This window comes from Pleurodeles waltl, chromosome 3_1 (genome assembly GCF_031143425.1).
Source record: "Pleurodeles waltl isolate 20211129_DDA chromosome 3_1, aPleWal1.hap1.20221129, whole genome shotgun sequence".
Lineage (NCBI taxonomy): Eukaryota > Metazoa > Chordata > Amphibia > Caudata > Salamandridae > Pleurodeles > Pleurodeles waltl.
The window spans coordinates 256921765-257065943 of NC_090440.1; the positions used below are offsets into that span (position 1 = coordinate 256921765).

Here is a 144179-nt window from a genome sequence, read left to right on the forward strand (position 1 = left end):
CCTGCGGAGGTTTCTGAATTGGTTCAGTTGCAAGCGCACTTTTATTGCAACCTCTCTTAGGTGCATCAGAGCTGCCTCCAAGTCCAGGTTGTCTAATTCCCCCATTTCCTGCTCCTACTTATCTCCAAATTACATTAGGGTGTCGGGATTGTATTAATAATCGTCTTATAGGTACGGGAGACTGCTTTACCTTCAATCGCACCCTGGAGGAGCCTTCCCTCCAACAGTGCATATTCTGTTTTCTTAAGTTACGTAAAGCCTCTCACCCTTCCATACATGCTGGATTTGTAGGTATTTAAAATATTTTGTTTTATGTAATTGATATTCTCGCTTGAGGGAGCTAAAAGTGCCATCCTCTATCAAGTCTTCCACTCTGGAGATTAAAATGGTATACCATTGACCAAAGCCCATGAGTTTCCCTATTTCTTTCAATCACCAAAGCCCATGAGTTTCCCTATTTCTTTCAATCATATTTCCATCCATAGGGGCGTTTCTCATGTGATCCGTGTATCCCATTTAGTTTATTTCTCTACTCACTTCCATGCTTCAACAGTCACCCGGGACGCTGGTAACAGCATTGTCATCCCCTCCACAAAAGAGGTAATGCAGGAGGGGCGCGATTGAAACTGGGCCCTCTATAGCACATTTTTGGTATGGTCTCCCGGTAGATTCCCTTAATCATTGATCGCAACCAGATGTGCCACCCAATAGTAGGCCTTAATGTTGGGAAGGGATATGCCGCCATTGTACTGATTTTGCTGCAGTGTTTCCAGCACCACCCTGGGGTGGCCCCATCCCACAGCAGCCTCCTAACCTTCCTCTCTCTTTTGATGTAGATATCATCAGGGATTTTTTGGGAAGTATTTTAAAGGATATACAAGAGCTTTGGTAAAGTGATCATCTTGTACATGGCGGTTTTCCCTAAGAGTGTTAGTACCAGTGACTTCCATCTTTCTATGTCCCTATGGAATTTTGTCAGTACCCTTTGAATGTTGTGGTCTAGGCTTTCGTCTCTGTCAAGGACCACATATATTCCTAGACATCAGAGCCCATGTCTATTCCTAGTCAACCTGGGCAGTCCTGTACGTCAAAATTACCACCTGTCGGGTATAAGCTTGACTTACCCCAGTTAATTTGATAACCTGCCTGGGCCTCTTTTACTGCAAGCAGTTGAAATGTCCATGGGAGTGTTGTACTCAGCTGGGTAACATATAACAGAATATTGTAGGCATACAGTGAGATTCGTTCCTCACTGGCCATCTCCTTCACTTTCCCTAAAACTGGTGAGATCCTGGCCATGCAGCCTAGGGCTTCCAGTACAAGGGCAAACAAGTGGGGAAACAGAGGACAGCCCTGTCTCGTGCACCCCTCAATTGAGAATTCTGTAGACATCTCCCCGGTTACTCTTACTCTGGCTACTAGGTCTCTATAGACCTGGCTACAAACTTGGAGCCAAACCAGAATCCCTACAGGGCATGTGTCCTGAAGGACCAATGTACAGTTTCAAATGCCTTTTTGGCATCTAGAAACAAGAATATATTGGGGTCTTTCCTCTATCTTACCGTCTCTAACCAATTGTAGAGCCTTCATAAGTTTAACCTAGTCGACCTCTATGGCATGAAGCCGGATTGATCAAGGTTATAATCAGCATTAGGAGTTGTTTAGCAAGAATTGTGGATAGAATTTTAGACTCAATATTCGAGTGAAATAGGCAGATAGGAGCTACAGTGTGTCGAGGGCCTCCCAGGTTTATGGATCACCTTTATGGCAGCGCTTCGGAGGTCTAGTGGGATAGTTCCTCCCTCTTTAGCTTCCTGAAATATCTTAAGGAGGTATGGGCCAAGGAGCCTGGCATTTCTCTTATGGAGCTCTGTGGATATACCGTTAGGGCCCAGGGATTTCTGGGTCTTTAGGGTGCCTATCCCGTTAATACTTCAGGAAGGACCATGTCGCTCTCCATGGACAAGCACTCCTCTTCTGTCAAAGTCGAGACTGGCACTTTATTAAGATAGTCTCTTATTTGTGTGGAGTTAGCCAGTGTGCGGGCTTTGTAAAAGGCATCATAATATCTTGCAGACTCTTTTGCAAGTTCCCGGGGATTAGTATATGAGGTACCATCTTCCCCCTGTATGGCATCTACCCACTAGGCTTCGGTTTCTCTCTTGCCCAGTCAGGCTAGCAATCGCCCCACTTTATCACCCTCGTCGTGTAGGTGGTGCTGCGTAGACAGGAGCAGGGTTCTAGCCTCATGCTGGGCCAAAACCTGATACTCTCTACAGACTATCACAATTTTGCGCTTTATATCAGGGTCAGTCTCTGCCCCTGGTTGTCTCTCCATGTTTAGGAGTCTCTTTTCTAGGTCTTCAGTATCCTGTGCCTCCTTCTTTCTTTTGTGTGCTATAATTTTTATGCCCTCTCTCCAAGTATCATCTTGTATGCCTCCCAGAATGTCACAGTGGATATTATGGATTTTTTCTTTTCATTGAAATATAATTCTATGTCTACTTTGATCTCCCTTGTGACCACCTCATCTGAGCTCCCGGGCATTTACTCTTCAACCCAGTTGGAATCTACGAGATCGTGCCCCAAAAATCAGTCAGGATGGCGAGTGGTCCTGGACCAGGTACTCTACTCCACCTACCTCTCTTTTTCCCCAGCTGGTGTAAAAATTTATCCTAATCTTGAAAATACCTTGTGTGTGCCTGAAAAGTAGAAGTATGCGCTTGCTAGGATGTTGACAGCACCAGAGGTCTAGGAGGCCCAATGTCATCACAAATTCCACCAGCATGGTCTGTTTCCGCAATTTCTGATTTAGGCTAGTGTGGTCCAGTGTGAGGTGTATCTTTGTGGTCTCAAGGGAGCATATACACTAATAAGGGTAACCTCTCTGTCTTAAAGTGGCCTTTATCGCCACATATATCTCATTAGGATCTGTCCATTTCTTCTCTATTCGGAATGGGGATGTTTTCCTGATCAGGATAGCCACTCAACGGAACCCGTAGTAAAACCTGCATGTCCCAGCATCATGTAAGCCCCTCTACCCAAGAAAGCACAGTTTGAGCCTCCCAGATGTGTCCCTTGTAGCAAGAGCACGTCAGGTTTGTGTTTCTTAATGTACGTGGCAACCAACCCTCTTTTTAATCTTACTTCCAAGCCCACTGGCGTTCCATGACATGATGCAGCAACTCCCATCTCCGTATGCATTAGCCTCGGTCATCTAGGCATTTTAATGGTGGTTTCCCAACCTGTAAGATACCCTCTCCTGCAGCTCATGAACATATCGTGGATGGATCTCTTTTATAACAACAACTTGCCCCTCCTCTTCCCAACCTCCCCATCCCTACCATCACTCCCTGCACACTTACCCCTAACCGTCAACATGACAAGTGTTACGCAGGTTACGCCAGGGAGGTCTGTAGCCTTTCCCTCCCTAGATCAAAACCCTTCCTCCCTTCTCTCCCAACTGTCTACTCGAGGAGTCACTTGCTAGTTGTTTGCTTAATATCCCTGGTGAGTCTGTTGCTGGGGGTCGTTCTTCGACCACTGTTTCTCACCGGGTCATCCCTGGTTTAAGAATCATGGCCATCGTTCGCTGGGTCTTCGACATGAACAGAGGGCATTCTTGGCCATAGGCTCATTCTCCATGTTGACAATCTGTTAGCAAGGGATGGCATCTTGCAGAGTCCGTGGATCAGTCGTGATCAGTCAGGCTCAGTGTATTGGCCCTCTTTGTATTGCTTTGTTTGTTCTTCTTAGGCCTCCGGGGCTGCTCCCCCTCTGTCTCTGTCAAGAGACCAGACTGTGAGATCTGTCTCCCATTCTGGAACAGGGTTCCTGGGTGTGTTTTGGCTGTGGCACCATCCCTGCGTCCCCTCCTCAGCCCATGCATTTTGGGCCTAGCCCCCTCTAGTGTAGCACTGTGTTGAGCGTTCCTTTGTTAAGTTTCCTGTCGCAGGGGCCGGCGTTCCTCCAACCAACTGTAGGCCTCATCTGGGGTATGAAAGAAGAATGTTTTAACTTCAAAGATTACTTTGTTTTGCAGAAAATAATACCATGTATTGTAGGTTGAGAGTCCTTAATTTTGTTTTGATGGAGTCAAGGGTGCATCTCTGTTTTGCAGCTCCCTGGAGTAGTCAAGAAACACTAGGATTTTTGAGTTTTCAGTCTGCACCTCTCCTATGTGCCGGACCTCCTGTAAAATCAGGTCATAGTCTTGACAGTTCAAAAAAGGTGCAATCACCGGTATGTAGGGTGCCCCCACACCAGGGGGTTTGACGGTCAGAGCCAGATGTGCTCACTCGATGATGAAGCAGGATAAAAATTGTGCCATCTGGAGTGAAGTTCTCAGCCATTTTTCAAGGAAGACATGCGGGCGTTCGATTCCCTCTGGGAACCGGACAAAGTGTAGTTTATTTTTCCTTGCCCAGTTTTCCGCATTGTCTACCCTCCAAGTTACCTCTTTCTTTGCCGCTCTCAGCTCCTTGACCTCCTTACTGAGGTTTTGGGTTGCATCTTCGACCTCTAGTAGTCTGTTTTCTACACGTCTGACTCTCTCAGAGTCATTACAGAGGTCTTGACAAAGCACGGTGACCTCTGAATGTACTTCCCCTATCTTCCCTTCTAGTGCGTCCCTGGAGGAGTTTATGGTTTGCAGAAGTTCAGCATTACTCTGCATGATGGGTGTTGCCTCTTGGGGTTCAGTCAGCTGAGCCATCTCTTTTGTACATTTGCCCTTTTTTTGGTGGCTCGGGTCTTTATCCTTGGCCATGATTATGTCATATGTCTCTTGGTCTTGTTAACCTTCTGTAGGGAAGTGGCATCTGCGTGGGCACCAGGAGGGTGGGGTGGGGTTGTGGGGAAAGACGATGGGAAGGGCATGTGGCAGTGCGGCAAGTCCTTTTTCTTTCCATGAGTTAGACCCCTTGGGTCTGTCGGTCCACCCTCTTCCCTCACCTTTATTGTGGCTTACAGGTTTGCAGGGACTACAAAGGCAGGGTGGATTGTCAGCTTTGTTTCCGGGCCATTGTATCGGAGGGCGTAGCTGCCTTGTAACTCCCACCTCCCCTCCAATCTCAACTCTCGGTATGTTGCGGGTAGGAGTGTGGACCCACAGCCACCCACACACCAGGGAGGTCGGACTGCTTCTAGCACTCCAAGTTTTTCTCTATTTGGGCGCCCAGTTCCCACGGTCCATGCTTGCATGGGATGGCATATGTCACACATTCACAGGTCCAGGCTGCAGCAATCAGCACCCATTTTGTGTTGCTACAGTTCAGTGGCAGGGGACCCGGAGGACGCCACACATCAGCAGGGGGGCCTGCAACGCACTCAGAGCAGGGTCACCTTTTAGCAATGTAGTGTCTTCCTTATATCAGCCACCACTGTGGCGAGTGTGTGGGCCGTAGTAGCATGGCAGTCATGCCGCTGACTTTACAGGTATCTTTCCGGTGCTGGTCCCCATCTGCATGCCCCCGCTTGGTCACACCTCTTCAATGCTTCCGTGTCTCTCTCCACTGTATGTGTCTCTGAGGGAACAGCAGCTGCCTTCATAGTGGGCCAGCCCGGACTCACCCGGGTGTATACACTGATGCCGCGGCTCCCTCCTCGGCAGCCACCTCTGGATCGTCGCCACCCAGTCACAATGGCTCACAAAGGTTGGGTCCTCGAACGTAGCATGGCAGAGTTCCGATTCATCAGGCATTTCGTGGGTCGCAGCCTAGGTGTCTTCCGCCTCCATAATTGGGGCTACCAGTTAGCACACGTTCCAAAGTGCATCTCTGATCACTTACCGGCCCAGGAATGTGCCTCATTGCAAGTCATCATCACCCATTATGTTGTGACCACTGTTACTTGGGAGGATGGTGCTCTAATGGCAGGATTTCAGCAGGGTATTTGAGATGAGCTGGTGGAGCTGGCAGAGAACACAGCTAGTCGGCCATCTTGCTTACCACAACCCCCCGGACATCTTGTTTCAACAGTTTTAAACTGGCAGGCCCATACATTCCTTGGGGCCAAAAGACAACAAGCTATACAATTATTGGTGCTATAGGACAACATAAAACTGAATGTTTCTAAACCTGAGATTGGGGTTCATAGCCTAAATTTTCTCCTCAAAAAATGATCCCATACATTTCAGGGTCGATTGTGCCAATCGAAAAAGTGATAACAATATTTTGTGCTTTAGCTGGCAAGAGACCACAACTCAAAGGGAACATTTTGAACACCCTTATCAGAAGCTCGTCTGTTAATCCCATCAACACTGGTCTCCCAAAGGATTTAAAGCGGCAAGGAATTTTAGACTCATGGTAGTCTAACCGTTGCTTGTAGTAAATAACATGTTGCACTGCTTCCATGAAATGGTTTCCGATTTCTCTCCAGTTGAGAGTCTCCTTCATGATCTGTCAGGCTACGGATACTTACCATGCTATGCAAATCGCACAGCAAACAAACGTATCCATGGCTCAGTCAACTAAGCTGGCCAACTAATCGACCATACTCGGGCAGATGTTTAGGCATGGGGCATAGCCACATAGTTCCATTTTTAACTAGAACATTTGAAAAACTGAGCATCTCTGATTTTCAGTGAACAATACAGGGATGATGGTGTCCAATACCAGAACCATTTTGCCCTAGAGGAGTAGGAGCAACTATACAGACCCCGCCTCATCTTTTTTGTGAGTTCGCAATTCTCATTTTGTCTGCAAAGTTCATTATGCCGGCTGCCCCCTATTTCTGTTAAGGAGGAAGCTAAAAAATAGAATATTTCTGAACAGTGATCGTTTTTCCTGTTTCGTTTTTCCAGTAATGCGTGTATATCGGCTGTCAGCACAGAGCACTTAACGTGCCCTTGTGGGCCTCGTTGGAGCCGGCAGAAGAGTAGCATTCACTCTATACAAATGTGTCCTGTGCTCCTTCACACCCCTATTCTTAGGTGACACTCAAAACAGAGAAAGTTATAATCCTTCCTGTTTCTTTTTTTGTGCAGGGCCGCTGTCTTTTCATTATAGCGGTGTGTTGAGAGGAGTAGCAAGAGGCGCCAAACCAGGAAGATTCTTTGAGGTTGCGAACGTGACATTGACTTTTACGACCTAGCTAATACATTATTCTTGTTTAAATACACGTTTCCAAATTAGCAGGTGTTCTGTGTCAGTTGTTTGAACAATTTAATGTGCTGTGTCCGTTCTAGAGCCTACTACGCCAGAAGCACACCTTCCCGCCATTAGCCAGGCTTTCTAAACCAATCACTTTTTCGCAGGTGTGACGTTAAACAACACCCTGCACAGCATGAATGTGTATGTGATCTGCATTAATATTTATAAGGCTCGTGCACCAATGCTGCTAGCAATTTCCTCTCTCAGAGAATTCTCCACAAGGAACTGTGCAAATGCAACGACGAGATACGAGAACTGAAAGGTTCGTGGCCTGCAACTGTTTTAGTGCCTCTGGTATCCGTCCATCTGCACCGCTCCCCCTCCATCAGAATACTGGACACTTGTACTCTTGGGCCCGGTTCGCTCTGACGCACACTGGTGGCTGGGTTCAGGAGCTGCAGGCACTTAAATTATCAAGTATCATATTTTAGCAATGGCTATTTCACGAGCAACATTGCAAAGTCCACCTTTTACAGGAATTACACCATACCAGTGCATTATGGACCGTAATTTGTGAGTAGGTGGTAATTTAAGGTAGTTACTGATCTTCACCCAATAGAAATAAACATGTTTTTTAAATTACATGATATAAAAAATACATAATGGGTAACGTTTATTATGATATGATGTAGGCAGCGCAGGGTTCTCCTGATGCACAAAAGCAGTCACCTTCACCTCATGGTTTATTTTCAAGTCAATACACTATACTTTCATAGTCCAGTTACGTGCATGAGGGTGATGGAAGAGAAGGGACAGGGTGATGGCAGATCAGGGGGAGGAAAGGGTGATGGTAAGCGAGAGTGGTGACATAACAGTTCTGTTAAAGTAAGGGGACAATGTGATGGTGGTGGCAGAGAAAGAGGATATCAGGAGTGTATTGGAAGTGGAGGTGCTTGCTGGGTGTGGTGATGGCAAGGAGGATGGTGGTGAAGGTAGAAGAGGTTGATGGCAATTACAGGGTGGATTAATGGCAGGAGACTGAAGGGAGGGGGTCTGTAAACTATGCTAAACCAAGATACAAAGGCAAAATAAAATCCCGCCAAAAAAGCATATTTGCGCACCTCAGAATTTCCATTTTGGATCCGCAAGATCCCTGGGGGGTGGGGGATTGGGGTTAATGGGGAAATAGGCCAAAACCAGCATTTGAAAATCACTTTGAGCTCCAAGATTTTGATGTGGCAGAGACTGTCTTCTCCCGCCCACCAGCACTGCAGCTGTTGTGAGCCTGTAACGAGTCTTACATCAAAACTTTGCCAAGGCATTTATGTAGTTAGTCTTCTTTCCAAAGTGTTATAGGGAAATAACTTTAATCACACTTCGGTCTTTTTAATTCATTGTTATGGTTAGCACTTGAGTAATTCTCTCAACATCAGTCTTGCTAATGTAATCACTAGTACGAAGCAAGTCATTTGTTCCACATCTCTTGGAAACGCTTGGGTTACCACAGAAACCCGAGTGACCAACACGGGTGCGGCCGCGAAGGCAACTCAGTGAAACAAAGTGGAAACCATGGGATAGTAAACTAATTTATAATACAGCACTTTATGAATTTAACAACACTAACTGCAGTGTAAAAACGTTTATGACTAACTGCCATGCGCCTAATCCAACAAAATAACAAGAGCATACTTTCAAGTAGGTTGTACAGATATTTTATTGAATTGGGTTTACTATTTACAAAAGGGTGTATTTCCACATATTCATTGCTGTTCCACACAGGCTACATTATTTTCAAATCAAATTGAAGAACTACAATAAAACAAAGTTCACTCAAAACAGCGCTACACAGAAACAAAAACGGAACTAAGTCATTAAATATAGAACAGTAGTGCATACGTTATACTTCTGAAAGCCAGCTTGTATTTTACAAACACTAAAAAGTTGAAAAATCCAGTCTTTGATTCTCAGAATGCTTAAATTTACATGATTCAAATCCATAAATTTTTGGGTGTCAGCAGTAGTTATTAAATCCGATTCTTTGCCTTTAATGGACTTTCCATCAGCTCCCTCCCCATTTTTTCCCTTAATATCCCCCCCCCCCATTCCTCCCTTGTATCCTTCGCCCACCCACCTCATATTTAGGAGTCAGTAACATACTTGTGAAAATGAAATTTAATTTTTAACATCTGATGCTGAACGTAATGAAATTCGGAAATGATGTCATTTATGGCAACAGTGGCCCAAAAAATAAATAAAAGAAATGCACATTTTAATATTTAAAGGGATTTCACATCTCTATTAATCATAGAGGTAATTCTCCGACATACCCTGGCAATTTAGGCATGCTCGCTATGCTTTTATATTACCCACGTGACTCGGTTTTGCATCTCAACCCTGGGATTAGAAACTAATGTCTATGTTACAAAGGTTCTAGAGGAGAATGTGAATAGGGAAATCTCGGGCAGTTTATATAGGCGCACACAGATTACCAAATTTGCCCATTACCCATAAAAGTGACCACCATCTTAATGTGTGCAAGGAGGACTTCAGCAATTGGCCAACACAAAGGAAAGCTACTGCAGCAGGCCAGCCCTCTTCACCGTCCAAAAACAAAGACGAAAAGCTTCCATGTACAGAATCCTCTATGCATAGGTTCCTCCAGTGATGAGAAGTTCGTAGGCCGGATCGCGACTCCGCCTGCACAACACTATGCAGGCACAGAGCATACCTAATAGCTGCAGGAGAAAAAAGGAAACTATTAGTATGTGAAAGGACCATACTAGTGGGAGATCACATATGATGGGTACAAATTATATATAATCAATATCTGTACTTTGTTCTCCATTTACAATAATTGAGAGACTGGAGCTTGCTTAGAGGACAGACCAAAGAGCTAATGAAACAGCTATGACAAATGGGAACATCAATTAGGCCTGGGCGGAGTTCACGGAGACCGACTCCGAGGAATTCCACAGAGTTGAGAAAAAACTTCGCAGAGGCGGCGTTCTGTGACCCGCAGAGTCCTGAATTCGCCCAATTTCGGAAGCGCTAAGCAGGGTCGGGCCTGATCAGCCAGGCTCAACCCTGCTTAGCTTTTCTGAGATCGGGTACATTCAGGAGAAGGCTGTAGGCAGTGAAAGCAGCCGTTTGAGGACTCTTGTGCACCAGCCTGTCCCGTATGCAGTGCACACAGGGTAGGCCGGTGCACACGAGATCTGAAACTGCAGCTTTTTTATGCTGCCTACGGCCCTGGCCTGAGTTCAGGTGTTCCTCTATGTGGGTGCAGTTCCCACAGTCCATGCTTGTATGGGGGTGGCCCATGTTGCACATTCACATGTCCATCCTGCGGCAATCAGCACCCATTTTGTGTTGCTGCCGTTCATTGGCGGGGGTGCATGAGATGCCAGACATTAGCAGGGGTGGGCCGCGATGGACTCTGAGCAGGGTCACCCCTTAGTAATGTAGCCGTCGGACGAGGAGGAGAGGAGTATCCCCTGGAAGACCCAGGTGTGTCCTCGTCTCTCCTTTGTTGTTGTTTGTGCACACTGGTGCATTAACAGACTGAAACAGCAGCTTTCTCCCAATACAAAACAATCTGCCCCAATCCAATCCAATCTGCCCCAATCCAATCCAAAACAATCTGCCCCACTCCAATCCAAAACAATCTGCCCCACTTCCATCTACTCCATTCCAGTCCACAACAATCTGCCCCACTTCCATCTACTCCACAACAATCTGCCCCACTGCAATCTGCTGCACTCCAGTCCAAAACAATCTGTCCCATTCCAACCTGCCCCACTCCAATCTCAAATAATATGCCCCACTTCAATCCACCTCACACCAACCCCATCTACCCTCAATCCCACCTACTCCCGAATCCACCCCACCACCACTTCAATACGCCCCCACCACCACTCCAATCCAAAACAATCTGCCCCAGTCCAATCCATTTCATTCTGCCCCTCTCCAATACAATCCACCTCACTTCAATCCAATCCAATATAACCCACTATAATCCAATCCACCACACTTCAGTCCACTCCAATCCACCCCAGTCCACCCTACTCCAATCCACCCCATCACTCCAACCCAAACCACCCACCCCAATCCAATCTAATCCACCCCAATCCCACCCACGTACTAAGGGGTACATAGAGAAAACCTCATAACTGATAAGTAGAACTAAATTAATTAGCCTTAATCTTGAAGTGCTAACAATATAGGCCATCCTCCACCAACCATTCAGGATCCTGTAATATGGGAAGGCTCAACAAGATGAAGGGCTACTGAATCACACAAAGGAATGACAAGGTTATTAAGTATGCTAATGGTATTACACAGCACACATTCTCATATTAGGGTATGCTCTTTAACTCTTCCAAGGTCCAGCACTTAAAAAGCTCCAAGGCAGTGGTGAACAGTGATCCAGTCTTGGTTAGGACAGTTTTGGACTCTGTTGCCTCTTACGGTGGGGTTCAGAATTGCTCAGCTGCTCCTCGAACAAGGAATCTATACATTATATCAAATATTGTTGATTTTAGTGTAGGAAATCTCCTTAAGGAAGTAGAGTACTCGATAACTGCCCCATCCGGAGAATCGAGGTTGACAACCTGTAAACTGCAGGTTCTAGTTCTCCTACGCAGCTCTCACGAGCAATGGCCAGCTACTCAGACTAACTACCGAAGCACTCAGAAGTGACAGATGCCCCTCTGTACCCGCGAAACTTGCAGAAAAGAGCTCACTGACCTTTTGCCACTTAACGCTGAAGTCATGGTCACTGATGCAGATGAAAGGCCTTCAACGTTTTTGACTTCAAAGAAGTGAATGATACAGAAAGGAATGCATGAAGAAACACAAGGGAGAAATGTTCTAGACCTTCAAACTGTGGGTCGCGACCCCAGTGGGGGCCCTGGAGTCATCCGAATTGGGGTGTGCATTCCTCAGCCACTTCTGCCTCGAATCCAAAACTCCTAGTTTTGGAAAACAACAACCGTCCTGGGGCGACTAATTTAGATAATTTAAAAAGCTTCAGCTGAATTGTCCTTCAGTGAGTCTCCTGCTAAGAGAATCTGAGTGAGGGGGCAGACATCAACAGAAGCGTTCTTGCCAGGATGCCTGCTTGCCTGAAAGAACTGCAAATATGCACTACCGATTAATCTGCAAATGTAAAGGATGCTTGGGAGCCCGTATTATCAAATCACTGGAAGCTTTGTAATGAAAAAGATTTTTTTTTTTTTGAGTGGTAGTGAAAGTTAACAAATGAACTGGGAAGTGTTGTGCTTTTAATTGTAATAGTATTTACATAGTGTTTACTACCCCTAAGGGGGTGTTGAAAGAACAGTTATGTAAAAATAATTGTATTACGCATGGTCTGTGTTTTATTAAAATCTATATTCTGGAAGCACTATTTTATGGTAAGACATTTTGCACATTCTGTAGTAGTCTATTTTATACTGCGTGTAATGCAAATATAAAAAAATGACTTACATATTCATAGTGCTTTCTGTCCTCTCCGGTTTCGCACAGACATCTACAGTACACTAATAGAGGTTTTATAACGCACTACAGTGCATTTCCCTCTGAGTAACAACTTTCTTTTATTTATTTTTGATTTAGGCGGGCTGTTATTTTATATGTAGCTAACTGACGGTGAAAGACCTACATTTTTATTTTTTTAAATAAATAAAAAATGTAAGAATATTTTGGGGCTTATTTATGAAAGGGTTTCAACACGGAGCATCACTTTTTCAGATGCTCCAGCAGCACAAGCCTCTCAATCATATCTATGAGGCAATGCAAAGTCACCCTACGTGTCTTTGCATGGCCTCTCAGATATGGAGTAAGGCAACACAGCGCAAGCCGCTGCATTGCCTTACTCTGCACCGTGGGGGAGTGCCACGGGCGCCGTGGTGGCTATTCCCACGCGACACCCATTGATTTTGACAGTGGTCCAGCTTTTCAAAATCACAAACTGGAGCAGCGCCAAAACCTTATGCCTCCCCAGAGCAGACGTAATAAGGAGAAATGTTTTCATTTTGCCTAATTTTTTGCTCTTTCCATGTGTGTTGCATTCTGCAGCACACATAGAAAGAGGAAAATGCCTCTCAGGATTGTTTTTATACAGGGAGGTGCACTATCCTGCACAAAAACAATCCTACCTACATTGGTGATAGGCAGCAATTTGTGAGCCAGCACAGGGGGAAAGGACAGAAATATACTGTATTTCATGAATACGGTCCATTCCTGCCTTTTTATATTGGTAAAGGGCAGTGTAGCAAGAAGACTTGAGGTGCTCCCTACGCGAATTCCTCATAAATGGGGACCTTTGTTTTTAGCCACACCTTTGACCACTCCACCACACTCACTGACCTTTGGTTTGCTAAACACTGTTTATTAGCATTTCTTCACTGTAAAAATGTTTTGCAGTGGGAATTGAGGGCATTTATGATTGTCGATGATAAGGAGTACCAGGTTCTAAAGGTTTTTTCCCCCGAAGGGGGTCCCCAAGTCTAAAAATTTTGAGAAAGGATCCCGGCATCAAAATGTTTGAAGACCTCTGCACTAGAGGGACAGAATAATGACAGCCTTGACCCTGCTTCTGCAGGCAGGTCGCTCACCGCTCCGCCGCCCAGCGCCACCTCCTTATTGTCCGTTCCTTACTAGTTAAAATCCCCAGCTGATGCATCCCCTGAGGCCCCTCCCGCCTCCCCCCTCCTCCTCACAGTCCATTCCTCCTTTGTTAAAACCCCAGCCGCTGCGTCCCCTGCGGCCCCTCCCGCCTCCCCCTCCTCACCGCCCATTCCTCCTTTGTTAAAACCCCAGCTGCTGCGTCCCCTCCCGCCTCCCCCTCCTCCTCACCGTCAATTCCTCCTTTGTTAAAACCCCAGCTGCTGCGTCCCATCCCGCCTCCCCCCTCCTCCTCACCGTCCATTCCTCCTTTGTTAAAACCCCAGCCGCTGCGTCCCTTGCGGCTCCTCCCGCCTCCCCCCCTCCTCACCGTCCATTCCTCCTTTGTTGAAACCCCAACCGCTGCGTCCCCTGCTGCCCCTCCCGCCTCTCCCCCACTCCTCACCGTCCATTCCTCCTTTGTTAAAACCCCAGCCGCTGCGTCCCCTCTGGCCCCACACCCCCTGCCTTCGCATTCGTCCAGCCCTACCTCCTCCCAGCTGCCACTCCCTCCCCACCCATTTATGGCAGCCGCGGCACGGAATGCGCCGCTGGCGTGCCGAAGGCGCACCAAAGGCAAGCCCGCCTGTGCCCATCCGCGCCAAGACCATGCCCAGCGCCAGTCCCCCTGGCCTTCTCAGACAAACCTACTCCCCCCACACCCTCCACTCACTCAACCCAGGCCCTCGCCCCACCTGCACCCTTTCCAGCCCCACACACACTCATGGTCCCTTCACCTGCCTCACCTGTCATTTCTCCTGCTCCTCATCCCTCACACCAACCATAGCGACGACCCCCCCCCCCAACAACAAACACAACACCCCCAACACAATACTCACCTGCTCTGCCCCCACCCCCACCAACCAGCCCCGCCGCACACTACCCCACAACCAGAACACACCCAGCAACACCCTCATGCACCACAGCAACACCACCCACCACAACCACCTCAACTGCCTGCTCCACAACACCCGCTCCCTTCACAAACATGTCATAGAACTCTGGGACCTCAGCACATCACACTCACCTGACATCGCCTTCCTCACTGAAACCTGGACCAACCCCTCCTCGGAACCAGACATAGCCATCGCCATCCCCAAGGGATACAAACTCCTACGCAAAGACCGCCTCAACAGGCCAGGTGGTGGCATCGCCATCCTACACAGGGACACCATCAAAGTCACCACCAGCTCCCAAGACACTATTGACAACACAGAACACATGCACTCCACCAATTAAGAGCACCCCTACTTAAATCATTTGGCTAGGATCAAGGCAAAGACTGGTCCTAGTTCTGTGAGCAGAAAAAGAAGACTTAAGAACAAAGTACAGAGCAGGGTCGAACTAGGAAAAAGAAAAGGCCCGGGCATCAAAATAAAAGTACCCCCAATTAGCGAAACAGATAACAAAAAACAAGAGTGGCCCACATTTGCAAGTCAGGACACTTTAAACTTGTATGCGTATTTGTGCCTACAAATGGCTAAAAAGAGAACGCACACGATCAGCCCATAGGCACTGTGTGATTGCCCAATAGGCCAGTCCGACCCTTGTACAAAGGGGATGAGGCTGAGGAAAGCTCCGAGCAGATTTCAGGCAGCTTTAGAGACCGCGATCAGTTCATAGTAACTGGTAAAATGAAAGATAACTCGAGAGAATTGTCATTACGCCAAGTTTAGTCTGGCATAGCCTCTGGTAATCAGACCAGGGAAAACTGATAAAGGGACTGTGTGGGAAGGCCTCCGAGCCGATCCATAACATGCTAAAATATTTATTGTGCCTGCCATTAGACAACAAAAACAGCTGTAACATGAACCCGTTTCCACTGCGCACAGAAGAGGACAGTACATAATGTGCCCGAGTTAGCAAGATATACTCGTGTTCGAAAGGACTAGAAATACCAAAGCAGAACATGCTCACTTTGTTAAGGTTATGCTAGGCACATTAGTGCAATAGTTCATGCTACTCTAGGTCATCTCAAAGTGCTGAGGGCGGGCAGGCTTTGAAAAGAGTCGACAAGTAGATCAAGAATCGCAGTTTCAAATCCATGCTAATGACAGGGCCAAGTTAACAAAAAACGGTGCCTTCTGCTACCGAAGGCGAGAGTCCTACTTGAGTGGGATTTTGCCGAGTATTACCAAAGACAAAGCACAAAATGAACGACAGACACACTGGGCCACCAACACCACTAGCCTATCCGCTGAGCTAAAGTGCAAGCTTTCATCACATGCACATGTGCATCCATGCTGCTTGAAAATATTTTTTGGGTGATAATTTACTAATACTCAACAATTCAAAGAAGACAGATGGGCAGTTTCAAATGGTAAACTAATATAGTATTGTAAGACTGCTCTGTAAATGGGCTGAATGAAGCAAGCAGCCTGCAGGTGTCAAAACCAAACTTAAACAATTAAAAAAAAAAAAAAAATGAAAAATAAAGTGGCTGGTTCATGGGTGTGTAGGAGATGACTGGACGGGCCAGGGGTGGAGAGATAGAGCAGGATAAGGTCAGAAAAAAAGGCCATGACTCTCAGCTATAATAGGAAAAAAAAATAAAAAAATGTCAATTAAAATGTAAAAAAAAATATATAAGTTAAAACGCCTCACATCCGCAGTGGAACGATACAGTTTCAGAAGCCGGATAAACAAGAACAGTTATGAAAGCCATTGCATAAAGGAGCAGAAAACTGAGAAAGAAAAGAAAGTCATCTAATCACGAGCAAGGGGGCTCGACCAAATGTTACTCTGTATTGTAGACAAAATGTTTCAGATAAAACATAGTTAAAGCTGACTGTCCTAAAGAGACTCGATTTAGACACTCGGACCCTGCTGCTTGAGTTGCCAGATTCAACTTCGCTTATAGATATGAAGCAGGCTAGTTCACAGTATACCACATACCCATAAAACAGGTACTTATTCGAATGCGAAAATCGGTTCATTGCCTCTCCTGACGACCTCCTTTTCCTTGCAGTGCTCCTGTCTCACAGCCTTCATTTTGATCATAAACAAAACACCACCTACCAAAAGCCTGTGTTGGATCAAGAACGAGGTAAAGTTCACCTCCAGTATGCGTCCACTACAATGTCACTGGGTGAACCAAAGATCTTCCCCTTTTTGAGCCCCTTCTCAATAGACCTAAAGTACCAACTGGTCCTACAATAAGAGTTCAATCCCCTTCCACCTCCAGTACTTACTTAGTCTTTATTTAATCTTGAAGCCAAGGAGAGAACGTTAAAGGATACTTAGAAGGTGTCAGTTTATGGAATTCCAGACCAAAAGGCACTCTCAATCCCAGGAACAAAGAGAAAAAGCAGGGCTTTTCGGCAAAAAGGTGAGCTAAACTGGGGAGCCATTAAATAACTGGGTAGTGGGGGCACTAGGCCAAATTATCACATTTGCGACTTTCTGCACCCGCAAACTGTAGTTTAGTGGTCATTAATCATCACGAAAAACCACTTAAAGTAGTAACGCAAATACATCTGAAAAAATACAAATGTGTAATAATTACAACCTAAAGAATCATTGCAGAAAAGCGGGACAGTACGATGAATTAGAGGGTAAGACAAGTAAATGCATTTGCAATTTCTCCATGTCAGTGTGTATTCTGACAATAATGCAGAAAACTGTGGAATCCAGTGAGCAATCAAAGATTATGATGTGAGAACAATGTACTATGGTACTCTTCTTAAACGCACAGTTTACCCACTAACTAAAATTATGTTAGCATGTATTTAATCAATCGCAGACACTACAGGTTTTGTGACACAAATTGCATGTTATCCTTTGCAGAATTTTAAATCCTTGGCATACAGGTTTTGTGTAATTTTCTTTTCATATTCAAAACCAGTAGAGTAAACATAACAAAATAATGCAATATGCAATGAATAAAGCATAATTAAATCTCTTGGTCTCACCTACTAATAGCTTTAGCTGTATGATGTCAAAAGATTCTTTTGTACAATACCAATTCTTACAGCGGACTTTGGTGAGCCCGTTGCCAACCACTGGGTGCCTCCTTGTCAATCTAATTTGCTTACTTCTTATTCAATGTCTATCCTTGCTCTTCTTGCGTTTGTCTGTCCCCTAAACCATAGCTTTTTTACCATCCTCATCACTGGATGACTTGTATCGTTCCACTGCCTATACTGAGGAAACTACTTTTGTCTTTTGATTACAAAACTTCATGGAAGTGCATGTTTTGTTTTTGTTCTCACCCTACTGTTTCTGATGTGGCGCTTTCACTGTGCAAATGAAGTAATGCTTCTGTTACACACTGTCCCTTGCACAGAAGTGTATGCTTTTACAAAGGATTTCTTCTACCTTTGTGACTTCAGCCTGGCCTAAGCGTCTCTGTTTGCTGGAAGAGACAATGTATATCCATTCATGCACAATGGTTTCTCTCAATATGCACTGCAATGATGAGATCCAGCTTCTCTTGACTTCAGTGACCTTTCTTTTAAGGCAGTTTGGCTTGTGTTTTTGTTTACTCCAGCTTATAGTGGGGGTTAGCTTAGCTTCCGAGGTCCTTACTGCACGCAGAGGTATTTCTGTAAGGCTTACTTCATGTGCATGGTTAGATTCACTTCCTGCTGTGTTTGCTCTGCTACGTTCTCTGTTGCTAGTGACTTGTAAAATATTTTCTGAAGATGCTGCTATGCATCATGCTCTGTTCTGTAAGTGTGCATTAAAAAGGGTGGCAGACTTTAAATTTCTATTATTAGGTTATTCTTGGGATGGTCCAGAAGAGAACACGCTTGTCTATTATCAAACAAATTCATAAGGCTAAAAAAAAACTGCACATTTCCCACAAAGTATTACATTGGTACACCATCTGACAAAAAGAGCTGTTTCTCACCATGAGACCATCAGACACCATGATCTACCACTCTGTCAATCCTCCTTTTAGGCAATTATGTGAGATTCTGTTCTCTTTTTGAGGAAGAAAATCACACAAAAAAAGAAATAAATCAGGGACGCAATCTGTCACCCTAGGAATATTATGGTAGAGGATCCCTGCAACTTGCGTAGGCAAATTACTTTACTTGTAAGCCAATCACACAATTGACTGACATAATCTAATAAACCAGACTTCCTGCTAAACTAGGACAAACTATCTATGCCCTTCGCAAGCCATGAAACAACTATCTTTACTTTAAAGGAGACCTTTTGGCACGTCTCAATCTCTTGGCATAGTATGAAAGAGTGGGAATGAGCAGTGATTAAAGGGACCTATGCAGAAAACAGACTGATGTCTTTCAGGCAGGATGTTTACTCTACCACATTATGGAATCAGCTGTTATTTAGGCAGTATAAGTAGGTTGGTGGGCAACAGTGATGTCGGGGCATTAGTACTATAAGATGCAGACTTGTTTTGACTTCACTGACCACAACATTATCATTAAAATCTTGGGGAGATGGAGTTCCCTGGTTTAGTTCCGAATTTAATTCAATCCTGACAGAGAAAGCAATCTGTGTCCCACACTCCGTCCTCCTCACAACAAAGACCCTTGAAGAGTGGTGTTCCAAAGAGTTTTAATCTTTCATTGCTGCAATTTAATATAAGCATATATTCCCTAGTCAATTTACTTCATCTGCAGTGGGCATAATTCTCTACTTATGCGGACAAGACAAATCCTTGTCACAATCACATTTTCTCTATGAAATCATATCTAAGTGACAATCAAGTCACAACAAGTAATAATTTAGGGATCACTGGTTGAAGCATGCCCACCAACTTTTTAAAACTGAATTACTGCTCACTCCTTCAAATTCAGATACGTGGAATAACATCCACTGGGCCTCTATTATGGGACCAGGCCTCTTGCCTTTTAATACTGTGAGGAACCTCTGCATCATTTTAGACTATCCACTCACACTTGAGCATCACGCCACCAAGGTCACCAGCAGTTTCTTCCATTTGACATTTTTAAAATTAATTTCTCCTTTCTCGACTCTTATATCCACCTGACAGTAATCAACATTTAATGCAGTCTAGATTGGATTATGGCAACACAATCTACCTAGCCTCTAAGGGTAAAGTATTTCAACATCACCTTATACATACACTCTCAGTCGCCTCACTCAAGAGTTCGAATCCACTGCCATTGGACCTTGTTCAGAATCTTGTTTCATTTAATTTAGGAAAAGCCTGACATTTTTTAAGCATTAACTCTTCTCTTAAGGCTCTTCTTTTAACGGTTTGCTCTTTTGGGCAAAGTTATGAAGTTAGGCCCTGTAGTGCCAAGAGCTTTTGGTATATCTGCGCTAAATAAATAAATTCAACAAAACATTTGACAAAGTGCTGGCAATCCTAAAAGGCAAGACTTATTGGCTTTTACAATGCTTGCTTAAATGGGCTGCAGAGATAGTTCTCTACTAGTAGCACTGGTACTTCTGATAATCTCATGCTGCTCCTCAATGAAACAGTCATTAAGAAAAGACGGCTGACAATCCTGCTTGGTTAACTCTACTACAAACCACACAAAAGAGAGAACCCCTAGCTTCAAATCGACATACCATGTTGTTGCAGCTCATAAAAAGTGCAATGAATTACCAGACGACCTGTTGTCTTAAGGCAAGAGTCATCAAAAGGGAAGTGACTAGGACCAATAGCTATCAGATAACCGGTGCATTTGGAAAGAAGGATAGCATGTGTACGTGTTTATAATTCAGTTATGAGGGATTAAAAGGGGTACAGCGCCTCGCTTACTTAAAGTCCCTAGGTGGGAAACGGGTTACAAGAGGATAACTAACACTAGCCAAAAATATTTTATCATTAGCAAAGCTCATGTGATTTTACCTGGCTCCTTCACTTCGGTACAACAAACATTCAGAACAGAAAAGGAAAATATGGCTATTGCACAGGCTCTGTAAGCCCCTCGAATTCTCTGTTTCAGTCACACCACGAACGCCATGCCTGGTGCTTTATTCACACTTGGCAATTTTAAAAGCTCTAGCAATTTATAGCTGACATACTGCCACGGCTATTTTGTAGTTCACTTTTCAACTTAATACAAGTGCACAATTTAGGCCACATGAGGTAAACCGATATTTTTTAGTAAATACAACTGCCCACCATAGTAAAATGAACTGTTCACCAGAGTAAAAGGAACGGTTCACTACAATAATACGTTAGCTTGGCACGTTAATACTTGTGAAGAATCCATGAGGTGGACAATGTTAATCCCGGTTTCAAAGATGGGAAATTGCGCAGGTACATAAGATGAAGGAGCTCTTCGAAACTAGCGCATAAATCTGCCAACAAATAATGTGTTCATGTAGTTCGATTGGGCAAGACTTGTAAACATGGCTAAAATATCTTTATTTCAATGATTCTTGTAAATCAAGTCACAGTGAACAAGTTTGCAATCTGCCCACCTGCATATTTTCTTTGGACATTGTACAAAAGAAACCTTGTACACAAGTCTGATTATAGAATGGAGTTGTTCTAATTTGTATAGTTGTGCGTGCAGCATTTAATGTATCCTCAAGGTTACTTTATGCAGATGATCTGTAAATGACATAAGAGCAGTGTTTCTATTTTTCACTTGAACCAGCATGAGAAAGAGTAAACAAGCATTGGCAAAGCCAATAGGTCTCACCTATACAAGCGCTATTGGCTTTGGCAATGTGTTTTGCCATGTTGTACCCCAGTGTGGCTGCCAATTCAACATGGCTAAAAGTTAGTGGCGTGGTGTGGGGGAGCAGAGTGTCGTACAGTTGAGTAGAGTTCAGTGGCAAAGTGTGACAAAGTGGAGCAGGGTGGAGTGGCTTGAGGGAGTGGATTGAGGTAGTGGAGTGGAGGACTGGGGTAATGTGGGGTAGATTGAAATGGGCTGAGGTGGATTTGTGTGGGGTGGATTAGATTGGATTTGGGTGGATTGGAGTGATCGGGCTGAGATGGGGTGGATTGGGGTGGGGTGGATTAGACTTGACTGGAGTCGGTGGATTGGATTGCAGTGGGGTACACTGGAGTCACTGGATTGGAGTGGTGTGGACTGGATTGGAATGGGGTCGATGAAAGTAGGGCTGGAGTGGACTGTTGTGGGGTGGATTGAACCGGGTTGGCTGAATGGAACTGGGATGGAGTGGGGTGGATGGAACTGGGATAGCGTGGGGTAGAATGGATTGGGATAGAGTGTGCTGTATTGGAGATTGGATTGGAGAGGAGTAGATTGGACAGGAATAGAGTTAATTAGAGTGGGGTAGACTTAACTGGAGTGGAATGGGATGGATTGGATTGTGGTGGGTGGATTACATTGGAGTAGGGTGGATTGGAGTGGGTTGGCTGAATGGAACTGGGATGGGGTGGGGTGGGGTGGGGTGGGGTGGATAGGACTGAAGCAGACTGGGGTGGTGTGGATTGCACTGGGGTGAGGTGTATTGGATTGGAATGGGGTAGACTTGACTAGGCCGGAATGGGGTGGATTGGATGGGTGAAGTTGACTGGATTGTAGTGGAGTGGATTATGGTGGATTGGTGTAGGGTGATTTACAATGGAGTAGATTGGATTGGGGTGGGGCAGATTGGAGTGGAGCAAATTGTTTTGGATTAAGGTGGTGCACATTGTAGTGAGACAGGTTAGAGAGGGGAAGACTGTTTTGGGTTGGAGTGCAGCAGACTGCAGCGAGGCAGAATCTTTTGGAGTGAGGCAGAATCTTTTGGAGTGGGGCAGACTGTTTTGGATTAGAGTGGAGCAGATTGTTCTGGATTGGAGTGGGGCAGATTGAAGTGAGGTAGATGGGAATGGGTGCATATTGTTTTGGATTAGAGAGGGGCATATTGTTTTGAAGTGAGGCAGATTGGAGTGGGGCATATTGCACTATTATGTGTTAAAGCATCATTTCAGAAATTACACATAATAAAGAAACAATGTTTCTTTGCAATATTTAGAACAAAATAATTTTCATATTTTGAGAACAGCACCAATGGGCAAAAACAAAAGAAAATATGAGTGCAAAGTGAGAAAAAACGATTTGGAAAAATATAACAGTTACATATAAAGTATAAAACCTGTGCAATTGTGTTTTTCCTGCTAGGCATGTTTTTGCTAGTCACAAGCCTTCTCTTAGCAGGGCATTAGAAGTTAAAAAAAAAAAAAAAAATAGTACCTTACTCACATCAGGAGCAGTGGAGAGACACCCATTAAAGTGAATCAATCAGTGCTAGGTCCCTGCTCCACACAGAGGAATGGAAATGATGCAGGCCTGCATAGACGAATTATGAGGCTGTAAAGCAGTGTAACGCAAACCAACAAATGGTAAGCAACAGGTGGGCTCCAAGCCATTTACTGCACACAATGGTCTCAGAAGCACTAGAGCATGCCCTCGAAGGCTCGACCTTAAAAACTAGGACTAGCAATGAAGTCCTTTAAATAAAGTGTGCTTTTCAATGCATCTGTGCTATTCCCCATGTTTGTGAAGTAGCTGCCAAAATATCAAGCAATAAATACCAAGCCTTGTATGTGTAGTTTGGTAAAAGCAATACAACCGCAATTTCAAATCCTGGCTCTACTGTATGCACAGAAACTAGATCCCTCTCGCAGCTAGTCTGCCTCTGATAAAATTCTAAGAGCTCTCTACACCCTCATGTTTCTCTCTATACTACTCAGGTTTCTTTATGCGGCTATCTTTGTGTTCTGTCAGCATCTAGGTGTCCCTTCCCACGTCTCTATTTGACCAGTCACTCTTTTCATGGGCAACATACTATTTGTCTACAATAGGCTATCTGTATACCTCTGCATGCCTGGTGTGTTCAAAGGTTAAGTACAGTACATGGGTGTGCAGTAACAGCAGCTGCCTTCCCCAGCCTTCTGAGTGGAGTGCACACAGGACAGAGAAGAAAGGCCTCGAACTAAATCAGCAAGTGGTGGGCGACTGCAGCTGTCGGGGCTTTACAGTCGGATGTTCTTTACCTCCTTCATGAATTTAGATGATGCCAGGTCTTAACATTTAATGAGCGACCCATCCCATTGCTATATAAAGAGAATGGTGGCGTTTGGAAAGGGAGGTGGCACACCTCACTGTGCTATGACTGCACTCACTGCTCTGGAACAATTTCAGATCTTCCCTGAATAAGTGCTGCAGAGGCTGTGTTCTCAAGCGTTGATCAAAGTTGCCCCAGGGTGTATAGCAAAGTGATCCATGGGAGCCTCTCAGAGTTCTCTAGGGGTGAACCAATTTTGACGGCGTACAAAGGAGACTGCTTGGAATGCAGGTTTTTGCTCAGCACATCGTGATTGTAACTGACCAAATTATCAGGACATTCTTTGCAGCCAACGTAAATGTTGACCAAAATTCATTTAGTGCATTTAATGTTTCGATCAAATCAACAGCTTTGTTCCATTTGCCCAGATAAAGGTTGTCTACTGGAAGTATACAGACGAGGCTCATAAACCAGACAACCATGCAACATAGCCACCCCAGTAATTAATCATGAAATGTGCATCAACTAGAGACTAACTGTAAAAGAAAATGAAAATGCTGGTTCTGGGGCTAATTCCATCTAGGGAAATTCTGTGGGACATGACTTCCTAAGACAGTGGTGTCTTCTCTCTAAAGGAATCATATCAGTCTGTCCACCTTCTAGTGTACATGACTAAAGCAATCTGTAGCGCTGCAAGGCACTTGCGGGATGACCTGGGCATCACAGACCTGTATGAATGGCACTACAAAACTTCAATGTTAGTCTGCTTTCGATCTGAGGCTCCTAGATTGCAATACTAGCTGAAGACCTCCAATTTCTTTCACTCCATACCCCAGTCACCATGTGCGAAGGTAGTGGGTGAGACATTCAAGCCATGATGGAGCCCTACTGGTGTACTATCCTAGAGTACTGTAATATAAGCATATGATACAGGAAAGATGTATTCAGGCCACTACCTCAGAGGAAGGAAACACTTTATTCAATTTCAAATATTCCTGCTTTAGGTCAACTTCACAGGTCAAAGTCAGTCACAACTTGAGATTCATCTTCACCTTTTTGAGGTTTCAAGAGCAACTGCCGAACCGACAATAGCAAAGGTTCTGGGACTTCAGAGGCATCCAAAGTTTCATATGATCTACCGCAATCTTATATTGATCAATGAGACACTCCATATATATCAGTCTCTCGATTTTGGGTGAACAAGGAAAGTAATCTCATAAAGGAGGAGATTAATTTTATCATAGAATATACATTAGAATTACTTTCACTGTATATTTGGAGCACATTCTTTGAAGTGGTAGACAAGACAGTTAAAAAACGAAGTATCCAGTTTGCTGTATACATTCAACTAAAAGTAAACAAAGCTTGATTAATGTAAGCTTAAATCAGCACAAAGTGTTGGGTGCAAAATACATATTGTCATCTTATTAAGAATTTACAATGAGGTTAAAGCCTGCCCATTGCTTACCATTTGGTTGGTTTTCCTGTCGCTCTTATTGGCTTGCTTATTATTCAATGGGTAAACTTGTCATTCTTGTGTTTGTGTCTTCCGTGCATTATCGCCTCTCTACTGGTGTCCTTCCACTGCTCACTTTCTCATCACTACTTCTAACTTCCGATTTCTCACCTTGTGAATTTCCCCAGGTGTCATACTGGCTCCAGAAAACTCAAAAGCAGTGCTCTTGCCAGCCATAAGTGTCGCTGTGCAAATCTACATCAATACCATTTCAGTCTGAAAGTGATGAACAGAGTTGCATCAAAGCGCCCCACATGTCACATCAGTACCTTTCTTACTGTGCCTTCAGATGTGTATCTGGGGCTCTGCTCCTTTCTTCACTATATGAAGAGATTTCCTTCCTAATTTTCCAGGGTCAAGGGCTGTCACCCACTAAAACAGGCAGGGATGCCACAGCCTATACTTAATCCATTTGACTACGACATGATTTCACCACCGCACAAAGACATTACACCAATTTGTTTGGCTTAGACTCTGATCAGAGCCTGCCATATGAAGACAACATTAGTGAGGATGGGGACGAGTTGGCTCACTCTATAATGACCACAACAAATACATGGACCTACAGGATGCTAGGAGGCTGGACTCACCTGATGCTGGGTTGGGTCTCTCTTCAAAGGAATGATATCAGTCTGTCCACTTTCTAGTTTACATGACCAAGGCAAACTGGAGTGCTGCAATGCACTTGGGGAATGCCCTTGCCATCACAGACATTTACAAGAAGAATTACCACACTTCAATTTTAGTCTGCTTTTGAAAGGAGGCTCTGTTTGTCCCTTCCGCTGTCTAAAATGGGTTTTCTGTATTCTTCCACAAACTCACTTTCTGTTAACGGGCCTTTAAATCTTGTTCTTGTCTCCTCATATTTGCTGTGCCTCCAAAGACAAAGGTCAAATGACAGGCACTTTCTTCCAAGGGTGCCTGTTTACTTTTCTTTCTCCGACTTAAAAGTGAGAGGATTTATGTGACAATCTTGCTGAATACTGGGGGATAGGAAAAAGTTGTTTTTCTAGCACACAGCATTTACATGTACTGTGTAAGCATTTCAGAATATATAAGAATTATGAACGCACAAATGAAGCACACTTTGTTATTTCTATAGTGTGTTCGAAGCAAATACTTAAATATGATCAAACTAGGTGATGCATTTTTCACCAATTTTCGCCTGTGCACCGTATATATAGCTTTATTAATAAAATGCAAATATGATGGTCATTTCAAATGAAAATGTGTTCCCTTTAATGGCTACAACACCATGAACACTCCACTCTACTCTGCACAACACCACTCTACTCTGCACCACACCACACCACTCAATGCTACTACACTCTGCACCACTCCACTCTACCTCATGCTATTCCACTCTACTCTATCCTGTACCACTCTACTCTATGCCAATGCACGTTTTGCCAATGCGCTCTATACCACTTCTATACCACTGCAGTTCGGGCCACACCAATCTACTCTGCACAACTCCACTCTACGGCATTGTACTCTACGCCACTCTGCTGCCCTGCACTCTACGCTAATGCACTTTACTCTAACATTCAACTCTATGCCCCTGCACTATACGCTAATCCACTGTACGCCACTCTAATCTACTCTACACCACTGCACTCTAGGCCACTGCACCCTACTCCACTCTGCGCCACTTCACTATTTAAATGCACTCTACGTCACTCAACTCTTAACCATTGGACTCTCTGCTAATGCACTCTAAACAACTGCACTCTGTGTCACTGCACTTTACGCCACTGTACTCCACTGCACTCGGTCATTCTACTCTGCACTCTCTGCCACTCTACTCTGCACTATTCCATTATGTCACTGCACTCTACAGCACTATACTCTACTCTGAGCAACTATATGCCACTCGACTCTACTCTGCACCTTATGCCACTGTACTTTATGCCACTTGACTCTACTCTGCACTCTACGCCACTGCACTCTATGCTGCTCAACTAGGCCACTACCCTCTGCATTGCTTAACTCTACGCCACTCCACTCTACCATGCTCTATTCTAATCTATGCCGCTTCATTCTACGATGCTGCATTGTATGACACTGAATTCGATACCACTGCACTCTAAGCCACTATACTCTGCAACACTCTACACCAATGCACAATCTATGCCACTCTATTCGACTCCACACTACACCACTCCAATAAATAACACTCTGCCACTACACTCTACTACACTCTTTGCCATTCCACTCTGCAACACTCGACACTACTCTCCTCTATGCCACTAACTTTTAGCCATGCTGATTAGCATCCATGCTGGTAAAAAAACCTGGCTAAAGCACATTGGCAAAGCCAATAGCTCTTGCATAGGCATGACCTATTGGCTTTGCCATTGCTTGTTTTATTTTGATTACATTTTTTGATTTTAATTGTATTTTTTGCGGGGCCCAAATTACACAAGTTGCTGCTGGAATACTCCTTCTTAATGAGCTGGTGTGACAGCCACCTTTCGCCAGACAATTAAGTGAGATTCACCAGAAAAGGAGATTTGACTCTGCCACCATGTTGGGAGCTGAGAGTACATGTTTTAATGGGCAGAAGGTGTTTGCTTCCACAAAAGAAGGGCTTGCCCCCTCCCACCCACCACACATACACACACACACACATACGCACACACACACACACACACACACCTGTGATAATTTCATTTATTTAACCAGCTGCCTGCCCATGAACTTTCAGGGGCACAACATACCATTGCAATACTATTTAAGTGTCTTAGATAACTAGATAGTTTATAGTGTTTTTCTCTGGCGGCAGTGGAAATGGGAGGAGGGCAGACATTGACATTACGTTTTATGTTTGGCTTGATAAGAGCATTCATAAGTCAGACCTATTGGCTTTGCAATGCTTGTTAAAATCATGATTTGGCGCACATTTAACTTCCTTGTTTATATACCGGTTCAAGATTGACATGAGCCCTCTTTGAGCAGTAAAAAACAGAAAAGGAAAAGAAAAGGAAGCAATCCCGCTGTGCTATATGTGCCCACATGTAGCAACAAGCATTTATTTCCTTTGTTTTGGCAAAGCTGAACAACATCGGCATGAAACATTGGGAAAATGAATTAGTCTGTATTGACATCAAAAATTAAAAAGCAAGATCTGTTGCTTATTTCACTTAAATTCTGTTGCTTATTTCACTTAATGCAGCAGTTGAAGTACATAATGGAGAATGAGAACTGTGCTCTTGAGTGTAATGTAGAGGGGTTAGAGGGTGCAGGGTCGAGGCTAAACTAATATGTAAGAAACACACTGTTTACGTTATGACTCAATTGGTTCATTTTATCACTGCAGTTTTTGTTAGCGTAACCATAGAGTCAAATAATTGAATCCTAGGTGGCACTATGGTGAATAGTGATTAGAGAATTTATGGTGCACTGCGATAGAAAGCAATGTGAATCCGCAAGTCTTCATTTTAAATTTGTATTATACACAGTATAAGACAGGGTGCCACAAAACGTAAATGTAGTGTTCAAGATAAAACAAGTACAAACAAGTACCTAGTCTAAATATTTTCTGAAGGGCCCACTAAAAGGACGAAAACTAGAACCCAGCTGGTTAATTGTTTTGAGAGGTAGTGTAAGGGTGTTAAAGCCTATACTGGCTTCCAAGCAGTCTTAATCAATGGCATACTTCTACCCTTCTTCCACATAGGTGTCACCCTGGCGAGAGGACTACTTTTTTATTTAACTCTCTATCCCGTCATCCGATTCACTGCACAGAAGGACCCACACAATCTGCACCCCTTCTCCCCAATTCCCCACCCGCCCCCTGCCTTCCAGCCAGAGACACCTCAAGGTCGCTATTAGCCGACCAAGAACGTCTGGTATCTTTTTTAAAGAATGGAAACTGTTTTGTCTAATAAAAGAAGGATGAGCATATGGTCAGCTTCCACCCTCTTCGAACTCAGTTTATCAGCTGATAAAAGTCTCTCTCTTCTTTTTTAGATCCTGTAGTTGGCTTCAACTGCGGCCTCGTCCTAAAGTAAGCTCTCGCGCTCTCCCGCTCACCCTCATTACCGTTACAGAGCAAAGTTTCTAAAAGGAGGAACTTTTATCCAGCTGGAGGGCAGTAGTATTCCTAGCATTAGGACATTAGTACTATTAATAGCACTGGGGCATCAGTAGTATAGATAGTGTTAGGACGTCATGATATGAAGTACCAACATAACTGTATTGCAAAGGTAACGTAGCCAGAATATAGACTACCAAAATATCATGAAGCTACGTAAATAAAGGAAAGTGGAAATTTACTACGTACGTGGAAAATGTATATACCATCAAGATATGTAGCAGTGGAGAGAAGTACTTACCTCATCTTTGGCATCAGTTAAAGTAATACCTGGTCTCTTGGTTGTTATTCTACACGACCTCCATGGCTGACAATGCTGTTTCAACTGCAAATTGCTTTTATAGTTTTCTATGAATTTTTAACAGTTACTTGTATCTTCAGTTTGTTTTTTTATGTCATGTGTCTTTCTTTCATGGCCATATATGGCGAATAAATATCGAAATAAAAAGTATTTACCTCATTATATTTAAGTAGGTGTTATTCTGGCTTCGATATTCTTGATGGACAATGTTTAAAACTTGATTTTCTGGTAATATGCCACATTATTACCAGAGGATGTACTAAGGGTAAAATCTGCCAGAATTTAACGTCAATTTTGCCAATCTTAAAATGAAGCTTTTACTCAATGTGACAGATTTTTAGTGTCATATCAGAAAAACACAATGTCGGTCTTACCTGAATAGCAGCAAAAGCCAACGCGGCCCAGATGACATACATCATGATTTCCTGCAGCTTTTTCACAACCAGAGCTTCACACCCCTGTAATCCACAAGGAAAACACATTTCTGAACACGCATTTGAAACTCTGCGATTCCATGAAATCAATCGTTTAAACGTGAAGTCAGTGCAAAAAATGGGTAGTGCTACTGAGGGTAGAGGCCTAAGAAGAAATCTTAGGCAACGTGTCAACATTGTTCCTGAAGTCTAAGCTTGATACATTTCGTGCTACCTAAAATCAACTCTAATGTAGAGACATTATTTACAAGAGACAGAACACCTATGGCAACTGACCAGCCTGGCCAAATGTGCAGCAGTGTAAACATGACTCCAGTGGTGGCACAGCAATGACTAAGAGATCGAGGACTGCCCAAATGGCTGAGTGGTCACTGAGGCTCAGTGAAAGAGGTGACTGTGGTAGGTAGGTATGAAAAAGAACATGTGTAAATCTTCACCATCAAATGGAGTTGGAGATAGCTGAATTGGAAAGGTTTGAGCAGGTTAGCAACATTTATGTAGCTAGTTGGTTGAACATCAGCAGCTGAACTGCTTTTGCCAGTTAGGATAAAGGACAGAATCTGGTCAAAGGGGAGGGGTTCAATAAATTGTCAACGAGGATAGCTGCTGATGTAAGGCGTTGGTTACAAGGGCCAGAAAGGAGAGTGTAGTTCAATAGCGAGGCAGGTTATGATTTGAAAGGGCTGGTGATTTACAAGTGCGAAGGCTGAAAAGGTCAGGTGAAGCACAAGATAAATAGGCTGATAAGAGAATGTTGATCAGCTCCAGAGAGCAGCTAGAGAGAAAGAAGTGAGATGGGAGAAGTGTTTTGTGTGAGAGTAGAGGGCGTTTTCTAACTGTGGTGAATTTGAAGGAAGAATACGTTGCAGGCTGTGATGCAGGGAAGAGCTCGGACAGTCCAGATGGAGTTGGAAGGAAAGAAGAAACGTGTCCAGCAGAGGTTCATCATTTTGCTACTTTACTTTCGAAAAGGTTTGTTTCATTCCTAATAAAGAAAGAGATAAGGCCATTTCCCACGCATGGCAGAGTGGTTGTGGAGGATGTAACAGGAGCAAGAGGTGCAGCGTGGGAAGGGAAGGTGTAGAGGCAGGTACCGCTGATCTTTGCTCTATAAAAAATAATGACTATGGACTATAGTTTAAGCGATGAGGAGCAAAATTCTAGGGCTTTTGACGAAGGCTGTAAACACAGATTATTCTATGACTAATGGGTATTGCCAGATTGAGTGAAACATTTAAGTGATATTATGAATCTTCTAAGAATCTTTCACGGAAAGTGTCTAATGGAAACTAGCCTATGAAGCAGAAGCAAAAGTTGTATTAGTGTCGAAGCTGTACAAGAACTGAAAGCAGTGGTAAGCAAACGAGACGTAGAAGGGGAAGAGGGACATGTGAGTGCATGAAGTGATGCTGGAATGCAAGAAGAGAAGAAATGGGGAGTGAATAATGGATGTCAGGGAGAGAAGTAAGATGAGGCAAGAGAAGCTGTGAGGGGGAAGTGGATGAGAAGGAAAGATTTATGGGAAGGATGGAAGGTCAGATGTGGAGAAAGAAAAAGGAGCAAGGGAGAGGCGGGTGGAAGAGAGAAGAGATGGTAACAGAAGTCCACGATGGAAGAAGACTAGGCAGATTATTAAGGCAGAACAGACAGATGAAGTGTTGGACGGGAATATCTCATACATATTATAAAGATGTGCACCTCTTCCTTGGGTGTCTCAACTCCGCACGTGAAGACAGTTTCCTGACTTTTCTTCTTTTTCTTTTTGAATCAAGATAACGGGCTTATCTAACATGTACACTCAAGTCTAGGCCTGAACATGGTAATGTCAAAGTCCAGAACTGTTTTTGTTTTTTTCAGAGGGGTGCACCAGGCATGCCTTCTTCTCAATTACATGGAACTACTTTCCACATCCTGGGTTGTTGAATTCAGGTAGTGCTAGCAGCAACATTTATCTTTGCTAACAGTCTCAACTAGAACTTTTGTTGTCAGAAATGAGTGTGGCATTCTGGCCCACATTCATGATAAAAGTTCAGCTTCAATGTGGCACCAAGACCCTTACGCTGTCATTTAGAGTGTATGTGTGGTCCACACTTAAGAGAAATGATTTGTGCAGACTATAAGTATGTTTGCTGGGATCAATGGGATGCATGTTGGATGGTCCGTGGTTCAGCATAGCACAGGGTGGAGGATGGCTACAGTTTCCCAATAATGGAAAGTGGTGGCCCAGACACTTAATGGAGTGAGAATGGAGACAAGGCTACCTAGATTACAAGATCAATGCGCCAGACATTACATACAACCTACAGAAAAGCTGTACTTTCTAAACATGTCATGTTCGTATAAAGTCTTATAAGATCCCTTTAGGTGGAAAGCTAGAGTGCAGTCAGCTGAGAGTGTCGCCTAACTAACAAAGTGAGCCTGACAACCAGTTGAGTTCCTAGAGGAGGGCAAGTATTACCCCTTCTTGTGGTGTCCCCTCTTCCACACTACATTGCAAAGCTAGACGACAGTGATCAAGTTGAGAGAGTTGGCAAGCATGTGCCTTTAAAAACGTTGTACCTTCATAGCTGTGTGAGCCAAGAAGCAGCTAGCACCCAGCTCGTGTAGAGAATGTGAATTAGGATCCTGGGGCAGCAGTATGGTTGCCTGAGTGGCAGTATAATTCGAGGACTGATAAACATCGACAGACATGCAATGGCAAATGTGGCTGCACTTCCATAGGCAGTGCTGAACTTGCACGGGTCGGAAGGGAGGTTTAACAGGGGAAGGCAGAAATGTCTCAATGGTGCCTGTACAAAACTGGATTTATACCTTTGCGCACTCCTTGGAGAATCCCTTCTACCCACCGTACCTCAGATCCATCGTGCCATCTGCAAAAATGCTGCACATCAGCCTCTGCCCAGGCCCGAAAACAAAAGGAGGGAACTAAACTAATTGTGGCAGGGCAGGGGATTGGGGGGGGGGGGAGGTGAGGTTTATGCCAGGTTGCTTGCCAAAGCTCAAGGAGGCTTGCCTCACACTGCACCAGCAGAAGTGTTTTTATATCTGCCACACACTGACTTTAGTATTAAAAACAGCATGACACTGAAACCTAAACATGAACAACACCGATGGGGTTCATTGCCGATTTTATAGCATTTTGGCCCCTTGCCAGGCCTCTGCTCGTGCTCTAGGAGCTCAACACATATGCACAAAGGAAACACATTTTATGCCCAAGACCTGTGCTGGGAATGATTGTGGAGCATGACGTTTACCCTTGTCCCTGCTGTACTCAACTTTACTCTCAACATTCAAAGGACATTGTGATGTACGCCTGGGTTTCCGCTTAATCACACAGATAAAAGCTTAACGAGTAACACTCTCTGGCATGGAAGAGGGCACAGAAGCCTCACTTGGAATAAAAATGAGGTGATCAACAACAAGGACTAGGGACTTGACTGCATGGTCTTGCTGTTACAATATTAGAATCACTGGACTTCTCAAATCCACCAACACAAGAAAGGTGGTAGTAATCTTTGCAGAATGAAAGATATTCATGTTGTGTGATCATTGAAACTCCTTGCTCGGGTTCATAATAGAAAGGGCTCAAACAGATCATTCGCTCAGATACTGCTGCTGTTCTTGTCCTAAAACAGCAAGTTTCCCAAATTATGGGGCAGGAACACTGTCCTACACCTAGTGAGTATGGAAAGGCAGCTTTAAGGGTCCAACTCCTCATTATTACCAGACGTGAACAATCTAGGTGCAAAAAGCAAGACTAGACCTTTAAGAATTCCAGCACATTGAAGAAAGGAAGGTCGCAGAGCTCCGAGCAGGCTAGCAATGCTAATGACATCAAGGACGCCTGGGAGGGACTCGCTAAAAATAAGTTATTACTCAGTTTGTGAGCCAGGAAATTATTCTACTGCCTAAGTGGACCAGGGACACTAGCTACTAAAGTCGGATCGATAATCACATTATGTTAATGCATTAAGATCATGGATAGGGTAGGGGAGTGCTCCTACACTTACGTCACATATGCTGGTGTGATGATATATGACATTTGCATTTAGGCTACCCGAATGTGCGACTCCACTGTAAGCTTGCCAGCCGATAGCCACAGGGCTGGTAACGTGTCTCACTGCTATTTGCAGTTGAGATTTGAGAATTACACCCTGCAGCAATGACTAAAACATACATCACTACTTGATTTTCTTTGTTATAGATGGAATTTCTGAATGGCAACTTACAGGTAGTTCAGTGGATCAGTTTGGGTGAAGGGTATAATCTCTGGTTCATTGCTGTTTTATGCTGGTGGTTTATCAACAACTTAGCTCAGGTAAAGGGGGAGCAGTTATCACATACAAATTACAACTGTGATAAAGATCCATTAATGCCAACCCTATACGTCACCCCTGATTAAACAATGAGCAACATCCAGCTCTAAAATTAGCTCAACAATGCTCGCAAGGAGAGGCAAGTAGTTGTCTTCCTGGACTGGCACTGTGCAAATATTATGATGTTACAAAAGATGCATTTGGCACACAGGACAGCACTGGTCACACAAAATAGGGAACAAAACAGATTTCTTTTTCACCTCCTATGGTACATATTCTAAGGGTGAAGATACGACCACATGTAAAATCTTGACTTTTGGCTCTCCCAAACTAACATTAAAACAGAAATTAGCGATAAGTGTAATTTTATGATCGGGTCATGAAGAAAGCCAGAGACCCACCTGTTTTTTTTTAAAGCTGGATGAAACATGTTGACCTATGGACATTAGGGATAACTACTACACTCAGTCTCTCACATGCTTTAACCTTTACTTAGGGAGCCTTGCCTAAAACAGAATGTCTATTACTAGGTAATTTTTATCACTTTAGGCACCTCCATTCCTCTAAAAATTCAGAAGCTCAAAGATTACTTATTTAAATATTGATATCAACTTCTGCTTCGTGACAAGCCTTCTGTTCTGGTCCACAAATATGAATTCTCATTGTGCAGCCCACCCTGGTCAATAAATCATTGGCAGGGTGAGGAGGGGACCTGATGATGCATGCCACCTAAAACTGTAAGGAAACAGCGGAAACAGTCAGTATGACCACAGGACATACTGAACATCCAATATACACCTAACATAAATAACACCTAACATACCTGTAGAAAACAGCCTTTTGTTCTCACACAAAGAAGGGTCTGTTATTCCAGGTGTTTATAACCACTCAATGATGTTCTGTTATCTTGATAAACACCTACCTATGCAACAAAGAGATAGATTTATGTTGATGCTCCAGAAGTGCTGCAAAATAACTGCCTTTAACATCCTACTTGGAGGTAAAGGGGGACCTAGATAAAACTTGATTAGCTAACAGTCCATTAGGTATGGCTGTAAGGGGGAGCTGAATGGAAAAAAAATCACATAGGTGCTTGACACTGTTGATATATGAAGACTGCAACATGGATGTTAACAAGGGGATAACATTTCACTACTCTATGTCACAAAGACAATGGGTATCCTCTCCCAGCATCACTCCTTGGGCCACCTAAATGAATATAGATCCCAAAACATTATCTTATTACTGCACCATTACACTTGATCAAAACAATTCCCACAGCTAGCTCCATGTGATGCTTTTGATGACCTCTTACTCAGGATTTAGTCGAGTCAGTCTTCAGGAGTGTGGTTCGGCATTCCACTGAAGAATACTTTCAACTTAACACTGAGTTCAGTTCCCAAGAAGGACTTCATCCGGGAAGCCTTCAAAGTTTACATGGGGGCTATCTGTACCTCAAAACAAACATCAGGTCTTACAGTACTGGAGAGGCCGGTAAACACTACTGAGACTTAATTGAAGGGGCTGGAGCAGTAATATGCTACTACTGGAGTTGAAGAGCTGTGAGCACCACTGAAGTTGGCTCTGCTGTCCTTTCTAGTGTTTGTGGACAGCGAGTTGTGTTTCTTGGCAAAAATGAGAGGGCCTGAAAGTACAAGGATGGATGAGATGTCTGGAAGGACTCTGGATCACAAATTGGCCGATGTCTAGTGCAGAACAATGTTTGAGTGCTGCTTTAAGCAGGGGAAGGTGCAGAGATTTCCAGCTTGGGATTAATAGTTTCCCTCTTTAAACCTATGCCTCTCTCAAGACTCCAAATTCAGATCTATAAAGGTCTCTGTATAAGAGGTCAGACAGAGTTTTCATATGGAATGGGCCAATCAACTGTTTTTTGGGAGACAGCACAAGTTCAAATATACCAAGATTTCCTGGTCATGGAATGGCTACATCTTTACGAGAGGTGCACAACTACTATATTGGTACTACCGTACAACTTGTTACTGTAAGGAAGGCTAAAAGATATTAGAATTATAGCACTTTCTCGGAGATAGGCCTGTGTAGCTTGTAATAGACTAGAGGGAGGTTAACCTTCCAGCAAAGAGAAAATGAGGCTGAAAAACTAGCTGTACAGTGCAGACTGGAATGAAGGCTTCCACAACTCGCCCTCCATCACTGACTGACGGGAAAGCTATAATGCTAGCCTCACAGCACTGACTGGGAAAGAAGATTAAGAGCTAGCCTTATGGTACCGGCTGTGGGAAATGCTTGAACAGCCAGCCTTAAAAAGGAGCAACTGAGAGAGGCCTGAAAATTTAGGCTTACTGCAATGTCTGTAAAAGACTTAAAGAGCTACCATTATAGCATTATCTGGAATGCTCAAAAACACTAGCCTTACATCACTCGCTGTGGATGCTGCTTCTAGCCTCCACAGCGAGAAAAAAGCCTCTGATTGAGAAGAAAGATTAATGACTTACTCTTTAGGCGCAAACTAAGAGGAAAGCTTGAAGACCACCTTAAAGCACTGATAGGCAGACATTTTAGAGCAGGTGGTCTACTAGCAGGGACTGAAAAGAATACTGGAAGAGATGGCTTTAAATCCTTCAGTGGCAGTTGTTTGCTGATAAGAATAGGATACTCTGGAAATCTGAAGGCCATGGAGTGGGAAACTCATCATAGCCCAGAACAGAGATAATCACTACTCTAACACCTATAACTACCAGAACAATTTTATCACATTTCACAGCAGGTATACCTCAATGGGAACAGAGAATTGTTGCTGCACACTGCCTGCAGCCACCTAAATCCCTGACATCTAAATCCATTGAGCTTAAAAATCCCTGAGAAATAATAATTTTCCTGGAAATTGCCCTGCAACCCATAAACTTACACTGCTAGAACTACTGAGCTTAATGAAGAAAAAGACAGATATTTGGTTTGCAACCACATCTATGATGTTGCTGCTATGGATGGGGTACTGAAGCCTATTGTTTGCCTTTAAAAGAGATTATACCTTTGCATGGACAAACAGAACAAGCCATTTTGTGTTCCAGTGTCCTAATTCTCAGAAAGGACATCCTTTCAGCCAGTGACAAGAATACACCTGTATGCAGATCTAGAAACCAGCTACAAGGACCAAACATTTTGTTAAGTTTGCAGAAGAGAAGCAGACTGAATTACTATTGGTTACACATTACTCCAAATTTCCCATCTATATTTCTTCTTGAATGCAATGCAAAATTATGCATACCGAAGTCCTTTGAGTAGAAAGAAACATTCTACTGTGTAAGAATGGAACACTTGAATGTTGACATCATCTTTATTCCCCTTCCCCTAAGAAATAAATAAAAGAATATCTTTTACAAAACACCTCAAAATAGAAGTTCTTTTTTAAGGCAAATAAAACCAGATTTCTTCCCGTGATGACTTACAAATATTACCATTTATGGCAAGTTTTTTTCCACCAAGAATATTTTACTACATAGCTCATGAGGATCGCACAAAGGGTAACTGTGAGACAATGTATTAAAGCATTTCTTGAGCTCAAACAGAAGTTAATGAACTTAGTCAATATCATCTACAGGATTTTCTAGAAAACTCTGCAGGAGGACCACAGAAAGTTTTCTTACTGTACTACTGTGCAACCATAGCAAGGATTCCAGTTACAAAAATGTCACTCCCAGAGTACTGGCCATCCTGTGCTTTACTCCTCTTTAACTGGATTATAATTGTTCTCTGTCTGTTTTGTCGTATGTGTGCTATTTAACACAATGGATCAATGGATATACAAAAGTATTAACAATTTGTGCGTAGGTTGATACATTTGAATTTTAACTTGGTATGATGTTGAAAACGGTAATAATATGCATCTTCTGTGTAAGAACATGTGTTTTATTATGATAGCTGTTGTACATATATTTCAAACATCTTGAACTGGGTACAGTATGTTTTCGCATTGACAAAGTCTTATTGACTTTTCTTAGTCTTTTCATCGGTTGAGCCACCATGTTGATGGTATGACTTATTTGTCTGATCGTCTATGTTGTTTTGACTTATTTTAATGGTTGTGATTTTCTCAAACACTATAGAGCAAAGTTTCAATTTACAGTCCCTGGGAAGGGTATACAATATGTAACCAGATTTCTACAATATACACAGTAGTGGCAGCCCCGAATGAGAGCATTCGTTGTACATTACAGTAGCTATTACTGGACAGAATATGGAATGGGCAAAGAAACATTTGTACAAAAAAATTCACAATGCTCAAAAAAAAAAAAAAAGAAAAAACCCACAGAGCTAACAAATATTTTTAACAGGCCTCACAAAAGTACTCCTCGAATGAAGATTCAGCAATAAGTTATGGTTTCTTTTCTATTAAACTTATGGAAACATTTGAGGTTTTACTTGAGCAGGTATGGTATTTTACCACACCTATGCTACAAGTAGGCCCACATTTTCCCTGTCGATATAGGTCTAAATGCAAAGAATGCAGTTACTAACTCCATGTAAACAGTTACTCCTAAGTTATGGAATGCGTCTAAACTGGTCAAGCCTGTCACCTACTGTGATTTTAATGAGTGATGATTAAAGGGTGCTATCTACACCCTCCCTTTTACCAACAAATAATCTACAGTTTGTGCATTATATAGGAAGAACTGTACATACCATAAACAACTTTAATATGTTAACCCTGTTGAGAGCACAGAATTAGTTAATTAAATCCATTTTAAAATGCTGCTGCTATATTCCCACCTCACAAGAATTCGAATGTAAACATGCAGCAGAAGACATTTTACCTGCCTGAAATGAAATTGCAATTACAGATTCAAATGTACTGGAATAGCTGGTGCTTTATACACTCTGTTTGAAAACTGTCTCACAGCAGAAAAAAAAAAAAAAACTGCCTTCCCTACTTGTCTGCAATGTTTAAATATCACTATTGAACACTTGGCATTTCTAATGCTCCTCTTATGATGTAGAGTCTAGGACGATGTCTTGAGATGGAAAAACGATAATCATGGCATGGTGATCTTTCGCAGAACAGTAAACAGAAGCAAAGTAGTCAAACATCAGTTCAGTTCTCTTTTAGGATTTTACATTTCAAGGGTGAGGCATGGACCGCTGCTGGTGAAATTTAAGAGATTTAAGATGCATAGGTTCAGCTGGGCACTAGCACTGTGCAACTGCACTCCACTGATGCTTGAGACACCCAGCTACACGCGTATTCTTTGGGGAAGGCAATTAGGCAAGAAGGGCACTCTGAATACTGAATGAAGTATGGGGGAAACCGCAGACAGAATTCCCCCCCTTCTAAACAAAATGCATGGGAAGCTTGTGGCTCAGTTCTCCTCTCCCCTGCACACAGTAATTAAACACAGAGATATAAGTTGGCTATTGAACCTGTTTGGTAGAAGACTGCATGCGAGGCGTGGACAGGGAAGGCTAAAGCTCTTTCCCTGTGTGAGGTTATGGCTTATCTGGATCAGGCAGCAAGCAAGACTTTCCCCATGAGAGTCAGAGAGGCACGGGAGAAGTGACATAAGGAACTGTGTGTCCTGTAAGGCCTTTCTTTCTTTCCAGTCTGGGGACAAAGTATGGGTAGCGCAAAAGAATAATGACAACCAAAGATACAAAGTTCAGGGACTTCAACCTTGAATAGCAATGGTACCTTGTGTTAGATAGAAGGTTCCATAAGAAGCTTCAACGCAGATCCCTCAAGGGTTAGTGTAAGGAAAAACAGGCAGAGGAAGCAGAGACTTATTACACTAATCATTCTGGCTTATTCCATGGATAATTTTTCCTCCCGAAATCTTGAGCCTCCCTTTTCAACGAAACTGGAGAAACAGACAATTTAGCCATCCATAGGTTGAACTTCTCAAACACTAAAGCAGAGATTACAAAGGCTAACAGAGTGAATGTAAGGCTTGTTAAGTAGGAGGGAGCTGGAATACAGAGCTGAACTCAGGAGAGAATACACTCAAAGAAATTAGCTGAAAAATGTAGTGTTGAAGTGACTGGAGCACAAAGAGATAATTACAGGTATCTGCTGTCAGACTGCTGGTGTATTAAGACGTAACTGGTGGTACATGGGGGAAATCATGGACACTGTGCTTATAGAAAGTTTCATGAATGTTGTGAATGTTTATAGAATGTTTCTTGATGGAGCGTAAGGAGATTAAATACTTCTTCGGAAGAAAATAGTTGGAAGTGGGTTTCTCTCAGCTCTTACAAACTGTCACCCTTTCCTTTATTGTTCCGTCCAGGAAACGAGGAAAGGACCCTTCTACAAAATAGTTGTTTTGAAGATTATAGTTAATTTAATGTGTAATAACGCGCGGTATTACAGTAAAAAAAAATACAGAAATCCTAAGAAAGATGAATTCGGAGGTAAAGTTCAAAAATGGGGTATAAAAAAAAAAAGAAGTGTGGCAGGGGCAGAAAATTACAGCTGTCATGCGGTTTCCTAGAACAAAAAGACACAAATAAATATTTTACACCCACAATCAGCGTATTCACTTCACAGATACTGAAGGATGTTTGGATGAATATGTCTGAATCCAGACATTCTTGGAAAATTGAGGAAACACAAATGAAAGTAAAATGAATGAAATAAGGCAGGGTGACAGAATATTTTTAGAACGGTAGTGCCATTTTTTGCATCAGGGCCATGGAGTCAACGTGATGGGGAGGGGGGTAGCTTGTTTAGACTGGTGCAGCAAGAAAAAACAAAATTAATGACGGGTAGCTCCCCTCCTGTTGTCCAAGCTGAAATGCTTTAACACCAGGTATTCTGAGTAACAAACTAAAAGGTTACGGTTCACAAAAAAAGAAATCACTGTGGATAATTTGTTTGATGGTGCAATATGTTATGACAGATTTCTTACCTCAGAGTAAAGATCTGAAGGACGACTCATGCTGCCCGTACAGTTGCTGATGCTGGCCCGGCAGCAGCTGAGGGGGACGCTGTTGTTTTTTGCTTCCACATACCAGCGTGTTTTCACCCAGTCTGAGTAGTTATGGATTCCACAGCAGTGTAGCTGCAACATATATATTCAGTTAGCACTTTCGAGTCTAGGTAGGCCTTTTATCCAACTACTATTTTGTTACCTCTATTAAGGAATGAAGGTTCAGGGGTGTGCTACATACACATCCTTTTGAGCTATTTTGAAAAAAATAAAAACAAATCCTAATTTGCACACTATTTTCAGGTGTTCAATGCTTTCTTCACATGCAGGCAAAATTATGAAAACGTTTTGGATCACCAAACAATGTGGATTCCATTAGTACTGGGGAAAACTAGAGGGAAAGAGGAGAGCGAGAGAGAGAGAGAGGAAAACTCAACAGTTTTACTTATCACAAAATAGGCATTCAAGGGCCACAGCAATTCAACGTAAACTACTGCATATCGAGCATCAGGGAGAGCTCGAGAGCCTTTTATAAGGTAGTCAAAAGCACATCTCTGCTGGGTGGTCTCAATGTTAGAAAAGGAACGCGTATCATTTTATGAAACAGAATATAAAGATTCCCTGCAACACTGCCTCTCCATCTCAGGTATCTTCATTCAAGTTATGCTAAAGATTTTTTTCTAACTCATTGCAATGGAACTAAAATGGGTAACATGCCCTATAACATCAGTGTATTGCTTTGTGAGAAGCAGAGTGGCATGGGTACCTCAGAATGCCTGAACCACCCACTGGTGAGTAACTTGTAATTCTTGAGAATGTAATTCTTAAGTCACACTATGTTACTACTTTGAATTCCACAGATGTACGGTCATGAATATGGACTATAGCCATCCTGGAAGTGAAGGGGAGTAGAGGAACAAACTGCCAGTCTTAGTTTTAAGAATGAATTCTAGATATAATATTCCTCCGAGACCGCTGCTCAGCGCTAATGTCTGCAGGACATGAAGCAGAAGTTAAGAAAGGTGTATGGCCTTTCAACTGAAGCTGCCATACCCACTGTGGAGTGTGGCCCTCCGACGAGGAGGGCAGGTAATTCGAGCACAGCAGTTCAATGCAGGAAACCCAAACATTTGTTATGCCCACTTCAATTCCACTTTTTAACAAGCATTTGCAATACAATAGGTCTTGCATTTGGTTCAATTGGAGCTACTGTCATTGCAAATTCATAACTGGACTTTTCTTGCCACATACATTTGTCAACCCTGCCTAATAATTTTGTCCTTTCCCGTCACATACTTCTTAACTAAAGGACTTCCATTTACCTTTCTTCCTCTATCTGCACCAAAAAAGAAAATGTGGCCCTTAGGCATCCTAATTTAAATCTGCCATGCTAATTGTAATAGAATACCACTTTCACCACCCCACTCTCAGAATTGCTGGCTGGCTAACACAATTCCCCCAAAAAAGACACAATACAGCCACAGAGGAGAAATAAACTAGAAAGGTCACCCAAACATATCAAGAGTGTTCAAACAGTCATAATGTAATAAGGATGTTAAGTTGGCTTGAATCACGGTCATAATTGCAATATGGAGATATTATTAAAACATACACTATTTATCATATACATTTTTTTCAGAAATAAACTTTTGTCAGTAGACTGTGATGCTCAAAACAGCCCCTAGAGGGCACCATAACAAACATTAATTTGTAAGAAGCATGGTCATGGCCCATATGGTTAGCCCCTAGAGGGCATAATCCCATGAAAAAAAACAGGAGAAAGAAATGCAGTGTAACCATAAATGTAGCCCCTAGAAGCCATTTTAAGGGCTAGCAGGCCTACTGCAATAATAATACAAACAAGGCCTTTAAAACAAAACTTCTCCCAGCTCTAAAACAAACGTTTTAGCAACGAGAAAGCTTAAAAGACACTGCATGGTGGGAGGGGTTATTTTGGGGTCCCCACTAATATAGTGTGGGGACCCAGAGATGATGTAGACAGAACAAGCATGTCATGCTGAACGTTTTGTAGGTGGTCCCACAATGCCCTAGGACCACAATAGGCTGAGTTATGAACAAAAAAGTTTTGTAAAAGTAATGCTCTGCAAAGCATTATAGGTGAATTTCCTGAGCGCAGTGAAAATTGTAGTAATGGCTCTCCCGCTGTGCTGGGAGAGCTGCTTTCGCTTTGAGGATTTCTGTTTTACCTAGAGCATTTACCAATTTCAAGTTTTTTAAGGGGAGAGCCACAAGAAATGACTCTGATTAGGTAGCTGTGAACAATGTGACCAGCATTCCTATACCGCTGATCATGCTGTTGTGCCTATTCGCTTTGTGAGTGCTATTGCCGCCATGCAGCACGAAGGGTAGAGACAAAAGAAAAAAATATAGTTTGCCCACTTTGAAGAATATCGGCAATCGTGCAATAATCCATGTAACGGGGCAGTCTGCAAGGTGTGACAAAAACAGCATCAAGACAGGTCAAACGTAAAGCATTTACCAATGACATCAAGTGATTTTTGAAAGACAAGCCCAGGAACATATAAAAGTGATGGGCAAGGTTAAAAGCCCACAATACTTACAATAGTTTAAAGCACTTGTGCGCTTGACCTAAAAAAACAATGTAACGGACATTGTAACAGAGGTACGGAATTTAAAGGCAATCATAGCAAAAGAGGCCCAAAAAGGTGAAATGATGAATGGAAACATGAAAACATGGATAGCTGCATGAAAGCCTTAAAGGATGTAGATATAGATGGACAGAAGGTGGTTATGAAGGGAGCTCATCTAGACCGGGCATGGCTTACTTGCTTTGCTCACCTTATGGCTCTAGAGGTATGGATCAAAGGGAGGGCTATTGTAATTTTCTGGCTACTCCCTTGTCTAGGTGTGGTTGTGGAGATTACCAGCGTGAGTTTTTAGGTGATGCACACAATTCTTTCTTACTGTTTAAGTGTCCAGTGGAAAAGGGGTTTTCACCCAAGGCCCATCCTGGTCCTAAAAGGACCAAACAAGTGATACCCTTGTTTGTGCCTGCCCTTTGCTGGATACGCCTGGGCAATGTGATCCCCAGAACATTTGGTCAAAGTAGGTGACAGGCAGGAAGACATGTCAATTCCTATGCAGAAGCATGATAGGAAATTGGTCTCTCGCCTCTGTGCTGCTTTCCACTTAACATTCTCCCCACATTCTGTGTGTTGTTCCTCTCACCCCGTAGGTCATCCATTGCTTCTTCCAACCATACCCCATCCACCTCAGTTGTTTTGTTTATTAAACCACACATGTGGCAGTTTTATAGTCCCAAGACACATTTATGTTTTGTCCATGGGCAAGTAGGCTCCACCATCCTATTGCACAAGGCCATGAGCTGTCAGTTTACAGTCTCAAACCATAGTTAACACAAAGAGGACTCCTGTGCTGATAAAGCAACATGTGTATTTGAATATTGATGTTTCAAGCTCTCAATATAATTCATTAATGCAAGGCTTTTATTATCAGCGGACATACAGTAAGCTGCAAGCTCACTCTGCACTGCTGACAGTCTCCAAACTAGAAACATTTTAAGCATGTGAAATATCAAACTATTAGTGGGCACTGTTAATTCTCCCTTAACACTCCTTCATTAGGTGCACATACATGAAGTAATTGTTACGCCAAAATTAATCCCACAATTGTTTTTCCTGTCCTGAAAATCATTTTACCTGTGGAGAAACCCCTTCCCCTACACCCCAACACATATGAAAGCACCCAATTCCCCTTCCAATTCTGAAAGGGATTTATTCCAGTCCTTCACTGGAGTAAATCTTTGACCTTTAAAAAGTTTGGTAGACGTTCGTGTACGGCCACACATTGATGTGTATTTGGGTGTCCACAAACACTGAAGGTTGAACATGCCTTGAAATACCAACTACTCAACCATTGCTTGGGAATTACTTCCCACTTAGTATTACCTTGTTAGGGTGCGATATTATGGGAGTAATATGGAGTAATAAATGGTTTTATGATTTCTAAGTTATCTTTTACTTAAAGTTCACCAGGTTTACCAGTAAGTTAATCAACACAAACGGCTAGGTGAGTCAGGACCTATGTTTTTGCTCAGGGCCTATATTTACTTCACTTTGAGGTGTATGGCACGCACTCAGTAATATTGACCCTGTTGCTGGGCACACAAAGGACTAGAGCCTTAAACTTCAAGCTGTGTGGTTTTGTCGATTTTAGTCTTCACATCTGCCTTGCTTTAACAATAAGACTATCTTCCAGCGTTCGGTGCTCTGCACCATTTCCTAGGTTTCCTGGGCCGCGCTTTGTGTATATGCCACTGTTAATCAAGTATGACCCTAGACATTTTGTTCTTCAGCTCCGTTTTTGTTCTTCTAGTATGATTAGTACTCTCAATAATGATGCATGCAGTTGGTTCCCTAACTTCCTATCATGCTTCCCTATTTGCTTTTAAACTGCTCTGCGTCTGCATTCAAGCGAGGATTGCTCCACTATAATTAGTTTATAGGATGTGTGATCTGTGAGAACTTGAAACGCTCTATGTGTAAATGTTGTTGACCTCTCAAAATTAAATGTTCTAGTTTTGTCATTGTGCCCTCATCAAGATTACTTCCCTGTTACAAGTTTGCATGGTGTGGGCTCCTGGGCTTTTACAGGGTGAAAATCAAAGGGATCAGGGTCAAATGAACTGTGGCAGCTTAGCTCTCAGTGCTTTCTTCACTCTCCTTCTGATAGTCTGTATGTTCTGAGATCCCCAAACCATTACATTTGTGGACCCAAGTTATCTTTTATTGTGAAGTTTGAGATCAATGGTAACACTACATGGATGTTTATACACAGTCGTAACTGATCCTCGACTTTCAGCCTAGAGCCCCGTCTTTCTTCTCCGAACAATGATGATTTCATGTTGCATCCTCGGAGGCTCCCTTTGTATTCTGCCACATTGCTGCTGCCCGCTGATAGAGGAGGTTACACACAAGTCTCCTATTCTGCCATGCGTGCATGCTGCGATTACTCCTTGTGATACGTTTCGAGTTGTATGCTCAGTGACATCCAAAGTGACACTTTGTGGCTGATGTAGACTCTGACAGATGACTTGGATTCATTTTATCTTTAGCTCCATCTTTGCTCTCATGCTTTGATTTTGATTTTGCTAATGGAATGAGCTGTGTGACGTGCTCATGGAGAACGCCATACAGCAAATTTGAGTGAAAGGTGTTGGTCTTTTGTTAGCCAACAATTAACTCTGTTTAAGCTTCAGCTCTGCTGTATTTTCAGGTGATAAGCTTCAAGTAAATCTCCAGGATTGGCTATGAGAGGATGTTGCTAAGATCTTGCAGCTGTGGGGCTCCCATGTACTTTTTCCAGCATACCTGGCCTACAGGCTTCCTTTCCTCAATGTGATGTGTCTGGTTCTACAGCCAACTGAGTAATCAATGGCACACTACATTCAGGTCTAGGCTCTTGCACCAACTAGGCACCTAGAAAAAAAAAGTCTAAACAACTGAGCACAAATGTTCCTGCCTGCCGCTGCAGAATGGAGCATACTAGATACAGTCAGAGAATCTGTATTTGGACACTAGGGGTGTCTACAAGAGGTGAAGTCGCAGGGGCAAGTCTGACCAGGTATGGTGATGAAAGTGATCGAAGGTAAGTGCAATCTGAGGGCAAAGACAATGATTACGGTAAAGTGGCTAGAGGAACATATTCAGAGACCGACGAAGACCTAAACATCGGGATACAAATAAAAAAAATCGGAGGTGCCCCTTGAGCATGACAGTGCCTCTAGCTCTCACCTAGCACAACCACCACCACTTGAATCCTCTTATTTTATGAAACAAAATGTTCCATGATCTTCTGCAGCATGAATGGTTAGCAAGGAGGCACCTGCGGTTCTCTGACTGAGCAATTCATAAAGTTTGGAGTGGTATGATTGGAAACCTAACATACATTTGAAAAGAATCGGGCACACACCATTGTGACCATGACGGCAAGTTCCTCAGTTGAAAAATTTAATTATTCAGTCATTAATAGAGCAATGGGAAATGCTTAGAACTTTGGCAAACAAGGAACACAGGCACAGTGAGGCAAACCTACTTGCCCGTGATTACACAGTGAAGTCATTGGAGAAGGTCAAACTGTGGGTGGTTACCTTGTACTCAGTTGAAAACTAAACCACAAGCATAACCTGGATATATTTACAGTAACATTGTGTAAAATCGGCTTAATGCTTTACAATATATAGGCTAAAGCAATACACAAAATGTTCCTACTGAACCCAAAGTAAGAACGAGAGCAAGGGCATAATTTGAACACTGATATGTCGGGAACTCTGCTACGTTTGGAGTTCTTCTGTGATCAGAAAGCTAACAGAATCCAATCAGGCAGAGCTGGTATATTCATAGTCTAGTACAGTGGTTCCCAACCTTTTGATTTCTGTGGACCCCCACTTTAACATTAATGGAACCCAGGGACCCCCACTGAATCATCATTAGAATCCGGGGACCCCCGTCTGAGTCATTACTGAAAGCTGGGGCCCTAATTTGTCAATATTTGTTAATATTTTTTAATTTTCTAGGCTCTCGCTGACCCCCTGAGAAGGCTTCGCGGACCCCCAGGGGTCCCCGGACCACAGGTTGGGAACCACTGGTCTAGTATAATTAGCGCTGTGGCAAAATCAAAGCTAGTGTTCAAAACCATGTCATAACATCAGCGATTCTGATCAAAGCTGTATTATAATGACAACAATAACATGATTTGTCACCTTACTGCTTAGCACCAAATAGGAAAAGTAGATATTTTGAGGGACAAGCAGATTTCTGAAGAATCTTGCCCTTGGACAAGTAGATGATTTATAAAATTCCATACTGCTGTAAATCCGTCTCCCTGGTTTGTTATTCCTCAGCCAGTTATGTTCATCACTGCTGATAGTCGATGTTCACTTAAGCATTAACCTCGGAGTGCTCCTCCGTTATTTTAAATAGTAATTTTTCTTTAACTTTTTAGGAGAGCACAGCAGCTCCAATTCGGTACTGGGCTGTTCGTTTTACTGATGCGGTTTTGCACACTTTTTATATTTTATTTAAACACACGTCATTATGTGCATACTTGCACTATAGCGCTTAGGCTGGCTTATGTCTTTCAAAAATTAGATCTAGTTATATTGTCAATTCTGGTTTCCTTATTACGTAGGCAAATACACATTAAAAATGAAAAAGTATTAAAAACAGAAATGCCACCATTGCAGGTTTGCATAAAGTGAAAAATTAACACTGCAAAAAAAAGACAAAAAAAAAAGAATAAAAAAAATTAAATAAAATCAGAAATGAAAACAGAGTGGTCTACCTTGATTAGAAGCTAGTCTCAGGATTTAAAACCCATCATCACACAATGACCCAGTCAATATGTTAAGAGACTTAAATTAAAATTCCAAGATGAATGTCTCAAATTCACAATGAGTGAAAAGACAAGTGACAAAACGTATCTTATACGGGCAACTACCACCTCACCTGTCTCTGTACATAATCAATAGCACGGCTTGCTGCATCAGGATAAGTACCATTGTACTCATTGTATACATTTGCAATGCTTTTATCCACTTCGCTTTCCACCTACAAAAGGAGAAAAAAATGAGACGCAGTCAGACTCTTAATTTCTTGCAGCAGTAGTAAAATTAAAAACTTTTCTTATTGTATCTGTAGGGGTTTGTAAACAACACTGCTACTGCACAGACCGAGATATTTTCTCGCATTAAAAAGCTAAATGCCATAAAAAAACAGATCACATGAAAAACTTATAAAAAAAATTACAATAAAAACAACGTGCATTCTACTTGCCACTTTGTAGCAAAAATCAGGCATGGCTTTCCATTCTTCCATTACAGAAAGTTCGAGTAATCAATGGCGAAAGGTTAAGTGTCCTAAAAACATAAGTTGTACACCAGATAAATGGGAAAGAGGGGCCAGGCAAGAGAACAGAATATTAAGCAGATCCAGGAAGGCAGAACAGCATGAGAGAGGAAATGAGTGTGTGTAGTATGTCATAGCTTGAAGAATGTTTAAGATGTCATAGCATGTAGAACTTAGAATTGAGAAGGGTAGAGATAGAATCCAGCAGTGAGGACAACGGAGACTGAGGAGAAGGAGTAGTTGGCAGTTGGTGGAGCTGGATGGGGCCTCTGTAAATAAATAAAAGCTACTTCGTGAATCCGAATGACTCACTGTGATTTATGGACCCAACTTTACAGTGTGACACTAACAAGCTGCGAAAGAAAAGAGCCAGGGCTGGCCAGGGTGGCCCGCACTGCTCATGCCAACTGCATGGGCAGTGCAATACTTACTGAAGCATATGATGTACGTTTGGACACTCAAAATACAGGTATCACTACAAAACCACTACATCCGGTTTTCACTCACAAGTGCCTTAATGGATGTTGGACCCAAAACCCTTATCACTCTAACAAGGGGCCTGTGGTCAGTATTATTAGGACCCTCCACAGACATTTCTCCACAGATCCCAAGTCCACACCATTCCTTTTGCCATACTGAGGGACTTGTCATGGTTCACACTGCTTTAGGACACCCATCAGCATATCTAATTCAGCACTCATCCCTCCTGAATCCAAACCCAGCGACTAATTGATTGGTCTCTTGCCCTGCTTCTCTTGTGCAACTAGAAACTCGCAGGCTGGGGTACTGGCAGAGGGGCTCAGAAGTACAGAGGCCTCCACTTGCCCTCTGTATTTTAGTCTTCCATATAATGTAATTTTTTAAAAAAAGTGTTATTCATACCCAAAATCTTCAACACTCGCCTAGAATAAGTTTCCTAATGCTCACCAAACTGCCGTGAACGCAAGTGTCAAGGTAAATTTGCGAATTTGTGTGCAATGGATTTTAATACTGCATTCTGTATTTTGGAATGAGCCACAAAATGGTTCCTTGGTGACAGTTCCATGTGACCACTGTATGTCACAAGCCATAGAAGAAGGTTGAATTAGTTCTCTTTCACGTACCCTTCTTGGGCCTGCACATCCAGACAGAAGCTTTATTGGAAGGGATGCATCCCACAGAAGGTAGCACTGGGGCTGGCTCCAAGCAGGAGTACAAACAAAAAGGACACAATGAAATGTCAGATCTCTGCAGCTGACCGTCATCTGCTGTCCTTAAGCAGCCATCAGGGACAGACAAAAGGGCAGACCTTGCTTAGAAACTGTCACCTTGAAGAACAGAAACTGAAGTCCAGTTCCTCAGCCCTATCATCCACTAGCAGGCAGTGCACATAAGAAAAACTAATCAGCAGTGTCTTTTTAACAAAGTTTTCATAGCATCTCTAAATGTAGTCCTGCCACCATCATCCTCACTTCAATGTATGGGTCTCAACCCCAGCCACATGAACACAGGCAAATCACTTATATTGTCTGGGAAGGTGGTCCTCGCCCACCATTTCGTGCTACAAGTACAAGCCTAGGGTATTCAAAAGGGGTCCCACTGACATCTGTATTTATAGAGACAGATATACCCACACATTCCTACTACAATACATGTGTCACATGTTTTCTGTACTTAGACCCAAGATGCCAGTGCCAGGTTCTAGGTTTCATCTAACTGCGGGACTGTAAGAGAGAGGCAGTAGACTGCACTCTCTCTTGACATGGTGAAAGAAGTCCAGTGATACTATACAGCCTCAACCTCCCTCGATTAGTCTATTACAAAGCAGGTCTTGAACCCTGCATTGTAAAGGCACAGGCCTAGGCCCCTACACACAAAATAAAATTAATTGGTGTGGCACTAGGGGCAAAACACATTTTAGGATAACAGTTTTATACGAGTGAGGCACTCCGGACAGGAAAAAGCCTGTACTGCATATGCATTGGACATTTCTTTCCCAACAGGAAGTCACCAAATTAAGGCCCAGCCAGGGGAGATAAATCTTGGCCCTCATTTTAGCCCAATATAAATTTACGAATTGTATAGAGGCGGCCTGTTCAATTATATATTGTCTTAGTATACGTAAAACTATGCTCACCAAAGAGAAAGCATGGTGAAATGTACTTTTAGCTGTGAACTTTGCACTGCCCAAGGTTAATGTATATATTCTGCATTCTTTTTATGCACAGTAACTTTTGTTAAAATTGAAACGATGGTCGACGACGGTATTGAAGCACTCCTGTACAGAGTTAAAGCAACGTGGGCAGGATTAAACCCTGGTATTCTTAGGTCAGTTTTCTCCCAAGATTAACTGTTTCTATGAACCTAAGAACTTCCAAGAAATTATAGTGTGTTTAGGTTTCGCCTGCATATCACTTGTGCTGTGGCAAAATCGTTTGTCTTTGAAGAAAAGAAAAAAAAAATCTTGAAAAGGGACTTACAGCTCGCCTACAGGCTTCCCATTACTTACCACTGGTTGGCTTCTCTGGCCACTCTCCTTTCCTTGCTTCTTATTGGTCAGCAAGAATCCTCATGTTACAGGTTGTACTTCCTCTATTCTCCTTCGGGCCTCGGCTGTTCTCTGGAGCATCGACTAAATACTCCTTCCGGTTGGTGATCAGTGGCTGGCCCCAGTGTCCTTCCACATGCCAGGTGGGCTTCTGAGGTATTTCTTTTTTACTTTCTGTAAAGCAGTCTGTGCGCCTGAAAGGTCGTCATTACCACCCTGTTTCTTACTGCTACCAAAAGGGTTACTTGTGGTGCTTCATTGGGACACTAAGTAGCTTTCCACATAGCATGCAGGCAGCGTTGCACTGCTTTCACTGCACAGCTCGCTCAGAGGCCACTCTCCGTTATTACTAAATGAATGTTGCTTGTTGATGGTGCAGACTTTAGGGACTGGAAGCATTTATGTAGTCGATTCAAGGCGTTACATGAAAAAGGTTGTGTCACAGCGCTAGATCACAGAAACTTCTTTCGGAAATGCTGCCAACAGACAAATGCGCCCTACCCCAGTGAAGGACGGTAAACAGAGGGCCGAAACAGAATGTTACCAGGCCAAGAGAACCGGATACTTACAAAATAAGCCTCAGAACACAACAGCGCCATCGAGAGGGCATGAGGGGAAAAAAACTATCAGGTTTATGTAGTTATGTATCATTTAGTTGTATTTCCCATCGCATTTAATTGATCGTTCAGGTATATCTGTGTTCAGCTTTCAATGAGGTACCAAGTGGAGCAGTGACATACGGTTCACCTCCAGCCATTCCATTTCTTTTCTTTCTTTTTTTTACCCAACACAACTCTGCGTCGCAGGCACACACAACTGAAAGGACAAGTTACGTAATTTAGATTACACCTGGTCCAAAAACTGACTTGCAGAAAGCGTTTAGAAAGTCACTGCTCTCGACAACTCTGAACTAGTTGATAATGTAAACGCAGAAACGGGCGGCTTGTTTAAACGATCTGCCCGAGGTCGTCCAGGGTTTTGTTTAGTTTTCTTTACCCTTACACTCAATAAGCATTTCCTTCTGTCGCTCCTGGTTATTTATTTTCAGTGACTGCATGCAGTGCTTGAGTTCAGAATCCTACTGGTGAACTCTGCTGCCTAGCTTTAAAATGATAAAATAGTTAAATTGACCCCCACGCCCTTTCTCCTCCGCATCCTTATGAAGCAATGAACGCATTGCTAACTCTGCTTTGTACGTCCTTTATTTTCTTGCTGCTCTAAGTGAACTACGGAGGAAGCACTGTTTGCTTTTATTTTTCCCTCGATGGATAAGGAAAATGTCACTTACCCAGTGTACATCTGTTCGTGGCATTAGTCGCTGCAGATTCACATGTTGTGCATAGTCCGCCGTCTGGTGTTGGGTCGGAGTGTTACAAGTTGTTTTTCTTCGAAGAAGTCTTTTCGAGTCCCGAGACCGAGGGACTCCTCCTCCTTTGTTCCATTGCGCATGGGCGTCGACTCCATGTTAGATTGTTTTCCCCGCAGAGGGTGAGGTAGGAGTTGTGTATGTTAGTAATAGTGCCCATGCAATGGAATGAATAAGTATGTACCAACTAAGGTTTAAGTAATATATTTACAAATGTACAAATGTTGAAGATAACTTCCAAACGGCTACAGGCTTCCGGGGAGGCGGGTGGGCACATGTGAATCTGCAGCGACTAATGCCACGAACAGATGTACACTGGGTAAGTGACATTTTCCGTTCGGTGGCATGTGTAGCTGCAGATACACATGTTGTGCATAGACTAGTAAGCAGTTATCTCCCCAAAAGCGGTGGCTCAGCCTGTAGGAGTGGAAGTAGTCTGAAATAAAGTTCTTAGTACGGCTTGACCTACTGTGGCTTGTTGTGCGGATAGCACATCTACACAGTAGTGCTTAGTAAATGTGTGAGGCGTAGACCATGTGGCTGCCTTACATATCTCGTTCATTGGAATGTTTCCTAGGAAGGCCATGGTAGCGCCTTTCTTTCTGGTTGAATGTGCCCTTGGTGTAATGGGCAGTTCTCTCTTTGCTTTAAGGTAGCAGGTTTGGATGCACTTAACTATCCATCTGGCTATACCCTGTTTTGATATTGGGTTTCCTGTATGAGGTTTTTGAAATGCAATAAACAGTTGTTTTGTTTTCCTAATTTCTTTTGTTCTGTCAATGTAGTACATTAGTGCTCTTCTGATGTCTAATGTATGTAGTGCCCTTTCAGCTACTGAGTCTGGCTGTGGGAAGAACACTGGTAGTTCTACCGTTTGATTTAAGTGGAACGGTGAAATAACTTTTGGTAAAAATTTTGGATTGGTTCTTAGGACTACCTTATTTTAGTGTATTTGAATAAAAGGTTCTTGTATAGTAAACGCCTGAATTTCACTTACTCTTCTTAGAGATGTGATGGCAATGAGAAATGCAACCTTCCACGTTAAGAATTGCATTTCGCAAGAGTGCATGGGTTCAAAAGGTGGGCCCATGAGTCTTGTTAAGACGATGTTGAGGTTCCATGAAGGAACAGGTGGTGTTCTTGGTGGTATAATTCTTTTCAGGCCTTCCATAAACGCTTTAATGACAGGTATCCTAAATAGTGAAGTTGAATGGGTAATTTGCAGGTATGCAGATATTGCTGCGAGGTGTATCTTTATGGAAGAGAAGGCTAGATTTGATTTTTGTAAATGTAGCAAGTATCCCACTACATCCTTTGGAGATGCATTTAATGGTTTAACTTGATTATTATGGCAGTAGCAAACAAATCTTTTCCATTTGCTTGCATAGCAGTGTCTAGTGGATGGTCTTCTAGCTTGTTTTATGACTTCCATACATTCTTGGGTGAGGTTTAAATGTCCGAATTCTAGGATCTCAGGAGCCAGATTGCTAGATTCAGCGATGCTGGGTTTGGATGCCTGATCTGTGGTTTGTGTTGTGTTAACAGATCTGGTCTGTTGGGCAACTTGACATGGGGTACTACTGACAGGTCTAGTAGTGTTGTGTACCAAGGTTGTCTTGCCCATGTTGGTGCTATTAGTATGAGTTTGAGTTTGTTTTGACTCAATTTGTTTACTAGATATGGAAGGAGAGGGAGAGGGGGAAAAGCGTATGCAAATATCCCTGACCAGTTCATCCAAAGAGCATTGCCTTGAGACTGCCTGTGTGGGTACCTGGATGCGAAGTTTTGGCATTTTGCGTTCTCCTTTGTTGCAAATAGGTCTATTTGAGGTGTCCCCCAAATTTTGAAGTAAGTGTTTAGAATTTGGGGGTGAATCTCCCATTCGTGGACCTGTTGGTGATCTCGAGAGAGATTGTCTGCTAGTTGATTTTGGATCCCTGGAATAAATTGTGCTATTAGGCGAATGTGGTTGTGAATCGCCCAATGCCATATTTTCTGTGTCAGGAGACACAACTGTGTCGAGTGTGTCCCTCCCTGTTTGTTTAGGTAATACATTGTTGTCATGTTGTCTGTTTTGACAAGAATGTATTTGTGGGTTATTATGGGTTGAAATGCTTTCAGCGCTAGAAATACCGCTAACAGTTCTAAGTGATTTATGTGAAACTGCTTTTGCTGTATGTCCCATTGTCCTTGGATGCTGTGTTGATTGAGGTGTGCTCCCCACCCTGTCATGGAAGCATGGAAGCATCTGTTGTTATCACGTATTGTGGCACTGGGTCTTGGAAAGGCCGCCCTTGGTTTAAATTTATACTGTTCCACCATAGAAGCGAGATGTATGTTTGGCAGTCTATCAACACCAGATCTTGAAGCTGACCCTGTGCTTGTGACCATTGTGATGCTAGGCACTGTTGTAAGGGCCGCATGTGCAACCTTGCGTTTGGGACAATGGCTATGCATGAAGACATCATGCCTAGCAGTTTCATTACCATTTTGACTTGTATCCTTTGTTTTGGATACATGGCCTGTATTACATTGTGAAATGTTTGAACCCTTTGTGGACTTGGAGTGGCAATCCCTTTTGCTGTGTTGATTGTCGCTCCTAAGTATTGCTGTGTTTGACACGGCATAAGGTGCGACTTTGTGTAGTTGATCGAGAAACCTAGTTTGTGGAGGATTTGTATGACATATTTTGTGTGCTGAGAACACTGTCTTAGCGTGTTGGTTTTGATTAACCAGTCGTCTAAGTACGGGAACACATGTATTTGTTGCCTTCTGATATGTGCAGCTACTACTGCCAGGCATTTTGTAAAAACTCTTGGCGCAGTTGTTATTCCGAATGGCAACACTTTGAATTGGTAATGTATTCCTTGGAATACGAACCTTAGGTATTTTCTGTGTGAAGGATGTATTGGTATATGGAAATACGCATCCTTTAGGTCTAGTGTTGTCATGTAGTCCTGTTGTTCGAGCAGTAGGATTACGTCTGTAACCATGTGAAAGTGGTCTGATTTGATGTAGGTATTTAGTGTTCTGAGATCTAGTATTGGTCTCAGACTGCCGTCCTTTTTGGGTATTAGAAAGTATAGTGAGTAAACTCCTGTGTTTATTTGTTGTTTTGGTACTAATTCTTTTGCTTCTTTTTGTAGCAATGCTTGAACTTCTAGTCCTAGAAGGTCTATATGTTGTTTTGACATACTGTGTGTTTTCGGTGGGATGTTTGGAGGGAATTTGAGGAATTCTATGCAATAACCATGCTAGATAATTGCTAAGACCCAATTGTCTGTTGTTATTTCCTCCCAATGATTGTAAAATTGGCTTAGTCTCCCCCCCACAGGTGTTATGTGATGGGGCTGTGTGACTTGTAAGTCACTGTTTATTTTGAGGAGTTTTGGGGCTTTGGAACTTTCCCCTATTCTTTTGGAATTGACCCCCTCTATATTGCCCCCGAAAACCTCCTCGCTGATATTGGCTCTGGTAAGTGGGCCTTGCTTGTGATGTTGTGGTTTCTGTTGGTTGACCTTGAAACCCTCCCCTAAAAGGTGTTTTGCGAAAAGTGCCTCTGCTCTGCGGGAAGTAGAGCGCGCCCATGGCTTTGGCCGTATCAGTGTCTTTCTTGAGTTTCTCAATAGCAGTGTCGACTTCCGGCCCAAACAACTGCTGTTCATTAAAGGGCATATTTAGCACGGCTTGTTGAATTTACGGCTTGAACCCTGAAGTACGCAGCCATGCGTGCCTTCTTATTGTAATTGCAGTGTTTACTGTCCTTGCAGCCGTATCTGCTGCATCCACTGAAGACCGTATCTGATTATTTGAGATACTTTGTCCTTCTTCCACCACCTGTTGCGCCCTTTTCTGGAACTCTTTGAGTAAGTGTTCTATGAAATGCTGCATCTCATCCCAATGAGCTCTATCATATCTTGCCAAAAGTGCCTGTGAATTGGCAATGCGCCATTGGTTTGCTGCTTGTGCTGCTACTCTTTTGCCCGCAGCATCAAATTTACGACTCTCCTTGTCTGGAGGTGGTGCGTCCCCTGAGGTATGAGAGTTTGCTCTCTTACGCGCTGCCCCGACAACTACTGAGTCCGGTGTCAATTGCGTTGTAATATAAACGGGATCTGTTGGCGGTGGCTTGTATTTTTTCTCCACCCTTGGGGTTATGGCTCTGCCTTTAACAGGATCTTGAAAGATTTGTTTGGCATGTTTTAGCATTCCTGGGAGCATAGGTAGGCTTTGGTACTGGCTATGGGTGGATGACAGGGTGTTAAACAAAAAGTCATCCTCAATTGGTTCGGAATGCAAGGTGACGTTGTGAAAAGCAGCCGCCCTTGCGACCACCTGTGTGCAAGATGTACTGTCCTCAGGTGGCGACGGCCTTGCAGGGTACGAGTCTGGGCTGTTGTCTGATACTGGGGCGTCGTAAAGGTCCCATGCATCGGGATCATCTTGACTCATTGTAGTATGAGCTGGGGAGTGCATCATTGGTGGAGTTGTTACTGGTGATGCATGTATTGATGGTGGTGGAGACGGTGGTGGAGTTGTTCTCTTCGCCACTTTTGCCTGTGGCTGCTTGTCCTTTTGTTGAAAGGCAAGTTTTCTTTTAATCTTAATTGGGGGAAGAGTGGTTATCTTCCCTGTGTCCTCATGAATGTGGAGCCTTCTTTGTGTGTAATCTGGCTCTACAGTTTCAAGTTCCACTCCAAATCTATGCTTTTGCATTTGGGAGGTTAATTCTTTTTCCTCTGTGTAGAAACTTGTTTTCGGCTCCGAGGCTGGATGTTTCGGAACCAAAACTTTTTCAGATGTCTTTTTAGGCTCCGAAGAAACCTTTTTTATTTTCGGCGTGGTGTCTCGGTGCCGAACGTCTTCGGTGCCGCTGTCTCAGTGCCGAATTTTTTCGGAGCCGCTGTCTCGGTGCCAATTTTTTCAGAGCCGCTGTCTCGGGTCCGAGGTTGCTGTGTGGCGGTATCTCGACCTGAGTCGGATGACTTCGCCACAAGCGTGCCCTTTTTCGGTGCCGATGGTCGGTCACCTATTTTTCGGGTTAAGCCATGGCCTGTTGGCGGTGGCGTCCCCTGGGCTTTTGTTGTCTTCTCGTGAGTCTTATGTTTCGACGTCTTACTCACGTTTTTTGGCGTTTCTTCGGCCTCGAGCTCTTCTGAGTCCGACTCGTGTATGGAGAAAGCTTCTTCTTCCTCCTCGAAACGCTCTTGTCCTGTCGACGCCATTTGCAGTCTTTCTGGCTCTTCGGTCTCTTAATGTCTTTCTTGACCGAAACGCTCGACAGGCTTCACAAGTATCTTCCTTGTGCTCGGGAGACAAGCACAAGTTACAGACCAGATGCTGATCCGTATACGGATACTTGTTATGGCATTTTGGGCAGAAGCGGAATGGGGTCCGTTCCATCAGCCTTGTAGTCACGTGTGGCCGGGCCAACCAGGCCCCGACGGGGGATCGAAAAAACCCCGAAGGGCCACCGGAGCTCTTCTGAATTCGGTGTCAATTTGTTCTAACTAACCCGATACCGAACGCAAACAATACCGACGTTTTTTTCCGAGATTCTAACTAACTTTCCGACCCGAAACACGGAGCGAAAAGGAACACGTCCGAACCCGATGGCGGAAAAAAAACAATCTAAGATGGAGTCGACGCCCATGCGCAATGGAGTCGAAATGGGAGGAGTCCCTCGGTCTCGTGACTCGAAAAGACTTCTTCGAAGAAAAACAACTTGTAACACTCCAAGCCCAACACCAGACTGCGGACTGTGCACAGCATGTGTATCTGCAGCTACACATGCCATCGAACATATATATATATATATATAGATGTACCTGTTTGTATGTTATGCATCTGCAGTTCAGTACAAATGGTCATAGTCATCTCTGCTTGCAAAGGCACAGAAGAAGCAGCATATAGTTGCACACCACACCAAGACTTTACCATGCCTGACCTAGTCAGTGAACTACTCGGCCTCCTTGTAGCTCAATGGGCAAGTACAGCCCTTCGTTCCTCTGAACTCTGACCTTTGTCAGGAGTTCAAGGCCCTCCTCCACCCACAGGCTTCTGCCTGCGCCTCATCACTGATGTTTAGTGGGCGAGCTCTGCTCTTCTACTAGGCTGCCTTCTGCCTCTCTTCTCCTTTTTTTCCTCTTTTGCATCTGATTCACTCTGTGTGCTTTTCCTTCAGTGTTCTGTCCCTTTTATCTTTTGCGTTTCACTCTCTCCTCCCCGTTTCTATCTCCTCTCTCTCACTCCACCCTCTCTCTCTCCCCCGCCGCTGCTGCCCCGCACCCGCTGTATTCCCACCGCTGCTGCCCGCCCCCTTTTTTTCACACCGTTTTGTGCTCCAGCTCCCTCCTCGCCGCTGTTCCCCTCCCCCCCCACCCTACTTAATGGCAACCACAAGCCTGTCTACGCCCGCCTGCACCTGGGCCGCCCCCAGAGCCGGAACCCCTGGTTCTCGCTTCTCCCACTGCCGCTACGACACCATCACCCTCCACTCACTCGACGTCGGCCGCTCATCCAAATGCCACCAGACCACCCTGAGGCTCACGCGCGGACCCTTCTCCTGCCAGAGCTGCACCTTAACCAGCCTCCATGCCAGGGCAGGACGCAACCATCTCAGATGCATCCTACTCAACACCCGCTCCATCCACAAACACCATCGAACTCTGGAACCTACACTACAGCCTCCACGGATGTCGCCTTCTTGACCGAGACCTGGATGAACCCCTCCTCAGTGCCCAACATCGCCACAGACATCCTGAAAAGCTACAAGATCACCCGTAGGGACCGCATCAACAGACCAGTAGGAGGCATCGCCATCGTCCAGAGGAATACCCTCAGAATCACGGCCATACCGAAGACACCCTCAGCGCCGCCGAACACCTACACTTCCAGATCCACACGATCCAAACACCATCCTCAGAGGGACCCTCGTATACAGACCCCTCCCACCCCCACCCCCCAGACCCAGACAGCTGTTCAGCGACTCCATCACCGACATCGTCAGCACGTACTCCCTCACATCCACAGACTACATACTCCTTGGGGACCTGAACTTCCACCTCGAGAACACCGACAACAACTCACCCACTCCGCAGGACACACGCTCGACCCCATCTTCTTCACCAGCAAACACGTCTCCTTCAGCCACACCACCGAACTCCACTGGACCGACCACTGCTGCATCCACTTCACTTTCTAGAAACCCACAACTCAAAACCACCCGCAGCCGATTCCCGCCGCAGCTGGAAAGAGGTCACTGAAGACCAGCTGATCACCACCCTCTCCACAAACGACACTGGCGCCCGCAACCCCAGGCAATGGATCGACGACTGTGCCAACACTCTCGCCACGATCAAGAAGCCTTCAAATAGACGCACCGACAGAAAGGCCATCTGGTTCACCACCAACCTCCAAGAATCCAAGCAAACATGCTGAAGACTCGAGAAGAAGTGGCACCAAGAACAGACATCGGACAACCACACAGCCCTCAAGAACAGCATCCGTAGACACCACCAACTCATCCGAACCTCCAAAACAACCTCCTATCAAAGAACGCATCGACAACAACGCACACAGCTATAAGGAGCTCTTCAACATCGTGAAGGAACTCTCCAACCCCGGTTCCAATGCCGACATCCCACCATCTTAAGACCTCTGCGACTTCCTCGCCACTTTCTTCTACCACAAGATCGCAGACAGCTTCAATACCCAGGCCCCCCGTCAACCACCAACACCACAGACTCACCGCCCTCCAGCCACACAAACCTCCTGCTCAACTGGACCCAAGTCAACGACACAATATAAATTATGAACACCATCCACTCCGGCTCACCATCCGACCCCTGCCCTCACCACATCTTCAACAAAGCGAGCTCTGTCATCGCACCCCAACTCCAGAAGATCATCAACAGCTCCTTCGAGACCGCCACCTTCCCATAGAGCTGGAAACACACAGAGATAAACGCCCTCCTCAAGAAACCCAAGGTAGACCCAAAGGACCTCAAGAACTTCCGGCCCATCTCCCTGCTCCCCTTCCCAGCAAAAGTCATTGAAAAGATTGTCAACAGACAACTGACCCACTTCCTCGAGGAGAACAACACACAGCACCGAAACCGCCCTCATCGCCGACATCAGGACCCTATTTGACAACGGCGAAACCGCAACCCTCATCCTCCTGGACCTCTCGCCCACCTTAGACACATTCTGCCACTACACCTCATGCACACACCTCAACGACGCAGGGACCGGCGACAGATCCCTGGACTGGATCACCTCCTTCCTCACCGGCAGAGCCTAGAGAGTCCGCCTCCCTCCATTCCGCTCTGAAGCCACCAAGATCATCTGCGGGGTACCCCAAGGGTCATCCCTCAGCCCGACCCTCTAACATTTACGTGACACCACTCGCAAACATCATCCGATCACACGACCTCAACATAGTCTCATACGTTGGTGACACTCAGCTGATCCTCTCCCTCACCAAGGACCCCGCCACCGCCAAAACCAACCTCCACAAAGGAATGAAGGCCATCACCGAATGGATGAAGAGCAACTGCATGAAACTGAACTCTGACAAGACTGAGGTCCTCATCCTCGCCTCCACCCCCCTCCGCCTAGGACGACTCCTGGTGGCCTGTCACACTGGGAACCACACCGACACCCACGCAACCTGGGGTTCATCCTGGACTCATCGCTATCAATGACCCAGCAAATCAACACTGACTCTTCCTCCTGCTTCAACACCTTCTGCATGCTTCGGAAAATCTACAGATGGATCCACCCGGAACCAGAAGGACGGTCACCCAAGCCCTCGTAAGCAGCAGACTGGACTACGGCAACGCCCCTTTACGCAGGAATCACAGCCAAGCTCCAGAAAAAAGAACGCCTTTGCACGCCTCATCCTGGACATCCACCGCCACATCACAGCCCACCTGAGAGACCTGCACTGGCTCCCCGTCAACAAGAGAATAACGTTCAAGTTCCTCACTCACGCTCACAAAGCACTGCACAACACCAGACCAGAATACCTCAACAGAAGACTCACCTTCTACACCCCAACCAGCCAGCTTCACTCCGCTGACCTTGCCCGAGCCACTGTTCCACGCATCCACAGAATGACCGCCGGTGGCAGATCGTTCTTCCACCTCGCCGCCAAGACGTGGAACACCCTTTCTATCCACTTGCGACAGACAGAGGACACTGCTAACCTTCAGGAGACACCTCAAGACCTGGCTGCTAGAGCAGTAGCAGCACCCCCTACCCCCTCCCCTCAGTGCCTTGAGACCCTCAAGGGCGAGTAGTGCGCTTTACAAATGCTATGATTGATCCCTACCTGTGATCCCCATGCTGGATGTCGTTCAGTAGTGGAGTTTAGGATGTAAAAAAAACATTGACAAAGCCAACAGATTTCACAAAGGCGAAACCTACTGGCTTTGCCAATACTTGTTTTGCTTTTGTAATTAATACTGTGAATCAAACATTAAGAATATACATCACAAGACATCAAATCCAGCATACGCATAATCTCCTCTTCAATATTTGAATTGTTTACCAGACTACTTTTTTACGATGCTGAGGTCATTGCTTCCTTATAGCACAGCTTAAAGCGCTTGATATTTCCCTGTATACAGCTATTACTTTATGTTTCTAAATCCTGAGCTGATCAGATGTCCTTGCTGAGACAGTGGTCTAGCAACATCCTAAAAGAGGGCAGCAAGCTCATCTGATTGTAGTGCATATTAATATTATCAAATATAGCGCTGTTCACATGCAAATAATGTCTTATTCTCAATCCTCAGACTGCATGCTTTCTCACAAAGCTTCCTTTATATTCCTAAAACTCTGCATGAAAAAACTGAACTTAAGTTCAAAATGCCTGATCACTGCCTTCCTATTTTTCAATGGAATTACCCTCTCCTATTATTTCATCCTCTGCATGCCTCCTCTCTCAGAGATAAGCCTACTATAAACTAGAGGCATGTATGCTTTAATCTTTGTTAATGTATTTCTCAAGTTGCCCACACCATCTCTATAACATCAAAACCTCTATGTGAAAGTCATCCCTCAGTAACCTAACTATGATATATCTGCTCTTAATCATTGATTAAGTCAACTGCATGAGTTCACATACCCCTCACTCCCCAACTAATGATCACACGTAACTCCCACTTAATTTAATCCACTGCAAAGAAACTGGAGTAAGTGGCATGGAATAGTTTCCTTGAAGGCAAAAGACTAATCCCATAAAACCAATAACCACTGGATTAACCACTAGCCATGCATACTTGAGCAGACTGTTGCCAGATGTGAAGGACTTTAACCCCTTCATAGCCAAGAACGTAACGCTTGGCTGCGGCACTGAAGCGCCAAGGACGTAACTGTTACGTCCTGGGACCGGCTCATAGGAGGCGCGCTAGCCTTTCCTTTGATGTCTTTATCAGCATTTCTAGACACCAGGAAGTTTTTTTTTTTTTTTTAACAGGTAATTGAGATGAGTGGAGCGGCCCCTTGGGCAAGGGTTGCTCCCCAAGGGGTGAAATTATTTTTAGGCCATTTATTTTTGTTTTTCTTTAATATATTATTGAATGAGAGGAGCAGGCCTCTCAGTTTTTTACTAGGCCGATCTCTCCCCCCCCCCCACCAGGGTGGGGGGGGGAGGGGGTATTAGAAACCACTTAGGCACCAGAGATTGGTGTGTGTGTGTGTGTATTGGTTGGAGGGGCCAGCCCCTTGGTTGCTCCCCATGGGGGCACATTACTGTTGGCCATACCTGCCCCCTTCTGCAGCCAGTTTGTCACATTTTTATTTATTTTTTTACAACAAACTTTTTGCTTTATTTTGGCTAATTTCTCGGTCTCCTTCAGGGGAACCCACAAAGTCTGGGTAGCTCTAGAATCCCTGGGATGTTGGAAAAAAAAAGGATGCTAATTTGGCCTGGGTAGGTTATGTGGACAAAAAGTTGAGTGTCTAAGTGCGAACTGCCCCAAACAGCCACAAAAAGGCTTGGCACCTGATGGGGAAAGGGCCTGGCAGCAAAGGGGTTAACGCCTTGTCAGAAGCAATAATCACTATAGGAATTTAATTTCAATGCTATACAAAACCTACCAACTGAAAACCTTGGAACACAGGTAGTCAAAGGAGCAGTAGAACATGTCTAAGTTCTTCATCCAACCATTCAAAGCTAGCAAATTCTTGCATCTACACAAAGCATTAGCGTTGCAATTTAAGTAGTGGTCATTTCAGTTTTGGTTAATGCTGCTGGTATTTTGAGTTTTCAATCCACCTTCTTCACTAAACTTTGAAATCTGGGTTATGACTCCAATTTTAGATGAAGTACATGTTTTTGTTTCTTTGATGTTTTGGATTGTAACCTTTTCACTACTTCAGTCAGGCCAGGCCAAAAACTCAAAATCTTTGGTAGTCGATTGGGAGAAGAACAGTGGAATATGATTGTATATCTATTCTGCAGCGCATTTTGAACTCCAGTTTCACCAATCATATGTTGCCACAGGGGGCAGATGACTAGATATGACGCATCTGTGGTGCAGAGTGCTATCGGTAAGCTGGGGGAGTAACTGTTTTGCTGTTTCTGCAACCACAAAAGATTGTAGGGTTCCACTTCCTCTAAAACTACCTTGGGTCTTAGAAAGGGCTTTAGATGTTGTTACTGAGAACACTGTAACTGTGGCATTTTTTTCGAAGGCCAGGCTGTGAACCAGTCATTGGCCTCATCTGTGGCTTTTCAGTTGGATCTTTCAAAACTCCATGGGCGTCATCAATAGCACTACTCCGAAATAAAAAGCTCAAAAAAGAAAGATCATTAGGCTTTAAGTGTTAGTGACATCAACAAAGCCAAAATTATGTCCTCGTAGAACTACACAGCAAAGGTCATGAGCCAACAGATGCAGTGTCTTTGTGTGGACTAATGATTTCTTATGAAATGACTATAGCATGCTTGAAGGTATCAATTTCTCAAGGCAGCCACAGCTCCACTAACTACTGTATTAGAATGTCCAGTGGGTTGATTTAAAACCGCTCAGAAACTAGGTGCCTAAATTATAGAGATCGAGGCTTGACATTTCCCTCCGCACTGAGTTCCAGCTGCTACGGAGAAGTAAAGCTTTGATAATTGTGTGGCTACATTGCAAATAATATAGATTATGTCGATATGAAGGAGTGATGCACAAATCCAGGATCCAAATATATAACCAAGTATGGATTTTCCATTATCCTTTAAAGACAATGCAGCTAGCAATTTCTGTATAGTAGATTCTAGCAGGGCTTCAATGAACAGAGTTCAGCAGTCTGATCTCAAAAACTGAAACATTTCAGCAGAGAGAAGTGTGACAAAATAGTGTTCTTTGGTTGCTCCGATTGGTAGCAACCTTGTAGCAGGAAATATCACGTACTGGCTTCCAAGATGTCAAAGTAGCCAGAGATTGAGGAGGAAGTGATCCCTAGGTTGACTAGATATGGATTTGAGGTGTCCGTTTAGTAGTCAGTGTTGTGTCCCTTCGATGCTGCTGATCCTCACTCCTAGAACATTCCTATCTTGCCTTATCTTCTCTAATATGTTCCTGATATGCCTGGACCAACTCCCAGCCTGTCATGCCAGATGTGTAGGAATCCCCCTCTACCTCAAATCCACCCCCACACATAATTGTTGATTCCATGAGCGTCTCTTTTTCGTACACTCGAAGTTCAGAGGCCACTTCCTTTTAATGAAAGAGTCTGGAACTCAGATGAGTTCACATCATGATCATAGCTTTTACCTCTGGTCTCTGGCAAGGGCTCCTTTGTTCAGGGATCCCAACTCTATGAGAGGGAGAAAAATGATCATACTGCCTGGATGCACAGCATCTTTCGGAATTCTTACAGGACCAGTGTTTGTACTTGTTACAGCATTAGTAAAAGACCACGATTTCTGCTTTTAATTTTCAGTCCGCATGCTGTTTTAGGGTGGCATTTTCATTGAAACGTACTTTACTGTAGATACGTTTGTTTAAAAGGATGAAAATATTTCCTCTTTACATGTACACGATTTTTTGGGAATTGCTTTTGAATATGAAAATAAATAATAGTTCTGCTTCGAGGTCACATAAGTAGAGATATTCTCATGTTTATAAATGTGAAAGAGAATTCCCTAATGGACAGCCGTTGTTGGCAAAGTCCTACCACTTCCCTTCAAATTAAACCATACATTTTTTGGCACCTTTTTTAAATACCCAGATTCTCAAATTGCTTTGTTTACCAATTATCTTGCCAAGTAAATATGGTTTTGGAATACTTAAAGAGAAACCGGACCACATTACTGTAATCCTCCTGTACTCAATTGGTTCTTCTTGGAGGTTCGCATGATTTGCATAATAAGCCCTCATAACTAGCACACCTGCCTACCTGGCTGAAAGGCTCATCCTCTCCACTGGCTCTCTGCACACCTAAAGCCAGTACATCTTCAGACTGGAGATTAAGTGAACAAAAAGAAAAAATAGAAAAAAAAACAAGGGCAATAGGCCTCCATCTTGACACCAAGGTTCTGGAAAAATATGCCTGTATTCATCAGGACTGCCTAACTCTGCTACAATTCAGGAAAAGGCTGAAGACTTACTGCTTTAAAGAACAATACTTCATAATAATACACAACTACCCCACCACACAATAACAGCCTCTTTGACCCTATGCAGCTCTCCGCTGCCTTTCGGCATAAATACATGCATACACACTAACTGAAGCTGCGTAGTTCTGCATGCTGGATAGGGCTAACAACAACTGCTTGCTATACGTGCTGAGCAAATCAAGGTCAGATATATAATTCACTAAACACTACTATTAACATTCCACAGGACTTGCCAAAGCTATAATACAGGTCATTTGCGTGCTCCATCACTGACATTTTGCCAAGCATGACTTAGAAAGGAATCACGATGAACTAACAACACTGAAGTGAGGGAGAATAAGGGAGAACATAACTATTGCTCTCAACATGAAAATTAGCAACCCATATGCTTGAAATTAGAGTTTTATTTTTCCTTGTGCCTAGTACCACCGGCTTCTTGAAGAAATTAAAAATAAAATTAAATAAACAAACACCCTGTCATATTAAAGAGCACGGATTTCAAACGGCCATGGTTACAGCAACCGCTGCTTCAACTCCCATTTCCCCTATACCATCCATGCTCCATCCATTGCTTACTGAGCAAAGCATTAAGTGTAGAGTGCTGTGCCTTCAACAACTGAGTCAGGCAGTAAGTTTTTGATAAATATTCCGCTGATCTTTTTCTTTGTTTAGGTCCCTATACTTGGATTGCAGCACTTGTTCAGATGTATTCACTGTACAAAAAGACACTGGAGACCAGTTTTATTCACAGAGACTCGGCACCAGGTTTTAAAAGCTAAATAAATAAAAGCAGACACATTTTCACTACTGCAGCATGTGTTCCCATCTTCTGCCAGGAATTTCTATTAGTGTTAGCTGTAGTCAAGATCAAGGAAGACAAAGGGCCTCATTCGAAGTAAAGCAACAGATTCTGGGGCAAAGAAACACAACTAGTGTAATATTGTTTATAGAAGGCTGTTTCACGCCAAATTACAACTTCCGTGACTAGTTATTAGGGGTGAGCAGGCCCCTGAAAGCCTGGCTCTGGCTCAGCTCGAGTTTTTTACTCGCTCGAGCATAAAACGAGCCGGACTTTGAGTTGACTTCTACCCGCCACCCACGCTCTAACCTCCTGCTCCAAGAACTGAACACAAAGCATTAGGCTTAGATGTAAAAAAAAGAGAGAAAGATAGCAGTGTAGGGCCTTAAGTGCACACTGACAGAGCAGAAAGCACGAGAGAAACACTAGCTTCCCCGTTTGACCAAACGGTGTGATCCTAGGCTAATTTTTTTTTATTTCACAAAGCTTCTTCTTTTTTTACATTATCACATGAGAAAACCTTCAAATGAGTACATATGACAAATGTCTCGCCTCAGTTCACTAATGGAACTGTCGTCAGGGCAGGGGACATGAATGCTTCCAAGTTAATATTTAAAAATGATCACACTAAATAAATGCCTCCCACAGTGCAGTAATTAAGGGCCCGATTTAGATTTCGACACAGAGGGTACTCAGTCACAAAGGTGACGGATATCCTTGTCCACTGAAACCCAAACCCCACAGGAAAAAATAGGATTTAGATTTCGGCAGACGGGGTATCTGTCACCGATGTGATGGAGTAACCCCTCCGCCGAAATCTAAATCGGCCTATAATCGAACAGGAGAAGCACTTTACCATGTTAAAGTAATACACTTTTTAAAATTTTGAAGACAATTGATCATAACTTTAAATGATGTTTGTTGCATGAATTACATTCCAAGCTGTTATGCCTTTTGGCATGTTTCCTCTGTTTTTGTCGTCTGACCTCCTGTTTTTATGGTATGCAGGACTCTGTTTTTGCTGGTTTATTGTCTCTGCGCACTTTACCACTGCTGATCAGAGCTAAAGTGCCAATGCTCCCTATGTATATTGCATTGGTGATTGGTTTATCCATGATTAGCATATCTGATTCACTCATAAGTCCCTAGTAAGGTCCACTATCTAAGCCCAGGGCCGGTAAATCAAATGCTATTAGTGGGCCTGCAGCACTGACTGTGCCCCCCACATAAGTAGCCCTCTAACTATGTCGCAGACCTGCCACTGCAGTGTCTGTGTGTGTAGTCTTGCACTGCCAATTCGCCCCTTCAAGTGTACCCACTTGCCAGGCCCAAACCTTCCCCTTTACGACATGCAAAGCACCCCTAAAGTAGGCCCTAGGTAGCTCCAGGGGCATGGTGCAGTGTATGTTAAAGGTAGGACATGTACTGATATGTTGTACATGTCCTGTGTGAAATACTGCCAAATTCGGTTTTCACTGTTACATGAGCTATCTCTCTTATAAGTTAACATAGGGACTGCTTTGAAATATCTTTTAAGTGCAATTTCCCATTGGGAGCAGACAGAGCTATGGAGTATGGGGTCTCTGAACCCACAATTAAAAAATACACCATTAGGTAAAGTTGGTTTTTAGATTGTCAGTTTGAAAATGCCACTTTTAGAAAGTAGGCATTTTCTTGCCTAAACTATTCTGTAACTCTGCCTACTTGTGTATTCCCTGTCTGGGTCAGACTGACAGTTGGTCTGTTTGCACCTCTCCTTTAGACAGTGACAGAAAGGGAGTTGGGGTGTAGCCTGCATATCCTGATGGGTTATCTGGGCTAGAGTGGAGTGAGGAGCTGCCACTTACACCTGAACGGCTGTTGCTGCCCTCACACAATGCAGTCTCCAACCTCCTGGTGTGTGTCTGGGGACAGGCATGGGCAAGGCAGGATCTTGTTAACAACAGAGACTTTCTTTTGAAATTTGCCTACTTCAAAGGCAGAAAGAGGTATAAGTAGTGGACCCAAAACCCCAGACACTTCTGGATCAAGAGCAACTGCTGCCAAGGAGAAGAGCTGAGGAGCTGGAAGAAGAGTACTGCCCCTTTGCTGTGTGTGCTTTGCTGGGTTAGCCTGCAGTTGCTGCTTCTGCCTTGAAGAGGACAAAGACAGGACCTTGCTGTGTATCCTGCTCCTGAAGTTTCTCCCAGGGCTTGAAATAGAGCTTGTATCCTCTTAGAAGTCTAAGGGATATCAAAGACTTCAGCTTCATCTGCCTACAGCACTGGGAACTGTGTGTTTTGTGCTGCAACAGAAGAAAAACCACAGTGAGTCCATCAAAGATGCAGCTGCCTGCACCGTGACCTGACGACGCCACATGAGCTGTTCCTCACGTCGCACCGCAACCCTGGTCTCACCGCCGTCTGACGCCGTTACCGAGCTGCTGCTTGCACTGTGACCGGTGGGTTCTGCATCACCTTGCTCAGACCGCAGCCTTGGCTTCCCTGACGCCGCTCCACGCTGACACCAGCGCCACTGCCTGCACCGAGGCCTGAGGACACTGCTTGAGAGGTACACAATGCACCATACCATCCCGCACCACACCACCCTGGTTCACCGACGCCAGAGCCATTCATTCTAGCGTCAGACACCTCTGTCTGCACCGCAACCCGTGGGCGCCGCACAGAGACAACCCCACGCCACTGCCTTGGGCCCACCGATGACATTGCTTCAGAAACAATGACGCCGCTGCCTGCACAGTGACCAGGAGTCACCGTACATCGCACCGCCCCACTTGACACAGCAGCCCTGGTCTCACAGACACTGCAGGACGCTGCCACCCAGCCGCTGCCTGCACCGTATCGTCCCGCTTTGAACCGCAGCTCTGATGCCATCCACGCAGCGCTCCTGACTTCGTCATCAGCCCGGAGTTCGATCTGCAATGCGTATGACTTCAAGGGCCAGACAACTCCCGCACCGACCTCCGGAACCAACGCTGGTGATGCCGCACTCCGGATCTCATTGCAAGAATCACGATGCCCTGCATTTCCAAGGTACTGTTTGCGGTTCTTACCGACACTGTAGCTGGCCTGCAACGCCATGGCCAGCCTGAACTGTTGGATTTGTTGTTCACAACGCTGTGCTAGCCCCAGACGGAGACATCTACTTCAAGGAACTGTATTTTTAAGTAATTCTTGCAAAATTCACATCTTTATTATTGGATGTTGGATTTTTCTCGTTTTGGTCTTGTTTTACATAGATAAATATTGGCTACTTTTCTAAAACTAGTGTGGTGTCCTTTTGTAGTGTTTTTACTGCATTACTGTGTGTTATGTGCAAATGCTTTACACATTGCTTCTGAGATGAGCCTGACTGCTTGTGCCAAGCTACCAAGGGGGTGAGAAGGGGTTATCTGAGCTGGGTATGTCCCTTATCCTGACTAGAGTGAGGGGCCCTACTTGGACAGGGTGCAAACAGACAGCCAACTAGAGACCCCATTTCTAACACAAGCATTTTCAAGACTCAGCACAAACATGGGCTCTTAAAGGCAAACTCTGTCTCAACTCTTTATGTATTTGTTGGCTTTTCCACTTCTACTAGTTATGGAGCATAATGTGTAAAAATAGTTTTTGTTCCCATTTTTGAATGCCGTACTATGTCTACGGGAATGTTCTGCCAGTCTAATTCCACCCAACTGGACAGGAATGACTACTGTTTCCATTCATTCTGTAAAGCACTCTAGGTGAAAACCCGGGGCAAATATTTCTTGTGTCTGATTTTTTTTATTCTGTGCACCACTTAGGATGAGGCGAAAGTAATTTTCCCTTACACCTCAGTTTGAAAATTTGTAATCATTTTGTTTTTTAACTCCAACAGAAAACCAAACCAAAATGCATTTTGCTAGCATTGCAATTCCTCCCTCATTCAAGCTTCAGGCTAGCTGTCGGAGAGCCTACAATAAACACTTAGCTAGTAAGTTACCCTGTTCATTAAAATAATACTGCTGTATAAAATGTAGCTTTTAAGTACATTTGTCAATTAGACTAGCTAAACCTCCAAGGCTACCTAATCATACGTCAATATCTCTCCACCACTTTACTACCATTAGATTCTCCCACCATTCCCTTCCATTGTGGAATACACGATTGGAAATGTGCTTTTAACCACTAAGTTACTGAGGCTTTTCCTAACACCTCAAACAGGACCGGCTTTCTGATGTTTAGGGCACTTTCCGTTAAAGCCTTCATAGCTTTTTGTTTTTTGTTTTTTTGTTTTAACACAACAGAAAGCAAGGCAAAATTTAAGCCCACCCCCCAATACATGTTGGAGATTCAAAGCTCCCCATTCCTCCAGCAGGGAGCCCAGAAAATTACCAATATTAAGCTTTCTTTTTTAAAATTGGAAAAAATAAATTATGAATTTTTATTCTTAAATGACATTAACAAAATGAATGCTCTACTAAGCTGTCTTCCCAGCTTTGAGGAACCAGCAAAGTTTGTGCTTAGCAGGCAAGCAGTGTAAGTGAAGCAGTGTTAAATATAGTGTGCTGTGCACTGGAAAGGGAAAGAATGAGAAAAAATATCCTTGGTCATTGCTGGCTTCCGGACAGGAGTGGGCACAAGTGAATCTAGAGCACTGTACACTACAAAACAGATGCTTATAGTGTAAGCAGCAATTTCAATTTGTAGCATGGGTGGCTGTGGATACCCAGTTTCTAAACAGACTATAAGGTAGTTCCTCTCTAGTAATGGCAAGTGAGCAGGTGATACAGATATTTGGAACAGTGTTTGCAGAAAAGTGTGGCCAACTAAAGCCTGTTGATGGCCTAGAATATGCACAGAGTAGTGCTTGGTGGTATGTTATGCAGATTTGTAGGGTGCACTATGACCCGGGGAGGGTATCCTGGTGTTGAGCAGGTTGGAATCTAGCCACACCTAGGGCCTAGTGGGACTACTCGAAAAGCCAGGTCTTCAGGAGCAAGGAGTAGGCCTTTATGTGTACGGCAGGTCGTCCAACTCTTTAGACGCAATGTAGGAGAAGACTCGATCTGGTGTTTTGTATACATGGGACTTGTACAAGTAGGAGTCCAGAAAAGGAGAGATGTCTGGAAGGTTTGTGAAAGCAGATGCGATTGTTGAGGTATGCTGGGCCAGTGTTATGTAAAGTCTTGAAAGTGAGGGAGAGGAGTATGAATTGTCCTTGGTTGTGAATGGGGAGTCAATAAAGCTCCTTCTGATGTGGTGTGATTTGAGTGCGGCATGGGAGTTTGAGATGGATTGTGGATGCCAAGTTCTATATGGTCAGGCAGCATTCTGGTGGGTTCTTGAGTTTTTTTTGTGTTGTTGATCTCAGCATAGAGAGTGCTCTCGTAATCCAGCTTACTTGTGACACGGGTGCTGATTGGGAATCATTTGAAAATCTTCCTCAACATCTTTAGATTATAGAACCATGAGGCGGAGAGACTGTATTTACTTGAGTGGTCAAGTCAAGTTTGCTGTTGATGATGATCCTGAGGTTTGTGGTAGGGGTGGGTGTCGACTCTAGCTCTGTTTCCTCTAGCGAAGTCAGCAATTCCACAACCATTATTCCTGTATGCCTCTGGCTGGAAGGTTTGGTCTGCTGCGGGTCTTAAAAGGGCTCTGGTTTTGGTGATAGCCACCAGTTTAACGCCACCAGAGGTTTGTGTTCTGTGAAATACAGAACTGGTACTAGGTGATTGCAGGGCATCGACTGACTTGGCAATAGTGACCTTTATGATTTTTTAAGTATCTGGTCCACATAGGGGCTGAGCAGAGGCTGGTCATCGGAAAGGAACATTCACAAGTAATTCCTGCAGCTGGGCCAAAATAAGAAATTTTATGCCAGGCATGCCTGCAGAGGAGGATGCTGGTGTTAATCCTTCTAGCAGTAGTATCTGCTGCACGGAGGGTGCATCTAATATTTGTGTTGTAGATGACGATCTTGCACTCAGCAACAAGCTTTTAGTGGCCCCTGGTAGGTGCTTGATCAGTTTCTCCATCTTGTACCAGTGGTAAAGTTCGTAGCCAGGGAGGGACCCTACAGAATTGGCTATGCACCAATGGGCACTGTGTCTATGTTCTTATGGTGTGCATGAATATTCAGTTGGAGGTGGCTTGGGCACAGATCTAGATAGGGTCATCAGGAGTAAAATTAAACTTCTTCTTAATCCTGTGTGTGACCACCCATGCCTTACTCAGGTCTTTAAACCGACCTCAGCATTCCCTTTAGTTTATCCTGCATGTTGTGCATTTTAACCTGATGGTGCTGGGTGGTCTATTGAATTACGGCATAGTAGGGAGTGCCATCACTGGATGGCAAGGCTTTGGCGAGGGCTGGTTTACCATCGAATGCAAGCTTGCACTTCTTGCAGACAAGTCCTGAAGCCGAGGCCTGGTGAGAATTTTTTTATCGTAAGCAAGGGGTGGACAGTTTGTATGGCAGAGGACCTCAGGAAGTTCTTCAAATATAGATCAATCCCTTGGTAACATCTGATCTCGAATTGGATGGCAGGTTCTATGGGGATATCGATGTAGGTGGTGGTGCGTTTTAGGTGGATATTTCGGCTGTGAGTGGGCCTTAACAGGGACTTGGGGTTGAGGCAACACTGAAGAACTACTCTGTGCCCTTGGATGGGGCTGGATGAGCCATACCTCAAAGTTTATGCCATTTTTGGCTAAACTAGAGAATCGAAGACAGTCTACTGCAGGAGTGGTGCTCTGCCGCTGTCAAATGGCGTTTTAGGGGTTGGGACTGACCATGTGGAGCTGAAGAGGTGTGACGAGCCAATCATGTCTTCAGGCCCAGATCTGCCACCTCTTTCACTGAGTTCTTGCACCTCCTCCTCTTCTGCCTCAGAGGTCTCAGAGAACATGGTCTTTGAACTCACCATGCTAGGCTTCTGGAATGCTGGAGGGCCGGGCCTCTTCCTCCACAGTGCCGCTCACAACATTCCCTCTGGTATCATAGGTTTTTGTTTTACAGTATAAGGCACTGTAGGAGTCAAAGGAGGTCTCCTCATGAGTTGAGGAGTGAGACAGCTTACAAAGACTGCAATGGTTACTCTAGGTCAGATTGGAATGGTGTATGTTGCATACCTTTGCCTGAGGCACATTCTCCAAATAATCTGTAAGAAGAGTCAAGGTTCGCTGCTGAAGAAAGGATTCTGTGATGGGGGCGGTGTTCTGGTGGAGTGTGGAGTAAGGGTGAGTCACAACAGGTCTTGATACTTGTCTTAGATTAAACAAGTTCCAAACATCCAGGCCCAAAACTGGATGGTAGAAGTATGCAGAGCACGTGTATCTACCCCCACATATGTTAAGAACATCAAGATATGAAACATTCAATTGTGTAGTCTGTAACTACTTTACAACTGACTTTGCATACAGTGGATTTAAGCAAACGCAACCAATCCAGGACATCATTTAGCACACAAATAACAAATTCAGTGCATTGTCTTAGCATCAAATGTAATTTCTTCATGCATATATAGTACTATAGATGTATTTCTTGTATGAGGCATCCTATTATCTTTTACCATGGCCAATATGGGTGCGGAGGGGAGGACATTTTTGTACCTGATCCACAAGAATTATATTACATACCAAGCTGTTTGCCAATACAAGAGGACCAACCTACGCATCTTGTGACAAAAGTGACTGGTAGGTTCCAGAGACAAATTTTGAGGCAAAAGGTATGTCTAGATACTGTAGTTGAGCCCACAGTTAAGATGGAGCGAATATGTGGTTGGTTGGAATAAAATACATAAAAAAGAAATCCATGGCATTTCCCTCGGAGGATGTGCACACCTGAAGAATATCTGAACGTTTATCTCAGAATTATAGTTTATTGTATTGCTTACATACTAAGAAGAGACATAGGGGGTCATTCCTACCCCGGCGGGCGCTGCCCGCCAGGGGGTGACCGCCAAAAGACCGCACCGCGGTCATTTTGACTTTCCCGCTGGGCTGGCGGGCGACCGCCAAAAGGCCGCCCGCCCGCCCAGTGGGAAAGCCCCAGCAACGATGAAGCCGGCTCCGAATGGAGCCGGCGGAGTTGCTGGTGTGCGACGGGTGCAGTTGCACCTGTCGCGATTTTCAGTGTCTGCTTTGCAGACACTGAAAATCTTAATGGGGCCCTGTTAGGGGGCCCCTGCAGTGCCCATGCCAGTGGCATGGGCACTGCAGGGGCCCCCAGGGGCCCCACGACACCCGTTCCCGCCATCCTGTTTCTGGCGGTTTTCACCGCCAGAAACAGGATGGCGGGAAGGGGGTCGGAATCCCCATGGCGGCGCTGCTTGGAGCGCCGCCGTGGAGGATTCCCTGGGGCAGGGGAAAACTGGCGGGAAACCGCTGGTTTCCCTTTTCTGACCGCGGCTTTACCGCCGCGGTCAGAATTGCCCCTGAAGCACCGCCAGCCTGTTGGCGGTGCTTCCTCCGTCCCCTGCCCTGGCGGTCCATGACCGTCGGGGTAGGAATGACCCCCATAATACATTATGTTTCCTTTCCTTTTTATCATTTTAAATCCAGACTCCTTATACTTCATTATGGGAAAACTGGTTACTCTTGAAGCTCTTAGGACACCAGGAGGGTTAATGATGCCTCCTAGGCAAAAAAGTGCCCATATTTTTGTTAATGGCCGATCCGTGGATTTAAGGATCCTCCTCAGATCCTGGGGAAAAGCAAGGCCCTGATTCGCTGGCCACAACCTGACAGAAATATTACTGTGTGAATTAAAAAAAAAAAAAAAAACATAGAAATTCACTGAAAAAAAACAAAACAAAGTTTACAGGTATGTTATAGTTAGGTGGACGTTTTATCCATACACAATCATAGAAATTCAGCAGTTATAGTTCTACTTATCTGAAGAAACTATAGATCATGGCGGAAAACAACTTTGTGCAACCAGTTCTAGTTTCTTCAGAGAAGTATAACTATAACTGCTGAATTTCTATAGTTCTGTATGGGTTAAACAGTGAATCTAACTAGAACGCCCTGTAACCTTTGTTTTTTTCAGTGAGACTCCAAATGAGACTACATAACATTATGTAATGCACTGGAAATGTAGGATATATATTGAAGGTATTTCAACTGATGACAATCTGCCTCTGAGCAGAAAGTGGCCTCTGCTACCTATATACTTAGAAATAGGTCATATTGCTTGCCATCTTCCGGATATCAAATCAATATACTGTCTGACTCTGTCCCCCATGAACAGGATTAGCTATATATAACACAACACCATAGCACGAGAGATTTAAGACAAGTTCCTTCAGAGAAAGGACACAGTTTGTTGGCCTAAAGGTAGGGGTCCAAAACCCAGTAACATGCCACCTCCAAAAGAACCTTCTGGAAATTCACTGTCCAGGGAGGCCACTTCACCAGTAGAGTTTTGTTAGCGGACTATAGCCAGGGGTACTTGAATTATGCAATTCTGTGTTGTTTCTCCAGAATGATGGATTTGCAGCAACTGCCATATTCATGTCTGCTTCCTAATCCACAGGTGGATCAAAAATTACTAAACAAACACAGCACAAAACGTTATTAGCACAAAGTGTAACTGGTTGCTGACTGCTATTTTAGGTGTTATGCTTATACTAATACTGCCAAGGAATGTGTCACATGATTTGCCCTTTTTGTTCCATACGTTAGTCAACACCTTACTGAACAATTCGGTCCGGCACGGCCATATTATTGAAGTGGATCGACTGAATAAGATACAATATGAACGTTCAAATATTTACCTTTGCCCTATAGATGTAACCCAGAACCACAACCACAACCTCTGTAACGAAGACTAAAAGGAGGATGATGACAAACTGCAAAGGAAACAGAAACAGGCGACAATTATAAGACAGCATATATTTAAACATATAAAATAAGTACAATGTACAAACATAGGTTTACACTATTATTAATGGTTAATGATAATAAATATGTAACATTACAGTTATCCACGTATGCATTTATTGGACACTGCTCAACTCTTCAAGTATACAAATCAAGGAAAGCAGGTTATAATTTACACTTACAAACAAAAACACAAACCGTTAATCATCAGTGGTATTTTGCAATTCTATCTCTATGCCATGGATGCAATCTAGTTTTGGAGTTCATTTTATTTTGTATTCAATCGTTTACTTAACAGTAACCGTCTATCACACCACCACATATCAAGCGTCAGAGTAGAGTCTTTCAGTAACAAAAATAATCCAACAAGTTTTGTAATAGATTTGCATATATTCAAAAGTAACTCTTACTCACTGTGGGAAATGGGCTTTTCAAGTAACATATTATATTTATTTAAGAATTTAAAAAAAATAAGCACTTACAAATCCGTTTGTGCCAATTTTTTTTTATTTATTTTTTTTAAACGAGGCCTCAGCTATTGGCTTTGACAATAATTTCCCCTTCAAAATGGTCTCTGAATCTGTGTGCGTGAGCAATTATGCCATCTTGAAAGTTTTTAAAAAGCTTTATACCATCCTAATCTGTGTGCACGACAGCCTTCTCAGACTATTTATTTTTCATAAAGCTCAGGGCAGCAATACTGTAATGTTTCTTAGTTTTTTATAAAAAATCCAAGATGTACAACTGAGCGTGAGTTGATGGCTATCTTTGGCTGTTTTTTTTTCCAAACGAAAAAAAATATATACCTACATAATCACTGATGCAAACATGTTCATGTGCCAGGCATATTATAATGAAGGACGTTTTGAAACGATAAAATAAAAAAGAAAGTAGGCACACGGAAGCCACCTGAATACAGGCAAGCAAACGGCCAGGTAGCAGTGCGCAACTGCTGTGCCCTCTCAAAAGCATGTTTAAAAAAACAACAACAAAAAAAGACGCCAGGTGATGGAAGCAGATAGACACTGATGGGTAATGGATACACAGGGGAGGATCTACCACAGAGGGCTGATAAATTAAACAACATTGGCAAGGCCAAAGGGTATACCTTTAGATTATATTGGCTAAGCCAATGGTTTTAGCAATAGGGTACTGTAGTTAAATTGCATATTTCACATAAGTAAAGGCTGAAGGTGTTGAGATTTGTAGAATCTTTACCTTACCACACTTTTAGAATGCAATTGGAACTGACTTTAATAAATACTGGCATGTTGAGCTGCTGGATTTTCCCAGGCAAGAGCACTACCATTGTTGTTTATCTGAGGGGAGAGTTTTGCACTTCCATGTAAAAGCAGACAGCCCGACTTCCTCCGCTGTGAAATCCCAGGCTGTGATTGTAGGTCCCCAGGTAGTTTGTATGACTCAACACCTTTAGAATGGGAATTTGCCCCCCAGCGAAGCAAATCCAAATATCCTTAGCTTCTCTGTGAGTCAAGTACTAAGGAAGGAACACAAGTGTGGGGCAGTAACGTGGAGTGAGACAAAGATGCCAATTAAGCAGTTGTTATTGCCACTCAGAAGGCATTCTTGATGGAACGCAGCCGGAGGGGACAACTGTGCAGTGGCTCAAAGGGAGCACACATGAGATAAGTGAGAATTAGGTTAAGATCCCGCTGAGGCATGATAAATGGTGAAGGGTGAAACATATGTATAAGCCCTTTTCGAAACCTATTTACAATAGAGGACTTCAACAGAAAGGGTTGATCAGGCAGCCGCAGAAGGGCGGACAGAGCAGGAAGATAGCCCTTCAGAGTGCCCAAAGAGAAAGAATGAAAAGAAGAATATCAGACAGAGAAGCAGAGAGATGATCTATAGACTTCTCTGTACAATATTTCACAAATCTTAGCCAACGGCAGGCTTATACAGTTTTTGTAGAGGAACGCCTGGCTGGTTACAGACCTCGGAAGGAAGGTCAAAAGCTGTCAACTGCGCCTTCATGCATGGATATTGAGAGGCGACAGAGTTGGCAGGTTCAGGTGGAGAACCCTACCCTACTGCTGCAACAGAAGATCCTCACGAAGGGGCAGCCTGATCAGAAGATCAATGCTTATTTTCAAATGCTCAAGACACCAGACTCTTTGCCCCTAGTCCGGAGCCACAAGGATTACTTGGGTACGATAGTTCTTGATATTGTTGAGAACTCTGGGCAGGAGTGGATTGGGCAGAAAGGCGTACAGGAGGCCTTAACTCCAATTGGGACAAGGAGTGTCGCAGAATGATTGTCTACATGGAAACTCCAACGCGCAATACTGCTGACATTGCGCGTTCCCTTCGGAAGCGAATGGATCTACCAAGGCTCTCTCCACTGATAAAAGAGACCTTGCACCACCTCCAAATGGAGACTCCACTCGTGATCTGCCAGGCATCGATGGCTGAGTTTGTCCGCCCTGGCGTTCAGAGAACCTGCAAGGTGTTGAACCACCAGGGTTATGACCTGCTGTTCCAGTAATGTCAAGGGACGCAGGGCCTCTTGACAAACGGTTCACAACCCCAGCATGCCCTGCTTGTTGTAGTACCATATGACACAGGTGTGACTTCGACATGTTTATAGAAAACCCCAGTGAAAGTAGGAGGTTTGCCGTAGTATGGAGGTAGGAGGTGACAGCCTGGGGGAAAACCCGCCTTCAACAGCCAGTCATCGAGGTGGGGGGGGAAGACTGAAACCTCTGACCTGCACAGATGAGCTGCGACCACCTTGCTGAACAACCGAGGGGCACTGGTAAGGCAAACAGTGAATTGAAAGTGTTTGTGGCCACCTTGAACCGCAGGTAGCGCCTGTGGGCAGGCTGGATTGGAGTATGAAAATATGCATCCTGCAAGTCCAGCGCTCTCAACCAGTCTTCTACGTTTAGGGCAGCCAAGACCTGAGCCACCATGAGCATCTTGAACTTCTCCTTCTGGAGGAAGAGACTTACGGTCCGTAGGTTTAGAACAGGACAAAAACTCTTGTTCTTTTTGGGTTTCAGAAAGTAACAGGAATAACATCCACTACCTATGCCTACTTCTGATATCTGGACCATTTCTATGGCTCTCTTGTCCAAAAGAGCTGTAACTTCCTCCCACAGCAGTGAGAAATAATCCTCTGCCAGCAATTTGAAAGCTGGTGGTATTTGGAGGGAGGAGAATGGATTGGAAAGGCAGGGCAAACTCCCCTCCTGATGATCTGCAGTGCCCATGTGTCAGCGGTTATGGACTTCAACTGGAGGAGATGATGATGTATTCTCCCTCCAACTGGGCCAGGGTGGCCCTGCAGATGCAAACTAGTAGGGCTTTGAGGCTGCAGCTACCGGGGAGCAGATGACTTCTGGGGTGCAGACACACTAGGACTGAAGGTTCTGCGCCCACGTTCCCGTAGCCTGGGTTAGTTGCGTGAAATGGTGGCTGGCATAGGATTAGTGCGGTACCATGCCGTTCTCCGTAGCCACGAAAGAGGAGGAAGGCAGACAGTGATGGGAGGGGGTGGGGGGGGGGGGAATAGGTTTTGCTGAGAGGCCCAAGGACTTGACCGTAGTCCAAGATTCCTTAAAGTGTTCCAGACGTGAGTCTGCCTTCTTGACGAGCGTACTCCCATTGAAGGGTATAAGGTTTGCCCCTTAAAGTCACTGTTGATGCAATCGCTCTGCCTAGCGAGCCAGTCATATCTAAGCCACACCGAATGGTCAACATAGCTTTGTTCTTCCCATCTTTTACTGCTTGAGAGAGCATCGCCCGGCCTCCTCCAGGACTAAAGGCAGTACCTGTGCAGCTGAATCCCAAATGGTATGTAAGAAATTTCCCAAGAAACAAGGTGTCCACAGACCTCAGTGCCAAGCTGGTGAAAGAAAACAACAACTTCCTAAGACGGTCCAGCCTCTTGGATTCTCTGTCCGGAAGAACAAAAGGGAATGCCCCATGGGAAGTGAAGGCTGGACTACTAAGTTATCTCAGTGGTGGGGTGTTGACTGAGGATGCTAGGGTCGCCCAGTGCAAGGCGATGGTGGCAGGCGATCGTCCTATTTACAGGAGCCCCTGTGCTGAGCTTGGACCAAGTTCCCGGGTGAACGTACAAGTGCTTCGTTAAAGGGTAGAAGAGGTTCAGATGTAGAAGGCCCAGGCTGGAGCACTTCTGTCAAGATGTTCGTCCTGACAGTCACAGATGGCAGTTTGAGGTCGACCACCATTGCATAGTAAGTCCCTTCCTACGTAGCCACAATAGGGGGACAGAGCAAGCCAGTATCTGGAGAGGTGTCAAGGCCACTGGCCTCTCCTAGCTTCTGCTCCCTGTCCAAAGTACTCTCCAAATGTCATTCCAAAGGGTCCAGTGACCCCTCCCAAACCTTGCTGTGCAAAATAAGGCCCAGGCAACGATCTGGCACGCTGTTTCGGATCACTGGGAATCAGAATGGGGCTGGCAGCGCCAGGAGCAGCAGCATCAGGACCGGCGCCGCAGAAGGTTGTCTGTGGACACCTGTGGTGATCTGGATCCAGAATCAGATCCATGAGACCCCCACCGGAACGGAGGCTCAAGCTGCCGGCATGGAACCGGACAGGGGCTCCTCCGACCACACAGGGAGAGAAGGCATGCCAGAAGGGTGGGTCCGCTCGAACATGTAGCACGTGGCCTCGTAAAACTCTGATCTGAGCAGGTGTTGATCTGTCTCCCGGAAATGGCTTTCTATGGTCCGTGTGCTGCACTGCAGTCTTGCATGACCTGTAAGGTCATTTTGGTGCCCCTGCACACATCCCTCCTGCCGTCTGTTATCAGAGTGCATGGTGCCCCTGCCCATTCCTCCTGCCCTCAGTGATCAAATGTACCATACTTGCCAAGAGCGATATTATGGGGGGAAAAAACCTGGGGAACTGATTTTCCCTATTGACTTAAATTGAAAAAGAGGAGATTTTAGACAGGAGACAGATGAAATGAAGCCCTTTTGGGCTTCAATGCATCTTGAGTCTCCTGCCTGAATCAAGTGTGTTGACATGCATGGTTGTACTGCCACCGCCTCTTCTGCCCTCAATGGTCTATTTATGTGCACAGCCCCTCTTGCCTGTCCTGCATAGTTGGTTGATTGCCCCTTGGTCTCTTGCCCTCCATGGTCCCTTGTTCGGCAAGGCCAGCGTGGTCAACTTGCTGCCTCTGCACCCTCCTCCCTGCCCTCAGTATTCAAGTCTGTGCCCCTGACGTCTGCCTCTCCATAGCATTCTAATCAACAACTTGATTGGAAACATTCTATATTTATTTAGTACAAAAGTGTGTTTTTTTTTTATCCAGTTGATCACTTGATTATATGTAGCGCTTAGAGGAAAGAATGTGGTGTCACAGCCAGAACTGAAGACTTTGCAATTGGGGAACCAGGTTAGAGTTTCAGCATCAGCTCGACATCCTGATTCTGGGCAAATCTCTCAATCTCCCCATGCCTAAAAATAAAAGGGAATGTAACTAATGCCCATGAAAAGCACTTGAATACCTTCAGGTCAAGTCTGGGCTACATAAAACTGCAAAAACTAAAATAATTAAGTGTTTTGCGCACTTCTGTCATTGAGCTGTACTTGGGCTACATCTGTCCTAATTTAACTTTCTACAACACTAACCATATTTTCTATGACAAAATGAAACCACTCATTTTGATCCTTTCTAAATTAAATGTTTAAAATTTTACCAGTTTGATTCAACAAGATGGCTCCAGGTGTGCTACACTTTTGTTATAGGTAAGACTGTTAGCGCTCTCTTTAGAACCCTCTGGGAGACTACAGTAGAACACAAGGGAATCAACTGAGAGGCTACTCGTGTTGGAAGTACGTGTTTTATTGAGAATGTCTGACTTTATTTTCATATGGCTCAGAAAGATAGTGTGGACTTACAGAAAATATGCTCTTATTTTAGCTTCTGGAGCACCTTCCATAACCAGTATGGGAAAATCATGAAAAAAATAGCTCTACCAAACACGATTCATGAAATCCCAGCAGAAGGCTTTTCACAGTGTAACATCAAATTAGCAACAAATGATTTATATTGAAGCTAAAATCTTTTATCACACTTTATATATTCTCCTTTTTGGAAGCCACAAAACATGCCACTCACTACAATCCATTTCAATGGATGCCATCATTGTATATTGGTCCCAAGATGGCGGAGATCTGTGCTTAGGCTCCACCCAGATACACAAATTTGGATTTCCTTTAATATCTCAAAAACTACTGCACAGATTTACACCAAACAGAAAAAAAAAAACTTTTTTGTCAAATTTGGTGTAATTCCAACCAGTGGTTAGGGCTGCTGGCGTGTCTAAAGAGTCTGCGAGAATTAACATGGGAAAACCTTTTTTTGATTCCTCCTCCTCCTTTTTCTTGGCCCCCCACTTAGCAGATCATTCCAAAACTTTCCATGCACAACAAGACCCTTGGGCACACTTTTTTGGGGAAAAGTTTGTGAAGATACGTCAGACGGCACCAAAGATAAAGCCAAGTAAAAAAAAAAAAAATTCAATGGAAACTAGTTCCTAACTATAACTATCTACTGGCAACCATCTATCTATATACATACGTACATACATACATACATACAAAGTAAATGGGAAAAAAAAAAAAAAAAATTTGCTTTAAGAAAAGAACAGTAAGATCAAAGTTCAGCTGCCAGGCCCTCAAAAAGAAATCAAAAGTAAACAGAAGTATGCAACGTGGAGTGGGGTCAAGAGAGCAACTGAGCTGCTTTTTAACAGGGTTTGTGAAAGTCAGACTGGGAGGGGTACGAGAAGCAACAGGTGACTTGGGTAGTGCAGGGAGAGCAACATGGAAAGCAGAGTGGGGAATCGTAATTTGAAGATGGGAAGCAACACACAGAAAAAAGAAAGAACATACATTCACCTCCACTGAGTGCCAAAAGCAACAGAAACAAACATTGATCTTATCTCCTTGTTACTTTTTCTTTGCCAATGCCTTTTGATGATGTTGTACAACATCAGTAAGACGCTGTGCAGTATGGCCAAAAAGAAAAACAAAATGTAAGTTTATGCACCTGCAGCGAAGATGTAATTCTGTAGGCAACTGCATGTGTTATGACATGGGTGCGCACAGGTCACCATGAATGCATGTGCCTCACAATGGAAAGGAAAATGGGGTTGGGAAAAAAAACGAAAAATACGAGGGGTGTTTACAGCACACAAAGGAGGCATAATATGGAGCACAGGGAATAGCTATTTGGGGAGCACACAAGAGACAGAAAATACATGCACTCTCACGAAGTGCTTAAAGCAACAAAAACAAAAAATTGTTCCCCAAAAGTCAGCAATGGAAGGATACAAATCAGCCATGCAAAAGAATGGTAAAGAGGCACTACTGCAGGGAGGGAAAACAAGATGGACATGGCGAGTCATCTATTAAGCTACCAAGCAAATGAGAGTAACAAAACCAACCAATGTAAAGTAGTGGGTGGGATATGAGCAAGCTGTTCTTAGTAAGCCCAAAATACGTCGCTTTCCAATCAGACAGCTTTCCTGTTCCAGCAGGCGAGCCCTAAAAAGCAGCTTCCTTAATTTGGAAGGATGCAAATTATTTGAATAAAAAGGATGCTAAAGAAGCTGTGCTCCATGGTAGAAACAAACAAGAGAACGAGGGAGGAATTGAAAATTAAACAACCATGTGCGTGACAACAACTTGCAAGCAAAGTGTTTACCAAAAGCTACTGAAGTACTAGAACTGTCAACAGTAGGACTGCTAAAAAACTGTCTGTGGGTGAGACCTAAAAGAATCATGAAATGAATGATTTAAGAATTGTAAAGCTAAAAAGTGCAATTCGCTTTCTCCAGGGTGTAATTCGCATATTTTATTGTTCTTCAAGCTTAGTGAAATAGGAGTTGTAAGAGACTTGTATGTCTCCTGAAAACTATATTATATCAATATTTGTATTTATCCAAATTAACACATTTCATGGCAATCAAAGCACTGCTGAATGCTACTGAGGCCATTTCAATTGCCACTTGAACCCCAAAATGAAAGCATGTTTTATATATCTCATAAACAGAAAGCACAGTGAGGTAAAATTTCTTATCTTGAGCTAACTAGGCCTAGACCCGTTTCATGTTAGGGCAGTTATTTCCTGAATGGCGATAGCAGTAACAATAGCAACAACAGCACTATCAAGAATCTCAACCAAAGAAATCTGACATTTGGAAATCACAGGCGCCTTAAGTTTTGGGTACGCCGGTTCCCTTCAAGGCAAAAGTCCCCCTACAACAAGAACTGCTTCCCCAAAGGAAATAATCTTTCACCCAGACTATGTTTCCTGTGATAAAGAGGACATCTGTAATAGGGTGAACATTATAAAGCTCTGTTCAGCACTCTCAGGCCTAAAAGATATTTCCTCTAATGATATCATATTTTTTGCCTTTAAGCCTCCGGGACCAGGCAAATTCAACAAACGTACTGCAACACAGTTAATTAATTTACGATTGACCAGACTTTTTGAAAGCCATCATTGTAAACTGGTATACAAATCTCCAGCCCAGCTACACAGTAATATACAACATTTTTTTGCCCAAGCAAAATCCACAAGACTTCAGCAGTGTTACCAACAATACAGGCAGACAAAACCCTGCCCCACTGAAAGACTGGAGGCCAGTCCTGATCAACGCATTGGACCCAATGGATCAACCAAAATGTGGTTTCTCAAATATAATTATAAAAGCTCCTCAAACTAGGAGCACTCGGAGCTGCACCTATAAGGAAAACTTGACTGAAGACTAGACATGGCTACCGAGGGAGCTTCAGCGGAGCTCTTAGTTGTGCTTCTTTTAGGGCACATTTAATTTGCAGGAAGCAACCTTGCCAAACATTACACAGTGGAAATGTGTAATTTCGATTGGACGATTGAGTGAATTTGACAGAGTATATCTACAGGAGACATGGGGCTCAATTCCAGGGTCTAGTTATTTAGAGTTTACCTGCCTGGTCATTCCCTCAACCTGTGGAGGTCATCATTCTGAAGAGGAAACAATTTATGTCAATAGCTACTTGGAAGTAAAACAAATTTTAATAGGAAAAGGGGATGATGACTATTTTTTTAGGTTTTTTTTTAAGTTCAACTTGCCAAAACCAACAGCCATGGTCAAGTCACATACATAATAATCGTAGCATCTACATTCATCCTAGTCCAGTACTCCAGAAGAGAGCCTTAGATGTACTCCTCCCAATGTTAAGACCATTAAATCTGGAATATGGGAACGCAATATGGTTAACTGCTAGAGATTTCAATGGCAAATCATTTGATATTGGACCAGATTCACAATGGCGATAACTATTGCACCATACCGCCAAAACTCATGCAATTCCAAAGGAAAGATGAACATGGTTCTCGCTTGGCGGTATTTCTCAAGGTTCTGTTTTTTTTTAATGCTAAATAGGAGAAGCTCAAAAGATCATTCAGCGGCCTATACGCACATCTCTCCAGGCAGACCTGCAGCGCTAGATGATATGGGGGCCTCAATCATGCACTTCTACCACATCAGAAGTTTTAAAGTCACTCTATCGTTAGCATGGTTAGAATGGCAGATGGAGCTATGCAAATAGATGGACAGGAGGAAGAAGCAAAGCATGATTTCACTGGTTTTAGACAACCATCTGGAGATTACACATCCGGAAAGATAACCGGAGGTGATAACATTTCTACATAGGCAAGTTGAATCCTCGTCACCGGCTCCTTCGTTAATCCTAGTTGGAGAAGCTTTGTAAGCTGGATCGGCCTATTTTTGTTAGCCCCATCTGCCCCCAAGGGTGGCAGAATCCACTTAGCGCCAGGGATTGTGTGTGTGTGTGTGTACTTTGTGTGGGGGGTGGCCCCTTGGGCAAGGGTCACCTCCTAAAGGGGGCAATATATTCTATGCCATTTCTGCCCCCTTGGGGGCAGACTGGCCTATTGTTTTTAGGCCCATCTGCCCCCAAGCAGAGAACACTAGACACCAGGGAAAATTTTGAAATGGTTGGTGGCGGGGTGTTTGTCAACTGGCGAAGTATTTGCATTTGTGATTATAACAATTTATTTCTCCTTTTTGTTCTAGTTCAAAGCTTTTGCTTCCTTTGCCATGGCTTGTTTCGGTTTTGGCAGTGGTTGTCCTGCGGTCTGCATAGTTGCATGTTTTAGGTAAGTAAATAAATCTACTCCAAAGGAGTATTGTTGTAATTGTATTGTTGCCATGCATGAATGACATGTTTGTAGGTGGTGTACTGAATGCACTTTGTTTATTACTTTGTTTATTACTTTGTTTATTACTTATCTTACATAGTGCTGGTTGTTAGTGGTGCATTTGTCCAGTTACTTTTTGTATGAAGGATTATGGCTAGCCGTAGGATGACCACTCAGCAGGCTGTTGGTGTGCTTTTTGAGTCGTCTTCGGACAATGATTATGAGACTGACTGGTTCTGAGGCAGAGGAGGAAGTGCAAGATTCTGGAAGTGAATTTTCTGCCAGAGAGGAATTGTCCGATGATGAAGCCACTCTCAGTGCTGATGAAGGGCCTGTTTTAGAGGACACTGATGTGCCAATGGTGCAGCAGCCAGCGGCTGAAAGGCTTCCCATTAGAAGACCCAACACGTGGGTTGCACCAAACATGGAGTAGCCACAGTTGCCTGCATTTACTGTTTTCCCAGGGTGTCGAGTTAATATGGAAAACATTTTGCCTGGCAACTTCTTTGAGTTATTTATGGACGATATATTTTTGGAAGAGATTGAAGAGCAGACTAATTTGTATGCAGACTAATTTGTATGCAGAACAGTATTTGAGGGGCAACGCTGGCAGACTCGGGCCACACTCTAGAGCTAGCAGATGGATTCCCACAAATCTGGAAGAGTTGAAAAAGTTCTTGGATTTAACTTTTTTGATGGGGCTGATAAGGAATCCATCACGGTCTTCATATTGGTCTACTAGTCCCTTGATGGCAACTGCTATATTTCCTGCAATCATGAGTCGAAACCGGTATGAGCTTGTTCTTCAGATGTTGCATTTTGAAGATAATGCTTTAGCCTTGCCACAAGATCACCCTGATTCTGACCATCTTTTTAAGATTAGATCGGTCCTTGATCATTTGGTAGATCGGTTTTCAGAGATCTATGTTCCAGGCAAAGAAATATCTATAGATGAGTCTTTGGTCCTGTTCAAGGGTCGCTTGGTTTTTAAGCAGTACATTCCTAGCAAGAGGGCACGGTATGGAATTAAATTGTATGTGCTGTCTGAAAGTAGTACAGGATATGTTTATAAATTACAGGTCGACACTGGTAGGGATTCCAGTATTGACCCCCTGGTTGTCCACCTACTTTTGAAGTTAGTGAGAAAATTGTGTGGGAACTTGGTAGACAACTGTTTAACAAAGGTCACAATTTATATGTAGATAACTTCTACACTATGGTTCAGTTGTTCAGGGAGTTGTTCAGAGTAGACACTGTTGCTTGTGGCACAATCTGCTCTAATTGGAAAGGCTATCCAAGAGAGCTTGTCCGTAAAAACAACTTGAGAAGGGACAGTGCAGTGCCTTGCGGAATGATGAGCTGCTAGCTCTTAAAATTTGTAGAAAGAAGGAATGTGTACATGCTAACTACCATCCATGATGAGAGTACTTCACCTGTGGCCGTTTGGGGTCAAGTTGCTGAAGTGCTGTGTGCATTTTAGACTACAATAAGCACATGGGTGGTGTTGATAGAGTAGATCAGAGGTTGTAACCCTACACTGCTGCTCATAAGTCTTATGTTTGGTATAAGAAATTAGCGGTACACCAGTTCCACTTGGCAACTTTTAATGCTTTAGTTGTGTTCAAGGACAGTTCTCCAGAGTCAAGGATGACATTTGTGAAAATTCAGGAGTCTATCCTAGCGACCCTTGTTGTGCTAGAACAGGCAAGAGTTCCAAGAAAAGCAGTGGTGGAGGATGTGCCTAGATTGAAAGATCATTAGATTGCTGAGCACATTCCTCCCACAGCCCAAAAAAACTTTCCTGCTAAGAGATGTAGAGTTTGTGTTCGAGGAGGTATCAGGAAGAAAACTAGGATGTACTGCCCTGGTTGTCCTTCAAAGCCTGGGCCTTGTGTGGGTGGCTGTTTCAGGAGCTACCAGACACAGAAGATTTATTGGGAAATACCGTGAGTGTAAACTGCTGTTTTATATGTTTAGTTTCACGGTTGGCATTACTGTCATGTATATATTTAGAGCTTTTGTGTTTGTAGTTTTGTACTTATTTATAATTAGTGGTTTCTTTGTTGTTTAAAAACAACAAAAAAGTGATGGTGGTGTGCTTGACTGGCGCTGTGCGTGGGGTGGCGCTTGGCTGGCGCTGTGCGTGGGGTGGCGCTTGGCTGGCGGTGTAAATATTGACTTGCTGTTGGCTACTGCAACACACTGCCAGCCAAACACCAGTCCACACACTCCCATCAGCTGGTGTGATTGCTGTATCAGGTATGATGGCATATGTAAGTGATGGGCCCTTGAGTGGCACTGTCTGTCAATGCAAGTGTTGTAATGTGCTGGGCCCGTGGTTGGCGGAGTGAATGATCTTGTGCATGTCATATATGAAAGGTGTGTGAATGGACTGTGAAGCGGTTGGTGCCATGTCGTGGCTTTACAACTCAGGAGCTGCGAGTCATTGGTTCAGTTTTTTGGCTTTTCAGTTATTAACAGTGCATTTCGTTTTTGCGAAATCTCTTGTTAATAAAATTTGATCTACTGAACCATCACTCACCCTCGTGCCAAATCCAACCAGTATGTGTGGTCAAAATAACAAAATCTGCTCCTCTGTAATCAGGCACTGCAGCACACCCGTGACATGCTAGGTGTCACTGGTGGGACACCGATGATGAAGCATGCCACCAACTTGGTTGGTGGGTGAGGGGTCTTTTTAACATAACCTAAGTGCATTTCTTTTCACACTTTTAGTGTTTGGAACATCACATAAGTAAGTGGACACATCAAAATGATCTACTGCAAAACTACCTGTGTTTGCGGGGCGGGGGGGGGGGGCACCTATGTTTTTGGTACCAGGTGTGGCCTTCATCTAAGGAAGCCTACCAAACCCGGATATGTTTTAAAAGTAGACACAAGTCCAGGGAGGTGTGGCTTGCCTGGATCCCCCAACATTTTTTTACCCAGACTCCTCTGCAAACCTCAAAATTTGCTTAAAAAGCATATTTTCCCCTCTTTTCTTTGTAGGATCACTGCTCCAGCACAAAATTACTACCACCCAGCCTTCCCCTCAGTCTCCCAAGTAAAATGATACCTCACTTGTGTGGGTCCCCAAAGCAGAGTCAGCCTAAAAGATGTATAAAAGAAAAATATGTGCTTATCAACTCGCTGTGCTAACCCCTCAATCTCTACAGGCTATTTGCATTTTTCTGTTGCAGGCAACTGGGCCACACACATAAGTGAGGTATCATTATTATCGTGAAACTTGGGAGAAGGCTGAGTGGAAGGAAATTTGTGGCTCCTCTGAGATTCCAGAACTTTCGGTCACCGAAATGTGAGGAAAAAATGTTTTTTAGCCAGATTTTGAAGTTTGCAAAGGATTCTGGGTAAGACAACATTGGGGGATGCACACAAGTCACACCTCTCTGGACTCCCTCGGGTGTCTAGTTTTCAGAAATGTTTGGGTTTGGTAGGTTTCCCTATATGGCTGCTGAGCCCAGGACCAAAAACGTAGGTCTCCCCCCCCCCCCCCCCCCCCCCCCAAATCTCTTAGTTTTGTATTTGATAATTTTGATGTCTCCACATAGTGTCCACATAGCTCCTCTCAGATTCCAGAACTTTCTGTCACCGAAATGTGAGGAGAAAAAGTGTTTTTTTGGCCAAATGTTGAGGTTTGCAAAGGATTCTGGGTAACAGAACCTGGTGAGAGCCCCACAAGTCACCCCATCTTGGATTCCCCTAGGTGTCTAGTTTTCCAAAATGTGCAGGTTTGGTAGATTTCCCTAGGTACTGGCTGAGCTAGAGGCCAAAATCTACAGCTAGGCACTTTGCAAAAAACATGTCAGATTTCAATGTAAAATATGTGATGTCTCCATGTTGCGTTTCCAGTCGCAAGCATTAGGCCTACACATGCAAGTGAGGTACCATTTTTATCGGGAGACTTGGGGGAACACAGAATAGCAAAACAAGTGTTATTGCCCCTTGTCTTTCTCTACATTTTTTCCTTCCAAATTTCATTGATACGCCACAAGGTGACTCAATCCAACTGTTGCATATGCACACTTAATGGAAAAGCAGGGGAGGCACTCTGAGGAAATACATCACTAGAGGTCACTTGAAAAAAAAAGGTTGGTCAGGCATATCTAAAAAGGAAGCGAGACAACAATTACCTTGAACAGTGGCCACAGCAAAACCTTGCTGGGCTAGCGCCCAAACAGACAACACATCAGTTAGGCTGCCCTGGAGTGGGCTGACTCAACAGCCCCCACATTAGGCCCCAAACTATGCTCAGCACCCAAAGTAAATCAGTTTGGATGCCAGGCCTCTATTCTCCAAACTACCATCTATTATTTCTGTGGTCAGATCAAAACACCTCAATTAGTTCTGCTCAATCTTCATGCATAAAGGTGGAGGTTTGGGTGCAGAACACGTTTGTACTGCTGGGACAGGCAGCCATCCAGTAGAGGTAAAAGAAGGGATACACAGATTCTCAGACTCAGTAGGACAGAGCACTGCACTCCCCTGGCTCAAACTGGGACTAACACAAAGACCTGAGCCTGGTCCTCCCTGATCTTCAGAACTCATGGCAGGAGTGGAAGAGGTGGAAATGCCACTGCGGGCAAATTGAAATTGTTCTGATCCTGCCACGAACCGAAGGAAGCAAAACAAGTACATGAAAGCACATGCTGCAATTCGATAGAGACCATCCAGCCCATGTGAAGCTGAGCAGAGAGGAAGTGAGTAAGCATTTTCAACTAGTCCTTTTGAAGGAAAGTATTCAAGAACTGATGATCGAGAAATAGTCTGAGGCCGCTGTCCTTCTTAGAAACAAAACAGTAGCAGGAGAAGCAACCAGTGTCCTTAGCACCCATCCAATCAACAGTGACAAAATGTCCTGTGCAAGGGTTGAGGTATGCTGAGCTGAAGTCGGCGTAAGAATGGGACAATTAGCTTGCAGAACCCATTGTATGAGGCAACTGAAGGACATTCGGGGAGAAAGTACTGTATTTTGCTTCCAATCGGCTCCAAACAACCAAATTTTGAGGAATTGGGGTGGGGTGGTTTAGCAGCAGTTGTTGTAGAAGATAAGGAAGATGAATGCTGATCCTGCTGCCAGCTACAGCCTTTTCCAACACCACTTCCTCTAGCACTTTAAAAGGGCAACATGGGCTGAAAGCATTGCCTCACGAGTGCCCTCTGAATTTGTGGTACTGTTGGTGGGAATAACGTGCTGGAGACAAACAAACAGACTGTGACACACCTTTCCTTTTTTAGGGCTCCAAGGCGCAATCTGCCTTTGCTCGAAAAAGTCTGGATACATCAAAAGCCATAGCTGTAAATACATTTAGAAGATCCCTGCACATCACCAAGACATTCCTGTGAGATGCATCCATGCACGATATTGGAGCACAACATTAGTACCTTTGGCATGACCCACCCAATCTGTTGTGTCCAGGTCTCAAAACACACTAAGCTGCATTCCGACCATCATGGACTTTCTGTGCAAAAGCTTTCCTGAAGTCTTCCAGTATAGTTGACAAGACAACGCTTTCACATCTAAGTTACGTGGCTCCTGCACTCAAAGCTTCTTAGTTCCACTAAGACTGGTGCATGTAGTGAATCCATTGTCACCCCGTGAACTTTCATTTGAGTAACAGCACATCAAACCTCTACGCCAATATTGTCCACATAAACCTCCTATTTCCTTGCAAGATCTCATGAGATCGTTCGCATGTCTTCCCTCAAGCCGGTTACCCATTCCATGTATAGGTATTGTAGGTCCCTCTATTTACCAGGATGCATGCAACAATATGAAAGTTTCCCAAAAGACAGAACTACAATAATGTGAGACACACATCAGCTAGTGCTAAACAATCCAAAAACAAGCTATGTTCATGTTATACTAAGGACCCAAACCAGATTTCAACCCAGTACTGCAGTCCACTCTTTGTTTAATTCGGCATTAACAGACATAGGATATTCTCTATCTTAATAGGGTGCTCAACCATTCTTTGCTTTGTTCATGTGGAAAATGCACTTTTTCACAATCTGATCCCAATTCCATTAATTGTGGAAGCATGATGGGCTCCTTCACTAGGAGGTTGTCCTGGCTAATGACTGTCTTCTACAGAGAGAATGAAACTGTCTTCTGCGCTTAGCTTCACTTGTCCACTTACAAGGCAAGCAGACAAGACTCTTGTTGCTGTCCTCCAGAACAACACAAACATCTGTGAACCCAGCCACCTCAGAATACATTTGGTTCAAGTGTAACACAATATTAGACCCACATAAAGTATACATCCCTTGTCCTCACCTCAAAGACCACATGAAATTGTCTGCTAGTACTGAATATCATGCCATCAAGTATAGTCACACGCTCCTGGTAAAAATATACAAGAGTGGGTTTGTTTGAGTTTACATAACTCATATGATCGAGAGATGAACAGAGCAGCAATTAAATCAAGTGTAGTTTTGAATACATTGTGCTTTCAATTCCGATTCAGGAAGAGAAACTGAACATGACCTCTACCCTCTTTGATCAAAACACATTTTCGATACAACATTGTAAATCCAGGACAAGGTCGCTCATGTTATTCCTAGAATGCAGGAAATCCAAAGAATATTTTAAAAATCACTCTGGTTTTAGTATGAAAACCAAAGGGAAACTTAGGAAAATATACAACTGCATAATAATACATCATGAAATATTCACACATTTGTTCAAAAAGGTAAAAGACGCATAGGTTAATCCAGCGATATTAATGAATTGAAATAGGTCAAAACAACAGGCATATCACACAAGCTTTTTAGACCAAATTCGTAAATACAGTTTACTGAGTGGAAGACTTGTAATTTCCCACCCCAGGAAACTCTAATGTGTGATAACCACAACTATTTCTAAAATGTAGGTCTACTCAGTGATACATAATAGGGAAATCCTCAGTGACCACACAAACATTCTTGCTGCAAATTCACAGAACACTTAGTTTGTTTATAAAACGTACACTAACTGTGATCCACTGCTCTAGATGTTATGCTCTGTACAGTGCACTTTTACCAGGGAGGATATCCTGACGCTCCAACAGTATCCTGGCACTGAATATCACCTAATGCTTTTTTCCCTTAGTCCTGAGTTGGTCGACAGATATCACAGGCTATAAAGTAAAAAATACGGGCATATCAAAGTGGTTTCTAAACTACAATTGCTGTTCAAAATCCTGAAGTTGCAACCTTGCACTCTCACCTAGAAGTGTGGCTAAGCTATAGAGACTCAGTAAGTACACACCTTTCTGACAAACAGACATATTCAAGAAAATCCAATTTGGGTGTGAACGGAGTTGGTCACATGGGATTTCTCAAGAACACATTTGAAGCAAAGAAAAATATAATGTCAATTTATTGCAAAATATATCTTGGTGGTTCACGACAGCTGAATAAAGAATACTATGTGTACTCGTGTTCCTTATGTCTACCGATAAAAAACATTGTCAAAGCTAAAAGGTCTGGCATCTGCTGCTATCCTTTAGGCTTGGCAAATGATACATTTTGTTTATCTTTTTTAATGTAAAAAGCACTCAGCACCAGTAGCACTTACTGGGGCCGGAAGGGATGTGAACAAGAGCTAAATACCCTCATCAGTCAGGTAAGCCAACGGCAGAAGTGGGCTGACCCAGCGCCCGATATTGTATGCCTAGGTGGGAAGAAGCAAAGTGTGGATGACGCTACAGCAGATCAAAAGATTGAAGAGGGCTGACTGAAAGCCCAATAAATATGTATTGCATGAACTTAAAAACAAATCGTCGTGTTTAACACAAAACCTAACAAGCAATGACAAAGCTAACAGGACTGGCCTTTCGCATAACTGTAGTACCTCAAGTCACTACTAGACGTTCCATTGAGTCAGAAGCAACTGCCTAACATGTCTATCACAAAGTTGCAGGATATGAGTTTACTTATGTTTGCTTTCTATGGGAATAATAATTATGCCAAGGAGTGTTAATGATTATGAGCCAATATTGCAATTTTCAATAAATGTGTTTATCAGTATGGAACAGTTATGACAACCTTGCACAGATAAGCACCAGCAGTCACTGGTAAATTCAACTACCTTCAAACTTCCTTTTAGCTAATTGTTTTTTTCAGTGGCACTAAACGTATGGCACTAAACAGGAACTGTTCTTAATAAAACCCACTGCCTTATGTTGTGGGGTGGGGTAGGAAATTGAGCAAATCAATAAAGAAATTAAAGGTTTACAGGAATGTTATAGTTAGGAATTTGCATTAAAAAAAAAAAAAAAAAAGTTTACAGGGATGGTATCGTTCGGATCGTAATTTACACACACAAAACCATAGAAATGTAGCTGTTAGATCAGGCAACTATAAATCGGGCCCCCGCCATGCACAGTTTTCAGACCAATAATTTTACTGCAAATGCTGCAATGATATCATCAACAATGTCATAGAAGATGCAATTACTGATGTAATATGGGGGGTAATTAGCAATGGGTGTTGAGTGGGATTCAACCACCAGGCCTAGGGAATCAGGGTTTTCTTTCCCTGCACCCTTGTGGGTTTTTTTTTGTTTTACTTTTTTCTTGGTACTTGGCTGAGTCCGAGTCCCAAAATGGCTGCCAGCACTTTCTGGTTGAAGTGTTGGCAGCCAATCAGATCCCAGCATGAGATCTGTCGGATCCATGGAGGATCTGCATCCCTAAATATTTATATCTATTTTTCCTTTAATAGCTTTGTAACTACTGAATGGATTTACACCAAAACGAGATCTCTCTGGAACAACATCTACCTTCCTGCCAAATTTGGTGTAATTCCATTCAGCAGTTTGGGATGCAGCTGTGTCTAAAATCTCTATGGGAAATAAGAGAAAACATTTTTTTTTTTTTTTTTACCCCCCCTCCTTTTTTTTTCCCCTCAGCACCCACTTTTGACAGATCACCCCGAAACATCCCAGGCAGAACTAGACAAAGTAGAGCACTTTTTTGGGAATATTGTGTGAAAATTCGTCAAATGGCACCAAAGTTATAAGCAAACCCAAAAACGTTTTTCCTACGGAAACTAAGACCTAACTATAACTACCTACTGGTGACCGCCAGTAAGTAATTTTTATATAATATACATATGCACACACACCCACACACATACACCCACATACAAATAAATCAGTGCTCTGGAGGGAAAGAGCATCATTTGAGCAGTCTAATGGTTAACGAGAGTTGACTAAAGGCCCCTATATGCATGTATTTCAATTATATATTTTTGGAAAATATGAGGATGTTAAAACCAGAAGGCCAGGCCTAAAAAAAAAAGTGTGAATAAGTATGTGTAGGCTATCCTACTGTGCCAGTTGTGAGTGGACATGAAAAATGGGAGATACTGGCCTTTTACCAAAACCACCTGTTTCCCTAAAAACAGCACATTATCCAGGAACTATGTGGCAACGGAGGTACATGGAGTGCAATACAAAACTGGATGTTCTACAGACTTCAAGGGGTTGTCATTTATTTATTCTCCTTGAACATTTCAGACTTCAAAGGCCCAGAAGCTGGAAATTGTATATTGCAATATGGTACTGTAGTTTCAGAATACTCAGCTTGAAGAACATGAACCATTCAGAAAGAACTTGCATGCAATTATCTATCAAAAAGGATGTTTATTCAAACACTGGTAAAAATATTTCCAATCAGTAAACCACAATGAGTAAATATCATTTAGGCAACAGTTTTAAACGAAATGTCCAACGTTTTGACGTCTCCATAAGAAAATGTCCTTATTCACAATAGGAGTTGGTGGCAACTTGCTTTACTTTCTCATTGTCACACAAAAAGAGAGACAAAAACATCCCAGTGTGATGTAGCAGTTCACAGACCATATATGACAGTGGATGTAAGCTTAGTCAGTAGTTCCACATGAACATATAAGGCACTAGAAGGTGAGGATCGTCTTAGCACAACCCACTTCTCTAACCTTCCCCATTAGAATTTATGGAAATGTTCCTTGTGGCCCAGACAGGTACTTGACATTTCACTGGACCTTTACAGTCTCTCAGTAACATGGCCCACATCCTACCACCATGCTTTCTTACAGTTCAAGGCTGTGGATCCCAATAGGACTTGGACTACTTGGGTCAAGTAATTGATGAAGCACAGTGTTTACGAGCATATATTCCTTACGTTTCTGTAAAAGGCTGGAAAATATTCGGTTTTAAATCTGGACACATGGCTCTTCAAAGAAAACAATCACCAAAAGGGAAAGACTTGCAGTTGCTATGTATGTTAAAAGAATGTTCTGAACAGCCAGAAAGGAAAAGCATAACAATGTATATACACATTTCACAACTACATCAGCAAAGGATATTGTATTAAGTGCTTCCTCCTCTGAAGTAGCACAGGAAATATAATGGCGTGGAATACAACAGCTTGGAATCTTATGGACTGAACTGCCTCATCGTCGACTGTGTACTAAAACATTATACAAATCTGTTATTTCAGGAAATATTTTTTGGAACCAATTTGAATCAGAGGTTCAAAGAGAATCTCTTGTGACACACCAGAGTCATATGATCATGTACATTTACTATATTTGAAGACTTACTGTAGCAAGCCCGCAGCGGCTCTCTCGGATTGTGGCACAGCATCCAATAAGTCCAATGATAAACAGAAGCGTCCCCACCGCTATAATAATAATTGCAGGAATTAAAGTATAAATGTCTTCAAAGAAGTGGTCATAGTCATCGTACGTGATGAATACATAAGCTCCCACATAGCACAAGATGCCTGCCGCTGCCTGGGGAGGGAAGACGAGAGGAAAAAAAAGTTAAAACAAGTTAATGACTCAGTGATCATCATAGTCCATCGCTACGGATTTAAAAATAGTATTTGGATACACTTTAGAACGTACAGCTTCAGGTGCAGTATAAAACACTTGTGTCAAACAAGCTTCCCTGCACCACCGTTCACAACGCTCAGGGATCATCATCGTGCGTCACCTAGCACTACTTATTTGTATAGCACTGAAGGGCAGACCCTTCGTTAGACTGCAGATATGATGGGAAAGAATGCTTCCCCGCCATCAAGCGTTCTCCATTAGATCAACTTCTCACATTCACAAGCTGTTCAGATCCTTTGCTTTAGATGATACCAGTTTTCCACCAACCTAGAATGCGTTCATTCCTCATGTTCTTGCAGTTAGTCTTGCCTACAGCCCTCCCCATGAGCACAGAGAACGAGGTTGTCTCAGCTGGTGGCAAGTACCACAATTCATTTGGTACTTCACCGCAATCGTATATAATCACAATTTAATGGCATCCAAATGCAATATTCTATTCTGAAGATGTACAAGCTATGAGACATGCACAACTAGCTGTCCACCATGACCTAGCAAGTATTTAAGGAAAAAAACGTGAACTGCAATTACCGTAAGGCATTGCAGAGAACTAGTGTACGATGTGAGAGTAGCAACCAAACTCTGAGATATAGGCCTTAGGGAGATTACTTTTGTGGCATCTTATGGACCAGAAGAGGCTGACGGTTTTACTTCTCCTCGTGTGCGAATATTGCGGAATATGACTTGAATGAAAATGAAAAGCTCTCGACGGCACTCCAGGGCATCAGTCCAGATCCTGGAACGTGTTTGTATGTATAGTCCTGAATGTTATGAGTACAAAGCTTGACACGGCAACATGTGCGTAAATAAACAGAGCTTTATGAGAGACGAAGTTTTGTGTAGTACCAGTTAAAGCCATGCAAGGGGGATCTCATGAGACGAAAGGCCATCTATTCATCAACATGATGAATAACCAGTCTCCCTTCACCTCCACCAAAAGATAAACCTTTAGCCTGATAACTGGCCCCACTGTTGCCGTTACAGCACCTCGCCACTATACAAATGCACTCATAGATAAATAGATGTAAGCGTTCAATACATTCCTGCGTCTGGACAAACGTGTTCACTTTGCCACCGTCACACAGGACCCGCCTTCAGGTTGAGCAGCAGAAACTGTTGTGGAGTTCTAATCGCTTTACTAAACTAATCCAATCAGGTATGGGGGAAGGGAATTACTAAAAACAAACACCAGAAGGATTCGCCCGGAAGCGTAAACGCCCCGATGGTGCCCTAGATAAATGTTAATTATCGCCTGACAGGAAAAAAAACAATTGGCTACACTTAAAATAGACAACCAAGAGGTTCGACAATACAGATCATCTCTCATGGGCCGGGCTCACTAACATGACAACAATACTCTTGGAACTCCACGGGTTCAGGGCCAGAGGCACCGTCCTTTCAACCTGCATGCACTGCCCTGGGGTAAATTATTCAAGCTGCAGCCTTTACAGGGGTAAACTAAACGCCATTTGTTCACAACCACGTACACTTCGTAATTAAAAATCAAGCTTCTTAGCAAGGTACCAAAGAGAAGAGGCCAATTTTAAAGTACCTCAAATTTCCCTGAACACTTTGCTAAATCATCACACTGTCGCTAATATGTAAAACTACGACATCGGTCAGACACACTGTGAAAGTAATCTATATCATTAGTTCAGCCGCAACAGAGGAGGACTACCAGAATCTCTGAACACGTGACGTCCTAACATGGCTCAGAGAGAGAGATGTGGACAGGCGCACACTGACGGAGGAACAAGACGTCAACATATATACAGGCAGCAATTCTTCATTTTCATTGAGGAACGATCAGCAGGACAGACGTTAGGAAGGGAGACATCACCAATATATGACACTGAAATGCCTCTGCGACCACGTTCCTCCCTCACATCCATACACATAGTACTGCAGCACCTATATATTAAAGGCATACACGTACAGAACAGTAATAAATAAATCTAGTTGTCGAATGTTCTTGTGAATTCTTAGGCGAGTTCTGGTTTAATTGTATACGTATAGACTTAAATCCAAACAATGCACTGTATTATTATTGGATACATTATCAGAATGGACTCAAGGCGCAGTTCACAAATAGTGTGGACAAAGATTTGTTCTAAGCATCCCTTATTGACTGAAATTCAGTGGGAGGTCACGCCTTATGTCAGGAATAAGAAACAATTGAAGAAAAACAACTTGGCTCAATTTGCACACAGGCTCTGGGTCAGATTTCCCTTTATTTAGTCAAACTAAACAACCCCACACCGCCACGGTCCTCCTGTCCGGACAGAGAGGCATGTGGATTACAGGGAACTAAGTGCCAATCTCAGGCAGGTGCGGTTTACCGTTTAAACACAGCCTCGCAAACACTCCCCAGCCTTTCAATGGGTAGGTTACCCCCCCACCCCCAGCGGCTCTCCTTCTCCCAACACACCTAAGATGCTGCCTGGGTCAGGTCACAATGGATGTGACCCCGAAGTAGTTAAATAGCTAAAGTCCGGGCACTGGTTAGCTGGGAACGCAATTAAAGTGAACTAGAACACAGTTAAGGCAACAAGTAACCTCACCCAGTCACAAAACCCAAATCACAATTAATCCAAACTATTTTCATTTAAACGACATTAATCGCATCAGCTAATACGAGTTTGTACTTCAGACACTCCATTCTTTCATCTTCCAAAACACAGACTTGGTGTAAATTTGCCTGCTATGTTTTCGGGCTTGGTCTTAATTTGAATAAATTCTACTCTGGTGAAGAAGCAGGATGCAATCTCCTTGATCCATAAGATTGGTATTACTATTTTGTGGGGGAGGCGGACGTGTTTGTGGCAGGCTGCCATATAAAAGGAGTTAAAAAGTGGAATACTGCCTTATGGAAACATGAGACTGGTGAGGGGTAGCAGGAATCTGACATCAACAATGCTAATATATCGGATATTTTCAAATACATCTTTGTCTAAAGAAGATTTAGTAAAGTCGATAAACAGAATACTCTAAACTTGAACAAACTGTGTGATCCTAGACCTATCACATTACTATGACCATTGTGCCCCAAATGGCCCTATCGGGCAGAAGTGTAACACCAAGACATACACCCGTTGCTGGTATAAAATGTTATTTTAAAAACGGAGTGCTAGAACTTACCCCTCTGAGCTGGAGACAATGCAGGCATAGACTCATTTTGAGAAGGGTGATTGTCAGTTGAGTTGTTAGGTTGAAGCATGAGGAAACCATAAGCCTATTAACTCTCTATGGACATCGATATTCTGAGTCTCAATTCGGGAAAGTGAGCTGGGAAACATCCTTTTCAGAAACACTTATTTTACTGTATCTCTGAAAGGCACAGTTGCTCCTCACAAATCAAGCCCTGTAAAACATTTCTGCATGCTGTTTAGTTTGGGGACTGCAAGCCTTGGGCCGCATCTGGCCAACTTGTCGAGAAGCAATAATACCTTGGTTTAAATGGTGAAAGAACAGCAACCAGCATTGATCTTCTAGATATGTCGCCTCTCAAGTCTAAAAAAAAAAAAAAAATGCAAAAAGACAAAAAGTGCATTCTTCTCCTTAGCCACAAGCAGATCAAAGAATGCACCTATGTGAAACTAGTAGCAAAAATCTACTTGAGAGGAAGTGAGCAGCCATTTTCAGGTGGAGGACAACCACCATCACATTTCACTATATATCAACATAGAATATATATTTAGAAAATGCGTAAAACCAATCCAATTACGCATTACAAAATAAAACACTACAAAGAATGGTGGAGCAACTAGACAGCAGAAAAGATAACTCACAGGTACTTAACGACTGATATATATCCGTTAACGTTTGATGTCTATGCCTATTAACGTTTGGTATCAAGGATCTACTCTTACAGAGCTCTTTCGGTGACATAGCCATCAAACACCTAAGATGAGCACCTTCCCGTCTGATATCTTAATGACTACATACAAGTACTGCCTGAATGGAAAAGCTCTTCAGATCCACGGTTCCAATCGGGCTTGACTTCCTAGGGCTGCAGAGGTTTAAAACCCATCAGTCTAGATAGCTAAGGGGCATCATAAAAGCGTCACCAGGACTTGGCACTTGCTGTTCCTAACCATCGCACAGAAGGGGGTTATCAGATCACAATGATACTTTCTACAATGCTCTAAAACGCCATCAAGAAATATAACATTTAAAAAAAAAAAAAAAATCAACTACATGAACAACCACCTTACTATGCCAGAATTATAGGATTTGTCACGATCCGAATAAGACATTTGTCTGTTTTAACAAGTTAAGAATATTTACTGATTTGGGAAGTGACACTGTCATTGTTAATGCAAACACGAGGGGATTATTTTACATGAACTCAAAACCAAAAACGCATTTATCACAAACTCTTTACGATCTCTGGAATGCAAAAACACCAAGGATGCTAGGGAAGATAAACTATACACAGCTCTCATACTTAATACTTTCAAATGTTGGCAAAAATAATACAAAGTTCTGCCTTCATGTTTAAATATTCAAGAAAATGTTAAGTGATGCAAAACAGAAATCAATTAAGGAAAATGGAATGTAAATTTAGACACGCTTTCTCATCGTTGGTGGATCCTAAAGGCATTCCTTCATACATCATGCCTACAGTTTTCTTTGAGGTTCATTGATACTGCAGACAAAGGTTCTCATACATGCCAGAAGAGCCACACTGAAACATCATGCCTCTGACCTACTGAACTAAGAGAGAAAGGCAACAATGCAGCCATTGTAGATCCAGGCTCAAGTCACGCAGCTGAAACGCAGCATTGCACCAAAACAATTAAGAGCCATTTCTTTGAAGGAGTCCCCAAATGACAACCTGACCCACTATTCTCCTCAGCCGAGCCAACAATAATCAGCCTAATCACAAGTGCAACTCTAGTTATATAATTAGGCTCTTCTTTCAAAATAAAACCAAAAACAAATTAAAAAAGTAACTTTTGCCTTCGATGTTTAGTGATACAGACAATGGAATTCATTTGACTGAAATAGCTGTATTGCCACGGAACATATACGAAGTGCAGCTGAGGCATCACAGGCTTCTAAGGGTATGTCAGACCTGAGTATTCACAGGCAGAATCAGATATATCTATTACCTCATACATTTCACATAAAAAAACGATTTTCAAATATTAACAAGCACCTGTAAAGTCAATAGGTGAGGCTTTAATGTGCTAAAGGATGCAAACAGAATTTGTGCATGAAAACACATGCACGCCTGTGCCTATTTGTGTTCGCACCTGAAAGCTAGACGAACTGGCTTTGCCAATGCTTGTTTAAAATACAGCAGAATTTGAAGACAGCTGCCAAAACCACTGGTTAAGTAATAAGGGAGGACCGGATTACCTCCATCCAAAAGTGTCTACTCCACGCATTATTTTTACATTAATTCTTCTGATCAATAGAAGGGCTTCTTACCCTAGGGAATTGATTAAGCCCGCTATAAAGCAAAGCCAATTCAGAAGAAAACGCTGTGCAGAGCCCATTGTGTAGTGAGCACAACGTCGCCCAGCAGTTAAACACATGATCCCCTCTGCCAGAATCAGCCACTGGAAACACAACGGGGATACAAATATGTACTTCATTAGTCCAAGCTCGGTTTGCATGTTGATCAACACATGGACCATGACTGACCATCAGAAGAGCATGAATGGCCACTTAGTCAGCAATAGGAGAGGTGTGCTGCTGTTAGCTGATCCACATTGAGAGCACGGGTTCCTACAACAGAAGAAAACGCTGGTATCTGCAAGAAAAGCAAGACCAAGGAAATGCCTTGGCGTCATTGCAGAGGCACCAAGTGTTATGAGAGAGGGGCAGAGAGAGCTGGTCGGCATTGGTTATACACATCAACTCATTTTTTTACTGGCAACCAAGAGAGCTGACCCTTCCTAAATGCTGTACATTATGGTGGGCGAAAACAATGCATGAAAGACAGCAAAAAAGGCTAATAGATGAAGAGGATGACCAAAAGCCCACCTGTGTGTGTGTGTATATGTATAATATATATATATATATATATATATATATATATATATATATATATATATATATATATATATACACACACACATACACACACACATATATACATACATATATTCAGGGATGTGGATTCCTATCGCCCGACGCCCGGGACATCTTGTTTGGCGTCAAGGGCAACAAGTTTTTATGTTTACTTTGTCCTTGGGACAAGTAGGCCCAACCCCCTGCAGCACAAACCCTTTGGCTGCCTGTTTACAGAGAGTGGAACTCTCTGCAGTTGAGGTAATGCCTTTCCAAAAGATAATGCTGTTCGAACTTGTATTTATGGTTCATTATTTGAAAGCCTTCATTATTAGGGTGCGTGCTGTAAATAAATGATTTAAGGTCACACTTCACTACTGACGTTGGTTCCAGTACAAAAAAAAAAACGTGTACACACATGTTTGAAAAGTTGAGGCTAAGTATAATGCTCCCAGAATGCTCTCTGATTATATGCAAATGAAGTGTCATTTAGTAAAATGTGTTGATGCATGCTAGTATTTCCCAAAAATATTACTAATGGAAAATCAGTGTAACCATTTTCAACACGATAATGGGAAGCATGAAAATAAACAAACACTGACAAAGCCAACTGATCGGACATATTTTTATAAGTCTTTTAGTTTCATCAATGCGTGTCTTGTTTTGACATGGCTTTTGTAACACTTTATTGTTGTGGGAGCTACCAGGCCCTCAACATTGTAACAAACATTGGCAAAACCCCCCCAAAAAGTGTTTGAACTCTTAAAGCACACGTTGCCACCAGCGGCATAACAAAGGCCCCGCAGCCGCCCTCCAGGGGGCCCCTTCAGCACAGCACCTGCCCTGAGTGAGTCTGGAGAGGGGGCTCCTCCATGTTCTTTGCAAAGGGGCACCCTCCAGTTTCGTTACGTCACTGATTGCCACTGTAGTTCCTGACACTGAACAAAACTACTTTGTGTGGCAATATGCTCCATGTGGAAGAGCAGAATGCGATCACTCACAGTAAAGCCAGCCGAAAGAGAGAGAAATAGAAGTTTAATAAAAACAAAATGTCTTTGTTAACACCAGACCTAATTAGGGACCAAGACCCACATGTACGTAGCTTTTTGCATGTCGCAAACAGCGACTTTCGCTGTTTGCGACGTGCAAAAAGCACATTGCGATGCACAAACCCAGTTTTGCGATTCAGTAACCTGGTTACCGAATCACAAAACGGGTTTGCGACTCGCAATTAGTAAGGGGTGTTCCTTTCCTAATTGCAACTCGCAGTGCAATGTAGGATTGTTTTGTGACCGCAAACGCGGGCGCAAACCAATCGCAGTTTGCACCCATTTCAAATGGGTGCTAACACTTTCGCAAAAGGGAAGGGATCCCCATGGGACCCCTTCCCCCATTGTGAATGTCACTGTAAACATTTTTTCAGAGCAGGCAGTGGTCCTGCGGACCACTGCCTGCTCTGAAAAAATGAAACGAAAACGTTTCATTTTTCGTTTTTGTTATGCATCTCGTTTTCCTTTAAGGAAAACGGGCTGCATTACAAAAAAAAAAACCAAAAAACCTGCTTTATTGAAAAGCAGTCACAGACATGGTGGTCTGCTGTCTCCAGCAGGCCACCATTCGCGAGGGGGTCGCAAATTGCGACCCACCTCATGATTATTCATGATGTGGGCATTTGCGAAGCCCTTGCGAATCACAGATGGTGTCAAGGACACCATCCTACATTCGAATTTGCGACTCGCAATTTGCAGGTCACAAATCGGAACCTACCTACTTGTGGCCCCAAATTCTTAAAGAAAGTCACAAAAGTGCACCCATGGTATATGTCGTACCCCTATAAAATATTTGTGAACTGTATTTTAGCATGGGTAAATACGATGTGTAGATTTGCTCATGTGAAAATCTATTGAGCATTTGCAAGTTCATTTTCCCTCCAGCCACTTTCTTCCCAACCCTGGAAGAAGTTCTAATTCTGCCATTGTCAGTAGTAAATGTCCAACCTTTCTTATCATGGGAAAATATTAGAGAGAAGCTGGTAAAAATATTTAAAACATGCAGGTTAGTAGGTTTGCAGACTCAAAGGCATTCCAGCCCTGGAACTATTGCTTACTGATTCCTCCAGCCCCAGTATGCAGATCTGCAGAAAGGTGGCAAAATAAGGAAACTGCTACAGTAGGGATTGAAACTCCAAGTATTCAAGCCCTACTATGGTAGTAGCCCTGGCATAATCAGAGAGGCTATTAATTGCTGCCATAATTTGTCGCCACACTACATGGCACCAAAGGGACAAGTAGATCTTTTTACAGGACAAGTAGATTTGAGAAGCAACCTGTCCCCTGGACAAGTAGATATTTTAATAAATTCCACACCCCTGATATATACACATACAAAATTAAAGCGGTCTCTAGACCTCATATATAAACTAGCACTAGCAAAATCAATAGAGCTTGCCTATGTGAGAGCTATTGCTTTTGACAAGGTCTTTTAACCGTGTTAAGTGTGGCTGTGCAGCATGGCTAAAAGTTAGAAATAAAAATTTGCAATGCAATAGGCTTTGCATATTGCAAACAAGTTGACTGTCATGTTTTGACAACAGCGGCCACCAGCAAAAACACACAAAAAAAAAAAACACAATAAGAAACTGAGAAAAGATGACTTGGCAAAATATTTAAAGTTAGCCTTAAAAAAAATAAAAAAACACGTTGCATTTTGTGCCTGCTGGGCACGTTTTTGCCAGTCACAAGCCTTCTGTTTGAGCGGTACTCAAAGTTAAAAACAACAAATAGTACTTCAATCAAGTCGGGAGCAGCGGACGAGCACTGATTAAGTTGCATCAATTAGTGCTTGATCTCTGCTCCACACAGAGAAAAGGAAGTGATGCCAGGTGTGACTTAACGAATTACGAGGCTGTAAAGAAGAGTGTCACGCAAACCAACAAATGGTGAGCAACAAGCTGGCTCCAAGCCCTGTACTGAACAAAGGAAAGCAGAGTCTCGCAAGCGAGACGCATGCAATCACAGGCTCGACCCAAAAAAGCATTACGACTCGGCCAGCTCTGGGCAATAGGAGAATCGGAAAGATAAGGAACACAGACAACCTAAAAGCAACAAGGACAACCAAAAAGCAACACAGAGAAAGGGAGGTTGGGACGCAAGAAGCATCAAAGACAACGGGAATGAAGAAGCGACATGGACAACTTTGAAGCAACAGAAACAACGGGAGGGAACAAGCAACACGGACGACAAAGGAAGAAGTAAAAAAATTAATAAAAAATAAAAAAAAGAGAGAATAGTAGCTCGGTCACAGTGCGAGCAGCGGAATGGCAGTAGTCAACATGGAGCAATCATTACCCATTCCATGCCTAAAAGAAAGAAGAGGAAGTGAAATTGTCCTGCGCTGGCCAATTAGGATGTAGCACATAAGAATGGCAGTGAAGTCAATAAATGTTAAGCAATGGGCGATCTCCAAGTGCCTTTTAGTAAATAAAATGTCTCACAAGTGACAGTGCCTGCACTGCCTTTCAGGCGAGATCTAAAAATAAATGCTAAGGTATACACACTGCTACTTAATGTATTAAGCTCCCACAATGTCACCATTACAAATGTGCTGGTCAGGTGTTTGCAGGACATGGGTTACCAGGTGCAGCACACTGCATTCCATTAGACTGTGAGGATAACAACCCCACGTTAATTGATGACCACACTCATGTGTTGGCTATCTTCTATGAGGTGGTTCCCCTTAGAATGATCAGAACTCTAATTTCGTATATGCCTTGCTCCAATGATTGCCCCTAACGCTAGAAGGGTTTGGGCTCTCTTGCAGCACACCAGCAACACCAGTAGTAGCGGCAGTACTTTATACCTAGTCTGCTCTCCTACAGTGCTCAATCAGGGGCTCAACAATGCAAATCTAAACAGGGTAATGACCGATATGGGTTTCTTTTTTTCTGATGTACATGTGTTTGTTTTTACGTAAGAACTTATCTTGTACACTGCTTGCATGGAGTCGAAACTGTTCTCGTGTAAAGCACTGACATACTCTTCGTGGTCTTGTTCGCACTATACAAAGTTGAGAATAAATACAAATAAATCAAGGATCTCCTTTGCTAATCACCTTTGCAAAATCAAAAAGAGTTAAATACTCGTGCATTTAAAACAAATGGGAAATACACTTTCAAACAAGCAAAGGTTGACTTGGACTGGGCCATAGTATATTTGTGTGTTGATGGGAAGAGCTCTAGCTAACAGCTAATGCTGTGAGAAGGGAGGGATAAAAATAGACTGCATTGACCCTTTCATAAAACGCCATTTCTTTAAGGTTGGAAACGTCAAGGAACGCAAGAAAAAATTAACACGCATTTCACTTGGAACAGAATGCTGATTCTATTGTGTTAGATTAAAACATATCGCGGCATAATAATAAGCATTTGCAAAGTGAATAGGTCTGAGTTTAATGTATTAATGCATGTAAATACAAATGGCATTTGTAAAAGCCTGTATGTGTTGCTTGCACAAGTGCTACTTACACAACTAAGTCTATTCTTTTAGCTTTGTCGCTGAGCAAAAATGTTTATCACACATGACCAAGTATGTGCTATGATTATGACGCTGCAGTGGACATTTTCTTTTTTCTTTTAATTTATTGCTCCAAGATGGTGGGCACCAGTCTTGAAACAGTAAATTAAAAAATACAATGTATTCATAAGAGTATAGGCAAGAAAGGAGCACACCAGTAGTGAACCGCAGATGGCAGGCCACCCTACTACAATCCGAAAAAATACATATATAATATAAATAAAACAAGTATAGGCAAAGTCAATAGGTCCTACCTATACAAGAGCTGCTGGCTTTAGCACTGTGTCTTGCCATGTTGTACTCCCTTGTGTCTGCTGTCCAGCATGGCTAAATGTTAGTGGCATGGACAGTCAGTATGGAGTGGAGTACAGTTGATTTGTTGGAGAGCTGTACATTGGAGTAGGGAGAGTAGAGTGTCAAAGAATTAAGTAGAGGGGAGTAGGTTTCAGTGGCAGAGAGTGTTGTAGAGTAGAATGGAGTGGAATAGAGTGGATTGGAGTGGTTTGTGGTAGCAGGGTGGATTGGATTGGAGTAGAATGGGGTTGACTGAATTAGGATAAAGTGCGGTCAGTGGAGTGAGATGGACTGGTGTGGGGGTGGACTGGATTAAAATGGAGTGAAGTGGATTGGAGTTGGGTGGATTGGGTTGGAGTGGGGAGAATTGGATTGGTGTGGGGTGGACTGGATTGAGGTGGACTGAACTGGGACGAGGTGGGGTGGAGTGGATCGGAGTGGGGTTTGTTGGAATGGATTGTGGTGGATTAGGTTGAGGTGGATTAGAGTGTGGGGTGGATGTGAATGGTTTGGGGGTGTACTGAAGTGGGGTGGATGTGACTGGATTGGCGTAGGGGACTGGGTGGACTGGAGTGGGGTAGGCTGGATGGATTTGGAGTGGTGTGGACTGAACTGTAACTGGGTCGATTGGAGTGGGGTGGATTGGAGTGGAATGGTGGATTGGATTAGGGTGGAGTTAAATGGATTGGAGTGCGGTGGATCAGACTGAGTAGGGTGGGGGTTGACTAGGGTGTGGGTCGGACTGGGTGGGGTGTAGTGGACTGGATTAACTGGAGAGGGGTGGACTGGATTTGAGTGAGGTAGTTTAAGGTGGTTTGGAGTGGACTGGAGTAGGGTTGATTAATGTGGACTGAATTGGACTGGAGTGGGGTGGATTAAAGCAGATTGTATTGAAGTGGGATAGACAGGGGTGGTGTGGGTGGGTTGGATTAGAGTGGCATGACTTGGAGTGGGGAAAGGTGTACTGGACTGGAGTAAAGTAGATTGGACTGTTATGCAGTGGATTTGTGTGGGGTGAATTGGGATAGAGTTGGTTGGTTTGGAGTAGGGCAGATTGGAGTGCGGTGAACTGGGATGGAAAGGGGTGTAGTGGAGTGGATCGGACTGGAGAAGATCGGGGTGAAGTGGATTGGGGGGGTGAGGTAGCTTGGACTGGGCTGGACTGGATTGGTGTGGGTGACTTGGAGTGGGGCAAAATGGACTGAAGTGGGGCGAATTGGGATGAAGTGGGGTGGACTGGAGTAGGGCAGACTGTATTGGATTGTTTGGGATTGGAGTGGGGTAGGGAGGAGGGAGGTAGGCTGGAGTGGGGCGAATTAGGATGGAGTGGGGTGGACTGGACAGGGGTGAAGTGAAATGCAGCAAGGCATACTGTTTTGGATTGAAATGTGGAGGATGGGACGGATTGTTTTGGATTGGGGCAGATTATAGTAGTACAGATTGGAGTGGACTGGAGTGGGGCGGATTAGAGGGGGACAGTTTGTTATGGATTAAAGTGGAGCAGATTTGAGTGAGTCGGTTTTGGAGTGGGGCAGACTGTTTTGAATGGCAGTGGGACAGATTGTTGAGAATTGGAGTGCAGCAGATTGCAATGGGGCTGATTGTTTTGGATTTGCCAGACTGGGGAGAGGCAGATCGTTTTGGAGTTGCGTAGATTGTTTTGGATTGGAGTGGGGCAGACTGATGTAGAATGAGGTGGGGTGGACTGGGGTGGACTGCATGATTATGTGTTAGATTACACATAATAAAGAAACAATGTTGCTTTGCAATATTTAGAACAAAATAATCGTCATCTTTTGAGAACAGCGCCCATGAGCAAAACAAAAGAAAACATGAGTGCAAAGTGAGAAAAGACAACAACAACAAAAAAAGTAGCCATTAAAAAAAATATATATATATATCAAACTTTGCAGTTTTCTTTGGCCTGTCTGGGTACATTTGTGATAGTCACACGCCTGTTTGCAGGGCACTAGAAGTTTAAAAGGACAAAATAGTACCTCAATGAAGTCTGGAGCGACGGACGGCCACTGATTAAAGTTTAATCAATCAGTGCATGGTCCTTGCGCCACACAGAAGAAGGGCAATGATGCCAGGCCTGCAGTGACGAATTACAAGGCTGTAAAGAAGAATGCCATGCAATCCAACAAATGGTAAGTGACAGGCGGGCTCCAGACCCTTTACTGTACACAGAGTGTCGCAAGCAAGACATATGTGCTAGTGCATGCACTCACAGGCTCAACCCTAAAAATAAGACTTGGAGGGACTGGGTTCAACAACAGAGAGGGGAGAGGAAGTAAGCAAATAAAAGAGAAAGAGAAAGAGAAAGAGAAAGAGAAAGAGAAAGAGAAAGAGAAAGAGAAAGAGAAAGAGAAAGAGAAAGAGAAAGAGAAAAAAAAAAAAAACATGCAATCCCATGAATGCTGACAACATGAGGGGGAAAAGTGTCCTGAATGTCAAGGTTAAAGACAGTATATACAAAGGAGGGACAACAGAAGAAGGCAAACTATCAAATAAGAAGCACGCACATGAGATTGACAAGAAAACCAAATAAAGATAAGCAATGGGTAAACCCAAAGCCCACTATAAGAATTGGTATTGTGCACAATGGGTCTTACAACAACAGCTATAGCTCACTGTACGTGAGACCTAAGAAGAAACCAGCTAGAAGAAGAGTTACCCCACACTGGTTTCAAAGCAGTTCAGATATGTAAAATAACTTCATATTGTGGTATACTTAATTAGAAAGTAAAACATTGTATTCCCAAAGCGGAAGTATTTGTAAACCAAATACTGTTTGGAAAACTGAAAACTAGCATCAAGAGTTATTATGAGTGGGTAAATGTTTAACAGCTATCTAGGGGCCTGATTCCTAACATTTCTGCACACCCAATTACAAATCAGAAGCGCAAAAACACATTTGGGATTTTAAGTTTCACATTATGATTCAAAGAATTAGGAGTGTTCACTTACAATGGTAGAGAAATAAGCCAGAAGGTTTTATTTTACCATATGCACACTAGACCAAGGAATACAACAATTACCCCAGGATTATTAAGCTGTTTAGGGCGAAGGATGAGACTTTCACCCCCTCAGCACGACTTCTACATTTTTAAATTAAAAAGGGACGTTTGGGGGGGTGGGGCCTCCTAGAAAAAAAGGAACACACACACACACATATATGTGTGGAGAGAGGGAGAGAGTGCTAGTTAGAAATGGGGTCTCTAGTTGGCAGTGAGTTTACACGGTGTCCAAGTAGGGATAAGGAAAATACCCACTCAAATAACCCTTGCTCACCCCCTTGGTAGTTTGGCACAAGCACTCAGGCTTATCTCAGAGGCAATGTGTAAAGTATTTGTTCACACACCCAGTAACACAGCGAAAACACCACAAAAGTACTCAAAATCAGTTTAGAAAAATAGCCAATATTTTTCTGAGTAAAACAAGATCAAAACGACAAAAACATCAACATACACAAGTAAAGTTATCACTTTTTAAAGGTTTAAAATAGTCTTAATCCAGAAAAATCAGTGGTTGTATCCTTATAACACACAGTACCTTGAATGTGTCAAAAACAAAGATAATCTGGGCCGCAAAGGAGGTGGTGCATCAGATAAGCAAGTGATGCATCAATTTTCCTGCCCGCCTGGCGATGCATCGATTCTTTTCCCGCCGGACTAGTGATGTGTCAATTCCTGGGTGCGGAGCGAAGTCGATGAAGAAAATGATGCCTGGGGATGATGTATGGAAAATCCAGACGCGTGTCAATGATATATCTGCGCTGAAGCAGTTGATTTTGCAGCCGCAAGACAGGCGCTGTGTCAATTTCCTCAGCCACAGTGCATCGATTTTTTCTCCTGAAACGGCCTTGGTGCGTGGATTTTAACTAAGGTAACCAGCTTCTACTTCTAAGGGCCCAGGGACTGGATTTGGCACCACTTAGCAAGTCAGGACTCTCAGGAGAAAAGCCCACACACTGGCAGCGGACATCTTTGATGTCCATGAGACTTCACAATAGGAGGCAAGCTCAGTTCAAGCACATAGAGATCCTTGGAAAGCAAGATGTAGGAAGCAAAGTACAGTCCTTTCACTCCTGGGGCAGAAGCAGCAGGACAGCACAGCAAAGCAATAGGCAGTGGCAATTCCCCCTACAGCATCCAGCTCCTCTTCCTGGCAGACTGTCCGAAGTCCAGAAGTGTTCTGAAGTTATGGGGTCAGCAGTCCAATACTTATACTCATTGCTGCATTTGAAGCAGGCAAACTTCAAAGGGAAGTCTTTGTAGAGCACATGACCCTGTCTCTCCCTGTCCTTGTCTAGGGGGTTGGAGACTGCTTTGTGTCAGGGCAGGCAGAGCCTAATACAGGTTCAAGTGTCAGCTCCTCCCTCCACTCTAGCCCAGGAAGACTCATCAAAAAAATGCACAACGCACCTCAGCTCCCTTTGTCTAACTGTCTAGAGTGAATTCGCAAACAAACACCCTGTCAGTCTGAATCAGCCATGTATTCAGAAGCCAAGAAGGGACACAGAATGGTTAAGCAAGAAAATGCTCACTTTCTAAAAGTGGCATTTTCAAACTTTTTATCTAAAAACCAACTTTGTCAAAAGATGTATTTTAAACTTGTGAGTTCAGAGACCCCAAACTCAAAATCTTTATCTGCTCCTAATGGAAAACTTCACTTAAGAGATGTTTCAAAGCAATCCCCATGTTACCCTATGGGAGAGATAGACATTTCAATAGTGAAAAAAAAAATTAGCAGTATTTCACTATCAGGACATATAAAACACAGCAGTACATAGCACTGGTCAGCAGTGGTTAAGTGCCAAGAGTCCTATAACCAGATCACGGAAAAAAATAAGAATAAGAAGGAAAAAAGTTTAGGGATAACCCGAAAAAAGGGCTATTTCCAATGTATATATGTCCATGTGTGGTAAAGGAATCTGTGTGGTACAGGCATGGGTTGTAATGTTATCCACCCCCACTCCAAGGTCCCAATAGTCTTTATGTCCCAATGGAGGAGATACTGTGGAATCTATGCCCAATATGTCCTTCTTGTTGCTGGGGGCAGGAATGGTTCAAGGGGGTTGTGGGGAGGACCAAAAGTCCACCGGCTTTTGCTAATGCTATTTAGCATTGTCAGAAAAAATCAAGCATTTAAAATGCAACGGGTCTCGCATTTGACTTAGAGCTATTAGCGTTGTAAAGTCCTAACCGGACTTTTATTGCCACATAAAATGAAAATGAAAGGTAATACAGTTTACATAAGCAGCAGACGGCCACCATGAGTGTGAAGGAGACACACAAAAGGAAACAGAAGTTCGCCCACAGTCAAACGTAATGGCAAAAGTGCAGTTATCCATGTTACAGGGTCAATGTTATGCAAAGCGCTCAACTACTGCCTTGTGAGATCGCGCTGCGTAGCAAATTAAAAGAAAAAGTAGTCCAGAAACCGTGCAGAAAACATGGAACCTCATATGTTTTCAGTAGTTGGCCGGTGCGCTCGAGGAGGGCTAAACACCGGAAAAGAAATGACATATGCATGCCTTTCACAAATGAAATCAAGCAAAATTTAAAAGGCAAGCCCACAAACCAACAGAACTGATGGGTGTGGTTAAAAGCCCTTAGATAGATTAAAGCAGGCTATAGCGCTTGCACGCTCAACCCTAGAAAGGTATAATGAAGTGGCTACCGTTGGTGGTCGAGTGTAATCCTGTATGCATGTGCATATGTAACCACGTGCACACACATGCAAACATGCGTGCGTGCCCAGGCAGAAGGTTGTAGGCGCCATTTTATTTTACTTTTTATTGACAAATGTACATTGGCAAACACTGCTTTGATTGGTCAATTAGCAGCGCAACACGGAGCAGTGGAGATGCAAAATAAAGAGCGCAACACTGAACACATGGAATGGGAAAAGAAGCAGATGAGGAAGAAATCTGGAAAAAACACGCACTCTGATGGAGTGTTTAACCTAAAAGAAAAAAATAAGTTCCCAAAAAGTAAGAAATGGGAGGACAGAAGTCAGCCTGTAAAGAGGATGTGTAAACAGGATATGCTCTAATAGAGAGACAAATGCAAGATGGACATTGAAAACCATTGAATTAGAAGCAAGGAAATGAGGCTGACCACAGGACAAACCAATTGTAAACAATAGGTGGGCTCTAGGCTCCTGTAGGTTCTTGGTAAGCTCACAACAGATCTTTTGCAGCCAGAAAGTGTATGCTGTCTGGTAAACTCGACCTAAAAACAAACATGACATTCTGCATCTGAAGAGTTTCAAGCACAATTCGACGTTTCTTTGTGAATCAACAAAAAGTTGGAAATCTACTGAAATAGAAAGCAGCGCATTTGCAAGAGTACATTTTGGACGTTTTGAAGCCCTGGCTTGTGACTCAGGTCCAAGTTCACAACTGCAGAGATAAAAGCTTCAAGTAACCATGCAGCATTATCAATGAATGGGTCCTAACCACGTGAACACTCAGAATATTTTTTTTTTAATTATTTTGGGATTCATCATTCGAAGACATTGGGTAAGCCTGGTTCACAGCAGAGGGTGAATAACATATGGCAAAACAGGTCCCCTTCATGCTAAGAACCTGTTTAAAAACATAAGCCGTCTTTGCACTCTTCTCTTTAAAAAGTTGAGAAACTAAATGAATGACATCTTTCAACACCGCCTCTCTAGACACGTCATTCAAGCAAGAAAGGAAAAATAAAACAATGGATGGGGTCGTGACAGGCAACCGTGGGAAGTCGTATGTATAGCTTTCCAGGGAGAAGTGAGGTTATCACAGGGCGCCAATGTTCCATGTTAAGGACGGCAGGGCAGATGTATTAGAGTCGCAGCGTTCAGTTGCTATTTATTTATAGTGCTCCTTGACATGTCACCTTGCAGTTCATTCACAGTGCTTGGTTACAGAGAATCTACGCTAGCACGCTAAAACAATCCATCAGGGCAACGAAAATTAAGGATAGCTAGGCTGAAACCCAAAGAAGAAAGATTTATAACAATCGAACTCTATAAAAACGAACCTTATATTTGAAATCTGGATCTTGGATATACAAAAGTAAAAACAGTATGTCCAACATTTTTAAACATAGTTAATTTCTTCGAGACTTTGCATAATTGGCTGGAAGTTGTATTTATCAAAGTAAGTATTTCAAAAGCTGCTTTAAACAGTAGCACGACAAAATGAATACCACGTGGGGCTGACCCGACTAGTGATTAAAACAGATTCTCTTCGTTTCACCCCATTTGTATAATGTGTACCAATTTATAGTTGACTAAGAACCAAACCAATTCTTTTACACAAAGAGTATTTCATTTTTCCCAAAAGTGTTTTAAATTTGGTGCGCTGTTGTTCTACTTAGTTTTTAAATGGTATCTAGATGTCCCTATTAAACCCGCATTTAAAAGTCGCCAACTTGCCTTTCATCTTCTCCTTCCCTCTGCCCCCTTTCCCACACTTATTCACAATTCCGAACGGGCAGGGAGAAATGCAAAGACTACACCCCGAAGAAGAGGAAGAAACTTTATCACATTCACGTGGCTGCACGAGTCTCTTGGTCGGTTACTGGTGAGCATCTGAGGCAACAGTGGCGCTTATTGTGTACAAGGACCTTCAAATTCCATTATACAAAGACAGGCCTGTTCATTAGAAAAAAGGCACCAGTGATATAAACTTCATTTAGAAACAGGGGGGCACGACTCACAAAGCTCTGTTTAAAAAAGCAAGCAGGAAATCTACTTCTGACTCAACCTTCACTCTGACACTATGAGGAGCAGACTGGACATCTACAAAAGTCCAGTTTTCAGCAGTGCTCCTCCAATAAAACTGTACGTAAGATTATTCTCCACTGAGTAAATGTTGTGAATGCGTGCAATTGCACCTTATATGTTTTCCACAAGCCAAACATACTTGCTATGGCAAAACTCCGTTTCTTTGCACCCCCATTTCAAAACACTCGGTTGTGACACTCTTCAAGTCACTTACTACTTCCTGTCTGTAGTTCACTGGAAGTTGAAAAACAGAGAACTGATAAAATGTAATACTATAACATCCTTGTATAACAAGACAATATCTAAATGTAATCAACTCTACCAGGGCTTCTTATGTATGCACAAATCGCTATCCACAGTGTGCATGTATTTGGGCTACACCCTCGTTAGAAACAACCGTAAAGCAGCCAATCCGTTTCTGCTTGTTAACAAATGAAACAACAATGGTTGGTAAACCACGCGAGAAACTATCCTTCATGGGGTGTACATGCAGAGTAGATCACAGGCATCATCACAGAGTTAGTTTCTTAGGGTCATCCTTTGGTACACCACCCTATCTATACCAGTGAAACAACTGAAAAGATGAGTAAACTAAGATTTGACGCATTCTGTGTGTCTTGTTCAACCTACTGGAATTAACTACCAGCTCACAACTTGCATACGGAGATACCGCTCATGCACACAAGTGGAAAACACACATTCGGAATTGCTTTAACTCCTGCTTCATTTCATGTACATCTACTTCAAACTAATGATCGATTACCAGGCGTGGTTTGAGCAGCGCGACAACTCCTGCATTGCTTTAATCCCATTCCCAGACACTACAATTATGAAGGACGCCTTGCAATAGTCTCCCGGTCTGCATCACTCTCTCAGGTCAGGTCACAGTGACAATACCGCCCACACTTATTTGTATTTTAGTACAATTCAAGTGTGGCCTTGATGTTAGATGTTTGCATAAACTATGTCTTTATCGGTGTTAAATGGGGTAGTTTTTAAAGAACCGCATTTCCTAACAACTAGGAAACGACGAACACATACCCTGTAAACTTAACTTGAAGTAGATAAGCTCATGCGCTTAAAGTGAAATGTGTAAAGGGTGACAATGGTATGCTCCGAATTACAGTAAAAAGCTTACATGCTATAGCTAGGCCAAGGTATAAGTAACCGCTTCCCGCATAGTAAAGATTTTTCCTATATATATATATATAACAAACACAGTACGTTCCCATGTTTATGCTTTAAAGCATCTACATTACTTTCTTAAAACCATCAGAAGTAGTACAGACCTTAGACTAACGAGCACAGAAGTAAGGCTAACCACACAACACAGAGGATTGACGAAGTCCGCGGTAAACCACAAAGGATCATCAGCCTTCAGAAGACAGCTGAGCTAAGGAGTCTCAAAATACTTAAATGACTGCCAACAGGAGAATAGAAAAAACATCTCCAAAGACACCCTAATTGTGGCATATTTCAGCAGTGTAAACAACGAAGAAGAAACATCCAACCTGTCAAATTATTTAATGAAGTAAAACAATATGAATGGTTACTTTCGATACATATTCTTGTGGAAAACCTAGTCTGCACGCAACTGTACAGTTTAAAAGCAAAGGCTTGACATTTTTTAGTAAGGTATCAGCTTTTCAGGGCAACTTAGTTGGAGACCTTTAGAACTAGAACCTCAATGGAAATATGGCAGACTGGAAATAACTGAACGGCGTAGAGAATGAATGGAATGTGATGGCGATCCAAGGCCATGGTTGGTCGACTCTACATACTTAGCAACTGCCCACTGAGGACAGCTCTAAGTACCAACTGTTGCGATGACAGACACGTGAAAAAATGGTATTCTAAACAGCTGGACGAAGTCTTCTGTAAGACATGTTCCAACAATCCTACATCACAACGGTTGACACCAATTATACTGACACACACGTTTCCCATTGCTTTCTCCGCTCTACACCGATACTCTTTTTCAGGAAGAGTATCTTTCATCCAAAAACATTACCAATAACAGGCAGGAACAAACTCTGCTTTTCCCCCATAGCACCGGGAGGAAAAAATGGCTGGAAACCAATCTCTCATCGGCAGGTCTAGTGTATGCAGAACAGTATCGGCACACGTGTTTTTTGGTAGATGTGTACTGCCTTGATGTGGGAAGTCGTGCTCGGTAAAGAGAACACAAAGGTGCTGGGGATGTAAGAATGTAGCAATTCAACACTTCTAACGTGTGTTAGCCCTAGATTTATAGAGCCAAGAAGCCTGGGAGGCAGGAGCCGCGCAGTCACAGCGAAGTAGGAGATACTTTCAGCACAGCAGATCCAACATAGGGAGGTTATTGTTGGGTAAACCGGAAGTGTCCATCGTTGCAATGTGGGAATGCAGCAGGGTGTCTATTGACGCGGCAGATTTCCATTGACAATCCAGAGTAACTAAATGATTTCTGCTGCAATACAGGAGACTTTTTGGACACACAACGTGCCACAGGCAAAATGAGTAGTTTACTGCCACACAGTAAATAAACATTAGCTGTGTACTGTTACAACCCTGAAAAACCTGGGTGCACAATGTCGCAGCGTGGCGGATCTGTACTTGTACAGCAAGACAGTCCGTCCCTTTCGTGTTCGCCCTGACATTAGCGATGGACTGCAGAGTTGTCACCAGGAAAGATGGTGGGTGCCCTCACTTTCTGAACGGCCAACTAGTGCACCGTGACAGGCCCACCTATAGCACTCTTGAGCAAGCAGAGGGTAACAGTGGAGAGGAGTGTTCCGGAGATCTGTAATTTCCCGGGGTAAGGGAGCCTGCAAGGCGGTGGATCAACCAAACTGCAGCACCAGTACGGACCCTCTGGCTCGCGGCACATAATCACACCGGTACTACGGTGGCTAATACCCAGGCCTGTGAGGCTTCTCAGGCCCCACCGATCATATTCCGCGTTAAACACCACAAGGCCCTATGGTGGGGGCTCCGCGCACCTTAATGTAGGGGGACTTCTCTTGATACTGCAGCACTTACCCAGAATATCAGGTTCAGGAAGACCAGCACGGTCTTGGAGGAGGTAATCCCGCAGGTGCCCCCCATCGCCGCTGCCCGTCAGTGACCGTCTACGCCGCTCCAGGGAGACGACCAGCTCCAATGAGAGCAAGGGGGTGCGTGTGACATGGCACGTCACGTGATTACATCACACCCCGCTCAGTGCGCACGCGCTGGGGACGCGGGTGGATAGCGTGTAAAGAGACTCTTGTAATACTAGTTTGAGCCACTCTGCCCGGCATCTTGAACTTCACCCCCCGTTGACAGTAACGGTGAACTGCACAATAAGCAAAGTGCACTCTAGTAGGTTCTTTGTGAGGGGCCGCCGCGACTTGGCTACTTTCGTGTATCTGACCGACAGATAGCTCCCAAGTTTGACACTTATTGGTGTGTGGCATTTTCATGTTGGGTTTGTTATATATGGCGTCTCAGTGTTTTATGTGTGACAAAATGAGTGTCACTTTTTTGCAAGAAAAAATAAAAGTTACGTCCCTGTGGAATCCACAATGTTCACAAATAAACTCCAGGGCAGGTCCCAAGAATAAAGATCGGGAAGCAGTGTTGGCTGCCAAATAAGACAAGTCCTTTATTCAAACAATTACCCACGGCAACATCAACTACCCGCCAGGCTTCGAAATAACCAGACAACTGACACTTGCCTGTGCATTCCAGAGCCAGGCCAGTGTCCATGTCATCATGGTTCCAACATAGTTCTGTGAGCTCGTAATTTCTGTACAAATATTTTCCCAATATGTAATCATACTCATATTTCAATATATAAAACAATATATGTTAATTAAAATGTTAACACGAAAATTGTGGTCTACTTAGTGGCTAACGTTGTATTAACACTGTGATGAACTATATTCTCTCTTTAAGAGCGTGTTCTCTGCTAAAATAAATGCTGAAATAATATGAGTATTTCTTGTCCTCTGCTGGGTTTGAAGCACAGCTAGGTCACTGTGCAATGTTATCTATATTAAATGTTCCTAGTGTACTCTGTTCTTATGACTTCATGTCCGTTGCTTAATAGACTTCATTCATTGAACTTGCATATTTGTCTGTAGTTATGTTTTTACTCCATGTGTTTCTCTAGAGGGAAATGGTGCAACGAGAAATGTTTCCATATTTTGTAATCATTGCCAAGCCACAGGAATTCGGAAGGTGTCGAACAAAAGGGTCTACAGATGCAATCGGAGAAGGAAGTGTACAAGATACATTTAGTACAAACCTGAATTACGTACGAAGAGCAGAAGCAAATAAAAATTGTCAGAGCTAACATTTTATATATTTTGATATTTGTTAACTTTCTCATTGGAAATATTTTCCTCACCTTATGTTTGAGCCAATCACAAGAGTTTAGCAAGTTTAATTTAATGTTCAGTCACCATTGGTTTGGGGTCATTCGTGCTCTTGGATCCTGGTTTCCAGAGACTTCTCTTCGCATTCCTGTGATTTGTCACTTTGACATTTCATGCTTTACCAGTTAGTCTACTGACATTCTGATGTTTTATTATTTTCTGAGTTTACTATGTCTGTTCAGTACTGAACTAATTCTCTGATGGTTTAGTAATCTTATAGTCCAAATTCTAAACCATCTCCCCATACCTTGTTCCTGTTCCTAATGCTGATGTTGCTGTCCCCCTGATGAAGTTATGATCTGATTGCTGAGGACCTTAGGATAGGTAAGTATAACTGATCTGTACATTGTTATTTGTATTCTGTTTTTTAGGTATCAACTGCTACTGTTTTAATACTTCTGCCTATTTTTGATAGCGCCATAGCTAGATGTTTTCTGAATTCGCTTTACTAAATCTTTTACATGGAGCCCAAGATGTTAATGATAATTAGTGGTTAGTGAGGTGTTACTCTAATACTCATGAATGGTCATTGACTCTTTCCGTTTGTTGATTTAATGTATTCAATTTCTCTGGCTCAGATTCTATTGTTATGGTTTTGTGTATTCGCTATTGAAGTAATAATTCTTACAGCTTTGATTAAATTTAGAATAATTTGCCGACTCAATCAGCCGTTATTTTTTCTTTACAAGTATCAATTGAACTGGAGAATAATATTCGGACTTTAGCATTGTTAATATAGGAAAATAAACATTTTAGCTTCCTAATAAACTGGTGTGGTTATTGATGGTCGCATTGATCATGGTGGGTATATAGTGATGTGTAGTGTATTGTTTGGTATTTTTTAATATGATGTCTATGACGTTTTCTTTAACCCCTTTGCTGCCAGGCCTTTTCCCCCTCAGGTGCCAGGCCTTTTTTTGGCTATTTTGGGCAGTTCACGTTTAGGCCCTCATAACCTTTTGTCCATATAAGCTACCCATGCCAAATTTGTGTCCTCTTTTTCCGACATCGTAGGGATTCTAGAGGTACCCAGAGTTTGTGGGTTCCCCTGGAGGAGACCAAGAAATTAGCAAAAATGTAGCAAACATTTGTTTAAAAAAAAAATTGGAAAAAAGGGCTGCAGACGAAGGCTTGTGGGTTTTCCCCTGAAAATGGTATCAACAAAGCGTTTGCAGTGCTAAAATCACCATCTTCCCAGCTTTCAGGAACAGGCAGACTTAAATCAGAAAACTCAATTTTTCAACACAATTTTGGCATTTTACTGGGACATACCCCATTTTTACTATTTTGTGTGCTTTTAGCCTCCTTCCAGTTAGTGACAGAAATGGGTGTGAAACCAATGCTGGATCCAGGAAAGCTAAACATTTGTGAAAGGTAGACAAAATTCTAAATTCACTAAGGGGTCATTTTTGTAGATCCTGCAAGGTTTTCATACAGAAAATAATAGCTGAAATAAAAAAACATTGAAATTGAGGTGAAAAAAGCAATTTTTCTCCACGTTTTACTCTGTAGCTTTTTTCTGTGATGTCAGATTTTCAAAAGTAATATACCGTTAAGTCTGCTGGACTCTTCTGGTTGCGGGATATATTGGGCTTGTAGGTTCATCAAGAACTCTAAGTACCCAGAGCCAATAAAAAAGCTGCACCATGCAATGGGGTTTCATTTAATACCTGGTATACAGCAATTCATTTGGTGAAATATAAAGAGTGAAAAACAGGTATCAAGGAAAACTTTGTATTTCCAAAATGGGCACAAGATAAGGTGTTGAGAAGCAGTGGTTATTTGCACATCTCTGAATTCCGGGGTGCCCATACTAGCATGTGAATTACAGGGCATTTCTCAAATAGACATCTTTTTTTCACACTGTCTTGCATTTGGAAGGAGAAAATGTAGAGAAAGACAAGGGGCAATAACACTTGTTCAGCTATTCTGTGTTCCTCCAAGTCTCCCGATAAAAATGGTACCTCACTTGCGTGGATAGGCCTAATGCCGGCGACAGAAAATGCAACATGGATCACATTTTTACATTGAAAACTGACGTGTTTTTTGTAAAGTGCTTAGCTGTGGATTTTGATCTCTAGCTCAGCCAGTACCTAGGGAAACCTACGAAACCTGTGCATTTTTTAAAACTAGACACTTAGGGAAATCCAACATGAGGTGACTTGTGGGGCTACACCAGGTTCTGGTACCCAGAATTCTTTGCAAACCTCAACATTTGGAGAAAAAAAACACTTTTTCCTCACATTTCGGTGACAGAAAGTTCCGGAATCTGCAAGGAGCTGCAAATTTCCTTCCGCTTAGCATTCCCCCAAGTCTCCCGATAAAAAATGGTACCTCACTTGTGTGGGTAGGCCTAGATCCAGTGACAGGAAATGCCCCAAAACACAACAAGGACACATCACATTTTCCCAAAGAAAACAGCTGTTTTTTGCAAGGTGCCTAGCTGTGGATTTTGGCCTCTAGCTCAGCCGGCATCAAGGGAAACCTACCAAACCTGTGCGTTTTTTAAAACTAGACACCTAGAGGAATCCAAGATGGGGTGACTTTCACTAGGCTGTGTTACCCAGAATCCTTTGGAAACCTCAGAATTTGTAAATAAAAAACACTTCTACTTCACATTTTGGTGACAGAAAGTTCTGGAATCTGAGAGGAGCCACACATTTCCTGCCACCCAGTGTTCCCCCAAGTCTCCTGATAAAAATGGTACCTCACTTGTGTGAGTAGACCTAGTGCTCGCAACAGGAAATGCCCCAAAACACAACATGAACACATCACATTTTCCCAAAGAAAACAGACCTGTTTTTAGCAAAGTGCCTAGCTGTGGATTTTGGTCTCTAGCTCAGCTGGCACCTAGGGAAACCTACCAAACCTGTATATTTGTGAAAACTAGACACTGTGGGAAATCCTACATCGGGTGACTTGTTATGCGCTCACCATGTTCTGTTACCCAGAATCCTTTGCAAACCTCAACATTTGGAAAAAAACACTTTTTCCTCACATTTCGGTGATAGAAAGTTCTGGAATCTGAGAGGTGCCACACATTTCCTTCCACCCAGCATTCGCCCAAGTCTCATGATAAAAATGGTACCTCACTTGTGTGGGTAGGCCTAGTGCCTGCAACAGGAAATGCCCCAAAACACAACATGGACACATCACATTTTCCCAAAGAAAACAGACCTGTATTTTGCAAAGTGCCTAGCTGTGGATTTTGGCCTCTAGCTCAGCCGGCACCTAAGGAAACCTTCCAAACCTCTGCATTTTTAAAACTAGACACCTAGGGGAATCCAAAATGGGGTGACTTGTGGGGCTCTTACTAGGTTCTGTTACCCAGAATCCTTTGCAAACCTCAAAAGTTGGCAAAAAACACTTTTTTCCTCACATTTTGGTGATATGAAGTTCTGGAATCTGAGAGGAGCCACACATTTCCTTCCACCCAGCATTCCCCTAAGTCTCTAGATAAAAATGGTACCTTACTTGTGTGGGTAGGCCTAGTGCCCGCAAAGGGAAATGCCCCAAAACACTATGTGGACACATCAAAATTATCAAATACAAAACTACCTGTGTTTGCAGGGGGGGCACCTGCGTTTTTGGTCTTGGTCTCAGCAGCCATATAGGGAAACCTACCAAACCCAAACATTTCTGAAAACTAGACACCCGAGGGAGTCCAGGGAGGTGTGACATGCATGCATCCCCCAGTGTTTTCTTACCCAGAATCCTCAGCAAATCTCAAATGTAGCTAAAACATTTTCCCACATTTCTGTGTGGGATCACCGCACCAGGACAAATTTCCTACCACCCAACGTTCCCCTCAGTCTTCCGGTAAAAATGATATCTCACTTGTGAAGGTGGGCTAAGTGCCTGTGACAGGGAAGAGCCAAAAACATGTCAAAATTGAAGGGGAACCAAAGCGGATCCAAAAGGGTAGTTTGAAAAAAACATTTTTAGGCTGACAAGTGGGACAGAATTTTTATCCATATAGATGCGACAATGCTGGGTGGTAGGAACTTTGTGGATTCCTGCACATTCCGGAAGGTTCTGTCACAAAAAAGTGGGAAAAATGTGTGATGTCCAGCAAGGTTGGAGGTTTGCAGGGCATTGTGGGTAAGAAAATAGTGCGGGTGTATGTGAAGCACACCACCCTGGACTCACCCAGATGTTTAGTTTTCAGATGTGTCTAGGTCTTGTGGATTTTTCTACATGGCAGCATCCCAAAGTCCAAAAAGTGCACCCCTCACCATTCCAAGTGGGACGATTTTGAGAGTTAGACATGGCCCATATGTAAAACCAAAACCCAAGATAATCAAATGTTCTCTTGCTTGCCGTGGAATAAGATGTTTTAGTGTGCAGGGGGAGAGCTGAAAGACTGTTACCCCCTTCAGTTGGAGTGGGGGCATAACCATGCCCATACTGGTTGGTAGCTACCACCCCACTGTTTTTAATTATTTAGTTAATTCCCTGGCATCTAGTAGGCTTTCTGCCCCCCTGGGAAGTGGATCGGGGTAATTGCCCCATCTGCCCACCTGTGGGCAGAACAACTTTGGCCCCATTTATTTGGGGTGGGGTATGGCCATACCCCCACCCTCTTTTATTGAAAAAAAAAATCTTCCCTGGTCTTTGGTGGGCTTTCTTCCCCCCTTTGGGGGCAGACGGGCCTTCCAAAAATAGGCCGATAGTAATGTGCCCCCATGGGGAGCGATCCTTGCCCAAGGGGCTGCCCCCAAACAAAACACAAACATACACACACCCTAATCCCTTGTGCCTAAGTGGTTTCTGCCCCCAAGCGGGGCAGAAGTGGCCTAAAATAAATTTGCCCTCCAGGGAAACGACCCTTGCCTAAGGGGTCGCTCCCCTTGAGTGAAATTGACAAAAAAAAAAAAATTCCTGATGTCTAGTGGTTTCTACCCCCCTTGAGGCCAGATTGGCCTAATAAAAATAGGCCACTCAGCCCCCAAGGGGGGGGCGGAAATGGCCTAAAAAGATTTTCTCCCCAGGGGAATGCCCCTTGCCTAAGGGCTCACTCCCCAAGTCTAAAAAAAGAAAACGTAAAAAAAATGATCCCTGGTGCCTAGAGGTTTCTGCCCCACCTTGGGTCAGATCGGCTTGATTACAATAGGGCGATCTGCCCCCAAGGGGGGCAGAAATGGCCCAAAAAAAATTTGCCCTCCCAGGGGAGCGACCCTTGCCTAGGGGGTCGCTCCCCTTGCGTGAAATTGACCCTAAAACAATCCCTGGTTTCTAGTGTTTTCTGTCCCCCTTGGGGGCAGATTGGCCCAACAGAAATAGACCGATCGGGACCCAAGGGGAGCAGAAATAGCCTAAAAATAATTTGCCCCCTCCCCCCCCAGGAGAGCGACTGTTGCCTAAGGGGTCGCTTCCCTCCTGTAAAAAAAAAAGAAAAGTCAGCAATCCCTGATTTCTGCCCCCGGGTGGGGGCAGAAAAGGCCTTAAAAAAAAATTGCCCCCCTAGGGAGTGAACATTGCCCAAGGGGGCCGCTCCTCTTATTCATAAATAAATTAAAAAACAAACTCCATGGTGTCTAGTGGGCATTTCTGCAGCCCGATCGCATCACGATCGGGTTGCAGAAATGCTTGCAGAGACATGAAAGGAAAGAAAGGCCTTTCCTTTCCTTTCCTTTCATGCCTCTGCCTTCCCCCACATCCTGGTCGGAAGAGAAATGCTTAGCAATATTTTGTGGGACAACTTTATTGCTAATAACATCAGTGGCTAACTTGGATTCTTCATACTGTTAGAGTAAGTATGTAGATATCCACTTATAAATCAGATATCAGAACCACACTGTCTCTGTTCCCTTTCCATCCAAGAAAACAGAAGACTTGCTGGTTCTAATGACTTTAACAGGTAAGGAAATGTTTGACACTCCTTTACAGACTCTAAAAGGTGTTTTAATCAACACCCAATCATTTACATTAACTTGAGCATCCTTGACCCTTTTCGTCAAATCCTAAGTGTTTTTCTATGTCATTTGTATAGATAACACCCCTTTTCTTATCCGTTTTATAGAATCCACATTCTTCTCTTCAATCACATCATGTTTATTTAGAGAATACTTTGACAGCCATTCTGAGACTAACTTGATACTGGCTTCCCTCTTGAAAGCCTTAAACTGTGTCACAACAGTTGTGGAATGTGGTGTAGTAAGATATGCTCATTTTTTGTCTTGTAGAAAAATAGACACATCAATGTTAGCTGCAATAGCAGCCTGAATCCCTTCTTTTTAAATTCAGTTCACAATTTCAACCAAACCTTTGGAAGAAGGGCTATATAAACCAACTTATGAATGCTCAATAATTAATTTGCTCATACAGTCAGTCATTTGCTTAGAACCAAAATGTAAACCATTATTAGTAACAATGTTTGTTAGAGATATCTCTATCTTAAAATGCTGTCTAGAAAATAAATTACTGTTGTTGAGTTAGTAGTTTCCACAAAAGAATAACAGGTCAATTTAGAAAAATAGTGTATGGTAACTGTAAGGTATTTTTTTGTCTCTAAGTAAATAGTTAAATGGTTCTGAGAAGTCCAAGGCCACATTTTCCCAGGCCACATCTGGAAGTGGAACTGGAAATAAAGGTTTTATAGCAGTCCTCCAATGCTTGTCAGAAATCACACATTGTTAGCATTTGTCAATGAACACTGAGACTTGTTTGTCTAGACCTGGCCACCAAAACGTTTGTCCTAATTTTTTTACAAGTGGTAGAAATGCCCAAGTGGCCTTCATAGGCAATTCTGATATTTATTTGTCTCAATTCAGTGGGCTGAACAAACAAACCATTCCTTAAACACATATTGTTTCACAAGAAAGTTCCATGGCTACTTGACTAAAACACCTATGATCTCTGTCACGATTTTTCTCTGAAGGCCAACCAGCTTTGATGAACTGCAGTACTTTCAACAAATGTTTGTCATTATCCATAGCTAAATTCCATTTATTCGCAGTTCTGCTCCTATTGCAAGCTGACAAAGCATCCACCACCACTTCCACACATTCTGTGTCATAATCAGCAATAGTATTTGTAAAGCGTGGCACTGTCACCCCTAGGGGTATCTGGGTGCTGTGGGTGCGACATATCCGACAAAGAGTCAGGTCTTGAGTTTCTTCCTGAAATTTGCCAGGTAGGGTGCTGTACGAAGATGGAGGGATAGGTTGTTCCAGGACTTGGTGGCGATGTAGGAGAAGGAGCGACCCCTGCTGCGGCTGCGATGGATGCAGGGGGTGTGTGCACAGCTAGTGAGGCAGAGCGCAGGTGTCTTGAGAGGAGGTGAAAGTTCAGTCCATGGTTGATGTAGGCCGGTCCTTGATCATGCAGAGAACTGTAGGTGTGCTTGAGGATATTGAACTGGCATCTCTTCTGGATGGGTAGCCAGAGTGACGGTCTATCTGGTGCTGACTGGCATCCATCTGAAGATTCAGTGGAGCTTGCAAAGGGTGTGGAAGCAGGAGGAGGCAAATGCATTGATTTGTCGTTTCATGATCAGTTCACTGTCGAGGATGATGCCTAGGTTGCGTGCATGGTCTGTGGGTGTGGATGTTTGTCAGATTTCTGCTGGCCACCAGCTGTGGTCCTATATGGAGGTGTTCTTCCTGAAGATCAGTGCTTCTGTCTTGGTGGAGTTAAGTTTAAGACAGTTGTCTCTCATCGAGTTGGCTACGTTGAACATGGCATTAAAAAAGTTGATTCTAGTGGTGGAGGGGTCTTCAGTGAGCAAGAGTATGAGTTGAGTGTCATCTATGTAGAAAATTATGCTGAGGCTGTGGGATCTAATGATGTGTGCGAGGATGGTCATGCAGGTGTTAAACAAGGTGGTGCTGAGGGATGATTCTTGGGGTGCGCTGCATCAGATGTCCTTGGGTTCAGAGGTGAAGGGAGGCAGCCGAATGCTCTGTGTGCATCCTGTGAGGAAGCAGGCAATCTGCTTGAGGGTGTTTTGCATAATGCTGATGTTGTAGAATCTGTTGATCAAGGTGTGGTGGGAAACAGTGTCGAAAGTAGAAGGAATGGGGGCATGGCAAACTGCAGAGATGGTGGCAGCATAATCGAAACGCCATTGGGCTCAGTGGTAAAACAGCGATCCTGAAGTGGTATTAAAACACTCAGTGGCACTAAAGCACATCTCAGGAGACTTAGATGTCGGCGGAGGATTAATGGGAGCCAGACGAGGAGTGCCACAACTTACTGTCAGAGCGGGGCGGTGTGAGATGTAGGATACCACCGAGGCGTTCCGCTGAGGTCCCCTGAGGATTGCGCAAAACGAGATGTCACAAGAGGAGATCAAGCTGGACAAGTCCCCCACACCGGACCACTGACTAATGAGGTACTGCGCAGCAGGCCCAGGTGACTGGGGCAATGCAGTTTTAATGTGCGACGGAGAGATGGGGACTGCCGGCTCATTAGCCTCAAACTGCCTACAGGCCCACACGGGGAGAAATTGAATGGAGACTTGGCCTAAAGTTGTGGTGCCATCTGCCTGGGAGAGAGAAATACAGGGCACGATCTAGTGGCCGACCCCACAAATATGACAGTGGCCTGCAGCCATACGTGGAGGGAGTGGGCCAGGCAGCCATTTCGCAGCCACAGACGGGCCTCTTGAGGGGTATCTGATGCTTTGAGCGGACTGTGATCCCTTGGACGGCGAGACAACCCCGTTTGGAGAACTGGGTAAGGTGGCCTGAGTCTAGACAGCAGGAGCGGACTGACTAAGCCAAGCGAGCTGGGAGTAATGCAATGGGACTGCAGTACCAGTAACGCAAGCAAGACTGACACTCACATTCCTACCCCCAGGCTCTGCTCAGAGGCTAAACAGCCAGAGTGCTGACAGTCAGTACAATGGAATTACAGCAGACGCCCTGAAGATCTGGGTGACCTATCAGTCTGAGGCAACAGCATCACAGTACACTGTGTCATTGCAGGTTTGGACTCCAGACATCAAGAGAGCAACACGAGTGTGACTGGTGGTGACCAACTAAGTGTATGAGTATGCCGTCCTGTAAAGTGCAAGGGAACTTGCGTCACTTATGAACAGCACTAGTGAGAGAGGCACAAATTAACTCATGGCCTAAATAGCAACGAGGGCAAAGGGGTAACCGTCCCTTGGAAGGGCATATGGGGCTAAAGGAGAGACTTGTGAGCATAACCCCATAAAAATCCAAATTGTAGGTCACACTGAACCATAACGTGAAGATTACAGCACGAGGTGAAGGGCACCACCCTGCTCACATCAGCCTCCATCTCGGCCCACTCAACTCCATAATGGGCCACACTAAATCCAAGACACCTGGACCCAAAATGGACGCACAGGAGATGTCCCCGTCATTGGAGTGCTCATTGCAAATGGCCCCAGAAGATTTTGTCCAGTCTACACTTGTGAACTCACCAATGGTCAAGTTGGATGTCCCAGGAAATATGGGACTTCCGCCAATCTATCGAACAATGTCTAGGGGCCCTCACCATGTATCTAATTATTCCTAAGGACGACCACAACAAAGTAAGTGCTAGGGCCAAGTCAAATGGAAATACCCTTGCCTCCATGACTACATGGCAGAAAGAACAAACGGCCGCAGTGGCCCTGCTCCAGCAACAAGTGGGCCTACTTCAGAAGAAAGCCGATGACGCAGAAGGGAGAGCGTGTCACAACAACATTCAAATTATTGGGCTACCGGAGGGAAAGGAAGGCCATTACCCAATACAGTATGTCGAGGAGTGGTGCAAACGCAGGTGGCCCCTGAAGGCATATCGGTGCAGTTTGTGGTAGAGAGGGTTCATCGAGTGACGACCAAAAGACCGACCCCGGGAGCTCCCCCAAGACCGATTGGTCACCTTAGTGCCAGAGAAGCCCATAAACTCCACAAAAGGTGGAGGGGCAGCTCTTCCACACTTCTTATTCTGCCTTCTCTAGAAGGGCGGCAATCTGAATTAACGCTGGAGCGCTATTCCTAGTCTCAGAATCAAAAAATTGATGCACAGGGATGCTATGTTCTATTGTGAGGGACACTTGACAGTGCCTCAGTGGTATTTGGAAGTTTTTATCCCCTAATGTACACCAGGAAGCTTTCGTTTCGTACCTAAACACAATATTAGTGGAATGGGTGCAATATCCCTGGATCATAAGAGGGGATTTTAATGCACTACTTGATACTTGTCTAGACAGATCACACCCTCCCCTTCAGGGACAGAGACGTGATCCTACAATAAGCAAAGGAAAAAGCACTGATACTGCTTGACAATGCCTGAATTTCTGTGTTACCGGATTACACTTTGCTAGTCCAACACGAGAGAGCATTGTTCCAGGCAGTCAAACAACAACTCCGATCACATGGCCTTATGTACGCCCTCTTGTTCCCGGTGAATCTCAGGATAACCCAAGAACAGAAAACCAATTTTTTTTTACACTCCTGCTGACACACGTGATTGGTTGGAGCAAATATACCTGGACTCAGGTGGGCTGAGGCTGGGGCGTCAGCAAACAGCAGGGGAGAAAAATCAAAGTCTGAAGACATAGGGTCTCATTCCGACCCTGGGGGTCCAAGACCGCCAGGGCCGCGGGCAACAGAAGCACCGCCAACAGGCTGGCGGTGCTTCATTGCCCATTCTGACCGCGGCTAAGGGGATCCGGCGGTTTCCCGCCGGATTTCCAGATTCCGACCCCCTTCCCGCCAGCCTGTTTCTGGCGGTTTTTCCCGCCAGGAACAGGATGGCGGGAACGGGTGTCGTGGGGCCCCCTAACAGGGCCCCAGCATGATTTTCACTGTCTGCATAGCAGACAGTGAAAATAGCGACGGGTGCAACTGCACCCGTCGCACCCCTGCAACACCGCCCGCTCCATTCGGAGCCGGCTTCTGGGTTGCAGGGCCTTTCCCGCTGGGCCGGCGAGCGCTCCCTTGGCGGGCGCCCGCCGGCCCAGCGGGAAAGTCTGAATGGCCCCTGCGGTCTTTTGACCGTGGAGCGGCCAATTGGCGGCGTAAGTTTGGCGGGCGGCAACCGCCGCCCGCCAATATTGGAATGACCCCCATAGTCTCGGCAGGTGTGGCGCTCCTGCCGCGCAAGACCCCCCTCTGCCCTTGAGGGACAACGTGATGGTCTGCTGATGGCTGCCTCGATCCGCACCAGTAGGCCTGAGAACAGCCCATCTCCTTCTGGAACAGTGCAGCCAACTTGGACTTGGGAGACAGCGCTACTCTGTTCCCTACAATTACCCCGCAGAGGGCCTGAGACCCGTAGGGTATGATGCACAGTGAGTACACCTGTGCGTGGGGCCTAGAAACTATAAAACTCCCCCACATCGTGTAATTACCCAAGAGTAAATATAATAAAGGGTGGTGGACCGCCTGCCTTCACTGACACAATACAATTGTGAGACTTTGATGCATTACATAAAGCATCATGGCAGCCCTGAAGGGATCACAGAACAGCAAGGATAATAAGAGTGCATGCGACAAGTCCACTTAAGCTGCCAAACTTTAACATTCTTTATGCTATGTCAGGCTGGTTAGTAGGATTTTGGGTCAATTGCAACTTGAAAGGCACACATATTATATATACAAGAAACTCCGCTTATTGCTGGAGAAGCCCATAAACTCTGCAAAAGGTGGAGTGGCCAGCTCTTCCACACTTCTTATTCTCTAGAGGGTGGCGATATGGATTATAGCTGGAGTGCCATTTCTAGTCTCAAAATCGAAAATCAATGCACAGGGACGCTATGACGTGCCTCAGTGGTATTAGGAAGTTTATATGCCCCTAATGTAGAGCAGGAAGCTTTCCTTTCACACCTAAACACAATATTAGTGGAATGGGTGCAATATCCCTGGATTATAGGAGGGGATTGTAATGCAGTACTTGATACTTGTCTAGACAGATCACCCCCCACATGCTGCTTCAATGAGGAATCCTAGAACCCTAACGCACTGGACTGATAACTGGTCACTTATAGATGCCTGGTGTATCCTAAATGCAGGTATGAATGAATATTTGTTCTACTCCCCCATTCATCTCCTCCATTGATAGAATATTGTGCACAAGTTCACTACATATGAGCATTGCATCCACAACATACCTAGGGAAAACACTGTTGGACAATAACCCCCTGGAGGTCACATTCAAGTGGGGGCACACATCAACCCCCATACCCACATGGCTATAGGCACCACACCTTCTAGAAGATGCAATGTTCTGAGAAGCAATGGCAACCACAATCAATAATTACTTCCTCGAAAGCACAAACACTGTTTCTTAGCCGTTGATGTAGTGGGAGTAATTTAGGGCCAGATGTAGCAAATAACCAATTTGCGACTTGCAAATTGCGAGTCCCTGCGACTCGCAATTTGCAAGTCGCAAATTGGTATGCAGTACGGTGTCTCAGACACCGTCTGCGACTCGCTATGGGGTCGCAATGACCCACCTCATGAATATTCATGAGGTGGGTCGCAAATTGCGGCCTCATAGCGAGTCTAGGCACTCACAAACATGGAGGCCTGCTGTAGTCAGCAGACCTCCATGTTCGTGACAGCTTTAAATAAAGCATTTTTTTTTTTTTTAAGTGTAGCCCGTTTTCCTTAAAGGAAAACGAGCTGCACTTAAAAAAAAATCCGAAACCTTTAGTTTCGTTTTTTTTTCAGGGTAGGTAGTGGTCCCTTGGACCACTACCTACCCTGAAAAAATATTTGTGGGTCCATTCACAAAGTGCAAGGGGTCCCATGGGGACCCCTTCCAATTTGCGAGTGGGTTACCATCCACTTGAAGTGGATGGTAACTGCGACACCATTTGCGACCGCATATGCGATCGCAAATGGTATTGCATGCCACTCCGAATCGCAAATAGGAAGAGAACACCCCTTCCTATTTGCGATTCTGAAATGCATATTGCGAGTCGGTACCGACTCGCAATATGCATTTCTGCATAGGGAAACGCATTTAGCGAGTCGCAAACGGCAATGTTTGCCGTTTGCGAGTCGCTAAACGTTTCCTGCATCTGGCCCTTTAAGTGGTAATCAGAGGGACTACGATTAGCACTACTGCAGGGGCTCAACAGCTCTTAGGGCCTTAGAGGAAAGTCTGGGTCCCTTAGAAAAGGCAGCAGTGAATAGTGCCACAGGAGCTCAGACGTTTCTGTAGGCCAGGGCGGAATACACAGAACTACTAGAATGCCTAGGATTCATTGCTCACAAGACATACTTACAGAAAACACACTCTTACTTGATACAACCCATATCCTCTCCAACACCCATCCCTACGATTACTACAATACACAATACGCAGGTCAATACTCAGATGGATATTAATACTGCATTTTATTACTTCTGTTCACAACTGTATGCTCCCCCTGCCAATTACTTCTATGGCCATACCAAACTTCCTTGACCAAGTGACTCTACCCAAAGTGACACCTGACAAACACCCTCTCTCCTAGAAGAACCTTTAACAGCAGCTGAGATCTGTAGGGTGATCAAGAAATTAGCTAAGAATAAAAGACCCACAGCTGATGGCATACCAGCTGAGTTTTATGCCACATTTGCTGCCCAATTGGCCCCACAGTTGGAACGCCTATATAACACAGCCCTAATGAAAGGTGGATTGCTCCCCACTACATCACAAGCAATAGTAGTTGCACTACTGAAGGCTAATAAGCCACCATCTGATTTGTCCTCTGATAGACTACTCTTGTTACTTAATATTGAATATAAAATTCTTGGTAAAGTATTAGCGTGGCGACTATTCCCATTACTCCCTAAGTTGCGCCACATTGATCACAGTGTTTAATACACACTGGTTCTGGAGGCGGCTCCTTGCCCAATAGTCTCTGGAGGGGAGTTTAAGGCCACAGTCTCTGGAGTGGGTATCATGCCCACTGGTTCTGGAGGGCGCTTCTTGCACAATAGTCTCTGGAGGGGAGTTTTAGGCCACAGTCCCTGGGGGGTGGGCTACATGGCCTCTAGTGGTGGAGGGGGCTCCTTGCCTTCAGGTGGTGGATGGGTATCATTGCCCTCAGGTGGTGGAGGGGGCTCCTTGCCCTTAGGAGGTGGATGGGGATCCTTGGGTGGTTTCCTGTGACGGGCCCCATTGGCCTTTGTCATATGACTTGTGTCCTAGCCTCCAGGTCTAGGAGGTGCCTCCACTGACCCCATCCTCTATCCCTTAGGTTTCGCCACCCTAGACCTCTGTTTTTGAGGAGGAGGTGTGGTCTTACTTGGAGTGGCTACCGTTCCACTCAGGGGCCCCTTAGTGCAAGCAGCAGATTTGCTGGTGGAAGCAGTGGCAGACTGGTTGGCTGAGGTGCTGGGCTGGGTTGTTGGGACCCTGCACTTACGGGCAGGACAGAAGGGTGGGGGAGGGAAGAAGTCAAGATGGGCAAAGAATACTTCTTAGTGACTTTGGGGCGGGATGTGGGAGGAGGGATAGAGGGGAGGTAGAGGGAGTGGTTGGGGGTATACGTCTGCTGGACTTGGGTGCAGGTGCATGAACAGTGTGTGTGTGTGTGAGGTGGATGGCTGTTGGGGGTCTGCGTGCGAGCGTTTGTGTTTCTTGGGGGGCAGACAGAGTGGGAGAGGACAAACAGGACTTGTGGATGGATGTTTTGGTGTCTGCAAGTGAGGTGTTTGTGCTGCATGAGGTGGTGATGGTGGTGTGACGGCGCATGTGGTGTGTGGGGTGCATGTCTGCCTGTCTGCTCTTGTGGTGTGTGTGGGCAAGGGTCTACATGTTGCAGGGCCTGGGACTGTTGATGCAGTGCATGCAGGTGTGAGTGTGGGTGTGACTGTGAGGGAGGAAGAGAAGGAGAGGGAGACAGTGGAGCAGTGGATGTTGTTGTGTGTGCAACTGTCTATTGTTTGTGTGAGTGCTTGTTTCCTGAAGCTTGGTGCCGTGTTTGTCTGTGCCACTCTTATGTGATGTTTTGTGTGCATGCTTGTCTGAATGCGTGCATGGGATGGGTTGAGGTAGAGGAGACTGGGACTGGGAAGTGGTTGTTAGAGGGGGGACGGTGGGACCAGGGACTCTGATGGCCAGCAGAGAGGAGGCCAGAGCCTGAAATGATCTCCGTAGGGCCACTAAGCCCCCATGAATGCCCTCCAGGAAGGCATTGCTGAATCTGGGATGCCAGCCCCTGGATGGCATTCACTAAGATTGACTGCCCTACAGAGATGGATCTCAGGAGGTCAATAGCCTCCTCACTGAGGGCATCAGGGCTCACTGGGTCAGGGCCTGAGGTGCCTGGGGCAAAGGGGATTTCCACCTTCCTTGGTGAGTGGGCATGGGCAGCGCGGTGGGGGACTACTGGGAGGGCGGTGCTGGTACGGGGTGGTGGATGTACCTGTAGCTGGGGTGGTTCCAGAGGTGTCCATCACCACCAGTAAGCAACCATCGGAGGAGGTTTCAGAGTCAGTGTTTTCACCTCCTGTCCTTGCTGTGGTGCTCCCCTCGCCCTCCGTCCCACTGTTACCCTCAGATTCGGTGGACTCTGCCTCCTGGGTCCCGTGGACTGAAGTTCTTTCACTCACTGGTGCCCCTGCTCCTTCGCGAGATGATGCTAATGCACACATGGTCAGGATGACAGAAGAAAATAGGGGGGGATAAAGAAAGGGATCACTGGGTCAATTACAGCACCAACACCACAGATGGCATACACATCACCATCACACACAGGGACCAAGATTGAGCAATATGCACCACACTGGCATCCCATTGGCTAGGTAGCACAGCAGGATGAGAGCCAAACAATGCCATCTGCACCCCTCCTGGGACCTACTAAGCCCTGTCTGATATGGAATGCCACCTACCTAGCTATCCAGATTTTGCTAATCACCCATTTACCCTGAGCTGGACCATGGAGCAATGTATGAGCTTGCATAAAGGGGCACCCACTGATTAAAACCCACCACCAGAATCCCATGCCAGGCAACAAAGATGGTTGTCACACAAACTAGACTTACCCCCTTGTGGCTACTGTGATGCACTCAAGTGCCCATCCAGCTCTGGGTAGGCCACCGCCAGTATGTGGGCCATCAGGGGGGTCAGGTTCCAACGGGCACCCCTCCCTCATTGGGAGGCCATCCCCAACTGGGCCTCCACAGTCTTCTGGACCCAGCGTCTCAGTTCCTCCCACCGTTTCCTGCAGTGGGTGCGCCGCCTGCTGTAGACACCCAGGGTCCACACGTCCTTGGCGATGGCAAGCCACAATCCCTTCTTCTGATGGGCGCTGACCTGCAGAGGAAACACAGACAGAAGGACACCATTAACCATACAATCCAGCCTGTCACACATATGGCCCACTAAAAGCATTTCCCCTCATCAGGCACACATCACCCGGAGCCCTGCAAGTACACTATCAACAGCTATAGCCCCCACCCAATTGACACACTGTCAGCCCACACACAGCTCCATGCAGGCTTGTTGCATGCAACCTCTCATGGTGTACTCACCTGTTGGTCTGGAGGCCCATATAGCTGTTCATACAGGGGTAGGACCCCATCCACCAGGCACTCTAACTCCTCCGAAGTGAAGGCAGGGGCCCTTTCCCCTGTCACACGGGCCATGGCAGGTTCCAGACACAGGTCACAGCAGCACACGCAGTGGAGGTGTCGTCCTGTGGAATGTCTGGAATCAAGTGAGGTTATAGTCAGAAAATGTTGGTCACGTCCACGGCAGTGTACACAGTCACCGCCACCGGTGATCCTCATTGGATACTGTACTCAATAAAGCCCTATTCTAGCTAATGAGGAATAGCACGGTGGTGCAAGACTGCCTTCCGCCATGACACCAAACGCCTGCGGAGTTACATCACTTCCACCTGTTCCTACATACAGGACATGCGGTAGCCATGTTATAGTGCTGGTACAGAAATTTTAAATGAAAATTGGGTCACTGTTGTCGATTGTGCACACATAGCCATTTAAATTGCCCAGTTACATACATGCTCTATGTACTCTGAAGTGGTGGTTCCATAGTTCATTTTGTCACTCCCTCCTCACTCTTGCATCCCTTAGGTACCTACCACTGCAGAGGAATAGGAGAAGGAGGTAAGCCCCTGTGTACAGGCCCCTTGTGGACGTGGCTACACTGGAAGACAGCCACATAATACTCACCTATAGACTGGGCAGGGCCAATATCACAGAGCTGTGTGCTCAATTGGAGCCTGATCGATAGCTGATATCCGTCATCCCACTGGGATCCCCCGTCTTGTGCAGGTCCTATCAGTGCTCCATTTCTTGGCACCTGGCTCTTTCCAAGTGACATTGGGCTTGGCTGCAGGAATGTCATAGCCAATGTTCTCAATAGTGCTGGCAAGGGTTTTGTCTGTCTTGCTCAGACACATGTGCAGCTACATCGCTTCCCCCAAGTGGAAGATTTGGCAACTGTGAAGGCTGGATTCTATGCAATGGGACATATTCCAAATGTTATTAGGGCCATTGACGGAACACATATAGCATTTGTTCCCTCCCCACCTCCCGCGCCAATGAACAGGTGTTCAGGAATCAGAAGAGTTCCCACTCACTCAATGTCCAATTGGTGTGCCTGGCTGACCAGTACATCTCCCACTTCACTGCCAAGTATCCTGGGTCGGTGCATGACGCCTTCGTCCTGAGGAATAGCAGCATCCCACAAGTGATGGCACAACTACAGAGGCACAGAGTGTGGCTTATAGGTGAGCCTGAGTACCCACCCAATGTATGTCAGTGTATGCTTTCAGGAGTCATCCCCCATGCTATTGTGCAAGGCTAATGTTTGTCCCTCACTTATTACAGGTGACTCTGGCTTCTTTAACCTGTCCTGACTCTTGACCCCTGTAAGGAATCCAAGGACAAAGGCTAAGAATAGGTATACTGATGCTCATGGGCGTACCAGGAGAATTATTGAAAGGACCTTCGGTCTCCCAAAGGCCAGGTTCAGATGCCTCCATCTGACAGGTGGATCCCTCTGCTACTCCCCTGAGAAGGTCTGCCAGAGAGTTGTTGTATGCTCATGTTGCACAACCTGGCCATCAGACGACATGTGCCCTATCGGCAGGAGGAGGAGGGTGAAAATGCTCATGTGGCAGCAGTGGACCCTCAGGACAGTGAGGATGAGGAGGAAGAGGATGAGGATGTGGACAACAGGACATCAGTTATATGGCAGTACTTCCAGTGGCACACAGGTAAGAAAGCAGAACATTTCTCTAATAAATTATTTTTCTGTGTGGCTGTAGCATGATGGCAGTCACTTCCTTAGCATCCCAACTGACTGTCACCTAAGCGCTCCCATTTTGCAGATGATGGTGTGGTTACAATTGTGTACTGATGTGATGACTACAAACTGCTACAGTCCATTTGTTGGATGGAATCCCAAAGTTCTGGACAATTGCACAGGATGATACAGTTCAAAACACAAATAAAGCACTACTACTCAAGTTGTGTTCAAGGGTGTTTATTGAAGTGAAAATTATGAAGGAATAGTGCAAGGGAATGAGGTGATGGTAGAGGAAAGTCCAGGATATTAGTCCAATCTGTTTGTAGCACAGGCCCAGTGTCCAAGTGGCCATAGGAAGGGAAGCAATGGCAGTTCAAAGTGGACAAGGTGACACAGTGGAACACAAGGGGGACATTCAGGAGGGTCTAATTTCCTGGCGGTGATCTTGGCAAGTGTCTCTGGTGTCTGCCTGGGTCACAGAGAACGTTTGCGGGGTGGTTCACCTTCTGCAGGGGGAGGGGTGCTGGTGGCCTCTGGGTCCTGTGGCAGGGCCTCCTGTCCACTAGCTGCAGCAGATGTGGAGGGTTGTTCAGTTGACTGGCTAGTGGACTTTGGGTGGCTGCTGTGGTGATGGATACTGAGAGAGGAGGCTCTCTGGTGGACTGGGTGTGGGCTGGGGTATCTAACTAACCAGTGGGCCCTGATGGGCCAGGGAGTTCATCCAGATCCAGAGCTCCAGAGTTGCTGTCATCACTGGAGGCATCTTCTGGTGGGGGACTGGGTAGCCGCGGCACCTCCTCGCCATCGACATTGGCTGGGGCACCTGTGGGGATGTAAGTGGTGTATTATGCTACATGTCTGTGACATATTCTGCATCCCTAGCTTCCCCTATATCGTTGTTGTTGCCCTGCCATCTTTGTTTATGTATGGTGCCATTGTTGTTCAGATTTTTCCAGGAGGGAGGTGGGGTTGGCGTGAAAATTGAGGTGACAATTTAGGATGTTGTGGTAGGAGTCAATGGCTAGGGGAGCGATGAGGTTGGAGATGGTGTTGCAGAAAGCCAGTCGGGGTCCCAGGGGTCTGTATATGAGGGTGCCTCTTATCGTCGTCTTGGCGTCGGTCTGTAGTTGGAAGTTAAGGTATTCCATGATAGGTGTTGGGTCATCATTGGTGGTGAAAAGGAGCAGGAAAGGCAGAAAAATAATCAGAAAAGAAGCAAAAAAACAATCAGAAAACAAGAAGGAAAGGCAGAAAAATGGTCAGAAAAAGAGCAGAAGGCAGGAGAGGGTGGCGGACTGTGAGGCAGACTAGACAAGAGAACTGTCGCAGGGGGAGCTGGCATGAGGACCTGCTCCTGTCGGAAATTCTCACCAAGGGCAATGGCAACTTAGACAGAACGTCTGCACAAACATTCATGCCCACTTGACTATATTTCACAATTACATCATATTCTTACAACTTACACAACAGGTAAACCAAACAAGTAGATGTCTTAGCCAAATCATTGCAACTTAAGAGAGATACCAAAGGTTTATGGTCTGTGTAGATGTTAAATGTGGTATCCCAATGTAAGTCTTAAATTTCCGTTATGCTCAGACACACGCTAAGGCTTCCCGTTCAATAGTGCTATAATTGCTTTCTGCATTAGTAAGTGTTCTAGATGAATGTGCAACAGTATTCTTCTGTCCCTTGACCCATTGTCAAACACAACATCCAGGCCCTTAAGGCTAGCATCGACTGTGTTAAAAGATTTACCTGTGTTACCTTTTTTTAAGGAGTGAACGTAAAGGCTGCACAGCTAAAGCATATCCAGGCACAAAACAAACATAGTTTGCACACATTCCAAGAAAAGAATGCAAAGCATCCTTATTCTCAGGTGGAAGGGCATTCTTTATGGCCTCTATGTTACAAAAACTCAAGCCTTATACTCTTCTCAGGAATGGTATGCCCTAATAACTTACACTTTTTTGGCTTCACAATGATACCCCTGGTTTGTAACAAATGAAATCTTTATCTAACACTTGAATATGTTCCTGTTAGTGTCCGTAAAAAACAGAATGTCATCCTGGAAAACCTGCACATGGGGCATATCTCAAAATAGAGCTTTCATCATTTTTTGGAAAATACTCAATGAGGAGGTGAGACCGAATGATAGCCGCAGATACTTAAAAGCACAGTATGGAGTCACAAACATGGTAAGGGGTTGATATTTTACACTCAAGGGGATTTGGTGATATGCTGAGTGAAGGTTGATAGTGGAGAAATATCTTGCTCCCCTAATGTTTGGAATCATCTCTTGTATATGAGGCAGAGGATGACAATCCACTAAAATGTTTCAATTTACAGGACTCGTGCCAATACATAATCTCAGATCACCAGATTTTCTCTTGGTCATAACCACCAGATAGACCCACTCAGAGGAGTCAGTGGGTGCAATGATCCGTTCAGAAATCAGTTTCTCCAGTAATTTTCTTAAATACTGTCTGGGCACAATTTAGCTTGACGTCATGCTCGAAACCATGATGTCATGCTCGAAATAGTGCCTGCAGAATCCATGAAAACATAAGGAAATTTCAAAATCATGCAATTTATAACCACATCATCTTCCATACCTAGAAGAAAGGCATATCCCCAAAAACAATGATTTTATCGTGCCCTGGGTGCAACATTATTCCCAATTTCGCCAAATCCTTCAAACCCACAATGTCCCTTCCATTGACTGATATATAGACCTTGGTAACAGTAGATCTTCTTAAATTTTCTAAGGATGAACACAACAAAACGAAAACCAATATCTTGCTCACCAAAGGCCTTAAGGTTGATATCAGGATGCACCCGCACAAATGATTTTGGCCATAGCTTGTAAAAAGTGCCATCAGGCAAAATCGTGACAGGTGCCCCAGTATCAGCCATGACTGTCAGCTGCTCATCAATTATTGCTTCACAAAGGGAACCTAGAATTTGTTTCTGTGTGCAGGGACCTGGACCTTCAACCATGTAACTGTCAACAATACATAAGAAAACGTATTAACACAAGCTTGTGTCCCATCTGGCGAGTCACAAGCACATATGTGGCTTACTCTAACTTTGTTGGGGCCTTTAACCAAATTGGAAGCACTCTTGGATACCCCTTCGAAGGGCCCTATTTTGCAGCACTGATTACACTTTTTGCCAATTGCGGGTCAAGATGGATTGTTTCCAAACTGTATCTTCCTCTGTGACATAACTAACAGGTGGTTTACCCCATGGATGGACATAACATTTGATGTGATCATCGACCTGTCAAAGCTCTTAGCCACATCAATAGTCTTTGTCAATGTAGAATTGCGATATGCTAAAAAAAAATCTTGAATCTTTTTTGAAAAGCAATTAGAAACAGATTGGTCACTTATATAAATATATACATTGCTTCCAAAGTCACATGTGGATGCTAATGCCCTTAAAGTAGCAATATGCTCTTTCACAGTTTCATCGCTTGATTGTTTGCACTTGAAAAAATTTATATCTCTCCAAAAGTACACTTGACTCTCTGGAAAAATGAATTTTGATCCTCTCTTTTTCTTCCAAATACACATTCCATGGAGTGTATGCATTCAAGAGGGCCGGACCTGGAGGCAAATTATCAAATATTCTCTGACCAGCCGCCCCCAAATGGTTAAATAACAGCACCAGCTTCCAAGCAGGTTCATATCTTTTAGCATTAATTGCTGTCAAGTAATTTTTGAAAATACACAGCCACTCTTTCCATTTAATTTCTGGCCTGCCAGCTTTCTATAAGAAAGGTGGTGGTTGAGCCACTCCTTGACTAGTTGCCATGTGCAAATTGAAAAATTTAGAATATAAGAAAAGTACTGAGGCACACTGGAAGTGAAGCAAATAATGTAGAATCTTCAAATAATAACTGGGAAGGAAAAAAGGAGTCCTTACCATAAACAAAACATGCAATAGAAGAGGCAAATACAGTTACATATTCACATAGTGTGAAACTCTCGGGCATAAGTTGTTAGCAGCGCTGTCCAATAATACCAAACGTGGCAGTTAAGATTTGGAAAAAGCTGCCTCAAAGGTTCGTTACCTCAACGAAAAACTTGGACATCCCGATCCAAACTGGCCTCCAGATTATGGGGGTCAGTCCAACCCTGGCGGTCGGTGATAAAGTGGCGGCCAACCCGCCAACAGGCAGGCGGTAAAAAAAAAAGAATTCTGACCCTGGCGGGAACCGCCAACACAGACCGCCACTTTAACACTCCGACCGCCACGGCGGGACAAACAAACAGCGCGGCGGTCACCGCCAACAGGCAGGCGGCAGACAATGTACCGCCCACAGTATCACAACTCACCAATCCGCCACCTTTTCCGGGGCGGGAGCACCGCCGATAAAAACACGGCGGAAACAGACTACGAACGGGAAAACGCTCACCTCTACGCACTCCACGAGGAATCTGGACAGCATGGAACCCGAATTGAACATCCTACCTGCTCTCGTCTACCTGCTCATATACCACGAGTACGAACTCCGGCGCAGACGACAACGGTGAGTC

General features: G+C 44.0%; 1 protein-coding gene across 1 annotated transcript; it reads right to left on the reverse strand.

The window, feature by feature from the left end:
* Positions 1 to 8787: 8787 nt before the first annotated feature.
* TSPAN3 (tetraspanin 3) lies at positions 8788 to 120237 on the reverse strand. Its single transcript, XM_069222344.1, has 7 exons — positions 120086 to 120237; positions 98109 to 98300; positions 77200 to 77274; positions 48752 to 48853; positions 41223 to 41375; positions 29966 to 30049; positions 8788 to 9826 (listed from the first exon to the last, which is right to left on the reverse strand). Exons 1-7 carry the CDS (start codon positions 120149 to 120151, stop codon positions 9734 to 9736), a joined length of 765 nt encoding a protein of 254 aa, XP_069078445.1. The 5' UTR covers positions 120152 to 120237; the 3' UTR covers positions 8788 to 9733.
* Positions 120238 to 144179: the final 23942 nt, after the last annotated feature.

What these genes read in the sequence shown, in the direction of transcription:
- TSPAN3 (XM_069222344.1), bottom strand. Translation starts at nt 120,151, where the DNA reads ATGGGGGGCACCTGCGGGATTACCTCCTCCAAGACCGTGCTGGTCTTC. An exon ending in TTGATTATGTACAGAGACAG is followed by an intron (nt 41,376 to 48,751) that starts GTGAGGTGGTAG and finishes TATATGTTGCAG; the next exon opens with CTACACTGCTGTGGAATCCA. An exon ending in TGGCTTTTGCTGCTATTCAG is followed by an intron (nt 9,827 to 29,965) that starts GTAAGACCGACA and finishes TTTCTCCTGCAG; the next exon opens with CTATTAGGTATGCTCTGTGC.